The 144,179-nt window shown below is 41.7% G+C and overlaps 2 protein-coding genes and 4 non-coding genes across 10 annotated transcripts; 4 read left to right on the forward strand and 2 right to left on the reverse strand.

Annotated features, from left to right (window-relative positions):
- The first annotated feature begins 17,852 nt into the window (after positions 1 to 17,852).
- Positions 17,853 to 17,973, forward strand: LOC128564160 (small nucleolar RNA SNORA32). The gene has a single exon (XR_008374030.1). It is a non-coding gene; the product is annotated as a small nucleolar RNA SNORA32 (small nucleolar RNA).
- A 2,704-nt stretch (positions 17,974 to 20,677) lies between these two features.
- Positions 20,678 to 97,837, forward strand: TBC1D31 (TBC1 domain family member 31). 5 transcript variants are annotated; one of them, XR_008373951.1, is made up of 23 exons: positions 20,678 to 20,933; positions 23,426 to 23,572; positions 28,559 to 28,674; positions 32,595 to 32,773; positions 39,699 to 39,850; positions 42,956 to 43,115; positions 46,200 to 46,400; positions 46,631 to 46,807; positions 51,593 to 51,672; positions 51,750 to 51,896; positions 58,030 to 58,163; positions 63,210 to 63,343; positions 63,663 to 63,842; positions 65,267 to 65,499; positions 66,056 to 66,208; positions 67,658 to 67,793; positions 72,539 to 72,631; positions 79,502 to 79,642; positions 80,854 to 81,048; positions 83,535 to 83,673; positions 94,081 to 94,173; positions 95,933 to 96,615; positions 96,755 to 97,836. XR_008373951.1 is itself a non-coding variant. In XM_053559649.1 (23 exons), exons 5-23 carry the CDS (start codon positions 32,618 to 32,620, stop codon positions 96,064 to 96,066), a joined length of 2,838 nt encoding a protein of 945 aa, XP_053415624.1. In that variant the 5' UTR covers positions 20,816 to 20,933; positions 21,647 to 21,751; positions 23,426 to 23,572; positions 28,559 to 28,674; positions 32,595 to 32,617; the 3' UTR covers positions 96,067 to 97,836. The 5 variants fall into 5 exon arrangements, 4 of the variants coding, with proteins under 4 accessions (XP_053415622.1, XP_053415624.1, XP_053415623.1 ...); XM_053559649.1 differs by adding an exon at positions 21,647 to 21,751 and having other exon boundaries at positions 20,816 to 20,933; positions 95,933 to 97,836; XM_053559647.1 differs by having other exon boundaries at positions 95,933 to 97,837.
- A 3,331-nt stretch (positions 97,838 to 101,168) lies between these two features.
- On the reverse strand, positions 101,169 to 101,241 carry TRNAM-CAU (transfer RNA methionine (anticodon CAU)). The gene has a single exon. It is a non-coding gene; the product is annotated as a tRNA-Met (tRNA).
- Positions 101,242 to 108,175: 6,934 nt separating this feature from the next.
- On the forward strand, positions 108,176 to 108,280 carry LOC128564103 (U6 spliceosomal RNA). Its single transcript, XR_008373989.1, has one exon. It is a non-coding gene; the product is annotated as a U6 spliceosomal RNA (small nuclear RNA).
- Positions 108,281 to 108,334: 54 nt separating this feature from the next.
- LOC128564099 (U6 spliceosomal RNA) lies at positions 108,335 to 108,438 on the reverse strand. Its single transcript, XR_008373986.1, has one exon. It is a non-coding gene; the product is annotated as a U6 spliceosomal RNA (small nuclear RNA).
- A 13,118-nt stretch (positions 108,439 to 121,556) lies between these two features.
- FAM83A (family with sequence similarity 83 member A) lies at positions 121,557 to 138,904 on the forward strand. The gene is made up of 4 exons (XM_053559045.1): positions 121,557 to 122,126; positions 128,263 to 128,430; positions 130,792 to 130,916; positions 138,108 to 138,904. Exons 1-4 carry the CDS (start codon positions 121,647 to 121,649, stop codon positions 138,634 to 138,636), a joined length of 1,302 nt encoding a protein of 433 aa, XP_053415020.1. The 5' UTR covers positions 121,557 to 121,646; the 3' UTR covers positions 138,637 to 138,904.
- The last annotated feature ends 5,275 nt before the right edge of the window (positions 138,905 to 144,179 follow it).

Raw genomic sequence — 144,179 nt, forward strand, 5'->3', positions numbered from 1 at the left:
GTATAAACTTCAGGCCCAATAAAGCCCGTATCTGCCTACTACTTCATGTTGCTTTTCACCTTAGAAAGTTTACTCTGGCTCCAGTGTCATCTCCCCAGAGCTCTTAAATTGAGGGAAAGCCCAGTCCTTAGCAATTGTTATGATTTGGTGGGACTTGTCGGATCTAGTGTTCTCAGTAATTTTCATACTGTCCTCATACAAAAGCCTGGCTACATAGAGCTCAAAGATGAAAGCACTAGACCCTAATTCAAGTTCAAAGCAATCTGCGTAGAATTGAAGAAGGATCAGGTCCTCGACCTCTCTGGCCCAGCACCCAATCAAGCTCTGATTTCCATCTGGGGACCCCCGCTGGCTCTCAGCCCATCCAGACCAGGCAAGAATTCCTCCTTCTCATCCACTTGCAGATGCAGGAATCCAGCAAAACAGGGGGTCTGTGAACATATCCTGAATTTCCCAATCAGACTTTCTCTCATTTGTGTTTTGAGCTTTAGTGCTGTTTCCAATTTGGAATTACAAATGGAGGTAGGTACCTTCATCTTCTTGGCTTTAGCACAGCCTGCATCCAGCCCTGCCTGCCCTTCCTCTCACTGGAATCGAAGCCCTCCCCTTCCCCTTCCTCTCTCTCTCTCCCAGCCACTGGCATCCCAGAATCCCACGCAGCTTTACCACACCAGCGAGTTATGTCTTACCTATGCTAACAAGTATTGGTTGCTTCCACCAAAAATAGGAAGTCTGGACTGTGACCTCCGGAATGTGAGCTCCTCAAGGATAGGGACTTTGTTTTGTTCACTTTTGCATCCCCAGTGCCTAGAACTGAGTTTGGTACATAGTAAGTGTTCAATAAATATTTGTTCATTGACCAATTATGATTGGTTCTAGAACTTTCTTCTCCCCTGATCCTCATCACCACCACCCAAAGTAAAACACCCACCCCCACTTCCTTCCTATGCCACAAATCACTGTATTTGCACTTTGCACATCATTTTATTACTGTGTGTGGCAGTGTCCCCGATTCTAGCATATACATTCCTAACAGGTAGAGAACCAATTTTATGACTCCTCATACGAAGCTAAATAAATCCCATGAGCAAATCCTGGCCTCTCCACCTCCACAATGTATCCCCAATCCAGCCAATCCCAGACATCTCCCCTAGGCTACCCTTGGCCCAACCTGCTATGATATAGTGCCTGGACCCCAGCGGTCAACTTCTAATTGATCTTCCTGCTTCCACTGCTCTTCTATTATTACAGGGAGCCTAAATAAGACCCTGTCACTGCCTTGCTCAAAGCACCACTGAGTTTTATTCTATCACCACTGAGATCTACTGGGAAGTGTGATGGACAGTCCTTACCACGACCTTCAAGGCCCTGTGTAATGTGAACCCTTCCTACTTCTGAGACTCATTCCTACCACTTTTCCCCTTGTCACTCTGCTCTAGCCTCAGTAACTTGCCTGTACTGGACAAGCCAAGACAACTCAAGCATTGCCATACTCTTAACCTGGCATACACTTTTCTCAGAGGAATGTTGCTCAACCCTATCAGACCAAATGCCCTCTTTTTTTTTTAGAGGTTTTTTTTTTCTCTTTACTTGAGACAGAGTCTCAAGCTGTTGCCCTGGGTAGAGTGCCATGGCATCACAGCTCTCAGCAACCTCAAACTCTTGGGCTTAAGCAATTCTCTTCCCTCAGCCTCTCAAGTAGCTGGGACCACAGGCGCCCACCACAATGCCCAGCTATTTTTTGTTATTGTTGTTGCAGTTGTCATTGTTGTTTTAGCTGGCCCAGGCTGGGTTCGAACCTGCCAGCCTCAGTGTATGTGGCCAGCACCCTACCCACTGAGCTACAGGCACTGCCCCCAAATGCCCTCTTTTTAAAACAAATACTTGCAATCTCAAAATGAAAATCATAAACACAATGTCCTAATTATGTGTTCTATAAATAAGAAATAAAAGGGAATTAATTTATACTATATTTTTTTATTATTTCTTTCTTTTTCTTTTTTTTTTTTTGTAGAGACAGAGTTTTACTTTATCACCCTCAGTAGAGTGCTGTGGCGTTACACAACTCACAGCAACCTCCAACTCCTGGGCTTAGGTGATTCCCTTGCCTCAGCCTCCCAAGTAGCTGGGACCACAGGCACCCGCCACAACACTCGGCTATATTTTTGTTGCAGTTTGGTCAGGGCCAGGTTTGAACTCGCCACCCTCTGTATATGGGGCCAGCGCCCTACTGACTGAGCCAGAGGCGCTGCCCTATGATATGTATTTTAATGTGTTAATGCTCAGGCACAACTATATCAGCAGACATGATATGGTTATAAATAGAGTCACAGTAAGTAGTTATAAATAGAGTCACAGTAAGTAAAGAGCTGTAAATGTAGACAGATATCCATGTATTGTATTCATGACTCCAACATTAGCAGCCTCATAAACTGGCATTGGTTACATGATTATCTAAAATGGCAGACAATTCTTGGGAAAGTTCCAAATATACAGTGCATCAAAATTCTAATGAGGTCAAACACAGATTCAACTATGTAAAAATAAAATGTCTATATGACAAAAAAAAAAAAAGCACATCATCAGAGGTAAATGTCAAAGTGGCAGAAAATATTTTCAAGATATAGCACAGATAAAAGGCTAATATTCCCAAATCTATAAAGGATTTGTCTAAAATAGAGGGGAAAAAACTCCAAACACTCGATAGAAAAATAGACAGAATACACAGATAATTCACAAAAAAATATATTAAATTACTCTAAAACATACTGAGAGATACTTAACTTTTCTCATAACAAGCAAATTAGCCTGCCTTATGGCAGGCACCTACAGTCCCAGCTACTTGGGAGGCTGAGGCAAGAGAATTGCTTGAGCCCAAGAGTTTGAGGTTGTGAAAACTGTGATGCCATATCACTCTACCGAGGGTGACAAAGTGCGACTGTCTTAAAAAAAAAAAAAGAGAGAAAGAAAAAGAGAAATGCAAATTAAAACCATGCAGAAATACTATTTCTCACCAGATTGGCAAAAAATGGTACATTAGGAAATTTATAACAATGGAAATAATATATACATTTATACTTTAACCTGGCCTGACAGTGTCAATTTTAGTAATTTGTCTTTGAAGATAAACTAGCAACAGTATAAAATATTATACAGAAAATAAAAGGTTATTTGATGTTGCAAAATTTGTAATTGCAACATATGGAAAGAATCTAAGTGCTCGCACATAGGACATTGGTTGAATACATTATAATATATTCACACATTAGCATAATATGCAGCTATAAACAAAGAAGAAGAAAGTTTTCTATAAACACAGAAGGAATTATTTCCAGGATTTCAAAAAAAGCAAAGTTCAAAATAACATATAATATGCTACTTTCATGTGAGAAAGAAGAAAAAATAAGGATATACGCGCAACATGAAAAAGAGCAAGAAATTATAATTATTTTTTCAATCAGTGGCTGTTTCAGGAAAATTAAGTGCATGTTAAATCCCAGTAAATATGCTTTATGCTTTATGTAAAATAGAGTTAGTTCTAGGTTCTGGTATTACACACAGGGCTTTCACTTACAGGAATATCTTGGGAACTTGCAGAAAGGGTGTGGGATTATCTTATATGTGGTAGAATGTCGGTGCAGCACCCTCGTCCCTGCCCTAAATGCCATCTCTGTTCCCTAGTCATTGTGATAACCCAAAACAATCCCGTTGTGGGTTGGATTGCATTTCCCAGAAAGATATGTTAAAGCTCTCACATCTGGCACTTGTGGAGGTGACCTCATTTGGAAATAGATGATTTTGAGCTGGTGTGCCACAGCCCACTGTTATGCCATGAGAGGATCTTAGGTGTGCCACGAAAAAGTTTAAAGATCATTAATTAAACTATTTTCGAAAGAAGTTCAAAGCACAGTAAATATATGTTTTTACTCTTTTTTTATCAACATAATTTAAGTGTGCTGCTGAAGTTTAACTATAGGTTCAAGTGTACCATTAGATTAAAAAAGGTTGAAAAACACTGAAATAGAGTCTTTTCGGATGTGATTGGGTTAAGTCATACTGAAGTAGGGTAGGCCCAAATCCAAGGAGTGGTGTCTTTATAAAAAGAGAAAATGAGGGCTGGGTGCAGGGGCTCATGCCTGTAATCCTAGCACTCTGGGAGGCCAAGGCAGGTGGATTGCCTAAGCTCACGGGTTTGAGACCAGCATGAGCAAGACCCCGTCTCTAAAAAATAGCTGGGCATTGTGGGGGGTACCTGTAGTCCCAGCTACTCGGAAGGCTGAGGCAAGAGAATCACTTGAGCCCAAGAGTTTGTGGTTGCTGTGAGCTACGACGTCACAGCACTCTACTAAGGGTGACAAAGTGAGACTCTGTCTCGAAAAAAAAAAGTAAAAAAAAATAAAAATAGAAAATGGAGAGACACACACACACCCCATGGAGAAGGCCATGTAAAGACAGAGGCAGACATTGAAGTAATAATGCTTCTACAAACCAAGAATTGCCAACAACTCCTAGAAACTAGGCGAAAGGCATGGAACAGTACCTCCAGTAGGAACCAACTTTGCCAATAACCTTGATTTCAGACTTCTGGCCTCCAGAAATGGTAAAGAATAAATTGCTGCTATTTTAAATCACTTAGTTTGTGCTACTTTGTTATGATAGCCCTAGAAAACTAATATGAACCCCCACACAGTATAGTACACCACTGAAAACCTATTTGGGGGGTTTCATCTGAACCACTCAGATGACACCCTTCAACAGCACCTTCCCTGCACACTTTAGTCAAAGTACCACCCCACTCCACCATTCTCATCATTTACTCTGTTTACATTTTTCTCACTTTTCATTACTTAACATAATGTCACTTCCTTATGTTCTTGTTTGCTTATTGTCTGTTCCCCAACTAGAAGGCAAGCTCCATGCACATGCATCTTAGTCACGTTCGCTGCTGTAGTCTAGTCCTCAGAATAGGTCTTGCACACCATAGGAGCTCAGTTACAGTTACTGAATTAAGAATGGGGATCCCCTTTGTAAAAAGAGGGCAAACATAACCTTGGTATCATGAGGAATAAAAGAGAACAGTTAATTAAGAGAGGCACCAAGAATACCTGAGAGTCGGAAGAGTTGAAGGAAAAATAATTTCAGATGTTTCAGTGAAAGTTGGATGTACAACCCCTTTTAGTCATGGAATATTATTACTGTTGCTGGGGACATGATATGCAAACATGCATATGCCCGACTGGCAAAGCAATTGGGCCAAAAATGCTACATCTGTCGTGTTTGTTTGAAATTAATCCAAGTAGCTGAACACACATTTAGAGAGCCAAGGGAATTTGATATCTTGTACATGCTGCCAAAAGTAGCAAGGGAAAATGTGTTGGGAAAAGAAAGTGTAGATACTAAGCAGCCAAAATGGTGCCTGTGTTAGGGTATAGGGTTTCTCATCCTGGGCACTGCTGATGCTTTGTTCTTTGCTTGGGAGCTGCTGACCTGTGCATGGTAGGAAAATTAACAGCCTCTGTGGCCCCTGGCGTGACGCTAGCCCTCTCTCCCCAGTGAGGATGATAAAAAATGTCTGCAGACATATTGCTAAATGTCATCTAGGGGGCAAAATCACCCCTGGTTGAGAACTGATGAGTTAAATGCGATGCTTGTTCATTGCCCTCCTTCCTTGTCAAATGCCCATACATCCTAGCGCGCGTGCACACACACACCTCTAGGACATTCCTATCCCCCCAAAGGGTGACTTATTTCTATGTATACTCGCTCCAAATGTGCCTCCATGATTACCTGCCGTCATCTGTGTCAACAATCATAGGAAAGCTCCGTTCTCCCCTCTTGCCCTCCTGCCCTGAAGCCCTTCACTATGTTATGATACAGAAGGAAGGCCCTTATCAGAGGCTGGCACCTTCATCTGGCACCTCCAGAACTATGTGAAACAAGTTTCTTCTTCATCTTTTTTAAATAAATTATCCAGTCTGAGGTATTCAGGAAAAAATAACAATTAAATGAATAGCCTCTAATGAAACATCTCTCTTGGGATTCATGCACCTGCCTTGAGCTGGTATGGTAATATAGCAGAAGCTTAATAAACACATATGCAGCCTGGTCTGACTACAGTGTTCCATTCTTTGAAGCTGTGCCATGTAAGGAAGTTCAGACTAGACTAGATTACTGAATGATGAGAATCTGCACAGGGAGAGGCCTGTTGCATGAGAAGCCATCTTGGATGTTAGATCCCAGCTGAGCTTCAGCTGAAAGCAACTGTGAATGGCCTTGGCTGTACATGTGGAACAGAAGAACTATTTGGCTGAGTACAGTCAACTCACAGAGTTGTGTAAAATAGGAAATCACTGTTGTTTTAAACCCGTAGGTTTTGAGGTGGTTTGTTGCCACAGCAAAAGACAACTAAAACATTACCAGATGTCCAAATTGATGAAATTGCAGGGCAATGCAGTTTCAGAGCCAGTTCATAACAGCTCACAAGAGCCAAAGACCAAGTATTCAGAAAATTTCTTAGTCAATATTAAACACTTAAAAGTATTAAAAATAATAATTTATAATTTTAAAATTATTAAAAATTAAATTATCTAGGCTGAGTGCAATGGCTTACACCTGTAATCAAATAGTTTTGAGAAGCTGAGGCAGGAGGGTGGCTTGAGTCCAGAGGTTTGAGGCCAGCCTGGGCAATATAGCAAGACCCCACCTCTACAGAAATTAAGAAAAATTAGCTAAGTGTGGTGGTGTGTGCCTTTAGTACCAGCTACTCAGGATGTTGAGGTGAAAGGATTGCTGAAGTACAGGAATTCAAGTCTACATTGAGCTGATTGTGCCACCGCATTCCAGCCTGGGAAACAGAGAGAGACCCTGCCTCAACTAGGGTCTAAAAGAAAATGATATGAATTTACATTAAAATAAATAATAATGGCTTCCCATCAGCCTTTGAATGCTACCTTCCATTCTCTCTTCCTTGATGGCCTAAGGAGGTGGCAGCTGTCTCCTATTCAGCATCATTGCTACACTCGGACAGCTCATAAAGCCCAAGATTGTCAAAAACAGGACCGAGAAGTTTATCTGGCACCAGTCAGACTGATTCTGTAAAATTAAGCATACCCGGCGAAACCCAGAGGAATTGACAACAGCGTTCAGATGCTGCCCAGTGGTTTCTGGAAGTTCCTCATCCTCAACATCGAGGAGCCGGCCGTGCTGCTGATGTGCAACAAGTCTTACTGTGCAGAGATCACTCACAATGTTCCCTTCAAGAACCACAAAGCCACTGTGGAAAGAGCCCCCCACCTGGTCATCAGAGTCACAATCCCAATGCCAGGCTGTGCAGCAAAGAAAATAAATTGACAGGGCAGCGCTTCTGGCTCAATGACTAGGGCACCAACTCCATATACCGAGGGTGGTGGGTTCAAACCCAGCCCCAGCCAAATTGTAACAAAAAAATAGCCGGGCATTGTGGCGGGTGCCTGTAGTCCCAGCTACTTAGGAGGCTGAGTCAAGAGAATCGCCTAAGCCCAGGAGTTGGAGGTTGCTTTGTGCTGTGATGCCATGGCACTCTACCAAGGGCGACAAAGTCAGACTCTGTCTCTAAAAAAAAAAAGAAAGAAAGAAAATGAATAGAAAGCTCATGTGCATGTTTTATTTATGTTTAAATAAAACCATAAAAACTGCACAAATAAATAATATTTTGTTTTATTTTAGTTTAGAGTTCTCACTCTGTTGCCTGGGCTAGCGTACAGTCATCATAGCTCACTGCAACCTCAAACTCCTGTGCTCAAGTGATCCTCACACTCAGCCTCCCAAGGTGCTAGGATTCAGACATGAGCCACCATGCCAGGCCAAAGTAAATTATATTTCATAAAGTAATAAATACTGACTTCTTAATTATTGTACTGTAATTTACTGCGTTCTTGAGGTTATTTGTGTCTGTGGTGTCTGTAGAGAGTGCTCCATTGCTCACCTTTTTCCAACTCTGCATTGGGTAGCATCATGTTGACAGCTTGCAACTGGTCTCCATAGGAGCATTTACACCATACGAACTGCCAAATGCTAGGCACAAGGGCACTTTTTTTATGCCAGAGAACCAGTTGTTAAACATTTACAGTATATCACTGGCACCGTCCTTAGAAGAACTTTAATGATAGCTAGTAGCCTCGAGGACTTCTATGGGCCAGATGCTTTCAAACTCTTCATAACTCTATGAGGTCAGGACTACCATGCTCCTGATTTTACAGATGAACAAATCAAGGAATAAGAAGTTAAATAGTTTGCCAAAGGTTGTGGCATTTGGTAAGAGATGGAGGCAAAGAATTCAGTCATTCTGGTCCCATACCTTTAAGTATACCAGCCATATTTTCCCAACCATCCCCGAGATACAAGATCTATTAAATACAAGTGCATTTATGTGGAGAACAGAGTGTAAGACTTGAAATTAGAACTCACTGTTCACAGAACCCATGAGTTAGAGGTTTTAATTTGATGCAAAATTCAAATAAGAGCCTGTATGGAATTTAAAAACGAAAACCAAGCAAGACCAGAGAACAACCTGTAAGAAAATGAAAAGCAGCTAACACATGCCTGGTACAGATGCCCGGTTCCATCACTCTCCGTCCTCCACACGTTCACACCTACCTCCTTACATGGAACAGTCTGCAGGGGTAAGCATATGGCCCCAGCATCTGTGGGTTGACTTCACTAACAAAGGCAAAACTTGTCTAAGGTTCATAGGGTAAATCGACAATCCCATGGTGCATATCCCACCTTATTTTTCTCTTTCTTTGCATGGAAAATTGCCTGCAATATTTTTCAAAGCTGTCAATGTAAGAAAAACTCCAAAAAATACTTGGGAAAGATGATTTTTACTACCAAGACCATATAGAAAATCGGGGAGGCGGTGGTGAAAAGCCAGTTAGGACGTGATAAAGTTTAGCAAGGAGGGGTCTGTTAGGTGCTGATTTCTTGCTGGCTGTCTTTACTGCTGAGAGACGGTGCCACAGGAAGAATGCTACACTGCCCTAGAATACTTTACTGGACAATAAATGCTTAGCTCAATCAGCTTGTCTTCCTCCCTTGTAGCAATTAGAGGCATCTTACTCATGGTTTACCAGCGTCCTCTCATGCTTGATTGATAGTCTATCTTCTGAGCCCACAAATGTTATTAAGAGCCTGTGAATTGAGGCTAATTATTCAGTCCTGTGGGAGATATTCCCAATATTCTCTGACTCCACAGCCTTCTGCCATGGAGGACTTTGGAATAGGCCACTACCTGCAGAGAATAAATTTGAAGGTTTAAATTTAATAGAATCTTCCAGAGCTGGCTTAGACTAGGGTCTGCACAATTAGATATAAATTTATCTAGCACAAAGATTGCAATTTAAAAAAAAAAACCCAACTGCAGCAACTGGGAAATCAAAAAATTATGTCACATCCGTAAGATGAAATTTTATGTAGTTGTCACTAAGCCCCAAGTGGCTGCAGTCTGTCCTGCTTCTTAGGACAGCTTTAGAGGTCATGCAGGCTAACAGCAGCATACCCTCCTCTCGGGGCCATGGGAGGGCTGTAAAGACCAGAAATTGCAGGCATGGCCCATTTTGTCATGGAATAGGAAGCTTCACCCTCTGGTATTCCCCTTCCTTTAGTCTGAGGAGGCCTTTCAGAAAGCCCAGTCTACGACAGCAGTTTTCTCAGTGGGCATGATCTTGCCGCCTGTCAAGATCGACATCACATTTCCCCGTCTCCTCTGACATTCCACTAGTTCAGCTGTAGGTGCCGAATCCTTCTGATTATACATGAAACATTGCCCTGGTTGCTTTCATGTATGTTTTATGAGAACACCTAGGCATTCACCAAAGGCACCAATACTTATTTAAGCAGCTTGGAACACATCCCTTTGATATTTTCTGCTCTGACTCATGGTAAGGGAGAGGAGAAGGTGCATTATGTCATAGTTCACCTGCAGTGGCTTCTGCCTGCTTCCTTCCCAGCACAAGACCAAATAGTTGAGTCATCCTGGAAATGGAAAACATTGCCTGGGTTTGCATCAGTTAGCAGCACGATGCATAGTTCTGTTTTACTGATGAAAAAGAATTCTTTCTTTTTCAGTGTCAGCTTTCCTACACAATCTGTCCATAAACCCTTGTCTTCCGACTGCTGCTGAGTTGGCCAACCTTTCTTCACTTTTGTCACAACCGGAACAACAGCTCTCACGCCCCTGCCACTTCTGCCTGAAGCCTCCCACTCTTTCTTTCGCTCAGAGTGGCAAATTGGGTCTTCTTGCAGTCTGATGTTAGCATATTCTTTGCCCTTATTCTTCTGCCATTCTCTCAGATAGTAATAATCATTTTTATTGTTCAATTAGGGATTTTCTACGTGCTAAGCACGTTATGTGCATTCCTCTAGTTTTTCAAGGGTACCGTGTTGCTTCACAACCTCCTTGCCTTTCTACAGATGCTGTTTCTTCCCCTAACATCTCCTCTGCTGTGTTAACCCCTACTCATCTTCCCGACTGAGCTCAGTATTATCACCTCTAGAAGCCTCCCTCACTCTTTCTTCTTCCAATTACATCTACTTTAGAAATAAAAGGCAGTGTTTTGCCCAAGTCGCCAGAGCATAGGAGAGACAGGAGACCAAATGAGCTTCTCGGACAATTAGAATAAAAGATGTCAATGCTGCCAGGATGCTCTCCTACCATCACATTTTCCTTCTTTTCTCCAAATGGTAGCTAACCTCTCTCAGACTGACCATCACCTCAAAGTTGGAGCTATCATTCTGGCCATCCCTAGTCTCTGCTACCATGGAGCGACTGAGACTTGTTCTCCTTGGTCTCACACCTAAAAATCCCAGGGCAGGGTTCCAATTGGCTCAGCCAAGTTAGGCACTACCGTGGGCCAATCATATGAGCAGTGAGGGGTGGGATAGGTAGACTGTTTCAGAAAGAGTTTGTAAGAAGGCAGTATTTCTGCTGGTGGGGAGGGGATTGATTAGAGTTCTGGGCTGGCAAAACTCTCCATGTTTACAATCCTCCCTCAGCCCCGTTTCCTCTGTGCTTTATTATTTTTTTGAAGGCTCTCAATACTGGACAGCCTCTTTACCCAATTTTCCTTACTCTGTATCAGTAATTATTATTATTTTTTTGAGACAGAGTCTCACTTTATCACCCTTGGTAGAGTGCCGTGGTGTCATAGCTTACAGCAACCTTAAACTCTTGGGCTCAAGTGATTCTCTTGTGTCAGCCTCCTAAGTAGCTGGGACTACAGGTTCCTGCCCCAACTCCTGGCTATTTTTAGAGACGAGGCCTCGCTCTGGCTCAGGCTGGTTTCAAACCTGTGAGCTCAGGCAATCTACCCACCTTGGCCTCTCAGAGTGCTAGGATTACAGACATGAGCCACCGCGCCTGGCCTGTATCAGTAATTATTAACTGCTATTTTACTAGCAATTGCATGGGGGCATCTGTTGCTCTCATGGTGGTATGGTGTGCATTATTCTATGACAGGGATCCTTATCTTAGTTTTGTGGGGGGATCATTCGTGGGGTAGAGGTCAGGTGTCACAGGCCAGCAGTTACATTTTTTGCAGGAACAACACATATTTGATTAGCTAGGTCACATCCACTCAAAATTCCTTGTTTCACTTTAGGGTCCTTTCCAACTTGTCCAGAAGGCCATAATTCTCTCCCACTTCCTTGTAGCCCTTTTAATCTCCTTTCATCCCTAATTAGATGTATTAAGTGCATTTTTTACTTATGATATTTTTAACTTAGGCTGAGTTTATCAGGACATAACCCAATGGTAAGTCAAGGAACATTGGTCTCACCTGTCATAGCACTAATCACATGGTATTATACTAAAATATCCAATTTCCCCTAAAGACTTCCCTCTCCCATTTTACCCTAAGTTGTGGGCTTTCCAAGAACACAAAACTCATCTTTTTTTTTTTTTTTTTTTGTAGAGACAGAGTCTCACTTTATGGCCCTCTGTAGAGTGCCATGGCCTCACACAGCTCACAGCAACCTCCAACTCCTGAGCTTAAGCGATTCTCTTGCCTCAGCCTCCCAAGTAGCTGGGACTACAGGCGCCCACCACAACACCCGGCTATTTTTTGGTTGCAGTTTGGCCAGGGCCGGGTTTGAATCTGCCACCCTCGGTATATGGGGCCGGCGCCTTACCGACTGAGCCACAGGTGCCACCCAAAACTCATCTTATTTCACCTCTACATCCCAGATCCATGTTCATGGCCTGAACTAATCAATGAATGACAAGAGTAAGATGTGATCTACCTGTGGACAGGAGAAGGGCTAATCCAGGCTCCTTTCCAATTTTGATAAAAGAATTTTGCTGGCATATTGCATATGGTAGCTTATAAGCCTTAAGCTTTTCAAGAGTAGCTACTAAGCTAATTTTTGTGAGAATCATTATCTCCAATTTGGGGTAACTGTCCTTGAGGAGCAAACAATAGTAGAGGTGTGGAAAATAGATATCAAAGTTTCTCTGTGACAAAATTCAAAATGAAATGCCATGTCGTATGTATCAGTGAGAAATCCCAGAAGAAACAAGGAAACAAGGAAGGGATCCTATCTCAAACAAAATAGAACTCCCATTCTGAAGTTCCAAACTTGACACCGATAACTTTGAAGAGGACTTTTAATAAAATGCAGCCACATTTTCATGAGTGTCAGGGATAAAGTGTGTGTAAACATGAGCTGTGTCTGGTTGTGGTCCCCTGAATGAATACCTGAAAATGTGAAATGGTGTTTTGCTTGCGATTGCACCTAAGAATCATGTCAGGGCATGTTGAAGGAGCTTCCGTACTATGTCTTATAGCAGTATGAGATGTGGGAAATGAAAGGGGGCTTGGGCAACATTTTTCCATGCGTACTATTTGCAGATGAGCAAAATGGGACTCAGGGAGGCTGTCACTCAAGATCACATAATGATTTAGTGGCAGAGGCAGGATCAGAAACTTAGTCTCCTTGTTTCTTTCTTCTTTCTCACTATAGCTTGCTATTGTTTTAATTGGAAAAACATAGCCTGAAGTACTTTAAGTTTAAATAATAGCTTGATTGTTCAAGAAACATTTTTTTATTAAATCATAGCTGTGTACATTATCAATAAACATGTTCTAAGGGTTTAGTGTGTGTCTGACACTGTGCCAGATGCTAGAAGGTACAAACCAGGTAAATTTCTCTACTCAACAAACATATTGTGTCTATTTTTTACATGCCATGCTCTATGCTAAATTCTGGGGAGCTCTTGCCTTTGCAAAGTTAACAGTCCTGTGGGGAATGTAACATTCATAAAAGAACCACATGATCAGTGAGTATGTGACAGGGGTAGAAGAGAGAGATTGAATTTTTCCAAATTTTAAGGAGGAAAGATTCCAGTTTCAGGGCCAGCTTCTAGGCCTTTTTGTTTGTCTTTTGAGACAGCATCTGCCTCTGTCACCCAGGCTGGAGTGCAGTGACAGGATCACAGCTCCCTGTACCTTTGGACTCCTGAGCTCAAATGATCCTTCTGCTTCAGTTTCCAGAGTAACTAGGACTACAAGTGTGTACAACCATATCTGACTAATTTTTTGATAACATTTTTGTAGAGACGAGGTGCTGCTATGTTACCCAGGCTGGCTTCAGACTTTTGGCCTTAAGCAATCCTTTGGCCTCCACCTCCCAGAGCACCGAAATTAAAGGTGTGAGCCACCATACCCAGCTTCTAAGTTTTTTTAATTATTATTATATAACTTCTGTTAATGGAAAAAAGACCAAAAAATGCAAAAATGCTTTCTGCTTTAAACTAAATAACAAAAAACTTAGAGATAAGAACCTTGGTGCTCAAGAGCATCATGGAAGCTTTTCGAAGGGAAAAGGAAGCCCTGAGGGTTGTGTTATAGTTGGAGATATAGTTCAGATTCTGAGAAAGAAGAGGATAGTATGTGAACTGTCCATGCTGTTCACCAAATATTTTAGGTTCTTCCTCCTTCCAAACATGTGGTAGGTGTTACAGTTTACATAACCACTCTCCATTCTTCTCTTTTCCCTGGATCTATGCCTTCCAGGGAACTTTGCAGTGCTCTCCTGCCACAAGTGGAACATAATATGCAGCCTCTTAGCGTAGTCACGTAGCTTTCCTGATTATTAGGAAGAGGTGAAGGTGACAGTGGATGTGCCAGCTCCAAGCCTAGAGGCCCTGCAGTCTGTTTGCTCACTTGCACCACTGCCATTACCACATTACCTTGGCGAGCTTGTGAGAGGATCACAAACACCTAGAACAGAGTTGAGTTTCCCCAGATGAAGTCAGCCTATAAAGCTGCAAGCCAGCTGACCCTTAGACGCCCAGATTGTCAGAGCTACCTGACTGATCCTAGGGGCATGAGCAATGAATGCTTATTGTTGAATGCCAGAGAGGTTTGGTGGTTGCTTTTTCACAGCATTGTTACAATCATATATAACTGACTCAGCAGAAGTGCACTTCTTACACACTGGTGTTTAGATGGGGCCATGGCTCTGCTAGTGAGTTGGGAGCAAAAGCAATAATGACATTTCTGGACCGGAGCATTTACATGCTGGTGCAAGACCCTTTAAAACAGCGGTTCTCAACCTGTAGGTTGTGACCCCTTTGTAACAATGAAAATACATCCTGCACATCAGATATTTACATTATGATTCACAACAGTGGCAAAATTACAGTTATGAAGTAGCAACGAAAATAATTTTATGGTTGGGGGTCACCACAACAGGAGGAACTGTATTAAAGGGTCATGGCATTAGGAGGCATTAGGAAAGTTGAGAACCACTGCTCTAGAACACTCTTTGTCCACTAACACATCAACCAAAAACTTTTGAAATGGTGGCTACTCTCTCAGCCTGGGTCCCTGAGCGAGTAAGAACACCCAGCCATAAGAAGATTTTATTTTCAGCCACTGAGGTTTTGGAGTTGTTAGTTATTGTGGCATAACTTAGTCTGGATGAGGTGGGAAAGGGTATTTTAAGAAGTTTTCTAAAGAATATTAATTGCTTCTCTTTTATGCTCTTCGAGAGATTGAATTGTATTTTCAACTGTTTTTGTTATTACATCACTTTAATTTGCTTGATAACCTATTGACTGGCCTAAATTTCAGGGGAGTTACAGAGTTGGTTGCCTAGGACTTGGGAAAGTGAATAGCTGTTCTTCACCTTCCAAATATCTTGAGACATTTGGACATTTCCCAAACAGAAAATGTACTCAGATATTGGGCAATCCAAATGTCCACTGATCTCCCTCTAGCATACACATAGGAAGTACTCTTACTCTGTCCAAATTATATATTATCTCAGCAAAAAGGAACAAATCCTCCAATAATGAAAGTATAGTGGATAAGAAGGCAAGGAGAAAGGGCTTTGCAAAGTAAAAACTAAAAAACCCTTAGATGGACAAAATTTTCCATCTCTCTGAAAATGTATCTGAAATTCACACAAAGAAGAAAAAGGAGGAAATCTTTGTGATCTTGGCTTAGATAAAGATTTCTTAGCTATAACACCAAAGCACACCATAAAAGAAAATATTGATAGATAATGATCTTCACCGACATTATTATCTTCTGCTCTTTGACACACACTGTTAAGAGAAAGGAAAACAAAGCCAAAGGCCAGGCTGGGAGACAATAATTGCAAACTACATGTGTGATAAAGGGTTTATATCCAAACATACAAGGAACTCCCAAAATATAACAATAAGAAAAACAAGCAACTGAATTAAAAATTAGGCTAAAGATTTGAACAGATACCTCACCAATGATATATGCATAAGGCAACTAATTAAATGAAAAGATGCCGAACATCTTTTGCTATTGCAGAAACCGAAGTTAAAAATCACCATGAGATATCACTACACTCAAAAAGGCTAAAATTACAAAGACTCATCATGGACCTGGAGGACCCAGAACTCTCCAATGCTACTTGTTAGTGAGTCCAACTACTTTGTAAATGTTTGACAGATTCTTAGAATGTTAATCTACCCTACCGTATCATTTAACTATTCTACTTTTTGTAATTTACTCAAGAGAAATGAAAGTACATGTTTAGGAGACTTGTTTAAGAATGTTCATAGCAGCTTTATTTGGAATAGCCAAAAACTGGAAACAACTCCAATGTTCTGGATAAACAAAATGTGGCATATGGACACCATGGAATACTGCTCAGCAGCAAAACAGAACGAACTACAGATACTCACAACAATGCAACTGACTCTCAAAATAATCTCCAATTGATCTTGAATGAAAGAACCAGACCCTTAGAAAGGGTACCTAGTCTACAAATGCATTTACATAAATTTCTAGAAAATATTATAAAAACTAATCTAAAGGAAGGAATACAAGTTAGTGGTTGCTTGTGGGCAAGGTGAAGTGGAGGTAGAAAAAGTTTACAAAGAGATATAAGGACATTTTATATTCGTAAAAATATGAGATGTGAGGTAATGTATGCATTGGTGATTTTGGTGATGGTTTCATAGGGGTTTACTTAAGCCAAAACTTACAAGATTTTATACTTTGTGTGAAGTTTATTGAATGTCAATTATATCTCAATGAAACTGTTCAATAAATAAATACACATATGAATAGTATGTATTTGTTACTGACTAAGTAATAATTCAGGAGGGAATTAGAGCACAGAGGACTACCAATTGGAGTTTTAAAAATTGGGATATCTAAGGAGTAGAAGGTCAGTGGCTTTAAGGACACACCTCTTCAGCCTGACCTTCAAATCTGGCTCCAAAAGTCAAAAGACAAGCCTGTAATCCAAGCACTCTGGGAGGCCAGGGCAGGTGGGTTGCTTGAGTTCAGGAGTTCAAGACTACCAGCAAGAATGAGACCCTGTCTCTACTAAAAACAGAAAAACTAGCAGGGTGTTATGGCAGGTGCCTGTAGTTACAGCTACTTGGGATGCTGAGACTCTGTCTCAAAAAAAAAAAAAAAAAAAATCAAGGGCGGCACCTGTGGCCCAAGGAGTAGGGCACTGGCCCCATATACCAGGGGTGGCAGGTTCAAGCCCGGTCCCAGCCAAAACTGCAAAAAAAAAAAAAAAAATCAAAAGTTAAGTACACACAGGGGTCCAGAAGATCAGTAACATAAACACCTCTTTATCACACATCTGAGATTGAAATCAGATGGTCATGTAGGGTGTGACAGCCTAAACCAGCTGCACTGCAGGCAGGTTAAAACAGAATCATTTTTTAAAAAATCATTCAGTAGATTTGTCTCTTTTCTTGATAAAAAGGCTGTTTGGTTACCTGTGGGACAGAAATGTGAACAATAATCCTTTTCAGTTTAAATTTAGGCACCTTAAGTTAAGTTCAACACTCAAAGATTCCTGAATAAAAATGCAAACATTCATATACATAGTTTATCACCATGTCAAGTCCAATAAATAAAAGTAAGGGATGCAAGGCCAAGTGTGGTGGCTCACACCTGGAATCCTAGCACTTTGGGAGTCTGAGGCAGAATGATTACTTGAGACCTGTAGTTTGAAACCAGCCTGAGAAACGTAGCAAGATCCCATCTGTACAAAAAAAAAAAAAAATATATATATATAGAAAACTTAGCCAGGCGTGGTGGAACATGCCTGTATTCTCAACTATACATGAAGCTGAAGCAGGGGATCATTTGAGCCCAGGAGTCTTAGGTTGCATTTGTAGTGATGTAATGCAAGGTAGTGATGTAATGATGTAATGTTGTAATGATGCCACAGCACTTTACTCTGGCAATAGGGTGAGACCCTATCTTTAAAAAAAAAAAGAAAAAGGCATATAGTTATCCCCTCTGTAATAAGTCATTAAAAGTTGTCTGACCTTTCAGAGTCACCCCTTGAAATCAATGCAAAGTTACCGGCCCTTACCAAGGGTTTTGGAATGCAGTTTCTCAATTGCCAAAGACATGACCATAAAAAAGCTTCCCACTAGGTTTCCTGTCTGCTACTCTGCTAGCACTCAGCCTATTGGGGACATTTTATTAACCTTTCATTAGACTATTGTTTTACCTCCATTGCCTATGTGTGAGCACTGTCCACGTGGAAATACAAAGCAAGTAACTGTAATTGTCTAATAAATGTTATAGCAGACACTCGGTGCATACCTGTATCTCTTGTACCTTGCAGAAGTGCTTTGTCTAGCTAATTCTCATAGTAACTCTTCTGGATAGCTAATAACTAGGTGATTTGTAGAACTAAGAGAGCCTTGTTATATGATCATCTCTGCAGATGTAAACTTTTATGTTATCGTTATGTAGGGCTGACAGGACAACTATAGATTAAGGATCTGTTTTATTAAAAAGGGCTGTCTTGGGCCAGGCATGGTGGTTCATGCCTGTAATCGTAGCACTCTGGGAGGCCAAGGCAGGTAGAGTGCTTGAGCTCAGAAGTTGGAGACCAGCCAGAGCAAGGGTGAGACCCCATTTCTACTAAAAATAGGAAAACTAACAAGGCATGGTGGTGCACATCTGTAGTTCTAGGTACTCAGGAGGGAGAGGCAAGAGGATCTCTTGAGCCCAGGAGTTGGAGGTTGCTCTGAGCTGTGAGCTATTATGACGCCATAGCATTCTACTGAGGGGAACACAATGAGACCCAGTCTCAAAAAAAAAAAAAAAAAAGAGGGCTGGACTGGGCGCAGTGGCTCATGCGTGTAATCCCAGCACTTTAGGAGGCCGAGGAGGGTGGATCACCTGAGCTGACGCATTCGAGACCACTCTGAGATAGAGCCAGACCTCATTTCTTAAAAATAGCTAGGCATTGTGGCGGATGCCTGTAGTCCCACCTACTTGTGAGACTGAGGTTAAGCCCAAGAGTTAGAGGTTGCTGTGAGCTATGACAACAGGGTACTCCACTGGGAGCAACAAAGTCAGACTCTGTCTCAAAAAAAAATTAAATAAATAAATAAAATTAATATTTTTTTAGAGTTGCTTTTCTGATAGAGAGTTTGAGCTTCTCAAATACCATGGCCTTATTATTTTTTTTAAGTCAATTTTCCATTGTATAAAACCATGGGGACCAGGAATAGAAAAACTAAGGTTCCAATCCCAGCTCTCCTCTTATCTCAATTTCCTTGTCAGCAAAATGGGGATAATAGCAGTACCTATCTGTAGTTGGTTGAATGGTGCCCTTTTCCCCAAACTATATGTCCACATTCTAATCCCTACAATCTATGAACATTTTATTTGGTAAAGGATCATTAAAGATCTAATCAGGTGGAAGATTTTGAGATGAAGCGATCATCCTGAAATTATTTTTGTGGACCTTAAATCCAATAACAAGTGTCCTTATAAGAGAAGAACAGATGGAGCATGTTGGCTCACACCTCTAATCTGTAATCTCAGCAGTTTGAGAGGCTGAAGTGGGAGAATCAATTGAGGCCAGAAATTTGAGCCCAATCTGGGCAAGAGATCTAGTCTTTACAAAACATAATTTTTAAAAAATGAGCCTGGTGTGGTGACATGATCTATAGACCCAGCTACTCTAGAGGCTGAGGCAGAAGGGACATCTCATAGGACTTGGAGGCTACAGTGAGGTATGTTTGTTCCTCCAGTTCCTCCATACTACAGCCTGAACAACAGAGTGAGACCTTCCTGTCTTTTCAAAGAGAGAAGGCTGAGCACAGTGGCTCATGTCTATAATCTTAACAATTTGGGAGGCTGAAGCAGGACGATCATTTGAGCTCGGGAGTTTGAGAGCAGCTTGAGTGAGAGCGAGATCTCATCTCTAAAAATAAGAGAGAGAGAGAGAGACGCGCACACGCACACACATACACACTGAGAGATTTGATACAGATGGAGAAGACATATCCCAAAAAAGGCCATGGGAAGATGGAAGCAGGAAGCAGAGAATGGAGTGATGTGATCACAAGTCAAGAAAGCCAGCAACCAGCAGAAACAGGAATAGACAAGGAAGGGAATCTTGCCAACACCTTGATTTCTGACTTATGGCCCCTGGAACTTCAAGAGAATAAATTTCTGTTGTTTTGTGCCACCAAATTTGAGGTAATTACTAGGGCAGCCTCAAGAAACGAACGCACAACCTCCCAGAGGACTAAAAATGGGCTTAATAGTACTACCTAACTGGTAAATTTGCTACAAGCATTAAATAAGTTAATCCATTCATAAAGCACGTAAAAAAAATGCCAATACTTAATAAGCCCTACAGAAGAGCTAAGTGAATTTCGCAAAAATGAACTCGATGATATTTTTGCTTTCCTGGGCTGTGGTAAGTGAACTGGACACCACAACGCTAGAGCATTTTTTCAGATTACGAAACTTAAAAAAATGAGGGTATTGAAAAGGTCAAGAAGAATGGACTATTCCATCGTTAATGTTCTTTCGTGCCTGAAAGTTCTATAAAAGAAACCCTTCAGTTCTCAATACATTTGACTCCTTGCTTCTCTATTAGTTTTCTCTATACAATCCCTCAATCCCTAAACACAATTTAAAACAGAAAGGAGAGATCACAGAAGAAAATCACCTTGCTTGTCTCTGGTGGGAGCCTAAAACTCCGCGAGCGCCCCAGAGCGCAGAATTCCCAAGCCGATTCTTTCTACACACAAGCCACCGTAGGAAAACTACGATTCCCAGAAGGCTTTGCGTCTGCCGGGGGCGGAGTCTAAGAGGTCTTTTACGGATTCCGCGGTCCCGAGCGGGAGGGGTCGCCTGGGCGAGTTTGAGAGAAATATGCCTTCTAATTGGCTATAAATGTAAAGCGGCTTCCTGCGCGTGGTTCGTACGTTGCGCCTGGAGACCCAGGCAGCCCTGGACGCCGCTCAAATTTCCCGGGCCGGAGCGCGGGGCCTGCTGGGAAGGTGCCGGACGGTTACCCACCAGGCCCGGGGTGGTGCTGCTGGACCTCGACATGCAGAGCACGGACCTGGGCAACAAGGAGAGCGGCAAGATATGGCATCGCAAGCCGTCCCCAACCACTCGGGATGGGTAAAGGCCAGGGCGGGAGGGCGCGGGTGTGGATGGGGATGGAGGCCTGCGAGGGGCGGGGTCCGCGTCGGTGGAGAGGCGTTTGAGGGGCAGTCTCCGGAAGGGATGCAGGGGGTTCTCAGATTTATGCACGAGGATTTGCGCTTCTCGGTGAGTGCCAGGAGGCTTTCTTCTTTAATTAATACTACTGCACCCTTGTAGTATGCTTGGCACATAGTAGATGCTCAGTAAATGTTTAGCACTTGCAGCTGGACTCTTAAGGGGGCTGCGGGGTGAGAGAGAACACATCTACCCCTTCTGAAGGCCGCAGTTTATTCGTCTTTATTCTTGTGTGTAGTCAGACACGCGTGCATTCGCCAACTGTTGGTTGAGCGCCTACGGTTTGCCAAGCATGCTTCTAAGTTCTGGAGACTGCAATAGAACAAAAACTTCCGGTCCCTTAAGTTTACATAATGGCGTGTATGTTAGGAGGAGGGGTTACATTCTGCGTTGTAGGGAGGCCTTCAAATATTCCCAGTTGTCTGACGTATGTGAGCCTCTGCTTCACTTCTGTGACTTCATTGGAAGCCTTTGCTCCAAACTGGTGCCATTTGGGTCCCGATTGCTGCACACAGAGTGATCTTATTGTTTCTAATTCCCTAGAATTTCACGGACTTTGCTGCATCGCTTGAGTTCATGTTTCAGTGTGTTTCTTGTTCTTGTGATTTTTTCAGTTTATCTTTTGATTGCTTCTCCACAAACCAACAGACTTTAATTGGCTACTACGTATGCCCAAAACACGATGTTAGACATTCTGCCAGCAGCTTATTTGGTTTCTGGTTGGTGTCACTCCCCTTTATCAACATACTGTCTCAGAAATTCCATTGAATAAAAAATTGTCTAAATGGGGATTCTTCAAGTTTTTCATTCCAAAATCTGGAGTTTATAAATACCATCACTACATCAGGTATTTTTTTTTAATCAGCAAAATGACAAAGTTTATTTTATTTCAGAATATTATGGTGGTACAAATGTTTTGGTTACATGAATTGCTTTTGTTTCTGGTGTTTTTGAACTCCTGAGCTCAAGAGATGCTCCTACCTTGACCTCTCAAAGAGCTGGAATTATAGGCATGAGCCACCCCACCTGGCTGACATACATTATTTTAAGGAGTTTAAGAAGTTAGTTATTTTATGACACAAATTTTATAAAATATGTTTCTTTCAATGGATATTTGGCATATGATCTTTCTCTCAAAAAATAGTAACTTTAGACAGATATAGCTTTGTATTTTTAATAAAGTTTGTCTTTCGTCTTATTAACATGTACATGATTATTTAAGAATATATATAAAATATAGAAAAGTAGAAAGAAGGGGGAAAGGCGATATTCCTATAACATACAGACAACTGTTATTAATATTTGGCCATCACTCTGGGAGGATGAGACAGGTGGATTGCCTGAGCTCAGGAGTTTGAGATCAATAGGAGCAAGAGTGAGACCCTGTCTCTACTGAAAAATAGAAAAACTAGCTAGGCATTGTGGCAGGCACCTGTAGTCTGAGCTACTTGGGAGGCTGAGGCAAAAGGATCACTTGAGTCCAAGAGTTTGAGGTTGCTGTGAGCTATGATACCATGGCATTGTACCAAAGGTGACAAAGTGAGACTCTGTTTCAAAAATATGTATATATTTGGCCATGTTCATCTTTTTCCCCCTGTGTGTAAGTTTTTCTTTTCCCTTGCCATTTTTTCTTTTTTTAATTATGTGTCTGTATCAGCTATTTAGAACCTAAGGTTAGAATGTTTTCATTTTCATTTAGCTTTTAATCATTACATATATTCTATGGAATAATACTGAAAAATAAGCTTCCTTTCTTAATCTTTTGATAGAAGTATGATTAATGTGGGTTTTAAAGAATGATTTCTTAATGCATTCATTCAGCAGGCATGTTTTGAATGCCTTCTGGGTGTTGTAGGTCAGATGCTGGTCCTGTCCTTACAGAGCTTAGCTGCCAGGGTATTATATTAGAAATGATATATTTACATATATTACAATATATGTAATATATATCATATAGGTACAAACATTAGATATATAATATATAATATAATATAGGTACATATATTAGAAATGAAAGTAAAATTCAAGCACACTTCATATACTTTGGAACATCCTCTACCCACCTCCCCTGGCCTCCACACAGAGTCCCTCTCTATTCCCAGGCTAGAGTGCTGTGGCATCAGCCTTGCTCATAGCAACCTCAAACTTCTGGGTTCAAGTGATCTTCCTGCCTCGGCCTCCTGAGTAGCTGGGACTACAGCTGCTTACTACAATGCCCAGCTAATTTTTCTATTTTTATTAGAGACAGAATCTCATTCTTCTCATCCTGGTCTTGAACTCCTGAGTTCAAGGGATCCTTCTACCTTAGCCTCCCAGAGTCCTAGGGTTATAGGTGTGAGCTACTTTGCCCAGCTTAATGTAGAATTAATGTTTGTTATTTTTTTCTTTGACAGAATTATAGTGAACATTGTTCACAACACATCCGATTACTATCCAAAAGTTTTGCGGTTTTTGAATGTGGCTTTTGATGGCTCAGGTGATTCCTTAATTGCTGGGGACCATCAAGGAAATGTTTATGTTTTTGACTTATATGCAAATAGGTAAGCAGTTACTTTGATATTTACTTTATTTACAAAGTTGTTAATTCACTGAGTATTTTCGTACTTACTATTTATTATTCATTCAGAAAGATTTATTAAGTTCTATATTTTAGATACTCGGTGAACACCATTATAAGTGCTGAAGGAAGGAAGTGGGAAAGGATAGACAACATGGCTTCTTTTTAAAGATTTAAAGCACGGATTTTAAAAGTATCTCTAGTAGATTGTTATTACTAATTTATCACTTCATTTCCATTACTTTATTAGGCAATTTAGAAAGAGAATCGTTTCTTTTGTACATTATTGTTACAGTGTAGTAGATCTAAGAATTTTAAAGAATTTGATTTTCATTCTTCCTCTTTTCCCCCCTTATGGAACAATTTAGTCCAAAAGCAGTTAGGTGGGTTTCATCAAGGTCCAAAAAATGAGGCTAGGTGGGAGGGAGAGCTACAGCGGCCCAGCAAGACAGTCTATATGGGAGATGGGGTGGTGGGAAGTCAGTTTAATATGGGAGGTTTGATCACCAGAATGAACACTGTGATACTGGTTTGGAACTAGATATACCAGTGCGAACTACTGGTTTTGAAGATACAGAAATAAACCAGGGGATATACAAACACATGTACATATATTCCCTAGCTGTGTCTAGTGAAGGCCTGGGAGCAACAACATGCCGATAGCAATGAATATAGCTGGTATCCAGCTTTTTGTTTTCTGCATAGTACCTTCCTACTGAAAGACTTCTGGGATCTAAAATGGCCAGTTTCAGAATGGGGTCAGGGAAAGTACAGGACGAGCCTATAACATTTTGTAGCCAGAAAGAAAGAACTGTTCAAAGAATGATGGGGATATGTCAAAAGAACATAGATGCCAGCTTAAAGGGGTTTCATTCTTCTGGCCATACTGGAGATAATTTGAGCATCGAAACAAGTAATGATTTTTTAAATGGATAAATAATGATGATAGATTGGTCATACTCCATTGAATAAAATTGAAATCCATGAGTTCATGTTTTGATCAAACAGACGAATTGTTTAATGAAGAATGGGATATTGCACAGTTACAAAGTATCTCCCTACAGAGTACTTATTAATTATAAAAGAAAAAAGAGTAGTAATACAGTGAAGAAGCTTGGTAACACTACTGTAATAAAATGACTAAAGTTAATAGAACCAGTAGCAGAATGTATCAAAATTTGGTGCCACGCGATAGGATGAAGTGAAAAGAACACTGTGTCATTTCTGCGTTATTGGTAGAATATATAACTTGAATATAATTGGTAGAATCATCAGACAAAGCTAAATTAAGGGCATTCAATAACAAAACTGTCCTTTGTTCTTCACAAGGGTCAAGGTCATGAAAGTTGGATAAAGACTGAACTTCCAGAATAAGGGAGTTTAAAGAGACAAGACACAGTCATGTACCTGGACTGATTCTTTTGCTATAGAGGGCATTATTGGGATAATTGGCAAAATTTGGGCTTTCAAAATTAAATGGTGGTGATAAATAAATGTAGTTTCTTGATTCTGATAGCCATACTGTGGTTATTATACAGGAAGGTTTTCTTGTTTGTAGGAAACATGGTCTTGGTAATTTATTCTCAAGTAGTTCAAGAAAAGAAGAGATAGGGCGGTGCCTGTGGCTCAGAGGGTAGGGCACCAGCCCCATATGCCGGAGGGAGGTTGAGGGTTCAAACCCAGCCCTGGCCAAAAAAAAAAAAAGAAAAGAAGAGATCATACAGGATTTACTTATCTGTGATTTATTAGGTAGAAATCTGTTAGTCATTGTTTTTTCTCCTTTACCAAAGAAGTAATGGTCCCAATTCTTCTTTGTTCTTGCAGTAGCCTACTTTGCCAATTCCCAGTCTTAAATCTTTACAACTATCTCTTGCTGTACTCCTAAATAATATAAAAAATAATTGTTAAATCGATTCCAATGTCAGTGATTCTTAGCACTTTGTTTTTCCCATTCTCCACCAAGTATTACAAACCTTTACTAATTTTCTTGTCTTCTTGGACTGGACCTCCTCTTATTCCGACTGCCATGCCTCCTAATTTATGAGAAAACAGACACCTTAAACCTTCCCTTCCTCCTCCCCTATCACAGCCTTGTGTATATCTATAAGTTCAACCATCCATACCTCTTTGTTATCTTATTCATAAAAATTGGTGATCTTAATTTCTTCAATGCTGATTTCTATTTTCTATAGCAATTTTGCACCATGAAGTTCCTTTCTATCTTGTCCACTGTCCATTTTCGATATCTACTATAGGGGACAAAAAATAATTTTCCCTCTACTCTTCTCAACTGGGGTCATTGTAACAAAAGTCACATTAATAAGGGGAAAACAAACAAGTTATTAACTTGTATCATTCCATATGAGAGTACTCAGAAATTAGTAACTCAGAGAAGTGGCTTAGACTCCGGTTTATAAGGTATCTTCAACAAGAAGATAACAAGTGACAAGACAAAGGAAAAGGACCTTGAGTCTTTATGGGCAGTATACTGTGGGAAAGCAAATATATGGGAAACTAATAGTAGGTAAAGGCTAATTATGTAGATTTCTCTGGTGCCATCTCCTGGATGATACAAGTCCTCTCCCTTGATCACCTTTTGTCCTTTCTGGTAGAGAGGGGAGGAGGGACTTTATGTGAATTTATGCAAACTTATGTGAACTTTTAGACAAATATGGGGAAGACAGAAAGCTTTTCTTTTTTTTTTTTTGGTAGAGACAGAGTCTCACTTTATGGCCCTCGGTAGAGTGCCGTGGCCTCACACAGCTCACAGCAACCTCCAACTCCTGGGCTTAAGGGAGTCTCTTGCCTCAGCCTCCCAAGTAGCTGGGACTACAGGCACTCGCCACAACGCCCGGCTATTTTTTGGTTGCAGTTTGGCCGGGGCCGGGTTTGAACCTGCCACCCTCAGTATATGGGGCCGGCGCCTCACTGACTGAGCCACAGGCGCCGCCCCCAGAAAGCTTTTCTTATATCTACTTCTTTTCAGTTGATTTCAGCTCAAAATAATCCTTATGCCAAAGTGGCATATTTTGGTTTGGCATGTTCTGCTACCCTTCACTAGAAACATTCATAGCTGAGCAGTAAGTGGCAGAGCTGAGACTTGACTTCAGACTTGATTACCAGGCTCACTCTCTGGTCTCTCTCAAACCGTGCTAACTGCCCACTCCAGAGGTCTCTTTTCAATACTGCTTTTACTAAAGAACTAAATACTCTTGTCTCTTCCCCCTGAAATTCTTTTTGTTTGGCTTCACTCTGCCTTATTTTCTCTCTGATCGTTTTTTGTTTGTTTGTTTGTTTGTTTGTTTTTCTCTTGTTTTGTCAACTCTTCTTTCACTGCCTGCCCCTTTAACCTTGTGCTTCCTGGGCCATCTGACCTTGGCTGGCTTTCTTCCATATTTCAAGTACTCTTCTTTCATAATCGCATCACCATGAAGCCTCAATCTCAGCTGCTGTAAACACTGTTGACTCAGATCTGCTTCTCTTACCTACTAGAAATCTTTTCTAGCCACTAGCTACATGTGGTTCTTGAGTGTTTGAAAGGTGACTAGTCCAAATCAAGATACAGTGCAAGTATAAAATTGAAATACCCACTGAATTTCAGTGTCTGAATATTAAAAATATATAAAATATCTCAATTATTTTGTATCGATTAAACGTTGGACGTTATGAAATGATAATAGTTAATAAAGTATGTTAAGATTAATTTCACCTGTTTTGTTTTTGTTTTCCACCTGTTTTTTTTTGGTTTTTTTAATGTGGTTCCTAGAAAATGTTATACATGTTGCCCACATTACCTTTTGGACATCATGGCTCTAAATATTTTACAAGGACCTTAAACTCAACATGTTTAAAACCAGACTTTTCCTATCTCCAAACTTGTCCTTCTTTTGCTTAAGCTCAAAAGCTTAATTAATTAATTTATTTTTTGAGACCAGGTCTTGCTCTGTTACCCAGGCTAGAGTAAAGTGGCATCATGATAGCTCACTGCAACCTCCAACTCCTGGGGTCAAGGAATCCTCTTGCCTCAGCCTCCTGAGTAGTTGGGACTACAGGTGTGTGCCACCACACCCAGATAACTGTTTTTATTTTTTTTCTAAAGACAGGGTTTCCTTATGTTGTTTAGGTGGGTGTCAAACTCTTGGGCTCAAGTAATCCTTCCACTTCAGTCTTCCAAAGTGCTAGGATTATAGTCACAAGCCACTATGCCTAGCCCCAACTTTTTACAAATTAAACTCTAGCTAGCTATGTGCTGAGTACTTTGTTAAGTGCTTAACTTGTATTATTTTATTTAATCATCATTTATACATGAGCGATTCCTTATTATCTTCTTCACTCTGTGTTTAATGCATACCAAATCTCTTTATCCTTAACTTCTGAAACCCCTATTTGTTATTTTTTTTTTTTTCCTGATTTATACCTGTATTTCTAATTGAGATTCTTTGTTGTAGGTTTTTTTCCCTTTTGAGGCAGAATCTCACTCTGTCTTCCAGGCTAGAGTGCTATAGCATCATCATAGCTCATAGTTCAACTGCAACCTTAAATTCCTGGACTCAAGCCATGATTGCTGGCTGAGTTTTCTATTTTTTGTAGAGATGAGGTTTCACTTTTGTTCAGGCTGGTCTTGAACTCCTGGCCTCCCAAAGTACTAGCATTACAGTCATGAGCCACCATGCCCAGTCTATAGTAGCTTTCTTAATGATCTCCTTTTCTTCCTTATCTCTCCGTCCATTTGCCATTTCTGCCACCATCGTTTTCCTATGTCTTCCTAAAAGACATACCTAATTGTGATTTGCTATCCCAAAAACTTACAATGACTTCCCATAGATCACGCTTTGTGATCTATTTTTTGCTTACTAGATGGTAGCTCATTTTTCTAGGTTTTATGTTTTTCACCTATAAGGACTTTTCCAACATGAAATTTATGATTAGTAGAAGAAATTCTGATACTAATGCAATGATTTCTTAATAGGTTTAATCTTGCTCAGCGAACAGGACAAGCGTGCACGGCTCTGGCCTTTAATCTTCGTAGGAAATCTGAATTCCTAGTGGCATTAGCTGATCATTCTATTAAATGTTTTGATACAGGTAAGAAGTTCTCCTATTTGTCTCTTGAAGCAGAGTAAAATACAGACTGAAAATCTACAACAAGTTCGCCAGGCTATACAGCAGGCATCCTCAAACTGCGGCCTGCGGGCCACATGAAGCGGTGTGAATTGTATTTGTTCCCGTTTTGTTTTTTACTTCAAAATAAGATGTGCAGTGTGCTTAGGAATTTGTTCATAGTTTTTTTTTTTTTTTTTAAACTATAGTCCAGCCCTCCAACGGTCTGAGGGACAGTGAATTGGCCCCCTGTTTAAAAAGTTTGAGGATGCCTGCTATACAGTTTGAGGGTATAGTCCACATGACTACCCTTACTTAAGATACCAGCTGCAGGCAGCGCCTGTGGTTCAGTAAGTACAGCACTGGCCCCATATACCGAGGGTGAAGGGTAGTCATTTTTTGTTTTTTTGCAACAAAAAAATAGCTGGGCGTTGTGGTGGGCACCTGTAGTCCCAGCTTCTTGGGAGGCTAAGGCAAGAGAATCGCCTAAGCCCAAGAGCTGGAGATTGCTGTGAGCTGTGATGTCATCGCACTCTACTGAGAGTGACAAAGTGAGACTCTGTCTCTAAAAAAAAAAAAAAAAAGATACCAGCTGTAAGCTCAAGCATCCAGAACCATCCTTGCTTGAGATCTGGTTATATATTCAGGGTTCCCAACTATCCTCAGATTTGATAATTCACTAGAACAACTCATAGAACTCAGAAAACAACTATACTTATGATTATAGTTTTAATATAGTAAAAGAATACGAATTAGAACTAGCCAAAGGAAGAGACCATAGGGTGGAATCTGGGAGGCTTCCCAAAGGGAAGTGTTACCCTACCAGGTAAACCCCCACCCCCACCTGGCAGCATCAGTGTATGGCAGTCTGCAAAAAGTATGTTGACCCAGGAAGTTCACCCAGCCTTCAGTGTAAAGAGCTTTCATTGAGGCACTGTTACATAGGCATAGTTGCTTGAATTAATGCCCACATGGTTGAACTCAATTTCCAGCCCTTCTCTTTTCCTGAGAAGTTAGGATGATACCGTCTTACCCAGAGCCCCCAACCTTCTAATCTTTCTGGTTTTTCTGATGTAGCTATCTCCCACCCTGAGTCTTCCTAGCAAAATCTATCTGGCATGATGTGAGGGACCCAACAGGAATAGACTCCTATCACTTGGGAAAGTCTGGGGGTTTAGAGGTTACTTCCCAGAAGCCTAGGTAGAGGTCAGACTTTACTTTAAAGGCCAAATTCCTTACTAAACCGGTACAGTGACACTTAAAAAATATATAACCTGTTTATTCTATACCATGTTATTTTTTTTAAATTGAGAATATAGAATTCTATAGATTAAGCCTCTTAAAGAGGTTTCTCAACTATATTTTTTCTTATTAAGTAATCAATGTGTTGTAATATTTAGAAAGATGTATAAATAATTGTAATAATACTGATAGTTAATACTTATACAGTATCTACTCTTTGCTAGGGACTGATGTATGACTTTTTGCATATTGATTAATGTTACTCATCATAATAACCCATGGAGATGGATACTGTTATTATCCCCATTTTGGAAGTGAGGAAACTGAGGCACAAAGGAAACTTGACCCAGGTCCTGCAGTTTATGAGCAGTGGAGGCAGGATTCCAGGCGGGGTGGTCTGGCTGCAGGATCCCTGCTCTTTATCACTGTATTGCACTCTTGTTCTATTTACAAAGAAGAAAAGGTGGCCATCAGTAAAGTCCAGGGACACAGCTGGTGTTTTCATGATGTCTGTGTCCTACATACATACTTTTTAAAAATATTCTAATAATATTCTGTTTATATTGTTTTGTGGAATCATTTTCACCTCATTAAAAATTCATATGGTATATATAAAACCAGTACCTAAATTCTACTGTATAGATGTTTACAATAGCATAATTATTTAACCTGTTCTCTATTGTTGGACTTTTAAAGTGTTTCCAATTTTTGGTATTACAAACAGCGCTATGACAAAATTTCTGAAAAACTAAGTCTTCATATTCACCTGTGATTGCGTTCCTTTGATTCCACCATTCTCTTCTTCCTACTTCCGTATCTCCAGCCTTTTCTGTCTTACTGACCCTCTCCCACTGAAGCCCCTTCCCCAGATGCCATCTCTGCCTCCCTAGCTCCCTCGCCACCTCCCTTACTTTACCTTCTCTGCCAAATCCTGCTTCCTCACAGCATCCATTTCGGAATTCTGACTCTAGCTCCCTGACCCACATTACTGTGACTTCCATCTCCAAGGCCTTTAGTAACCTCAGGTTCTTTAAATCCCCTTCATACCTTTCATCCTACTTACTAGTGCCTTTAATAAAGCCATTAGGTCTCTAAGAATCTTTCTCTCTGTTACTTCTCTCCTTTCTCCTCCTATCTTTGAGCTTCTTCTTAGTAGTCTCTTCTGGATTCTATCACTGGTTGTAAGGATTTTTAACCTGATTTAAAAAGAAGTAGAGGAACCTACATGGTTTGTTAGCTTTTAATTTTGCTAATTGACATTGAAAAAATATATATAATTTCATAAAACAAGGAATTTTTTCCCTAACATAAAGAAACTTGGAGGGATATGATACTAGATTAGAAGATAGTACTTTAAATTTGACTTTATGAAGAACTTACTATAGTATTGTTATTTTTCTCATTTCACTGCAGAGCAATGAAACATAGATCATTAAGTAATGCCGGTTTTAGACTGGTGTTTGGACATCACTACTGTTTCCCTGAGGGATTTGTCTGTTCCCTCCAGCTTCAGTTTTGACCTACTTTGTATCTTAATGTTTTGAAGGCTTATATTTTGCTTTTTGACAATTGTCCTCAATTCAGTCTTTCTGGAGGAAAAGTTCTGATCATAAAAGTAAAATACACCTACCATTGAAAACTTGAAAACATTTAGAAAAGTGTAAAGAGAAAATTAAAATGACCTATAATTTCTCCACCCAATGGTCATTATCATGAATAGTTTCTGGTGTTTTCCCTATTAAACTCTTTTCTCTAGTTACACTCATAAGCATCTCAATCAATTTTAAAAATCAGATTTATTATCTATTCTCCATCCTGCTAACTCTGTTTCTTCTTACGTATTTCTTACACACTTAGTAGTGTCACCCCCACTTATATAACTAAAGCAGAACCTCTACAGTCTTAACTCCTCCTTCATCTCAGCGCACTGACTTGATTACTAAGCTTTTTGTTATTTCTCCTTCATAACTCCTGAATTTTTTCTTGTCTCTATTGCTGCTTTTTTAGTTTAGGCCCTCCTTATCATTTGCTTGGATTATTACAGTGCTCTTTCTAAACACAGACCAGATAGGGTACTTTACTTTTTGGGGTTTTTTGAAACAGGGTCTCACTTTGGTATGCTAGAGCGCAGTGTCATCATTATAGCTCAGAACAACCTCAAACTCCTGGGCTTGAATGATCCTCCTGCCTCAGTCTCTCAAGCAACTATGCCTGACTAATTTTTCTGTTTTTAGGGAGACAAGGTCTCACTCTTGCTCAGGCTAGTCTCAAACTCCTGGCCTCAAGTGATCGTTCCCCCTCGGACTCCCATAGTGCTAGGATTACAGGCTTGAGCCACCATAACCAGCCCAGACATGTTACTTTTCTACATAAAATTATGTCGAGAAAGCTCAAACTCACTAGCATCACATTCAAGCCTATTCTTCACAAGCCATTTGTCACCCTCATGTCCTGATATATCTGTGATATGTACGTTACTAATGTGTCCCACCTTACACTTTGTCAACTAGCTACAGAGTTCTGTTTTTGTAGATATTAATAAAGGTGCCTCAGGTGTCATATTTAGCCATCAATTGAATCAGTTTATGTATACTGTTTCCATGTAATATTTCTTACAGATATATTATGTTTCACCTGAGTAACAATTTTCCTTTTCACCACAGTCACCAAGGAGCTCGTTAGCTGGATGAGAGGACACGAGTCATCCGTGTTTTCCATCTCTGTGCATGCGTCGGGGAAATACGCCATCACTACTTCTTCTGATACAGCACAATTATGGGACTTGGATACCTTTCAGAGAAAAAGAAAGCTGAACATTCGTCAGTCTGTGGGTATACAAAAGGTCAGTGAGGGGGTACATCTCGGCTTGTCGTGCTTCTTGGGTTGGTTTCTTGGTCAGCAGTATTTATGTATGGCTGAGAAAAGAATAATGATTCACTGTGTCCCACACAACTGTGTTCTCGTAACTCGGCAACAAGCATAGCAAAGCGGCCAGCATGATTAATGATGTTACCTTTGGCTACAATTTATGACTTAGTGAGCTTTATTTACTTATCCTTTAATTATAGCTGTTTGATATCAACTCTCATAAGGTGACAGTTGTTTGGTTGATTGGTTTTGTTTTAGTTTTTAACCCCTTAACATTTTACTATGAAAAATCTCAAACATACAGCAGATTTGTAAGAATTTCACAGTGAACAAATATACACTCTCCATCTAGGTTTTACTACCATTAACATGTTACCATACTACACAGTATCCTTTTGGTACTTTACAAGTTATTTTATTATGGATCAGTCCATCTTTCTGTTCTTTTTTCTGTTCTATTTATTAATTCTTTGTGCGTATATGTCTTATTTTAAGCAAACCACAGATGTCACTGTACTTCTCCATGAATATTTAAGCATGCATTTAATTGACCAGTGTCTAATATTTCTTGATACAAAATTTATAATGAAGTACATACATCTTAAGTATTCGTTTAAGTTTGACAAATGCATACAACTGTGTAACCTGTGCAGACCTAACATTACCATTGTCCCAGAAAGTTCCATTGTACCCCTTCCTGGCTAAGCACTATTCTGAAGTTTTCTCACCATGGAACTATTGAGTAATAGTTGATGTCAGGCATTTTTCACACAGCATAATGTTTTTCAGATCTGTCCATGTTCTTACATTTTATATTTATCAGTAGTTCATTCTTACTGCTGATTAGAATTCAATTGTATAAATATACCATCCTTTTTTTAAAAAACACATTTCTCTTGCTTGTAAGATTTAATTATTTTTTTCTATTTGATTAGCTAAATACAGTTTTTAGGAACATCTGAGTCTTCCTTGTGATTATTTTACTTTAGGTTATATTATGCATGCAGTATTGTTTTTAATTTCTTGGTTATTAATGTGTATAGCTAGCAATATATTAACCAAAATTTTATTTCATAATGTTCATGGAATCCCAGAGTTCTTTTATGTGCCTTTAATAATTAAAAATAGATAAAACCCAGCTTATTTATAAGGGATTTAAGCCAAATGTCTTAGTAGGACTTTTCTTCTTTAATTGCTTTGGTACTTACATTTTGAATTTTAAATTCCAAAGAAGAGAGTGTTGGGAGTTGAACCCACAATGGAAACAGAGTTCTGAAACTGACACAAAAACCATCTGTTCTTTGTACTGTGAAATAAAAATAAGTATACACTGGATAGTTGCCAGTGCTAACCTTGCTTCATCATTTAGGCATTTTAGTTTAAAATACAGGATTCCAAATGTTAGTAGTATAGGAATAAAATTAAACATAGAAAATGTATGTATGGTGTGATGTATGCATATAGGTTTATTCTAAAATAATGGAGTACCATAGTCTATAAATTGGCAGTTAATTTTTTTTTGAAAGACCAGATAATAAATATTTTTGACTTTGTAGGCCAAGTGCAAAATTACATAATCATTTAAAATGTAACAATTTAAAACCAGGTGTGGTGGCTCATGCCTATAATCCCAGCTACTCAGGAGGCTGAGATAAGAGGATCCCTTAAGCCCAAGAGTTTAAAACCAACTTGGACAATATAGCAAGATCTCATCTCGAAAACAACAAAAGAAAAAACATTGCATGAATGGGCTGTATACCCAAAACAACCCTCAAAAGCAGAAGAAGCAGAAAAACCAAAGAACAAGGCATACAAATCAGATTTATTGGGAAACTTAGAGGCAGAAGCGTGGTCTTGGGCGACAGCAACACAGATCTCTGCACTGTTACTCCCCAGACCCAGGGCTCTGATCCCATAGGGAAGGGGTGTATGTGAAGTTTGTAGAAGAGTTGAAGGCAGTCTTCCAGAACAGACATGAATGCTACGCACGTCATGCCTGACAAGCAGAGTGACACAGTGGAAAGAGCGGGGCCCATCAGACTCTATAATTCATGTGGTAACATCAAGGTTGCTTTTATCTAGAGCAGAGTTTATGGTGAGTACATGTTCTTATGCTAGGGACAGTAAATAAAGTAGAAATCAGGAGGTATTCCTGGACTGGGGTTAATCAGAAGTCAGCATGGCAGATTAGCATCCAATATGGAGTCACTTTTGTCTCCATGGTAACCAGTTAAAAATGTGAAAACCATTCTTCACTCCTGGGCTGTACAAAAAACGAGAGGTGGCCACTTGATTACCCCTCCTGCCTTATGCTGTTGAAAATGGGAAATAACTATAACATAATCTTAAAAATGTTAATTCTTGGGCCGTGCCTGTGGCTCAGTGAGTAGGGTGCCGGCCCCATATACCAAGGGTGGTGGGTTCAAACCCAGCCCCAGCCAAACTGCAACAACAACAAAAAAAAATAGCCAGGCGCTGTGGCAGGCGCCTGTAGTCCCAGCTACTTGGGAGGCTGAGGCAAGAGAATTGCCTAAACCCAGGATTTGGAAGTTACTGTGAGCTGTGACATTACAGCACTCTACCAAGGGCAACAAAGTGAGACTCTGTCTCTAAAAAAAATAAATAAATAAAAGTTAATTCTTACCAATTTTTACTAAATTTAATTTTTATTCCAAATTCTGATTTATATGTATATATAAAGTTTTATGTATATATACATATGTATGTCTTTTTTGTTTGTTTGTTTTTGGGTTTTTTGAAACAGAGTCTCACTTTTTGACCAGGCTACAGTGCCATGGTGTTGGCCTAGCTAACTGTAGCTTCAAACTCCTGGGCTCAAGTGATCCTCCTGCCTCATCCTCCCAAGTAGCTGGGACTACAGGTGGCTGCCATAATGTCCGGCTTATTTTTTCTATCTTTAGTAGAAATGGGGTCTTGTTCTTACTCAGACTAGTCTTGAACTCCTGAGTGCCAGGGATTCTTCTGCCTCGGCCTCCCAGAGTGCTAGGATTACAGCTGTGAGCCAACATTCCCAGCCTGATTCTGTATTTTACATAGAAATATATTCATTTATTTTGATTATACATGAGATCCTTAAAGTAACATTCTTGGGTCTTTTGGTAGGGAGCTCATTTTATGACAACTTTTAAAATCTAAAACTCTCACTCTTTTTTTTCTGAGTAACATTGGGACCAGACCAATTGTCTTGGCAAAGGCCTCACATTCTGGATTTGTCCTGTTTTTTCATCATTGTTGTTTAACTTGTTTTCCTCTCCCTGCATTTCTTGTAAACTAGAAATTAAGTCTAAAGATTTAATTAGATTCATGTTAAACATTTTAGACGAGCTGTTTACCTTATGTGTAAGATGAAAATAGTATCTTGAATATCCAAAATTCTGGCCTCGAGTGCAGTGGTATGATCATAGCTCACTGTAACCTCAAACTCCTGGGCTCAAGCAATTCTCCTGTCTCAGCCACCTAAGTAATTGGGGCTACAGGTGTACATGACCGCAAGTGGCTTCTTTTTTTTTTTTTTTTTTTAACCTCCTGGCCTCCCACAGTGCTAGGATTGCAGGTTGAACCACAATGCCTGGCCTGAAATTCAAAATTTTTTGAGCACTGGCATGATGCTTAAATATTATCCTCAAAGGAAATGCTCATTGGAGCATTTTGGATTTCATATTTTTGAATTAGAGATGAAGCAAATATTTCAAACTCTGAAATAAACCAAAACACTTTTGGTTCCAACCATTTCAGATAGGGGATACTCAATCTGTAGTACTATTCAGGGTTGGTTTTAGTGTTGACTGTGATAATGCAAAGCACTTGGCACGGTGCTTGTTGTTTCGTAAGGGCGCTTAGTAAAATGGTAGCTGCTGCTATTTCTATTATTTTTGTTTTTATAGAACTCTAATATTATCTCAGTGCAATTAGATATGTTCTTAGGAAGCTATGAGATAACTTTTTCTTTTGAATTACATCATATAGATGCATAGTCTACTATTAACCGTTTTAAAAACCCAAAAGTGTTAACTTACTGGCAAAATGTCATCAATTTATTTGGCAACAAAATCTGAACTAATTGATATGAGGCTGAAATATTTATATATTTGAGTATGAGGTGTTGCCCCAAGTCCCTTAAAGGTTCGTAATGTTACAGAGTATGTGTCATATGACCTTTCTAAAATTGGAAATAATTGTAAACTCTGAAATACATCTGGCCCCAAGAGTTTCAGATAAGGAACCATGGTCTTTGATTTCAAAGTGTTTTTAAGGAATCTGTCACTCTTAACTTCTTTTCACTGATTTTTGTATGTAGTAATAGCAGTAATTAATACTAATAGTAATAGTTACCAGTTGTTGAGTACCTACAGTAAACCTATTTTTAAGCTAAACTAATCCTAAAAGGCAAATATTATTTTCCCATTTTATAAGAGGAGAAACTGAAGTTGGGCGGCACCTGTGGCTCAGTCAGTAGGGCACCAGCCCCATATACCCAGGGTGGTGGGTTCAAACCCGGCCCTGGCCGAACTGCAACAACAACAACAAAAAAAAATAGCCAGGTGTTGTGCCGAGCACCTGTAGTCCCAGCTACTCGGGAGGCTGAGGCAAGAGAATCGCTTAAGCCCAGGAGTTGGAGGTTGCTGTGAGTTGTGTTATGCCAAAGCACTCCACCAAGGGCGATAAAGTGAGACTCTGTCTCTACAAAAAAAAAAAAGAGAAATATGAAGTAACTTGTCCTATGTTAGATAGTTTAGAAAGGAGTTGCAGGGTGAATACAAAACCGTCTTTATCGAAAGCCATTCTGTTACACTGTAACTGCTTCTCAGGTAAACGATACCTCCTCAAATTAGTAAATTTTGACTCTTTTGTTGATGCTTGCAGGTAAGATATTCAGCCCTTTAGTTAGGGATTTTGGAATAAAGTCCTGGGATTTGTGATTACTGTGGTTCAATATGTATCAGAAAAGGCTTTGTGATGGATAGCAGAAAACATTTAATAAATAGTATGTTACTGAACTTCAACAAAGGATACTCACTAAATTTTTACTAAATTGTACATTTGGCCTTAACTTGCTAGTATGAACTCCTTCTTTAAAACATTTTTATTGATGCATTGAAATGGGATCTCTGTGGTCCAGGCTGGAGTTCAGTAGCATAATCATAGCTCACTGCAGCCTTGAACTCCAGATCTCAAGCAACCCTCTTGTCTCAGCCTCTTGAGTAGCTGGGATTATAGAGGTGAACCACTGCATCTGTCTGCCTGAACTCACTAGTCCTTGAAAAGAGCTCATGTGTCTCCTAAAACTGAATTGGAAAGCTTAAGATTTTCATATACTACAAAGAAAAACTGTAGCCCCGTTCTTGAAACTGACCCCCCAGTAAGTACATTTTGTTAGTGTTTTTGAAGATTTTCCTGAGGTTTTTATGTTTCCCAAGAGATGACACTGTCTAAGTAATAATGACATGATTCATTAAGAACAATTTCATAGTCATTAAAATCTGGCAATTAAAATCACCAATCTTGTAATGAATAATCATGCAGGCAATAATCTATCAAAGCTATTCCCCTAAAATAGCAGTTGATGCTCATTAACTTTTAAGCTTTTGCTTCTCCCAGTAGGAATAAACTTTATTACTTTTCCAGAAAAATGACTGCTAATTATAATAAGAATTTTCTTAAGTCACATTTTGACATCAGTTTTGAGACTTTAAAATTTTTAATGTATTCATTATAGATTGAAATGTATTCATTGCCAATTTCTTCTGTAAGGCCTTCATATTATAAATCTCCCTAACACAGTAAATCTCTTAGCAAAAGGTCTGTCAGAAATTTTCTTTGACAAAGTAAGCCAAAGACCAAAGTGAGGAGCTGGATCGGGCCCTTGCCTGATCTATCAGCATCTGATGTATAATGAGTTAGCATTTTTTATCGTGTCTTACTGGCATTAATCCTGAAGAGACTATTTTAACCAATGTGTTACATACATACAAAATTATATTTAAGGCCATTGAAGGTTTTATGAGAAAATACTGGTCAGTTTCAATTAAAATGTTCTATTATCAAATGGAAGCATTGTTTAGTGTGTATATGATAGAAAAATGGAAATTAGGCATTTTCAACTTTGCTATCAATTAATTTCTCACAGTTGTCCATTAAATAAAACTGAATCTCTAGTAAAATGTGATCAATATATGCATTTTCAACTTTTTTACTCTTACAATGAATGCTTGCTATATGATTTATCTTAAAATACTTCGCCAGTTATTCCCAAAGGACTACCTCTTAGACATAAACTGACTAATTTGGGAGAGACGTTTATTTGAAGGCTGTTGAGACATGTACGGTATTTTTAACCAATTTTTACTCCCGGTGGCAATGTACAACAATGCCCTTTCCCTCTGCTTTCACCAACATTTAATATTTTTTAACACTTATCAGTACTGCTTAACATAGTATTGATATCAGTATATAACTTATAAATATATGTTAGTGTGCATATACTTATATGTAATTTGTATATGTGGACATTATTTTTGAAACAAATTTGATACTCAAAATGTTTCCTCATTTTCTTTTTTTTTTTTTTATTATTTCATTTGAATCTTTTATGTAAGGTAAAAAACTTTAAATTATTTGGAATTTTGTGATTTAACCCAGTTGTTGAACTGCCTGGTCATTATTAAAGTGACCTAATTTTTATTCGAAATTTTACTATTTCTTTTTAGTTTATGTTAATTTATCAAATATCAGTATTATCCCTCACATGTACCAAAAATGTATTTTTCTCCAGTTTAAGATAATTTAGATAAATAAAAATTGACCACTTTTGTAATTTTAAATTTACAGAGGGTAATATGAACCTTATGTGAAAACTAACTCTTTCTATCCGTCTTTAGGTTTTCTTTCTACCGTTAAGTAATACCATCCTCAGCTGTTTTAAAGATAATTCCATCTTTGCTTGGGAATGTGATACACTTTTTTGCAAATATCAGTTGCCAGCTCCACCTGAAAGCTCTAGTATATTATACAAAGTTTTTGCTGTAACCAGGTAATGTGCGTTTTAAGACACTGGGAATTTTTAAGTTTAATTTCTGGGGAAAAATTATAAATTTTCATTTAGTTTTCGTTCAGTATCATCTTGTTAGGAGAGAAAAAGTTTTCTTCAGATTTATTGTCTACAGACTTTTTTTACTTTATTATATAAAGAAAACAAATAGAGAAATGAAAATTTCTCTGAGTACTCTCATCAGCTGCAATAATTGCCAATTAATGTTCACTCCTGTTTTGATCTATAACTACCTACGTCTGCACTGCATTGTTTGGAAACAAAGCCTAAGCATGTCATTTCATTCACAGAGATTTCAATGTGTATCTCTGAAAGTAGGGACCCTTACTGAAACAACCATAATGTTATTATCACATTTTTAACAAGTAGGATTTTCATATTGTCCTATATGTAGTCATTCTTCAAATGGCTTTGTCGTTTCTTTGTTAAAGAGCTGGTTATTTCTCCTGTAGCATTTTCCGTATTCCGGCTTTTGCTCTTTGTGTTCATGTGGCAGTGTTGAATATGGTCCTCTGTCATCTGTGCATTGCCGCTCCGCTGATTATACCTGCATACCTGTATTTCCTAAAAACTGGAGGCTGATTCAAGGACAGGAAGCCACAATACGTGGTTTATGTACTTTCATCAGGAGCAATATAGAACACTTATGATTTTTTTGTTTGGGGGTTTTTTTTTTTTTTTTGGCTTTTTTGTTGTTGTTGGATTGTTTTGTTTTGCTTTGCTTTGCTTTGCTTTGTTTTGTTTTGTTTTTTGAGACAGAGTCTAGCTCAGCCTCCCAAATAGCTGGTGCACACCACCATGCCTACCTATTTTTGTAATTTTTATATTTTTTGTAGAGGCAAGATCCTGCTGTTGCTCAGGTTGATCCGAACTCCCCACCTCAAGTGATCCTCCCTCCCATCACAGCCTCCCAGAATGATAGGATGACTGGGCCTCTTGTAGTGTTAATAACCGTTGCTGACCAGTACCTAGAGCTAGTATTGCCTTAGAAGTTAGCAGAATGGTGCTATTCTAACTATCATTCCTTCATTTGTTAACTAGAAACCTACAGAAAGATATTTCCTCTCATCAACCCTTTAGTTACTTTAATGTATGTTTGTAAGGGAAAGGCAAGATAAATGCTTGATTCCCCCCCCTCCCTTTTTTTAACCAATTTTCAAAGTAATGTATTGGTTTATTAGCATTTTTCGAAGGGGGCCAATGAAATTTTTTTAATCTTTGTAGATTCATAGATTTAGCATAGCTAACATGTTTCACTACATTGCACTTTTTATTCTTAGTAATGCTCTAGTTCTCGCATTTTTCACCCGTGGGATCCTCTTCAGCATAGCTTTTGAATCCTCTTTTTTTCTACAATTCCAGTTGTCTGTGATAGTTTTCATGCTTTCTTGTATGACAGGACATCCCACGTTTATCTGGTACATTTCCTGCCCCAAGCCTGGAATCAGCCATTTCTCTAGAGTCTGGGTTCGTTTTAGTGGGAGGTGGTATTTCAAGACCCTAATATGGATGTTAGGGGAACTCATTGTGACTGGGCTTATCGCTGTTTCTAGGCCTTTTCAGAAGAAAGAACTAGGAAATCTCTTCTTTCACCCTCTCCTTGTAAGTCATCAGAAAATCCCGTCAATTCTACTTTACTATTTATTTAATTGGTTAATTTTCCTGTCCATTTCTGAGTATGGCCATAGTCCAGGCTAACCTAATTTCTTTCAGACAATTACGATAGTTTCTTATTTGGTCTCCCTGCTCTCAGGCTCATTTCCTAAAGTCAGTCTCTGCACACAGATAGTTTTTATAAATCATGAAGTTAGATCATGTCACTTTTCTGTTTATCCCTCTTCTGTCATCCCTCTGTGGGACACCCCCAGGCTCCCCTGAGGCCTTCTGTCATCTGGTTTCCTTCTTTTTCTTCATCCTACTTCCTAGCCCCTTACGCTGCTCCAGCCATGCTTGAGGGTGGCTTCTTATTTTTCCTTGTACTAACCTTATTTGCTTTTTTTGTTTGTTTTTTGTGAGACAAAGTCTCACCTTGTTGCCCTCAGTAGACTGCCTTAGTGTCACAGTTCACAGCAACCTCCACCTCCTGGGCTTAGGCGATTCTCTTGCCTCAGCCTCCCGAGTAGCTGGGACTACAGGCGCTCACCAGAACGCCTGGCTATTTTTTTGTTGCAATTTAGCCGGGGTCGGGTTTGAACCCACCACCCTCAGTATATGGGGCCGGCACCCCACTCACTGAGCCACAGGAGCCGCCCAACCTTTTTTGTTTTTGAACACTTCTGTATTGACCAATATGGAATACTGACCAGCATAGAATTCTTCCTCCAAATTATTCCATGACTAGTCTGTTCATGTCATTCAGGTAGCAGATTTTCCTCCTTTCTCCGCCTTCATCATCTCATTTTCTAGTTCTGTACAGAACTTATCACCAGTTGGGATCAAGTTCATTTATTTGTTTATATGCCTTCCTCTGGACTGAAAACCTCATAAGAGCCAGATTACCTGACTTGTGCAGTCTCACCTGACTTGTTCACTACTGTGTCCCTGGCTTCTGCAGTGGTATCTGGCTTATCACAGACACTTTACAAATCCTTGTTGAATAAATGAGCAATAGCCTTACAAGTTAATAGTTTATTCTTTTTGTACCTTATAAACATTGGCTAGCTCTGTTTTTTCACGTCGCAATGCACTACCAATACTGTATAGTTGTATATGAAATGTAGAAAGTTGGATAGGAGTAAGTGACTTTGAGATTATACTTTAAGGTATGAATGTTATGCAGAAAACCTCCAAGTCATCAAGTAAATGTTTGTTAAGCTGGGGCCTTAACACAATAGATAAAAAATAAATAAACCATAAACTTGATCCAACCATGTGCCTATTTAAATTGATAAAAATTTAAAATAGAATTTGAAAGTAATGTCCTCAGTAGCACTACCCACATCTCAAGTGCTCAAAAATCACATGTGGCTAGTGGTAACCATACTGGACAGCATAGACATGGAACATTTCTGTCATCACAGGTTCTGTTGAATAGGGCTGCTGTAAATAATTCAAGTAGTTTTACTTGCTCACCGTATTGTTATGTAGAGATGGCCGAATTCTAGCTGCTGGAGGCAAATCAAATCATCTGCATTTGTGGTGCCTGGAAGCTACACGGCTCTTGAGAATTATCCAGATGCCTACTAAAGTTCGAGCCATTCGCCAACTAGAATTTCTTCCTGACAGTTTTGATGCTGGTTCTAATCAGGTTAGTAACATAAATGTAGGGAGTTGTACTTTTTGAGAAAAATTATATCCATTTATTACTTATTTGACTTAACACCCTGTTAACAAGAATTTGAAATTACTAATATATTATTTTAGTGAAACAGTCTAGAATTGAAAAAAATTTTGAAATTGTACATTCTTTGTAATACTGTCAATTTACCCTTTTAATAAAATTGATAACTTTAAGTTGTGGTTTATGGTTTCAGGGTGCTTTAGCATGTAATTTTTTATTTAATCCTTAATTCTTTGAGCAGGAAAGGCATTCTTTCCATTTTACAGATTATAATACTAACACTTAGAAACACTGAGTAGCTTGTTAATACTCCTTTTAATTGTAAGTTTTGAAAGTAGCAATATAAATAAAATTTTCTCATTTTCTTATACTTTTTATTTACCATAACGGATTGCCTCACTCCTGTGAAACATGTTTTATTTGCAACTTTACTTAGTTTACAAAGTATTTCTTCACGGGCGGCGCCTGTGGCTCAAGGAGTAGGGCGCCGGTCCCATATGCCAGAGGTGGCGGATTCAAACCTAGCCCCCGCCAAAATCCAAAAAAAAAACAAAGTACTTCTTCACCATTTCCTTCCACTTTTTTAAAGAGTTAGTAAGTCAAACCTTAACTTCCTTATTTTTTTATTTTTGTTTTTTAGACTTTTTATTTTTTACAGACTGTATCTCACTGTGTCATCCTGGCTGAAGTACAGTGGTACAAACATAACTCACTGCAGCCTTGAACTCCTAGGCCCAAGTGATCCTCCTGCCTCAGCCTCCTGAGCAGTTAGGGTTATAGGTGTGTGCCACCATACCTGGCTGAATTTTTTTTTTTTTTTTGTAGAGACAGGAGGGTCTTGCTATGTTGCCCAGGTTGGTCTTGAACTTCTAACCCCAAGTAATTCACCTGCCTCAGCCTCCCAAACTGCTGAGATTATAGGCGTGAGCTACCATGGCCTATCCCAACTTTCTTGTTTGTTTGTTTGTGACAGAGTGTCACTTTGTCACCCTTGGTAGAGTGCCGTGGCGTTATAGCTCACAGCAACCCCAAACTCTTGGGCTTCCGCAGTGCTTTTGCCTCAGCCTCCCAAGTAGCTGGGATTATAGGCACCCACCAAAATAGCCTGGCTATTTTTTAGAGACAGGGTCTTGCTCTTCCTCATGCTGGTCTTGAACTCCTGAGCTCAGGCAATCCACCCACCTCGGCCTCCCCGAGTGCTATAGAATTATAGGTGTGAGCCACTGCACCTGGTCTTATTTTAAATTAACTGTCACAAATCTTGCACTTAAACAAACTAGATATATTTTCTGCATATATGCATACATACTTAAAATGTGTGTATCATTATATCGATTTTACTTAAGTTTTTAATAGCTAATACATTCACACGATTGAAAACATATAGAGCATACAATATTCAGTCTTTAACTCCTTTTTCCCGTTTGTCTAGTTATTCATCTCTTCCACCTTAACCAGCGTTGTTATATATAGTATTATGTTTTTCCTACTACTTTATACAGCCATGTGCCTTTTATTTTTCCTTAATTTGGAGATGGTCCTATGTATTAATACAGAATTTCTTCCTTTTTACAGTTACGTAGTGTTTCACAGTTCTTTCCAGCCGATCCTCTATTATGGGGCTCTTAATCTATTTTTAGTCATTTTCTGTTATAAATGTCATGCAGTAACACTGCAAATGTCATTTCACATCCTACTTGTAGATAAAATTCCAGAGTTGAAATAGTGGCATAAAGGTTGCATACATGTGTAATTTAGGTAGATCTCGTCAAACTACCCTCCACAGGGATTGCATCATCTGCAAATGAGGGGGTTTGTATCCTACAAGCCAACCAACAGAGGAACCTGTTTTATTGTTTGTCATCTGCAAACTGCTTTTTGTTGTCTTTTGCATACAAGTGACAGAAGCATTTCAAGTAATCACATGGTGACACCACTTAGCATTTAGTAGCATTTCAAGTAATCACATGGTGACACCATTTAGCACAGTCTTTGGCACTGGGAAGAGAACTGGTGCTTAGGCAAGGCAGCAGAGGGATTTATTTGCTTAACCTTTTTTATTATGTTCTAAATTTCTCAAATTATTTGAGTTTTAACTTTTCTTCCCTTAAAAGATTAGCTTCCCTCCTACCTTTGAACTACTCTTTATCACTAACAAACTCTGTCTACTCCACAAATATTAGTTTAAAAAGCTGAAAGCTGGCAGACAGTGGGGTGCCTCATGGGGTGTCACAGGTTTGTGTGGGGGCAGCAGGGCTGAGGTTAGCTCTGATTAAACTGTAGGCATGGTAAAGGAAGACAATTTGTGTACCCTCCTTACTTCTGCCAGTGTGGAACTGTCTGTCTTAGTCTGTGTTCTGCTACTGTAACAGAATGAATGCCACAGACTGTGTAATCTATAAACAATACAAGTTTATTTCTCACGGTTATGGAGTCTGGGAAGTCCAACATCAGGGAGCTGGCATCTGCTGGGGACCTTCTTGCTGTGTCATAACATGGCAAAAGGCATCATCACATAGGCATGGAGCAGATAGCACGGGTTCAGGTAGGCAAGAGGAGGCTGAACTTGTCTTTTTATATCAAACCTCTTGCAGTAATGGCATTAATCCACTCACCAGGGCAGACCCTTCATGACCTCACCACCTCTCATTAGATCCCACTCACCAACACAGTTGCATTGAGGATTAAGTTTCCAACACATGCTTTGGAGGGCACATATTCAAACCATAGCCTTGTCTAATCTCTGCCCATTGTGTGCATCATTAGTGGATGTGGACTACTTGGGGAAAGAGAAGATTCTTAAGTCATATTTCCATTACTTTTTCATCTAGACCTTAATAGGGAAAATCCACATAGAACTCATAATTCATGATTTAATTCACAAAATATATAATGGCTTACTGAGAATAGAACCTCCAGCTGCCCTCCTCAAAAAAAAAGTATAAAATGTATATGTAAAAATAAATATATGTTAGTATATATGTGTGTATAGTTCAACTTTCAGTCATTTGATTTTCAGATGTTTTTAGGAACTGTTTTTCTCTCTCTTAGGTTCTTGGAGTTTTAAGTCAAGACGGTATTATGAGATTTGTCAATATAGAGACTTATAAAGTTCTCTTTGAAATTGGAAGCCTTGATGAAGGAATTACCTTCTCAGCAATTAGCCCACATGGACGGTACATTGCATCTGTTATGGAAAATGGAAGTCTAAATATATATTCAGTCCAGGCTTTAACACAAGAAATAAATAAGGTATGTGATATGTAATCAACATCCTCACAGGAATTTGGCAGAAATTTGCTTTGATTTATTAGTCAACCAGAAAACATTCTTAGACATCTTATTTACAAGAAGAATATTAAAGAGTAATTATACATATTAAAGCACATTCTTAAACAAATTTTAAAATCATATATTAACAGGTCTTATTCTAAGGATATTTATGAAATATGTATATTTTATTTATCTGTCTGTCCTTATAGCCACCTCCTCCTTTGGTGAAAGTGATTGAAGATCTTCCCAAGAGTAAATTGAAGTCTGTTGATCTTAAAATGAAGGTAACATCAGGAAGAGTACAGCAGCCAGCAAAATCCAGGGAAAGGAAAGTGCAAACTAGAATATTAAAACAAGGCCTGGCCAGGAATTTTGAAAGTAAAGAGGTAAGAATGTATGATAATTAAGCTTTTCTTTGTCAAGATTCTTCTGAGGACATCTTGGTAATTTCTAAGTCATCATTACTCTTCTCTGTCTTGGGAATTAAAGGAATATTATGTGAAGAGAAGAACAATATGCCACTTAAAATGTTTTATGTAATATGTTTATGGTTTTTTTAATAAAGTCAAACAGTATAGAATTACACTGTTTAATATGCGAGCCGCTAGCCACATGTGGTTAGTATTGAGACATGGCTAGTCAGAATTGAGATGTGCTGTAAATGTAAAATACTCACAAAGGAAGTGTGAAAACTTAGTGTGAAGAAAAGAATGTAAAATATCTCATTAATTAACAATTTCTATATTGATTATATGTTGAAATGATATTAATAGTATTTTGGTTATATTGGGTTAAATAAATTATATTACTAAACTTAAGTTTACCTGCTTTTTAAAACTTTTTAAAAGATGGTTTCTAGAAAATTTAAAATTAGATTTGTGGCTTCTGCTATTCTTCTGTTAGACAATGCTAGAATAGAAAGCATACCTTTTCCCTTCCCTGTCCCTTGTCCCACTAGTCATTGAATTCCATGGAGATAACCAAGATACTAATAGTAGAATTACCTTTGAGGGAAGAGATGTCAGTGAGTTTTATTTTCTTCTTTAATTTTTTTATGTTTGCCTAATCTTCTGCAAAGTGCATATATTACTTTGAAATAGAAAACATATATAAATTTATTAGCAGAGAAATTATTAATATTATGTTCAAGAAGTTTTAAAATGTTTTGTTGACAAATAAATGCATAAAGCATGTATACATATGCAACTCAGTGAATTTTCACAAACTGAACACACCTATATTACCTGCACCTAATTTAGAAAGGGGAATCAACAACTGCCTTCCAGACACTATCCTACTTCTCTCAGGGATAACTACATCCTGATACACCATAAATGAGTTTAATAAATACTGTCAGTTTTCCCAAGTTATTGATTGAACCAATGTATGTTCTTAAGAGAAGTATTTGAAAGTCCTAGTTGCTCCATGTTCTCACCAGCACTTGGTATTTTTCTCCTTGATTTTAACACAGTAACCCTTATCTGTGATTTCACTTTCCTATAGTCAACTTCAGTCCAAAAAATATTAAATGGAAAATTCTAGAAATAAATAATTCATAAGTTTTAAACTGGATGCCATTCTAAAACGTGAGATGAAATCTCGTGCTGTTTTGCCCAAGATGTGAATCATCCCTTTGTAGAGCATATCCCATAAGTCCCTTAGTAGCCACATCAGCTGTCATCGTATCACAGTGCTTGTGCTCATTGTGCTCAAGTAACCTCTATTTTATTTAATGATGTCCCAAAGCACAGATGCTGGCATATTGTTAAAATTATGTTATTAATTGTTTTTAATCTCTTACTGGGCCTAATTTATAAATTAAACGTTATCACAGGTATATATGTATAGGAAATACATGGTATGTATAGTCTTAGGTGCCATCTGAAGTCTCCGGTGTCCACGGAAGGTCTTAGAATGTATCCCCGTTAGATAAGTGGGACTACTTTAATGTCTTTTATTCTTTAAGCATTTTTATTTTTTTTATTATTTTTTTTTTTTTTGTAGAGACAGAGTCTCACTCCATGGCCCTCTGTAGAGTGCCGTGGCCTCACACAGCCCACAGCAACCTCCAACTCCTGGGCTTAAGCGATTCTCTCGCCTCAGCCTCCCGAGTAGCTGGGACTACCGGCGCCCGCCACAACGCCCGGCCATTTTTTGGTTGCAGTTTGGCCGGGGCCGGGCTTGAACCCGCCACCGTCGGTACATGGGGCCGGCGCCTCACCGACTGAGCCACAGGCACCGCCCTCTTTAAGCATTTTTTAATTGTGCAACTTACATACACAGAAGAGTGTATAAAACAAATTACACCTTAATGAAAAATTAAAAGATGACAGTGCACTGTGTTGGGTGACCCCGAGACCATCTTCAGGTTTGGCAATTTATTACAACTCAACACATACTCATATTCGTAGCTATGCTGTATTATAGTGAAAGGGTAAAGAGCAAAATCAGCAAAGAGAAAAGTTATGTAGTCCAGGGGAAACCAGGCAAAAGTGTCCAGTAGTTTTTTACCCCTGGAACCATGAGACATACTTGATTCCTCAGCAGTGAACTATGACAATATATGTGAAGTATTAACACATAGGAAATTCATTAGACCCAATGCCCAGGATTTTACTAGAGGCTGGTTATGTAGGCATCCTATTTAACACGTTTCAAATTCCAGGCTCTCAGAAGAAATGCGGGCATTCAGCATAAGCCACATTATATGAACAGTTTAGGTACAGTGAGCCACTCCAGCTGTTTCTGGGGATGGAGGGGACTCTTCCTAAAATCCAACACCTATATCCCAGCCAAGGACCAACCTTCCAAGTAGGTATTTTTTTTTTTTTTTTTTTTTGAGACAGAATGTCACTATGTCGTCCTCAGTAGAGTGCCATTGCGTCACAGCTCACAGCAACCTCCAACTCTTAGGCTTAAGCAATTCTCTTGCTTCAACCCCCCCAAGTAGCTGGGACTACAGGAGCCCACCACGACATCCAGCTATTTTTCTTTGCAGTTGTCATTGTTGCTTAGCTGGTCCAGGCTGGGTTCGAACCTGCCAGCCTCAGTGTATGTGTCTGGTGCTGTAACCATTGTGCTATGGGTGCCGAGCCCCAAGTAGGTCTTCTAAGAATAGCAGGCTCAGACCTGCAGTGTAAACTCTTTTCTGAACATAAGCATTTCTACATTAAGAAGTAGAGGATTACCAGTAGCTTAGAAGTCCTCTGTATACTTACTTGAGCCTTATTTTTTCCTACCCCCTGTGTTAATTATGTCTTTGATTTTTTTTTTTTATAGTTTCATAACCTTTTTTAAAATAATAGGCCATTTACAGGACTTCACGTAACTCTAAACACAATATTGTTTTTAGAAACTGAATAGCAGGCACAAACCTAGCTGCGTAAAGATTGGGTGATATTGCTCTTATCCAATTAATGCTTTAATGAAAAAATCAGCTGAATGATGGTCTCTGAGGCATGATCTGGCTTCAGTGTTCCCGAGAGTTTACAGGAGCCCTTTTTGGGAAAACTGATAGGCATGGTCATGAGTGACTTCTGGGAAGTGAAAGGCTCATCACAGTGAGGGTATCAGGCAGCATTCTCACATAGATCAAGCTAAATATTTTATGGAAATACAGCAAGGAGTGGGGGCTGCTTCTAAGGAACTCATAGGCACTACAAAGTAAGTCAAAGTAGAACACTTCTGTGAGGTGAAGTGCAGGTCCTCAACTAATCTTGGCATCAGCAAAGGAAAGTAGGAACTGCATCAGCTTATGGTCAAGACAAGGACAGATAAAGTTCAGGCCCAAAGCATCAGGGCATTCTATCCTTTGTTTAAAAAGAGGCTTCAGTAGCAGCAGGTATCTCGGTGATGACAGCAATCATTGTCTCTTTCCTAGATCACATTGCTCTAGTCCGGGCTAGTTGCCCTCTGCATCTGATATGTGGCACTCAAATGGGAATCTTCATTCACCATCATCTTGAGTTTTCCTAATCTAATCGCATTGGATTACCTGTTTCCTTTGTAAATAGAGCACTAACCAAAGTCAGAAAATCTGGCTTCAAGTCTTAAGCCAAGATTTACCACATTTGTCACTGTGAACAATTCACTTGGCCACTCTAAGTTTCCCATTTTCTTTCTTATTTTCTTCCTTTTTTTTTTGAGACAGATTTGTCACTCTTTTGCCCTGGCTAGAGTGGAATGTTGTCATCATAACTCACTGCAACCTCAAATTCCTGTGCTGAGGTGATTCTCCTGCCTCAGCCTCCTCACTACCTGGGACTAAAGATGTGAACCACCAGCCCCAGCTAATTTTAGTAATTTTAGTAGGGCACTCTTGCTCAGACTGGTCCCAAACTCCTGGGCTCAAGCAGTCTTCCCTCCTTGGCCTCCCAGAGGGTTTGGATTACAGGTGTGAGCCCCCATGCCTGGCCTAATCTTCCTACTTTCTAAAATAATGGAAGACAACATCGCAACTGTTTCACAAAGTTCTTAGGATCAAATGAGATAATCTATGGAATTACCTATGGATAAGTTCTGTGGATCAAATGAGATAATCTATGTTTTGTAATCTTAAAACCTATAAAATATTTTTCCATTAAGATAAAAATTGACTTAAAAGTTTTAGATATAAGGGGCTATCAGCAGAAGCTGGTGTCTATTATGGTTGTCCAGGATAAAATTAAGTTTTTCTACCAGACTTGTCCTTCATACTTTCTTGCTAGAAGTGCAGAATGTTAAGAAACAGGAACAGGTGGAGGTGCGGGGGAATATCAGAATGCGTTGCCCTTGATGCAAATAGCAGTCCATGGGCTCAATCCAGCTCAATCCAGCTTCAGACTGAAGCTAAGACGGTTTTTATATTTTAAATGGTTACATTTTAAAGCTTGTATGTTTACATAGCATTCTCTGTTTTCCTTTTGTCCCACAAATTCTAAAATACTAATTGGCCCTTTATAGAAAAGGTAAAAGTCTAGGAAAGATAATATGTCATGAACTTTGTTTGCTATGTATATGCACACTCAGGAAAGGGAGAATAAGAGAGAGAGAAGCGAGTTCCATGATATGAAAGTATTTCTTACTGTGTGTTACGTTCTAAAGTTGGAAAGCCACTACGGACTAAATTGCCATTTGTCATCTTTTTAGCTTTATGATTATGTCACTTATTGATACTGTCTTTCTCTCTGTAGAATGAATTATCGGATGGATTGAACAAAAAACGTCTACAAATCTTATTAAAAGGCTATGGTGAATATCCAACAAAATACAGGTAAAATTTAAATTATTTTATGTTAAATCAATTTTAGTTCAAAATTTTTTTTAGTTAAAATAATATTTTAATTTCAGAATGTTCATTTGGCGCTCTCTGCTACAACTGCCTGAAAATCATACTGCGTTCAGTAGCCTCATAGATAAAGGTACTCATGTGGCATTTATCAATCTTCAGAAGAAGTATCCCATCAAAAGCAGGAAACTACTCAGAGTATTACAGAGGTATGTACAGTATATTGCAGCAATGCCTGAAACCTGTAAATAATAATTGGGTGCAATGTTTTAAAATCCTCTGCTTACAAAATATTATTTGGCTGTTTCTAATCATCCTATATGATATAGTGATTTAATTTAAAAATAAAACTTATGTATGTATTACATAAGAATATTAGTTTGTGTTGTGTTGTGGAAAATAGGAATCTTTCAGATTAATCTAGAACAAAGAAGTGTAGTAGAGCTTTGAGTTTGAAGGCAAAAGACCTACTTGTGAATCCTCATTCTTCCACTTAATTATTGTGATGTAAGTCATGCCATTTTACTTCTCTCTTTAATCTTTATCTAAAAGTGTTATTACCCCCTTAATCATAAGATTATTGGGATAATTAGATAAGAATCTCTCTCAGAATGCTCATACATACTAGCGTCCAAGTTATACTAAGCACCCAGTACATGTTAATATTAAGAATAATAACAACAACTAACCCTTCAGAAGTGCTTTTCATATGGCAGGCACTACTAAATGTACATCTAACTTATTTTATGTGTAAAGAAACTGAGGTGTAGAAAAGTTAGCTAATATGTTACTCAGATCACACAAGTGGTAAAGTTGGGATCTAAGCCTGTTTTAAAATAAATTTTTATGATGAAAAATTTCAACCATAAATAAAAATAGAATAATATAATGAATATCCTCAGGTCCATCACTCATCTTCAACAATTGCCAATTCATGGCCAATCTTGTTTCATTGATAGTCACACTCTATACCCTGAATGTCAGCAGGCACACACGCCCCCTGCTAAACATTTACATAAGTGTCTCTAAAGGGTAGGGACTCACTCATTTTCTTTTCTTTAACTTAAGCACACTACCATTATCACACAGAAAAAAAAATTGACAGTAATTCTTAGTATCCTCAGTTATCCAATCAATATTTGCATTTCTCTAATTATCTTAAAAATTTTTTGTTATAGTAAACTTGTTCAAAACAGGGTCTAAACAATGTGCCACATTACATTTAGTTGATATCCCTGTTAGGTCTCTTTGAATCGACAGACTGACTCCCTTCTTTTTTTCCATGTAATATATTTGTTGAAGAAGCCAGGTCATTGAACCTATACAGTCTTTCATATTCTGGTTTGCTAATTGTATTCCCATGGTATTATTTAACATGTTTCTCTTACTCCTAAAATTAGAGCGAGGGGCTTGATTTGATTCAAGGTTTTTATCCCCCCCTTTGATGTTTGTTTCTTTGTTTTATAAGAACATTTTATAGGTGGTTTTATGTACTTTTGCTAGGAGGTTTATAATGCCTGGTTGCCTCTTTTGGTGATATTACTGGTAAGTGGTGATTATTGCCAAGAGTCATTATTTCTCCAGAGATTAGCAAAATGGTGATAATATAATTCTATCATTCCTTTTCTTTTTATGAACTAGAAAATTTCTATAAAGGAAAACTTCTTTTTATCAGCTTTTCGGTTGATAAAAGAGACCCTACGATACAACTTATAGAAAAGGCAAGTTAAATGTTCAGTACCTTTTAAAAAAAAAATTATTTACCAGTTTTCAGAATAGTAAACTGATAACCCTGGAGTCTCCCAAAGTGATCAGTCCATTAATTACAAACTCATGGATTTAAGTATATAGACCTTTTCAGTGGATAGAGCCAGGAGTTCATAGTGATATTTTCGATTCAAATTTAGCACTGCAGAGTTTTCGTGTTGCTTCTTTGATTTTATATTTAAAGGAGATAACAACTAAATTCTATGAATGAGTCTTAGGCCAGGCTTGGTGGCTCATGCCTGTAATCCTAGCACTCTGGGAGGCAGAAGGATTGCTTGAGCTCAGGAATTTAAGACCAGCCTGAGCAAGACAGAGACCCCCATCTCTAAAAAATAGCTGAGAATTTTTTTGTTTATGTTTTTGTTTTTTTGAGACAGAGTCTAAAGCTGTCATCCTGGGTAGAATGCCGTGGCGTCATAGCTCACAGCAACCTCAAAGTCTTGGGCTCAAGGAGGTCTCTTGCCTCAGCCTCCCAATTAGCTGGGACTACAGATGCCCGCCACAATGCCTGTCTATTTGTAGAGACGGGGTCTCGCTCTGGCTCTGGCTCTGGCTCAGGCTAGTCTTGAACCTGTGAGTTTAGGCAATCCACCTGCCTTAGCCTCCCAAGTTCTGGGATTACAGGCATGAGCCACCTCGCCCAAATGAAACAGCTGAGAATTGTGGCAAGCACCTGTAGTCCAGTTACTTTGGAGGCTGAGGCAAGAGGATCCCTTGAGCCCAAGAGTTTAAGGTTGTTGTGAGCTATGATGCCATAGCACTCTACCAAGAGCAGCAAAGTGAAACTCTCTCTAAAAAAACCAAAAAAATTAGTGAGTCTTATTTGAATCCTGATAGACAAATCAACTGCAAAGGACTTTCTTGGACAATCAAGGAAATTTGAATCTTTAAATCATTTTAAATTACAGAAAGAAAATATGTTCTTTGTAAAATAATTTAAATAGTACAGAAGATTATAAATAAAAAAGTCAGCACCTCCTCCATCTACAATATGACTTGTCAGAGATTGGTTCATTTCTTAAGAGTTGAGGTCCAGACTGAAGCTCAGTGGCATGATCCTAGCTCACTGCAGTCTGGAACTCTTGGGCTCAAGTGACCCTCCCGCCTCACCCTCCCAAAGTGCTGGGATTACAGTGTGAGCTACTATGCCAAGCCTACTTTATTTTCATACATACATACATAAACACATACATATATGTATGTATGTATATATACATAGAGACACTCAAAAAAGAGTGCAATGGATGTTTCAAAATTTTTTTTAACTCTTCATCTTGCTAGTGGACATTTAGGTTATTTTATATTTATTTGCTTTTCAAGCAATACTCTAATAAACATCCTGATAGAATATTGTTGTAGAATAAACTTCTAGAACTGAAACTACTAGGTCAAGTTATTCATACACACACTCTCAGAGAATTCTGCCAACTCTGAGAAATGCCAATTTTGACATATTTTCACCAGTACTGGGTTAAGTCTTTATTATTGCCACACTGAGAGCCAGTCAAAAGATGGGAGGTAATTCATTGTTGAATATATAACTTCTGTAAATATAAAAGAAGTACTTTACTTTCTTCCAGTGAGGCTTTACTTAAATTCTCTGGAAGTTCATTTCCTATTCTCAATAATGATACTAATATATCCCTCCTAGGGTTGTTCTGAGTAGTTTATCAAATAATAAAGGATGTCTGAAATAGGCGTAGTAACTTCATAATTGTCAGTTTTCTACTGCTGCTATAACAAATAACCACACAAGTAGTGGCTTAAAATGACACAAATCTATCCTTAGAATCCTGTAGTTAGACATCCAACAGGGGACTCTCTGGGCTAAAATCAGAGGGTCAGCAGGGCTGCATTTTATTCTAGAGGCTTTAGGGAGGGTCCGTGTCCTTCCCTTTTCTATCTTCTGGAGGCTTCTCACATTTCTTGACTCGTAGCCTCCTTCCTCTGTCTTCAAAGCCATCTCTCTGCCTATTCTTCCTTCCTCTCCCTCTGACCACAGCCAGGAAAGGCTCTTCAATTTTAAGGACCTGTGTGATTAGATTGGACTCATCCAGAAAATTCAGGATAATCTCTCCGCAAGGTCCTTAATCGTATCTACAACATGCCACATGCAATAACATATTTACAGGTCTTGGGGATTACGGCATGGGCATCTTTTGGGAGGGGATGTGCGTTATTCTGCTTGATGCATTAACTCTAAAGTATACTAAAGTCCCCATGCGGTGGCTTACGCCTGTAATCCTAGCACTCTGGGAGGCCGAGGCACATGGATTGCCTGAGCTCACTGTTTCAAGACCAGCCTGAGCAAGTGCGAGACCCCGTCTCTACAAATAGCCAGTGTTGTAGCAGGCGCCTGTAATCCCAGCTACTCAGGAGGCTGAGAGAAGACAATTGCTTGAGCCCAAGAGTTTGAGATTGCTGTGAGCTGTGCCACCATTGCACTCTACTGAGGGTGACAAAGTGAAGACTCTGTCTCAAAAAAAAAATAAAATAAAGTAGACATAAAATAGTTTATATTTAGTTATGGGAGGGAATTAGCTTTAACAAATGTTAAAAGCTATTATTAAGGTATAATAATTGAAACTAGTGCTGACATATAAATAGGCAGAGAGTCTAGCAATAGACCCAACTATGTTCAAAAATCATCTTTAAGAAGACCTTTCACAGCAGTGGGGAATAGATGGGTTAGTCAGTCAATGGCATGGAATGACTGGATAGCCATTTTTAAAAAGTTGAAAACATACCACTTACCTTACGCCAAGATAAATTCTCCTTGGATTAAGGACTTAATTATTTAAAAAAAAAAAAACATAAAAGTACTAGAAGTAAATGTTTGGTTAATAAGTCTGAATCTACTTGACTACTTTATGTGTGTATTACGATTAACTAAGTATGTAAACTTAGATGTCAGTCAGATTTCTTATTCTCAAAGAAAAAAATTACAAATAAGCAAAAGGGGAAGGCTGGAATAAATCTTGTGGTTGTAGAGTAGAGCTGATGATGTCAGTGTTTAATATATGATACATGCGGATAAATAGAGATGAAAAGACATAGATAGGTACATATGTACGTTTGTATATTTCCAACCTCTGTCTGCTGAGAGGGCCTGGCAATGACACCCCAATAGCAATAGCAATGAACATACTCAGTACAGGAACCAGGGCTCCTTGGAGATGTGGTTGATTGCAGGATTGGATTGGAGAAAATACAGGATGAGCCTGGAGCATTTTGTAGTGCCATAAAATAATATAACACATGTGAGACTTAACCTAAAACTTAACAGTGGCCTAAGCTGAAACAGTTCGATAAATAACAATAGCCATCAATTATAACACATAGGATAAAATAAATATCATGAGTTCATACTGATATAATAGTTGAATAAATAAAGATATAAATGGAGAAGAGGCAGCTCTAATAAATGTAGAAGGAGCTAGAGAAACAGAAAATCACCATTAGAACACCAATGTAAGAACTGCACTCAAGACCTACCGATTGACACTAAGATTAGTGGGCAAAAGTTTGAGGAATAACAGAAAATTTGCACAGTCTTAAAATATCTCCCCCACGATATTTATCAATTATAAGTGAAAAAATAGTAAGTTTATAGTATAGAAACGTGACAGACACCATTTTATCCAAGTAATCAAACTTAAAATCATCAATAATACATGCCAATTTGATACACGTCACTTTTGTGATACTCTATTTTTCTTTGTTTTTGTGGGGTTTTTTATTTGTTTGTTTTATTTTGTTCTGTTCTGTTTTACTTTGCATCCCTGCATGGGCTTTTGAGATACTCTTGTCAACAATATATAACCTCATTCTAATCCTGAGATAACATCAGATGAACCCAAATCTAGTCCTCAAAAGTGATGATGTCATGAAAGATAAGGAGAGCCTGTGGAACCCTCACATTGGATGAAACTGCAGAGCTATAACAAATCTGTGTTGTGCGAATCTTGGGTTGGCGAAATGAAAAACTGACACAGAAAAATGACATTGCTGCAAAACTGGCAAAATCTAAATCAAGTCCATAATTAGTAGCATGGTACCAACAACATTAATTTCTTAGTAGTGATAATTGTATGATATGCAAAATGTTAACATTAGTGGAATTCAGGTGAAAGGTATATAAGAACTCTACTCTTTTTCAACTTTTTGTAAGTCTAAAATTATTTCGAAACAAAAAAAGAAAAAAAAGATTGGAAAAAAATGCCCAGGAGTAGAGTTGTTAAAGGAATGAAGATGCATCTGTAAAATATCATGGGGAAGCTCTGTGTTCACTGATATAAACTACTTCCCAGATGGCATTAACTGAAAAAAGTAAGGTGCAGAACAATGCTTATTACCACCATTTTTGTGTACATGGGGTTGTTTTTTTTTTTTAAAGATTTATACTTTTAACATGGGTTGCTTCTGAGAAGGTGAACTAGCTGATAGGGGCAGTCAGGAGAATTTTCACCAAATACACTTTTTATATTGAATTTTTATCGTGTAAATGTCTTATTCAAATAAACTTTAATAATAAGTTACTGTTTTCTGGTCTTTATTTCCTTATTTTGTTCACAGAACCCTGTCTGCATTGGCTCACTGGTCTGTCATCTTTAGTGACACACCATATCTTCCACTCTTGGCATTTCCATTTGTAAAATTATTCCAGAACAACCAACTCATCTGTTTTGAAGTTATTGCTACCCTCATAAGTAAGTAAGTAATTATTAATGGATGAAACCAAGAATGGATTGCTGTACGTTTTCCTGATGTCTTTGCACCATTTAACAATTCTAAATATCTGGACAGGCGCAGTGGCTCAATCCTGTAACCCTAGCACATTGGGAGGCCCGGGAGGGAGGATTACTTAAACTCAGTAGCTCCAGACCAACCTGAGCAAGAGTGAGACCTCCGTCTCCTCTAAAAATAGAAACATTAGCTGGGCATTGTGGCAGGTACCTGTAGTTCCAGCTGCTCAGGTGGCTGAGGTAGGAGAATCGCTTGAACCCAGGAGTTTGAGGTTGCTGGGATCTAGGCTGATGCCCCGGCACTGTAGACTAGGCCCCAATTCGCAGCAAAAAAAAAAAAAAATTCTGTTTTTTTTTTTAGAGGTATCTAAAAAAAAGTAGATACCTCTACTTTTAAGTCAAGAAAGTGTGAAAAAAAATCAGGTATAGAGCATAAAATGGACTATTGGAACATTTATGTGTTAAACTGTTTTATTTAGAAGAAATTGGGATAGTTAAATTTTTAGAAGATACCGTTACAGTCTGGATTTTGCTAGTAAGAAGGAAGTTGATCCTTCATTACAAAAAGTCAGTTGTTGCATCTTAGAATGGGTACAGGCGAAACTTACTAAAGGCAGAATACAAATGCCTACATACAATAACTAAGAAAACGCCATGAAGGCTACGTTGAACAGTTTGATGAGAATATTTCAGATTGTATATGAAACCAGCACATTGTACCCCTTGACTGCACTAATGTACACAGCTATGATTTAACAATAAAAAAAGAAAGAAAAATGTCAGTTCTTACAGGATTGTTGCAGTGTGTAACACAGATTACATACATACATACTGTAACAGTCTCTCTTATGTTTATACCCAAGTGCTAGCTGCTCTGCATCCTCATTGTCCATGGCTAATATATATTGAGCACTTTCTGGGTACAAAGTGCCATTCTCAATGTATTACCTTAATTAACTCATTTAATTCTTGCAGCAGTCCTGTGAGGTAGGTGTTATTATAATATGCCCTTTTCACAGATGAGGAGCATAAGGCACGGAGAGTTTAAGTCACACGGTTAGATTAAAGGCAGAGCAAACATCAGAACCCAGACAGACTGCAAAGTCTATACTCCAGCTATTGTGTTTACTCCCCAGCATTGAAAATTGAGTCCTTACCATGTGTTTTAAATCACTTAATGTGTTTTTGTTTTTTCAAAGAGATAGGTACTTAACTATAATTACAATATAAAAAGTAGACATTTTAAAGCTTCAAGCATATGTAAGGTCAGACAATTAAGTTCACAAACTTATCCTAGAAAAATTGCCACATACCATTGCTGAGTATCACTACAGTCACCCGATGCCCATAACCATAATGATATTCAGCAGCGAGGTATGTAGCACTTTTTCGAGGATGAGTTCAAGAACTGAATTATTCAACCTCATATACTGTATTTTATTACAATTAAGAAAGAAAGAAACAGATTATAGCCAACTTAAGGTATGCAAAACTAAATTTTTTATTTCAAGTAAAATCCAGTTACATAACTAAAATATTGTTATTTACTAAGGAAATTGATTTTCTCTTCAAAAACAGACATGCCTAAAATCTAAATATAGGAGATTATCGTTCCTCCATAATGGTCAGCACAAGTAGCTGTGGCTTTTTATCAAGGTCTCAAATGAGTTTTATTCAATAAACATTTATTGGGAGTAATGTTACAGAGCACAGCAAGTAAGGAGGCTGTGCTGGTTCCCCCTCTCATGGCCGTGGCAGTACAGTGAACTCCAGAGAGACAGCACAGTGCAAGTGAGAGCCAGACGGGCTGGGCAGCTCTGCCTTGCTAAAGAAAAATGACCACACATGGACAAAAGGAAACCCTCAGAGGCTGAGAGGCAAAAACAACACCATGTGCATTCTTTGTGTGCACTGCTGAGAGGAGCACCAGATGCTTCTGTCAACTTTCCAGAGTTCTCTTTCTTTTTTCTTTAAGACAAAGAGTCTCACTCTGTTGCCTGGGCTGGAGTGCCATGGCATCAGCCAGGCTCACGGCAACCTCAAACTCCTGGATTCAAGTGATTCTCCTGCCTCAGCTTCCCAAGAGAAGAAGAGAGATTGTAGACACCTGCCACAATGCCTGGCTAAATTTTCCTTTTATTTATTTATTTTTTAGTAGAGAAGAGGTTTTTTAAGACTTGCCTGGGCTAGAGTATAGTGGTGTCGTTATCTCACTGCAACTTCAAACTCCTAAACTCAGGCAATCCTCCCACCTCAACATCCCCAGTAGCTGGGGCTACCTACCGGTGCACACCACCTCGCTCAGTTCTCAGATTCTAATAAACAGAAAGGAAATTTGAAGATGTGGCAAAAGCAGGCAAGGCTTGGTATGAAAGAGAAATAAAAACCTATATCCCTACTTAAAGGGGAAAGAAAGAAGTTCCAGCATCCCAGTGCACCCCCGGAGGCCTCCTTTGGCCCTTTTATTGTTCTGTTCTGAGTATTGCCTCAAAATTAGAGAACATGTGGCCTGTCCACTGGTGATGTTGCAAAGAAACTGGGAGAGATATGGAATGACACTGCTGCAGGGGACAAGCAGCCTTCGGAAAAGAAGGCTGTGAGGCTGAAGGAAAAATGCAGAAAGATACTGCACATACCAAGCTGAAGGAGCGCCTGACGTGGCTACCGAGGGAGTCACCGGGGCTGCAGAACGCAAGGAAAGGAAGAGGAGGAAGATGATGACGGATACGCTGCTTCTAGCAGTTTTTTTTCCCTTGTCTATACAGTTTGTAACAACCCTGTACACAACTGTTAAAGAAAAAAATTGAAATGTAAGATTTGTCTTTAAACTGCATGTTATCTTTTTATATAGTCAACCCATTACCAAATGTGTCTTTAAAATGGCTCTGTCCTGGTGCTATTTCTAATAGCCACTAACCTTAGCTGGTATGGTATGGGGATTATCAATTGGCATGGGAATTTAAAGCAGGTTTTTCTTGGCACATAGCCCGAATTATATATGAAGATGGTAGTTTTTTCATTTTCTGTTGTCGCTGATACAGCTCATGGGAAAGAATTGTTCTGTTAACTGAATACTGCTCTGTAATTGCAACAACAACAAAGTCGCAGCTGTTTTGGTGAATGCTTTTAAGTAAATACAATTTAAAAAAATTAAGGAGCTTCAAGTAAATGTTAGCACTGTTTGGGATGTGCCATTGTTTTGGCTTTAGGTTTTCAGTGTACTTGGGACCTAGAAGGCATAGTAAAGGGAAATAACCACTTCTGGGTATAGTTTGAATATATTTATAAAAGTCATTTTTAAACACTGTTTAGAGTCTCTCTTATTACAAGTAGAAAGTCTTTGGGGTTAGTAAAGGATCTTCACACAACTATCATTTCTCTTCCTTTTGCTATTAGTGTTCTCTAAGTCCTCTGTCCATATTTGGTGGCGCTAAAGCAGAATAAAAATGCTTAAGAGAAGGCAAATGGTTACTGTATACAGCAGGTTTTCCCTCTGGCTAGTGGAAAAGTCTTCTATTAATAAAGATTAAACATAAGGCTCAGGGCTTTGTATATGCATGTGTCATTTTAATATCCCAGAACTAGCAGTGCCTATGATATAATAGGTACTTAGTAAATGTTGCTAAACCAAATTTTCCTTTTAAATTAAGAGCTGCAGTTTAAAGAATTTTAATTTTTTTAAAGCTTACTCTTTGCAAGATTTGTTATAACTTAAAAATTAACTCAAATTTAAATGCTCAATAATAAAAGAAAGAAACAGAATTTCAGAATTGGGAAGTCCTTATAAACCATATGTAATCCAACATTCTGCTGCTTTTTGGGGTGAGGGAGGAGGTTCAGGCCAGGTTTATTGAAAGGGACAGTGACCCACCTCATTCTGCTTCTTTTGCTAATTTGAGATAGGAAATCTTACTATCAAAGAATGAAACCACAACTCAATATTAAAAATGAAAAAAAAACAGCATTTGCTAATTAAGTAAAGGAGAAATTAAACATAGGCTCATTGAGTAGAAAAAACTGATGCTATAAAATGGTGTTTTGAGAAGAATTTGGGGAGGGGCAGGATTATACTGGTTAAATAGTGCAAGTGAGTTGAAAATTGCTTTAGAAGCCTATTCAGTCTAATGGATTCTACCTGGGACTAGCTTACTTTCAAAGAATCTTCCTGTTACTGATTGGTTAGTTTTCAAAGTCAAGTTTACTGAAACAAATTATCATTGATCGATTAGATTTGAAACTAGTTCTGGTAGTTACTTATTATGGTTAAAGAACAATCAGTCTTTTTTATGATTGGAAACTTTGTTTAGTCTCATACCACTTAATGAATAGAGATACAATACATACACATGTGTTTCTATGTATCCTATCAATGTGTATGTAAGAATATAACTTTGAACATTTTTCTTAAGCTTTTCTGATTTTGATTATAAATTTTAGTAGATTTGAGGAGACTGGCATGTTAACATTGATTACATTCACTGAAAACTTAAATAGGGGCTGGGTGCAGTGGAAATAGCTGGGTAGTTTTGGCAGGCACCTATAGTCCCAGCTACTTGGGAGGCTGAGACAAGAAAATCACTTGAGCCTAAGAGTTTGAGGTTGCTGTGAGCTGTGATGCCAGAGCACTCTTACCGAGGGCAACAAACTCTGTCTGGAAAAAAAGAAACTTAAATGGGGACCTTTTTAAAAAAGTTTATTTGGTTAATCAAGACATGAATAGAATAGGAGTTTGTAGGAACCACAATGCCCTACAACTAGGATTAGGAACATTTTGACGCCTTTTCCTTGATTACTCTGAAGGAATTTGTAAAATTTCTATAAACCTAAGATACTATGTTAGCATGATGGGTGTTTAAAATCTACTTTTCTGCCCTTTAAAGAATTATGTTTTCTCTTATTTATTCATGAGCATGTTGAGGACATAAAGAGTGGATATATTTAAGAATTGCAAAATGCTTTGATAAGAGAAGTATTTATAGATAAATTTTCTTTTTTTTTTTCCCTTTATAGTCAATTGGTGTCAACATTGGTTTGAATATTTTCCTAATCCTCCTGTCAATATTCTTAGTATGATAGAAAATGTTTTGGCATTTCATGACAAGGAACTGCTACAACATTTCATAGATCATGATATAACTTCCCAGGTAAGATATAGAAGGCTTTTTAGAATAATATAACTATCTTGGAAGCTAACATTTTTTCCTGTATAAATAAAACAGTATTTTCTTGAAGGAGTGTAATAAAAAGCAGACTACATTTTATATTTTTAACAGTATTCATTCTTTTTCTTCATTTAACTGCCTTCCTGAAAGTCTATAAAGAAGGGTCCAAATTAAGGTAGTTCTTTTCATAATTATGTATTTAATACAATAATTTTTGTGATTTAAATGTAAGAGAATATTATCAATGACTCCATTTTGACTTTTCGTGAGACAACTAACACTCTGTTCCTTATTATTGTAGGTCTATGCATGGCCTCTTCTTGAAACTGTGTTCTCAGAAGTGCTAACAAGAGAAGAGTGGCTAAAACTGTTTGATAATGTCTTTTCCAACCATCCTTCGTTCCTCCTGATGACTGTTGTAGCCTACAACATATGTTCTAGAGCTCCTTTGCTCAACTGTAATCTTAAAGATGATTTTGAGGTAAATATCTTCATTCTTTAGAAGGGATTCTCAATTTTAGTTATTTCCATTGAAAAATTCATGTATTTATTGGGCACTGGTGCTGGGTGGTAGGAAAATGATGGGTATCAAATTAGACCACATCCCAGACCTTATGTAGCTATTAAACAGACACTTATAGAAGCTGTTAGTCTTATAATCATAGATTCAGAAAAGAATCATGATAATATTGGCATTGTACGCTTTTTGCCTTTATAAAGGATGTTTAGAAGTTGCATAGTTGTTTATTCTGTGCATTATCTTATCAATGACCCATCTGGTTTAAAGGTGGAAAATGGTAACAATCAGAGTTGTGAGGGTTGGCCACAAAGTGACTGAAAGAAAGCATTAGAGATCGTTTTAAAAAGGAGAGACTGGGGCAGCACCTGTGGCTCAGTGAGTAGGGCACTGGCCCCATATACCTGAGGTGGCGGGGTCAAACCCGGCCCTGGCCAAAAACTGCAAAAAAAAAAAGGGTGGTGGTGGAGATTTAGGCAGAAATCAGGGAGGGAAGAGGGGCTGTACAAAAACTTACCTAATGGGTACAATGAACACTTACATGGGTGATGGGCACACTTACAGCCCTAACTAAAGCATAAAAAAATGATTAATTTAACTAAAAACATTTGTATTCTGTAATATCTCGAAATTAAAAAAGGACAGTCTTTTTTGGTAAACAGGATGAATCATTTGGGGTTGGGGGGTATATATGACTTATTTTGTGGTTCCTGTCAAATTAAACTTTATTTTTACTTAGTGACCATAGGATACATACATGGGTCATTGCTAAAGTTTCGAGATATACAAAACTCAAGAAATGCAAATCTACACAGACAGAAATAGCTGAAGCCCTCCCAGCAACACCCATGAGCCAAGCAAGTTGAAACTTGCAGCCGTGAATCAGAAGGGACACTGATTTCTTGGAAGTGAAATAATGGACCATAACACAGTGTGTCTCAAAACTTTCCTAGTGACCCACGTACATAACTGCCAGCAGAACAAGATAATGTAGAAACATCTCAGATATTTTTAAAGAATCAAGCAAATTTATTTTTGAAGGCTAAATTTTTTAATTATTTTAGATTTTGAAGGGAAAAAACTTCAAACTGAAAGGGTCTTCCATTGTTGAAACATTTTTTTCCTATTCTCGTGGAGGCCTTCATTTTGAGTTAAAATGTAAATAGTTTTCTTTCAGAATTTCATATGATGGTGAAACTGTATTACATTTTGAAAATGGGAAACCAAGTCTTCATTTTAAAACTTGGGTTAAGAAATGCTTCAGTGAATTTGGAAAAATTGAAATACTTAAGATAAATTCACATTTACATGTTAAACTTTTGTTTTAATTCAACCCCATAATTGCTTTGTTAAGTAAATCTCTATTTAAACACCAAGTTTTCTTACAGTATTTTTTTCACCACCGAAATAACCTGGACATAAGTGTTGTGATTAGAGAAGTTTACTGTCTCATGGAAACCACTCCTGCTGGCATTCATCCAGACAGCATGCTCAACGTTTTTGTTGCACTGACAAAAGGGCAATACCCAGTATTTAATCAATATCCAAAGTTTATTGTGGATTATCAGACACTGGAACGAGAAAGAATTAGGAATGATGAATTGGATTATCTAAGAGAGAGGTAACTATGGAACAGCTATTCTTTGCTGAAATAAAATCTGTTATGAACAAAGTTTTTGATAAAAAATACACTAAAAGTAGCTTAGCGCCTGTGCTTAGTGGTGAGGACGATGGTCACATACACCGAGGTTGGTGGGTTCGAACCCAGCCCAGGCCTGCTAAACAACAGTGACAACTGCAACAAAACAAAAAATAGTCGGGTGTTGTGGTGGGCGCCTGTACTCCCAGCTACTTGGGAGGCTGAGGCAAGAGAATCGCTTAAGCCCAAGAGTTTGAGGTTGCTGTGAGCTGTGATACCACAGCACTCTATCAAGGGCAGCATAGTGAGACTCTGTCTCAAGAAAAAAAGAAAGAAAGAAAAATACACTAAAATTATTAAGTGTTTATATGAAATCAGAGTTTGAAGGCTGGAAATATCGTTAAGCGTATCTTATATATGGAAGTAAAGTTGATTAAAGTTAATCAGGAATGCATTTGGTTTTGGTTATTCTTGGACTTAAATTACTTAGCTTTTTTGTTTGTGTTTTCATAATAATAAATATTACCTACTTATTAAGGCAGAAGGTTGAAGATATGCAAGCTGAAGTAGACCAGCAACAAGCTGAAGATGAAGCTTGGTACCAGAAACAAGAACTGCTTCGTAAAGCTGAAGAAACAAGGAGAGAAATGCTCTTACGAGAGGAGGAAAAGATGGTACAGCAAAGGCAGAGGTATGTTTTATCATTGTAAAAATTCAGACGTATTAGATGAGTTAGGTGAACTTTTATTTTCTTTCAATTTTTCATTTTAGGAACAGCACTCTATATAGGATTACCCAGTTGTGGTATTTAAGTTAATAAAAATAATCTTTATATACTTCTTGTCAAAAAATTGGTAAATAGTAAAATGTAATTCTAAAGCTGTACTGAATATGGTATAACTTTGCACTCATTATTCACAAGTAATACAAAATCTAATGACCTTGAAGGGCATAATTCAGAATCACTGTTCTATAGTGGTCAGAAATGCTCTTTAAGTACTGGGTAAGTCACTTTTAGTGGAATATAATTTTTTAAATTGTGTTTTAAAGATACCTATGTGACCTAATAATTATAACATAAAATGATTATCTCATAATGCATTTAGTATTTTTGAGGATAGGGAAGAAGAGTTAAATGCATATTCAGAAGTATGTTAGCCAGGTACAGTGACATACACCTAATAGTTCCAGCTACTTGGAAGAATCATTTGAGCCCAGAAGTTCAAGGCCAGCCTGGGCAACATAGTGAGATGCCCCCATCTCTTAAAAAAGTGTTTTTAATAAGTAGACAAATGAAAGTATGTTAATAAGGGCGGCGCCTGTGGCTCAGCGGGTAGGGTGCCTGCCCCATATGCCGAGGGTGGCGGGTTCAAGCCCAGCCCCGGCCAAACTGCAACAAAAAAATAGCTGGGCGTTGTGGCGGGCGCCTGTAGTCCCAGCTACTCGGGAGGCTGAGGCGAGAGAATCGCCTAAGCCCAAGGATTTGGAGGTTGCTGTGAGCTGTGTGACGCCACGGCACTCTACCGAGGGCGATAAGGTGAGACTCTGTCTCTACAAAAAAAAAAAAAAGAAAGTATGTTAATAAGATAAAATGTTTAAGGTAAGCAAAGTGACAAGATGATGCTTATCTCAGTGCTTGAGACTAAGCCTAATTATTGGGAAAGTCATTTCCATAGTTATTTATTGATTCTTATTCTAGAGTGGAACTTTATAAAACAGATTTCTAGTCTGGGTTAAAAGGAATTATTGAGCTAAGCCACTTCCCTTCTACTAAACTCTCAAAAGGTAAGCAGACATCATCTTTGATAACACTGAAGCATTTTTTGATATTCTTTCAATGTCAATTTTTTGACATTCTTTCAATGTCAATTTTATTGAAATAAACTGAGTGATAAACCTGTTAGAAGTCTTAAGTGTAAAATGATAGCTAATTGCACGTGGACCATTTGTCTTCATGAATGCAGACTTCTTGTATAATTGGGTGTCTTTCATTAATGCATATTGTAAACATAATCGTATTACAGTGGCATTGGTTAAATTGGGAAAGTGTGTCACAGTAGGTAGTAGGCAGCAATTAAAAAAAATTTAACTGTATTGGGATATGCTTTATATGTTCCACTTATTGTATTTTGTATTTAAGACTAGCTGCCGTGAAAAGAGAGTTGAAAATAAAGGAAATAAACTTACAAGATTCTGCAAGAAAGCGTTTTCTGAAACTTCAGCAAGATCAGCGGGAGATGGAACTAAAAAGACTGGATGATGAAATTGGGAGAAAGGTTAATTATTATTCTTGTTTTTTTTTTTTTTTTTTTTTTTAATTTGTGTTCTTGTGGTTATGAGGGAGCACCTTCTCATACTTAGTGGGCAATTTCTTTTTTTTTTGGCCGGGGCTGGGTTTGAACCTGCCACCTCCGGCATGTGGGACCGGCACCCTACTCCTTGAGCCACAGGCGCCGCCCTAATTATTCTTAATACTCATACGTCATCTACATTTATTCTTATTTAAATGCAATGAACATCTTCAAATTAAATAATATTCCTAAAGTCCACAATGAATACTATGTAGCTCCTTTAATTTTATTTACTACTCCTCTTATTTATTCTTACTTTCCTTTGTATTTCATTAATGGTTAAATATTTAAGAAATACCAGGAAAATTAGTCAAATTAACTAGGGTCCTTGGTTATTATTTCTCTTTTTTTTTTTTTTTTTTTTTGTAGAGACAGAGTCTCACTGTACCACCCTCGGTAGAGTGCCGTGGCCTCACACAGCTCACAGCAACCTCTAACTCTTGGGCTTACGTGATTCTCTTGCCTCAGCCTCCCGAGCAGCTGGGACTACAGGCGCCTGCCACAACGCCCGGCTATTTTTTGGTTGCAGTTTGGCAGGGGCTGGGTTTGAACCCGCCACCCTTGGTATATGGGGCCGGCGCCCTACTCACTGAGCCACAGGCACCGCCCTGGTTATTATTTCTCTACAAATAGAAATACCAGGATGAGTTAACTATTAAGTTAATTTTCAATTAAGGGGCATATTCTTTTTTAATACAAAAATTTATCCAAGGGCAGTATAAAACTAATTGCCAGTAAGAAATATGTAGAGTTAAAAATTGACTTTTTCATTTTTCCTCATTTTCTCCCCAGATAAAAACTGTTAAAAAGGCTAGGCACCCATAGCTCAGTGGTTAGGGCGCCAGCCACATCCTCTGGGGCTGGTGGTTTCCAACCCAGCCTGGGCCTGCTAAATAAAAAAATATAGCTGGGCGTTGTGGTGGGTGCCTGTAGTCCCAACTACTAGGGAGGCTGAGGCTAGACAATCGCTTAAGCCCAAGAATTTGAGGTTGCTGTGAGCTGTAATGCCACAGCACTGTACTGAGGGTGACAGAGACTCCATCTCAAAAAAAAATACGTTAATTACACAGCTTTTCAGGTATGTTTCCATAGATAGGGGAATGATTATATTCATATTTTCCTTTATACAAAATGAGATTATTATTCTCATGTATTCTGTATTTGTGACTGGCTTTTTTTTTTGAGACAGAGTCTCACTGTGTCGCCTTGGTAGAGTGCCATAGCATCACAGCTCACAGCAACCTCAAACTCTTGGACTTAAGCGATTCTCTTGCCTCAACCTCCCAAGTAGCTGGGACTCCAGGCGCCCACCACAGTGCTTGGCTATTTTTTTGTTTTGTTGCAATTGTCATTGTGGTTTAGCAGGCCCAGGCTGGGTTTGAACCCACCCGACCCTGTGTAAGTGGCCAGCGCCCTAACCACTGAGCTACGGGCTCTGAGCTGTGACCGGCTTTCAGAAATCATAAACTGTATATTGAATATCTTTTCATATTGATTTATGTGTATCTCTTTCTCTTTTTTGTGGTTACATAGTATTCTATTATATGAACATACTATACTTAATTTAATCCTTTGCTATTTTGGACTGTTAGGTTAGTTACAGTGGTTTGAAAATAATAAAACCTTGCTACATTGCATAAATCTTAGAGTATTTGCACATATGCTTTTATTGAGTTAATTCCAAGGTATGCCAAATTAATCTGCAAAAATGAAACAGTGGATTTTAAGTGTACGAGTACTCCCCCGGGTCTCGTCAGTTTTGATATGCATCAGTCTTAATGTTTGAGTCGAAGGTTATATTATCACATAAGCAATTTTCTTTCAGTTTTCTTAATCTTTGATGTATCTCAGGGATCGGCAAACTACTGTACTCCTGCCCACCACCTATTTTGTATGGCTTATGAACTAGAATGGTTTTAACATTTTAAATGGTTTTTAAAACTCAGACAGTAATATTTCATGACATGAAAATTATATTACATTTTTAAAAAATATGAAATTCAGACATCAGTGTTTATAAATAACATTTTATTAGAACACAGCCCCACTTATTTGTTCACACATCTTCCTTGGCTGCTTTCTCACCACGGGCAGAGGTGACTAGTTGTGACAGAAACTGTGTGACCCACAAAGCCTAACATATTTACTATCTGACCCTTTACAAAAAATGTTTGCCAACCTCTGATATGTCTGAAAATTGAACGTGAAGAATGAATTAGTGACCAAGCTTACTTCTTTCCAAAGGGCACGTCATGGCTCAAACCTGTAATCCTAGCACTCTGGGAGGCTGAAGCAGGTGGATCACCTGAGCTCAGGAGTTTGACACCAGCCTAAGCAAGAGACCTTATCTCCACTAAAAATAGAAAAACTAGCCCAGCGTTGTAGCGGCACCTGTAGTCCCAGCTACCAGGGAGGCTGAGCCAAGAGAATCGCTTTGAGCCCTAGAGTTTGAGGTTCTGTGAGCTATGATGCCACAGCCCAGGAACAAAGTGAGACTCTGTCTCAAAAAAAAGGCAAGTCAGTTGTCCCAGCACCATTTGTTGAGTATCAACAAAGTCATTTGCCAAGTGTGTAGATTCCTTTACGTACTTGATCTCCTCCCTTGCTCTTTCTATTCCTAGGGCAGTACCATACGTTTTGAATGATAGTAGCTTTGTGGTGTTTGACCAAGTGGCCTAATTCCTCTCATCGGTCTTCCTTTTCAGAATCTTCTTCAGTGTTCTCAAATGTTTATCATTCCAAATAGACTATCTCTTTTGTGTGTGTGTGTTTGTTTGGGACAGAGTCTCACTTGTCACCCTCAGTAGAGTGCTGTGGTGTCATAGTTCACAGCAACCTCAAACTTCTAGGGCTTAAGCGACTCTTTTGCCTCAGCCTCATAAGCAACTGGGATTACAGGCACCCGCCGCCACAACACCTGGCTATTTTGTTGTTGTTGTTGTTGTCATCATTGTTTGGCAGGCCTGGGCCGGGTTCCAACCCGCCAGCCCAGTGTACGTGGCCGGTGCCCTAACCACTAAGCTACAGTCGCAGAGCCAGAAATCTTATCTCTTTTTACAGCATGTTTTATTTAAAGCTAATTAATTTTAAATTGGTTTTCAAAATATGATATTCCTTTTAATTATCTCATCTGGTGAATGAGATTTGAGATTTCATTATTCTATAAAAGTGTATGCTCTTCACCAAAAGTAATATAGGCTCAGAACTCCTATGTCTATTTCCCACCCCTTTGAGATAGGAGAAGGCATTTTTTGGTCCAAGAATCCTGTAAAGTCCTTTCAGCAGCATGACCTGGCCTCTACCTACTCTTCCAGCCGCCTGTCTTTTCAGCTGCCTGTTCTGCCTTTGTGCTCTGCCCCTGCCAAACTGCAAACGTTTCTCTCACAATTCAGGCTCCAGCAAAAAAAGACTGTTTTGAGTTCAAAGTAACATGTACGTGTGACTGCCGACATCTGTTAGCAGCAAGCAAGGCTGATCTGTTTTTCACTCTGGCATGTTTGTAGTTGTTTGCATCTCTGAAAATTCATAAGCAAAGGAGCTTCTGTAACTGAAATTTCTAAAAATCATTATTTGCTATGCCAAATAATGATTTTTCTATGCTCTAGAATAAAGAATATTAGAAATCATTAGATCCTAAAAATTTGGGGAGCTTTAAGTGGCCAAATAATTAAGATGATTTCTAATATTCTTTATTCTAGAGCAGCAGTTCTCAACCTGTGGGTCACGACCCACAGAAACTGTATTAAAGGCTTGCAGCATTAGGAAAGTTGAGAACCACTGCTCTAGAGAATGCCTTATTCAAACCCTCTAGTATATAGAAATAAAAAACTTATAAATAACCAAAGTTTGGAAATACTGAACTCTAACTAATTCAACTAAGTTGAAACAACACATATAAATTGAACAATCCACAATAAATTTAAACGTGGAGTTATTAGTTGTCAAACCAAATTTATAAAAACAGACATTTAATCAAAAAGAACATTAAATAAAAATTATATTTAATAAAATTAAATATTCTATATTTTTATTTACCCCAAATGTAAATTCCCCAAATTAAAATTGCTTAAATTTTCTGCATTATAATACTGGTTGCCATAATACCATAAGAACTGCCATCTCTTCTCCCAGTCTGCATAGATGGGCATGTGGTAATTTTCCTTTCTTTTTTAAAAACTTAAGCTTAACTTTAACTGAGAGGTTATTCTTAGATTCTGCAGTGAATGTTAATATATTGTCAGTCAATCTGGTTGCAAAAACCCAGGCCCTTTTTTGTTGTTGTTGTTGTTGTTGTTGTTTTTAAGACACAAGATCTCACTGTTTCCCAGACTGGATAGCTGACTGTGTCCTCAGACTTCTGGGTTTAGGATCCTCTTGTCTTAGTCTCCCAAGTAGCTAGCACTACAGATACCACCATGCCCAACTATGTTTCTATTTTTGTAGAGATGGGGGTCTCACCATGTTGCTCAGTCTTGTCTCCAACTCCTGGCCTTAAGTGATCCTCCTGCCTCAGCCTCCCCAAATGCTAGGACTACAGGCTTGAGCCACCACACCTGGCCCAATTCCTATTATTTTAAATGCTGTTAGTGATTGCTTGGATTACAAAATTAGTAAATCTTTATTATTCTGTAAATTCATTTTGGTACTCAAAGTTTGTTTTTCGGCCATAGATATATATGAGAGATCAAGAAATTGCTACCACAGCCAAAGACCTGGAAATGAGACATCTGGAGCTTGAATCACAAAAAAGACTTTATGAAAAGGTACAAATCAGTTATTTCCATTGTAAGAAAAGCAGTGTTTGTATAAACCATTTTAGACTGTATTTATTCACGGATTTTTAATGTTTGTTTTGTTCCCTTCTTAAACAGAGTATAATGTCATCCAGGATTATAAGATAACCAAAATGTCTGAATGTACAGTTTGTTGCAATTTTTTAATTCATGTTTCTGTTAGCAGCTTAGTCTAATTGATATAAGCCCCAGATTTTGTGTGGGCATCTTTTTAACTTATGAAATCCAGAACTTTATCTGATCAGTTAGATATAATGTGCTGCTACTACCTTTTTTAAATTAACTTTTCAGCGTCTTTTACCAGCTTACTAAGTTATTCCATATTTGTGTAACAGTTACTGCAGAACTATCCCAATACCTCACAGGGACCTCGAAATGTAAATGATGTGAAAGCTGTAAAGTACTTTAAACTTGAATCTTCTGGAGTCAAATCAGCAAATATCTGCTTAGTACGTGGAGTTCAGTTTTTAAGACAATAGAAAAGGGAGTTTCTTTTTATTAATTTTTATTATTTGGGGAAGATATTTTGTTACTCATTTAGTTAGTGTTGAAACCATAGGTTTTCATTCACTTCCTTCAGCTCTCTTGAGTTTGACATTGGTGATAAGGGCAAATTCATAACAGGTAACATATGATTGCTTATTATCCACATTAAATAGGACAAAATACATAGCATCCTCTCATATCTGTAACACTTTAAGCTAAAGTTTGCATTTTACTCTCTTTTCTTTGGGAGTGGGGAGAAGTAACAATCAGACATCAAAATTTCAGAATTAACAGAAAATTTGCAAGAAAAATAATAAGAATTTACAGATATTTTTCTCTAATTTTGCTTATCTTTATCTGTACACATATGTACCCACACTTTTTTTCTTGAACTATTAAATAGTAAGTTGCTGACATGATGCTCCTTTACCTCTAAATCGTTGAGTGTATATTTCCTAAAACCAATTAATCTTACATAACCACAGTACAAGTATCACAACCGAAAATTTACGTATTATCTGATAATGTTTCAGATTTGATATATTGCCCTAAAAATGTCCTTTAAAGCAAAAGAAAATCTAAGATTGTCCATTTTTTGTTGTCATGTCTCTTTCGTTCCTTTAAATTAAAACCATTCCTTAGTCTGTCTTTGTATCTTATGACATTGACGTATTTGGAAGCATATAGATGAGATAGATATCTTGAATGTCCCATAATTAGCAATATATGTTGTTTCTTCATGGTAAGATTTAAGTTACATATTTTTGGCAGGAGTACCACAGGAGCTGTGCTGAGTTTCTTTCCATGTTTTAGATCAGAAGACAAATTAAAATGTTTTATTAGTCCCTTCTTGCTATCCCTTGAAGGAAGTGTTTATTTAAGCAAACCAACAGGGTTAAAGAAGAATTAAAACTACTCAACAAATTAACTTATGAAATCTAGAACTTTATCTGATCAGTTAGATATAATGGCTACTACTACCTTCTTTAAATTAGCTTTAGCGATTAACACTTTACCTGCCCAACTTTCTCTTACATTAAGTTGATTAAATGTGTGTATTTCTGAAGACATTATGTCCTAGAAAATAGGACATATGAACTCAATATTTCATATCTAATTTGAATAAAATTAGTTTCTTAACAAAAGAATAAAGCTAAGCACAAACCAAAGAAACAAATAAGTAAATAGAAAAAGGAGTTTTGTTGTTATAAATTTTTATTATTGGGGGAAAATATTTTGTTACTCATTTAGTGTTGAAACCATAAGTTTGCATTCACTTCCTTTAGCCCTCTTTTTTTTTTTTAAATGTATTTTTTTCTTTCTTTTTTTTTAATTATTTATTTATTTTTTGCAGTTTTTGGCCGGGGCTGGGTTTGAACCTGCCACCTCTGGCATATGGGGCCAGCGCCCTACCCCCTTGAGCCACAGGTGATGCCCTCCTTTAGCCCTCTTAAAGTCAGACTTTGAATTTAAAATTGGTGATAACTGCACAAATTGTAACAGGTAAACATATGATTGCTTATTATCCACATTAAATAAGACAAAGCATATAGCATCCAAATCCCTTCTCTTCATCATCTTCTAGGACCTTATTTTACTGGGTCTGTTTTCTGTCTGTCTCTTTCACATGAATACACCTTCTCCTTGGCATAATACTAACCTCACAAAGATTTGTGGTGAGGATTAATTGAACAAGCATGTATATGTCTGTGTCAGTGGTCCTCAAGACCACCCTTGGGTTCATGGATTCTCTAGGATTACCAAAATTCAAGAAAAACTCTTAAATTCATGATTAAATTTTATTGCCCTGCTAAAAGTATACAGATTAAAATCAGTGATGGCTGGCCAAGTGTGGTGGCTCAGGCCTTTAATCCTAGCACTCTGGAAGACTGAGGTGTGAGGATTCCTTGAGCTCAGGAGTTCGAAACCAGCCTGAGCAAGATTGAAACCCTGTCTCTACTAAAAATAGAAAAAATAGCTGGGTATTGTGGTACACACCTGTATTTCCAACTACTCAGGAAGCTGAGGCAGGAGGATCACTTGAACCCAGGAGTTTGTAGTTGCTGTGAGCTAGGCTGATACCAGGGCACTCTAGCCTGGACAAACAGAGTGAGACTCAGCTAAGGTAAAGGGCACATAACATAGTTTCCAGGAGAGACCAAGCAGAAACTTCCAGTTATCCTCACCCAGTGGAGTTATACGGAGAATACTTAATTTTCCCTGCAAAGATCTTTGACAATATGTACAAATATTGCCTACCAGGCAGACACACTCAAGCCTTGGTGTCCAGGAATTTCCTACCAAGTCACATTGTTAGTATAAACTTCCTGGCATGGCCAAAGTCCCTGGGTATACAAAGACACTCTTACTAGACAGGGTATTCCAAGAGCTCAGAGATTATCCCCTGGGACAGCAGTTTTCAACCTGTGGGTCGCGACCCACAGGAACTGTATTAAAGGGTCATGGCATTAGGAAGATTGAGAACCACTGCCCTAGGAGCTGGCCTGGAGCCAGTCTTTCTTTGGTATGTGCATGGTTTGAATAACTCAGGCTTACTGAGTTAACCCTTCATTGTACAATGTCTGATTTCTGGTACACACTATATAGATTTCAGTTTCCCTTTTTCTCCCTTGACCTGAAAAGCTCCATCATTTTTTAAAAGTAATTGACAACTTCCTTCGCCCAGTGTGCTTCTTCACACCTACACCTTAATCTTCAAGCCTTTTCACTGGTTTTAGAGTTAGTTCCATTGTTTCCTCCTGGTCCATATATCCGTGTGTGTGTGTACATACATATATATTTTTTTGTTTGTTTTTGAAACAATCTCACTCTCACCCTCAGGAGAGTGCTGTGGCATCATACATAGCTCATAGCAACCTCAAACTCTTGGGCTCAAGCAATTCTCAGCCTCCTGAGTAACTGGGACTACAGGAGCCTGCTACAGCGCCAGGCTATTTTTAGAGATGGGGTCTCACTCTTGCTCAGGTTGGTCTCAAAGCTGTGAGCTCAGGCAGTCTATCTGCCTCAACCTCCTAGAATACTAGGATTACAGGTGTTAGCACCATGCCTGGCCCCTATGGTTTATAATTTTTTAACAATGGACATCGCCACATACATTATCTTTTCTGCATATGATTGAAAAATATTTTTATTTTTAGCCAATTATAAAGCTAATTATGCTATCTTTAGATAATCAGAACAGTAGAAAACTCCCTCAATTAAGAAATAACTGCTAATATCATTAATGGTGATAAGTGAGAGTACTTGGTACTTGGAGTCTACATTTTCCTTTTTTAACTGACGTCTTCATGAAGGCTCTTCTCCCAGCTAACATATCCATCAACATTGGCCCATTCCCCACCCTGCTGACCACTACTGTGTTTCTGCCTCTATGGATTTGCCTATTCTGGACATCTCATATAAATGGAATCATACAATGTGTGTTCTTTTGAGGTTGGCTTCTTTCATTTAGCATTTGTTTTCAAGGTTCATCCGTGTTGTATTCATTCCTTAGAATAGTCCATTGTATGAATAGACCACATTTTATTTATCCATTCCTCACTTGGAGGCTATTTGGATTATCTCTACTTTTTACTGTGATAAACAATTCTGTTAAGAACATTCATGTACAACTTTTTGGGAGGACATATTTTCAAGTCTCTTGGATATATACCTACAACAAGTGAGTTACAATTTCTCTGCATTCTCATGAACACTTGTTATTATCTGTTCTTCTGGTTATAGCCATAGTAGTGGGTGTGAAATGATATCTAATTATGGTTTTGATTTGCATTTCCCTAATGACTAGTGTTTTGTAAGCATCTTTTCATATGTTTATTGTCCATTTTAATATTTTCTTTGGTGTTAGTGCGGTTAATGTTTATTCATAGTATGTATGGGTCATACTTTCCTGTTTTATTAAAAATAGTCATGTTAGGGTGGCGTCTATGGCTCAGTGGGTAGGGCACTGGCCCCATATACAAAGGATGGCAGATTCGAACCCAGCCCCAGCCAGCTAAAACAGCAATGACAACTGCAACAAAAAAAAGCCGGGCATTGTGGTGGGCGCCTGTGGGCCCAGCTACTTGGGAGGCTGAGGCAAGAGAATCACTTAAGCCCAAGAGTTGGATGGTGCTGTGAGCTATGATGCCACTGCACTCTACCAAGGGCAACAAAGTGAGACTCTGTCTCAAAAAATAAAAAAATAAAAATAGTCACATGATTTTTTTGTTGTTGAGAACCAGACATTTTAAATACAGTTGCTTCTTGACTTATGATGTCCCTATAAACCCATCATAAATTAAAATACCTTGATAAACTCATCATTAAGCCATCATAAATTAGGGACCACCTGTAATAACATGTGGCAATTCTGGAAATCAGACTCCCTCCTTCCCAGGGTTTCTCCTTGTTGTTTGTTTGTTTATGCCTTTTCTGAATTAATTCCATAAAGTTTCTATTCTTTGTTGTGTATAGCCACAGAAGTCTCTACTCAGTTAGCTTAGGGGTCAGCTAACTATTAGACGGAGATTTTCTTATTAGATACTTTGAACTATTAAGCTGTTTGTCTGCTGAGCACCTCTGTGTGCATGTTGGGGCATGCCTTTAACCCTTAGCTAGCAGTTTGCAATTCGTCTTAGATTTCACTTTACGCTTGTGCAAAACCTCAGCGTTAACCAGAGGTCTGAGGAGATTCTTCTCTTCTCTGAGCACAGAGCCCTTGGCATGTGCACAGCCTTACACATGTACATGGCCTTCTAGAATCCCAGAAATCTGTCAGAGTTTTTTAAAGCCTCTTGTAGACATCAAATTCTCCAGCTTTTTCATTTAAGCTTTTTGCTTAGCCTGTTTGTTGTGGGGTTTTTTTTTTTTTTTCCTAAGACTGAGTCTTACTTTTTTTGCCCCCATGTAGAGTACTCTGGCATCACAGCTCACAGCAACCTCCAACACTTAGGTTCAAGCAATTCTCTTGCCTTAGCCTCCCAAGTATCTGGGATTACCACAATAATCTGGGTGCCCACCCAATATCTGGGTGCCTACCACAATATCCGCCTATTTTTAGAGACTGGGTCTCCCTCTGGCTCAGGCTGGTCTTGAACTTGTGAGCTCAGCCAATCTACCCACCTCGGCCTCCCAGAGTGCTGGGATTACAGGCGTGAGCCACCATGCCTGGCTAGCCTGTTTATTGTTTGCTGCAATGGAGATTCACTGCATAAGGCAGCCAAGATATTCAACAATTTCCTGTAATTATTTTCTTTTTGTAATTAATTAATTTTTTTTGAGCCAGGTCTACTGAGCTAATTTTTTTAATTTTTATTTTTTTAAAGATAAGGTCTTGCTATGTTGCTCAAGCTGGTCTCAAACTCCTAGCCTCAAGCGATCCTCCCACCTAAGCCTCCTAAAGTGCTGGGATTACAGAGTGAGCCACTGCCTAGCACCTCTAATTGTTTACAGCAGTGGTTCTCAACCTGTGGGTCACGACCCCTTTGTAACAATGAAAATACATCCCGCATATCGGATATTTACATTATGATTCATAACAGTTGCAAAATTACAGTTATGAAGTAGCAAGAAAAATAATTTTATGGTTGGGGGTCACCACAACATGAGGAACTGTGTTAAAGGGTTGAGGCATTAGGAAGGTTAAGAACCACTGGTTTACAACAATATCACCAGAGGAAAAGATATTACTACTAAGTGAATTCTGCATGAGGTTAAATAAGATAGCCTTGGGAATGGGGTCTTCAAGGGAACCATCAGATAGATCAAATAATGACAGTCCTCTGGGAATGGTGGTTTGAAAGAACTTGGTCCAACCTTATTTTGCCCCCTCCATTGGCCGCCAGGCTGCTGGCTTTCAAGGCTAATGCAGTTTGGGAGTGGGGTGAAAATAGGAATAATGCAGATAATGTTACAGAGCTTGTTCTTACCAAGATTAAGCCATTTTTATGAATAAATGCTCCCCAGATTGCTACAAACCTTCAGCTAATTTCCAGAATTCTGAAAACGTTGATTTTAACAATTTTTTTTTTTGCAGTTTTTGGCCAGGGCCGGGTTTGAGCCTGCCACCTCTGGTATATGGGGCCGGGGCCCTACTCCTTTGAGCCACAGGTGCCACCCGATTTTAACAATTTTTGTCAGTGTTTTCAGTGCTTTTATGGAGGAAAGAATTTTCAGAAGTCCTTACTTTGTCATTTTCACTGATGTCAACACTCTTGCTTTTTACTTTAAAAATTAGATGATTGCAGTTTTTGTGTGCATATGACTATTCTGAAAAGAGAAAAGTCATTTTTGCCTTCCAGCCTTATTATAGACAACAGTAATTTTCTTTTTTACAAATTATTTTTTTAACAGAATCTTACCAGAAATCAAGAAGCTGTTGCAAAACAGATACGAGAAGAGGCAGATGTCTATAGACAGAAAGTGGATCTTGAACAACACATGTTTCATAAGCTGATAGAAGCAGATCAGAGTCAGAGCCAAGAAACTCAGAAGGTAAAAATATGGTAGATTTAGTGTATACGTACAAGGGGAGTGGCTGTTACCCTTTTGAAGAGATCAAAATTGAAATTAAACTGTGAGGTTGAGTTAATGCCTTTGCTTCAGTTGTCACAGTTCCTACAGTCTCACATTATTTTCTTTTATTTACAGTGTGCTTACTCCGTTGACAGTCATATACATGTATTTTTCCTACCCTTTGATAATTTTAAGACTTACAAGAAAATACAAAAGAATAATAACTTTAATGATTATATTATCCTACTGTGTTCTGCCTCCGAAATAGTCCCTAAGTGGGTTAGATTGCAAAACCTCAGGTCCCTTTTTTGTATGTAAGCCAGACTTCAAAGGATATTCTTTCTGTGGACTATAATAACTATTATTCAGTAAAATAGGGGGGGCTCAAGTAAGTGTTGGAAATGCTATCTTAAAGTTAGATATTTTTCATGTTAAATTTGAGGATGTTATACATCGTGAATCTTTAAGAAAATTTCCCAGACTTATTTTAGAGAGTTTCTTACAGCGTACCCTAGAGCAATGCTTTAAGTATATTGAAGTAAAAATTGAGACTTGCAAAAAAAATATCTCTTAATAAAACGTTAAATGGGTATGTGTCTCAGTCTGGACCTATTTCAAAAACCAGGAATAGTGTCAGGTAGAAACCTTCTTCAGTTCCACAGCAATATCTTAGCTAATTCTCCCAAAATATTCCACCTTTTTTTTTTCTGATAGGCTTTTGTCCAGTCTGTTAAAATGGGCTCTTCTGCTTCCTTCTCAAAGTATTGAAAACATGGAAATTGTTCAGTCCTGCCAATCCCCTAACCTGGAAGTTCTCATCCTTGGTTATACATTAGAAGCACCTGGAGAGTTTTTATTTATTTTTTTTTTTGTAGAGACAGAGTTTCACTTTATTGCCCTCAGTAGAGTGCCGTGGCATCACACAGCTCACAGCAACCTCCAACTCCTGGGCTTAGACGATTCCACCTGGAGAGTTTTTAAAACATACTGGTACCCAGCTGCCCCAGAGATAGATTTAATATTAATTTGTGATGGGGCCTACACTATGCTTTACTTTAAATCATTGACAGGTGATTCTAATATGCAGCCGGGGTTCTAAACAGTTACCTTAGGCACTTGGACACCCTGAATGGATGTACTATCATTTTATATGCCTGACCTTGTTTCTGATGTTTACAACTTTTTCTTAGGTAATTGAAGAAAATTTGGCAAAAGCTGAACAAGCCTGCCTAAATACTGACTGGAAAATTCAAGCTTTACATAAACAAAAATGTGATGATCTGCAACGAGACAAATGTTACAAGGAAGTAGCTGGACTCCTTCGGGAGAAAAGAAGGAAGGAAATAGGAGTATTAAATGCAATGATGGAAGAGGAAGCCAAGAAGGTAAGAATAGCGTTAGGAGCTTTTTATTATTGTATTAAGCATTGAAATTTTGAGATTGTGTAGACAACAAAAGCATCATCAAATAATTTTTATTGGAGAAGATAATGTAATTTTGATAGGTGTTTTTCAGAGAAGTCATCTAGTAGTTTGGATAGTTGATGCTATCCAAAATGATTAAGCATGCTTCTCATTACATTAGTATGCCTCAGCTTCTCAGCTTCCTAGACTTGTTCTGGCTGACTGAGTAATATTAATACTTGATCTAATTCTTTACACTTACAGTGTAGGTTTTGAATAGGTAGAAATTGTGTGTGGCTGCCAGTAACAAAACTCAAATAACAGGGTCTATAAATAGGATAAACATACAGTCTGAGGGTAAGCAGTCCAGGGGTAGTATTGTGGCTCCAAGGCTAGCAGGGAAGCAGCTTCTTCAGCCTTTCTGCACTACTTCTTGGTTTCTGGCGTTCATTCTCAAGGACACCTTACCATCCAAGATGACTGCTGGAGTTCCAGCCATCACATACATCCAGGCAGTAGGAAGAAGCTGGGGCACAAGTACAAAGTGTCCTACCTCCCGCCTGAGTCAACTACTTTTAACTCCTTTCCAAGAGTCCCGTATGTATTTCTAGCTGCATTTGGCTACAAAGGATGCTGGGAAAAATCATATTTTTAGCTAGGAGCATTATCATCCCAAATAAAAGTAAGATTCTATTCTTTAGGAAGAATCAAGAGAATGGATTTTGAGAAGTTAACTAAGAGTATGGCACACTTGTGTATTTTTTGGTTGATCCAAAAACTCTGGGACCTAATATGCTGTGGTTATTACTGCAGACACCATTGACTTTCCTAAGGAGGATCAAGATCTTGATATGTGGCTTTAGTTCATTCTTTCTGATGCTGCATCATGGTGTCTATTCTGAAAGACAACTTCTTACAATATATTTCCTTCAAGTCACTATTCCAGATTCACTTTCCTCCTACCCTCTCCCAGTGGCCTAGGTCCATGTCTGGTAACTTTTCCATTTAAGGACAAGAAAGACCAGCTTAGGGAGGGTCAGGGTGATTCCCAGAACAGCAAGGCTGTTCTCAGGAAAATTGTGGTGGAAGCCCACCTTTTCAAGAAAAGGACTGCTGACAGTAAGGCTAGACCCTCTAAAATTAGGTGCTACTGTACTTTGGGTAAAATGGTACTTTTCAGAGTAGACAATGATTGTAAGGGCTTTCGCTGTTATGCATTAATCCTTTGTGTCTGATGTGCTGGGTTCTACAAATAACGTACAAGAGGGATGGATCTCTGTAGTCCTTCCTGGCCTTCCTATTTTGTGATTCTTTAAAGTTTTTGTTACTTAATTCATTAGTATTTCAATAACATAAAAATTCCTGTTATCCTAGCACTCTGAGAGGCCGAGGCAGGTGGATTGCTTGAGCTCAAAAGTTCAGGATCAGCCTGAGTAAGAGTGAGACTTTGTCTCTAAAAACACTTGGTGGGCATTGTAGCAGGCGCCTATAGTCCCAGCTACTTGGAAGGCTGACACAAGAGAATCGCTTGAGCCCAAGAGTTTGTTGCTATGAGCTATGACACCACAGCACTCTACCCAGGGCAACAAAGTGAAACTCTGTCTCAAAAAATAATAATAATTATTATAATACATGTGTTTTCATCTAAAAACTGTAGCATTTCTAGAACATTGGCAAACTTTAGGAGTTGGATAGTTTTTTGTTGGTTTGTTTTGTTTTGTTTGAGACAGAGCCTCAATCTGTCGCCCTGGGTAGAGTACTGTGGCATCACCACTCACAGCATCCTCCAACTCCTGGGCTCAAGCGATTCTCTTGCCTCTGCCTCCCAAGCAGCTGGGACTATAGGCACCTGCCACAACGCCCGGCTATTTTTTTTTTTTGATTGCAGCCGTCGTCCTTCGGCAGCCCGGGCTGGATTCGAATCCGCCAGCTCAGGTGTATGTGGCTGGCGCCTTAGTCGCTTGAGCCACGGGTGCTGAGCCAGGAGTTGTATGGTATTTTTAATATATCATTTTTGTTACCCTTAGAGCTAATTTTAAGATTGTTATTTTTTTTTATATAAAGAAGAAAATGAGGGCTAATACTTCCTGGTGGTCATCATGTGGACCAGAGCTGGACAAAGAATTCATTCCCTGAATTTTGTAGACTTCATTATTAAATTGTAGCATTCGCATTAAATATGTATTGCCAGTAAGACAAAACTAGCTGACTCTAGATTTGAAACTTATTGAAGTGAATTATTATTTCTGATGGCATTCGGAGGCACTGAGCAATATGTGCCTCTGCTTCAGGGTTCTTCAAGAACGGTGGGCCCGCACAGGCCCCCCAGTTACCATAATCTCAAATTGATCCTGTGTGCCATGGGAGTACAAGGAAAGGGGAATAGAGAAAACAGAAGAGGCTCATTCCACTGTAAGAATGTGCATTACCACAATTTTTATGTGATTTTTTTTCTACTTTGTATTTAGTGGAAGGAAGCTGAAGAGAAAAAGTTATATTTGAGATCAGCAAAGAAAACTTCTGCTCTTTCAGATGCATCTAGAAAGTGGTTTTTAAATCAGGAGATAAATGCTGCTGTGGAACATGCCGACAGTCTGTGCAGTAAAGGTGAGTGTCCCCGGGCATCTTTCACTTCCTGCTACTGCAGAATTCGTTCTTTTAATGTGCTCTATTATGAATAAATCCTTGAGGTATAGTTCAGCACTTTTATTCACATTATTGCTCAGCTAAAAAGTTATCATTTTTTTGTTGGGAAAGGGTAAGCCGAAGATGGGGGGACTGTTATAAAAACACAGAGCTCCAGCTGGGCATGGTGGCCCAAATCTGTATTCCCAGGTACTCAGGAGGCTAAGCCCAGGAGTTCGAGGTGGGGGGCGGGGGAAACAGCGGAGTTCCATTCAAGAAAAAGGCCTGGACCATCCTATAGAGCTCTGCATCGCCTTACTTTTCTAGAATGTGATTTATTCCCAAAGTGTGAGTTTTGGCTTATTTTAGTAAAAATTCATGCTTTGCTGATAGATGGTGTTCGAAACAACATAGTATATTAAAGTACCAACTGGGAACTTCTTATAGGATCCGATTGAACACAAGTTTTAGTACAAAGTTTACAATGGCATCAACAGAAAAGAAGAAATAATAATTTAAAATTCTCAATCAGAGTACAGACCCAGGAAGCTTTTTAGTCTTGATTTTTTTGTTTGTTTGTTTGTTTTGAGGCAGAGTTTCACTTTGTTACCCTCGGTATAGTGCCGCGGTGTCATAGCTCACAGCAACCTCAAACTCTTGGGCTCAAGCGATTCTCTTGCCTCAGCCTCTTAAGTAGCTGGGAGTATAGGCGCCGGCCACAATGCCCAGCTATTTTTAGAGACCGGGTCTCACTCCACCTCAGACTGGCCTTGGAACTCGTGAGCTCAGGCAGTTCACCCACCTTGGCCTCTGAGATTGCAGGCGTGAGCCACTGCACCTGGCCTATTTTAGTCTTTTAGAATATATATGCATTACTTTTAAAATAATAGCTTTATTAATGTGTAATTCTCATGCCATCTAATTCACTTATTAAAAGTGTACAATCAATGTATTGTGTTACCATATATTGAAAAGTTTATTCACAGTGTTGTGCAACCATCACCACAAGCAATTTTAGAACATTTTTGGCACCTTAAGAAAAAAACATACCCATTAGCTACCACCCCCTCTTTCCCCTTACTCCTCTGCCTAATCCCTGGAAACCACTAATCTAATCTACCTCCTGTCTATAGATTTGCCTGTTCAGGAAATTTCATGTAAATGTAATCATATAGTCTTTTTTTTTTTTTTTTTCTTGTTTCATTCACTTGGCATAATATTTTGAGGTTTGACCATGTAGTATATATAAGTACTTCGTTCTTTTTTATTACTGAATAGTATTTTAAGTAGTATTCCACTACGTGGATAGTCTGTATTTTTTTATTCATTCGTCAATTGATGGACATTTGGATTGTTTCTAATTTTTGGCTTTTATGAATGATGCAGCTATGTACATTATTTTACAAGTTTGAAAAGTAAAAATTTAGATCAAATCATTTAAGCCTACTTTTGATTTTTTTTATTTTATTTATTTATTTTTATTATTAAATCATAGCTGTGTACATTAATGCGACCATGGGGCACCATATGCTGGTTTTATAGACCATTTGACAGATTTTCTTTTTTTTTTAATTAATATTAAATCATAGCTGTGTACATTAATGTGATCATGGGGCACCATACACTGGTTTTATAAACAGCTTGACACATTTTCATCACACTGGTTAGTATGGCCTTCTTGGCATTTTTCTTAATTATTGTGTTAAGACATTTATATTCTACATTTACTAAGTTTCACATGTACTCTTGTAAGATGCACTGCAGGTGTAATCCCACCAATCACCCTCCCTCTGCCCATCCTCCCCCCTCCCTCCTCTTCCGATCCCCCTTCCCCATATTATTAGGTTATAACTGGGTTATAGCTTTCATGTGAAAGCCATAAATTAGTTTCATAGTAGGGCTGAGTACATTGGATACTTTTCCTTCCATTCTTGAGATATTTTACTAAGAAGAATATGTTCCAGCTCCATTCATGTAAACATGAAAGAGGTAAAGTCTCCATCTTTCTTTAAGGCTGCATAATATTCCATGGTGTACATATACCACGATTTATTAATCCATTCATGGATCGATGGGCACTTGGGCTTTTTCCATGACTTAGCAATTATGAATTGGGCTGCAATAAACATTCTGGTACAAATATCTTTGTTATAATGTGATTTTTGGTCTTCTAGGTATATACCTAGTAGAGGAATTATAGGATGGAATGGCAGATCTATTTTTAGATCTCTAAGTGTTCTCCAAACATCTTTGCAAAAGAAATGCATTAATTTGCATTCCCACCAGCAGTGTAAAAGTCTTCCCTTTTCTCCACATCCATGCCAACATCTCTGGTCTTGGGATTTTGTGATATGGGCTAATCTTACTGGAGTTAGATGATATCTCAAAGTAGTTTTGATTTGCATTTCTCTAATGAATAAAGATGATGAGCATTTTTTCATATGTCTGTAGGCCGTGCGCCTGTCTTCTTCAGGGAAGTTTCTCTTAAAGTCCCTTGCCCAGCCTGCGATGGGATCACTTGTTCTTTTCTTGCTTATACGTTTGAGTTCTCTGTGGATTCTGGTTATTAAACCTTTGTCGGAGACATAACCTGCAAATATCTTCTCCCATTCTGACGGCTGTCTGCCTGCTTTACTTACTGTGTTCTTGACTGTGCAGAAGCTTTTAGTTTGATCAAGTCCCAGTAGTGTATTTTTGAAGCTGCTTCAATTGCCGGGGTGGGGAGGTGGAGGGGGGGGTCCTCCTCATAAAATACTCTCCCAGACCAATTTCTTCAAGGGTTTTCCCTGCACTCTGTTTTAGTATTTTTATAGTTTCATGTCTTAAGTTTAGATCATTAATCCAGTGAGAGTCTATCTTAGTTAATGGTGAAAGGTGTGGGTCCAGTTTCAGTCTTCTACAGGTTGCCAGCCAGTTCACCCAGCACCATTTGTTAAATAGGGAATCTTTTCCCCACTGAATGTTTTTAATTGGCTTGTCAAAGATTAAATAACGGTAAGTAGCTGGATTCATCTCTTGGTTCTCTATTCTGTTCCAGACATCTACTTCTCTGTTTTTGTGCCAGTACCATGCTGTTTTGATCACTATCGATTTATAGTATAATCTAAGGTCTGGTATCATGATTCCTCCTGCTTTGTTTTTATTTCTGAGTAATGTCTTGGTTATTCGAGGTTTTTTTCTGATTCCATATAAAATGAAGTATTATTTTTTCAAGATCTTTAAAGTATGACAGTGGAGCTTTAATAGGGATTGCATTAGAATTGTATATTGCTTTGGGTAGTATGGACATTTTAACAAGGTTGATTCTTCCCAGCCATGAGCATGGTATGTTTTTCCATTTGTTAACATTTTCAGCTATTTCTTTTCTTAGAGTTTCATAGTTCTCTTTATGGAGATCTTTCACGTCCATTGTTAGATAAACTCCCAAATATTTTATCTTCTTTGGCACTACTGTGAATGGAATAGAGTCCTTAACTGTTTTTTCAGCTTGACTATTGTTGGTATATGTAAAGGCTACCGAATTATGAATGTTGATTTTGTAACCTGAGACGCTGTTGTATTCCTTAATCACTTCTAAGAGTTTTGTAGTAGAATCCCTGTTTTTTTCCAGATATACAATCATATCATCTGCGAAGAGCAAAAGTTTGATCTCTTCCGACCCTATATGAATACCCTTCATCGCCTTTTCTTCCCTAATTGTGGTGGCTAAAACTTCCATTACAATGTTAAAGAGCAGTAGAGACAATGGGCAGCCTTGTCTGGTTCCTGATCTGAGTGGAAATGATTTCAGTTTAACTCCATTCAATACGATATTGGCTGTGGGTTTACTGTAGATGGCCTCTATCAGTTTAAGAAATGTCCCTTCTATACCAATTTTCTTAAGTATTCTGATCATGAAGTATGCTGGATATTATCAAAAGCTTTTTCTGCATCAATTGAGAGAATCAGTGGTCTTTGTTTTTTAATTTGTTTATGTGCTGAATTATACTTAAAGATTTACGTATATTGAACCAGCCTTGAGACCCTGGGATAAAACCGACTTGGTCATGATGTATAATTTGTTTGATGTGTTGCTAGATTCTGTTTGTTAGGATCTTGTTGAATATCTTTGCATCTATATTCATTAGTGATATTGGTCTATAATTTTCTTTTCTTGTTGGGTCTTTTCCTGGTTTGGGGATCAGGGTGATGTTTGCTTCATAGAACGTGTTGGGTAGTCTTCCTTCTTTTTCTACATTTTGGAACAGGTTGAGTAATATAGGTACTAATTCTTCTTTAAAGGTTTGGTAGAATTCTGACGTGAAGCCATCTGGTCCCGGGCTTTTCTTTTTAGGGAGATTTTGTATGGTTGATGCTATGTCAGAACTTGATATTGGCCTGTTCAACATTTCCACCTGATTCTGGCTAAGTCTTGGAAGGTGACGTGCTTCCAAGTATTGGTCAATTTCCTTCAGATTTTCATATTTCTGAAAATAAAGTTTCTTGTAATATTCATTAAGGATTTTTTGAATTTCTGAGGAGTCTGTTGTTATTTCGTCTTTGTCGTTTCTGATTGATGAGATTAGAGATTTTACTCTTTTTTTTCCTGGTTAGGTTAGCCAAAGTTTTATCTATTTTATTGACCTTTTCAAAAAACCAACTTTCTGATTTATTGATCTGTTGTATAATTCTTTTGTTTTCAATTTCATTTAATTCTGCTCTAATTTGATTATTCCTTTTCTTCTATGGGTTTGGGGTTGGAATGTTCTTCCTTTTCCAGTTGCTTGAGATGTCCCATTAAGTTGTTAACTTCCTCTCTTTCCGTTCTCTTGAGGAAGGCTTGCAGTGCTATAAATTTCCCTCTTAGGGCTGCCTTTGCGGTATCCCAGAGGTTCTGATAATTGGTGTCTTCATTGTCGTTTTGTTCCAAAAATTTGGCAATTTCCTTCTTAATCTCATCTCTGACCCAGCTATCATTCAGCATAAGGTTATTTAATGTCCATGTTTTTGTATGAGTATTAAGCCTACTTTTGAAATCCCTCATTATTTCTCATGCTTGAGATTTAGCAGTCTCAGATAGCATCAAGAGTCTTGGGGGAAACGGAGTGGAATGTGACTCTTAGCACAAATTAAATACTTAAAAACAGCTAACAAAAGATGCTAGCCATCACTTCTCCCTAACCCTCCATACTTAACCTCAGTTTTAGAAAAGGAAAAAAAAAAATCTTTAGCAAACCTATTTAGAAATAGAAAAAGGTAAGAAACAGCAAAAATCTTACCTCATCAGTAATCTTCCTACATGCTGGCCCCTCTGCCTCTATGACAGCTTCCCTCCAGCTAACTTTTTTAAAGCCCTCCTGAATTTCACCATTAAGAGATATTTGGGTGAGCATGGTGGCTCATGCCTATAATCTCAGCATTTGGAGGGGGTGGGCTGAGGCAAGAAGATAGCAGGAGGATCTCTTTTTTTCTTTCTTTCTTTCTTTTTTTTTGAGATAGAGTCTTACTATGTCGCCGTTGGTTGAGTGCTGTGGCATCACAGCTCTCAGCAACCTCAAACTTCCAGGCTTAAACGATTCTCTTGCCTCAACTTCCCAAGTAGCTGGGACTACAGGCACCTGCCACAACACCCGGCTATTTTTTGTTGCAGTCGTCATTGTTATTTTAGCTGGCCTGGGCCAGGTTCAAACCCGCCAGCCTTTGTGTATGTGGCTGGTGCTATAACCCCTGTGCTACGAGCGCCAAGCCGGCAAGAGGATTTCTTGAAGGCAGGAGTTTGAGACCAGCTTAGGTAACATAGTGAGACCTCATCTCCACATAAAATAATTAGCCGGGCATGATGGTGCACACCTGCAGTCCCAACTACTTGGGAAACTGAGGCAAGAGGATTGCTTGAAGCCCAGAAGTTCAGGGCTACAGTAACTATGCACTACTACTGCACTTCAGCCTGGGTAACAGAGTGAGACCCTGTCTCTTTAAAAAAAATAAGAGAGAGAGACAGTTAATTTGGTTAATAAACTTCTATTTTCAAAAGGCAAACATCTAGTCTATGGCTGAATGAACTGTCACTCATTTCCTTAATTAGTGTATATAAATTTAATCACATTTATGTAATCCTAAAACTAGGAGATAATCAGGTACAATTATGAAAATGCATTTTGGTTGGAAGTTCTCAGCTTTGGTTTGTCACTCGGGCGAGAAGGGAGGCACTGGGAAATGGGAAACAAGTGCAAATATGCCAGGGACAGATAATTTATTTAAAATTTTTGACTAGTATCAAATCTTTTCAACCCATGGAAGCCCCAAAATCCCAGGTCTAGAAACTTAAATTGTAGCTAAGAGGACATAAAACAGTATTAATCTAAGTTGTAAAGTGGACAAAGGATTTGAATAGACATTTCTCTAGAGGAGATATGTAAGTGGCCAGACACACAGGAAGCGGAACACAGTGTCCAGCTTCATTAGTCATTAGGGAAACGCAAATCTAAACTACCATGAGAAAATAATTTAAACTCAATGAGATACCACTTCACACCAACTAAGACAGCTGTAATCAAAGAGTCAACAAACCATAACAAATACTGATGAGGATCACAGAGCTCAGAACGGTGCTGGTGGGAATGTAAAATGGTACAGCCACTATAGAAAATGGTTGCCAGTTCTTTATAGAGTGACATAAGACCCAGCAATCCCACTCCTAGGTGTTTACCCAAGAGAATCGAAAACATATATTCATACAAAAACATGAATATTTGTGGTATCATTATCCATAGTAGCCAAAAAGTCAGAACAACCCAAATATCTATCAAATGAGGAATAAACGAAAAGTGATATATCCATACAATGAAATCTTACTCAGCTATAAAAAGGAATGAAGTATTGATTCATGCTACAAAACAGATGAACCTTGGAAACCTTATGAATTGGAAGCCAGACATAAAAGGCCACATGTTATATGATTCTGCTCATATGAAATGTCCAGAACTGGCAGATCTATAGGGCGAGAAAGTAGACTAGTGATTGCCTGGAAGGGGAGAGAGGTGACTTCTAACAGATACAGGCTTCTTTTTTGAGAGTGATGAAAATGCTTTAAAATCAGTGATGAAAATCTGCACAACTCTGTGGATATACTAAAAACATTGAATTGGACACTTTAAAAGGATGAATTTTGTGGTATGTGAATGGAATTATATCTCAATGAAACTTACTTTTAAAAAGACATTAGTAAATGCTGTTGCTAAGTAGGGGCATTGGACTGGGTTTCAAAATGACTGGGCCTTGAAAAGGGGGAAGGGCTTAGAGAAATGGGGACATTTCAGACAGGGAGAATTCAGTGGTGTGGTACAAAAGCACCAAACCAGGTGGCAAGAACACTGAGTCCTAACCCAGCTTTATGGGAAATAAGCACAGAGTTAGAATAATCTTGGCCAAATCACTAAACTGTGTACCTCTGGTTAGCTTATTTAACCAATTGCATCCATTCATGTGCATTTATTCAGAAACGGTTACTGGTCTTCAGTTTCCTTGTTTGTAAAATAAGAAGATTATAGACTAGGTGATCTTCAGTTGTGTTGTAGTTCTAACATTATATCATTTTCTAACCATTTATATTTTATGAGCCTCTTTGAGAGTCTGTCCCAGAAACAAACACAAAACAGACTTCTAATATTAAACATTGAAATAATTGTGAGCTATAGTTAGGTTAAAGAAAGATTAATAAAAACAGGTGAGATAATTATTTACCTGCCTATTCCTCTTCAGGGTCATGGGTAGCCTGAGTCTCTCCCAGCAGCTGAGGGCACAAGGCTGGACCCAGCCCTGGGCAGAACACCGTCCCTTTGCAGGTGTGCTCATACTGGGACCATGGAGACACCAGTGCACGTCACATGTCCATCTTGGGGATGTGGGAGGAAATCTGAGCACCCCGAGAAAACCCACGCACCACGTGCAGAGAACTGTGCACAGGCAGCAGCCCTGACTGGAAATCGATTTTTTTTCTCATCGATGTTATAATGAAATGATGTTGAACAAAACAATGTTCTTTGAGGACCTACTGTAAAAAAAGGAAGTTGCAGTACAGAAATTATAGGAGCTTTCACTTTTTGCTTTACTCTTAGTATGTTAAATTTGTTACAATTAGCATTTATTGTATTTTGTAAATTACAGATTGTTTTTTAAAATACCTATGTATTCTAAAGGCATATTGGTTAAAAAAAAAAATTTTTTTTTTTTGTTTGTTTAAATACACATATTTAGGAACTCCCTAATGGTAATTTCACTCTGTAGATCTAAAAATAGTAACAGTTTAACATCTAGAGCAGTGTTTTTCAACCTTTTTTATCTCACGGCACACTTGAGACTATAGTTAAACTTCCATGACACACAAATTATGTTAATCAAAAGAAAGCATAAAGGTGGAGCGTGGTGGCTTACGCCTATAATCCTAGCACTCTGGGAGGAGAGCTGGTGAATTGCCAGAGTTTAGGAGTTGGAGATTAGCCTGAGCAAAAGCTAGACTTCTCTCTACTAAAAATAGAAAAAGTAGCCAGGGGGCGGTGCCTGTGGCTCAGTGAGTAGGGCGCCGGCCCCATGTGCCGAGGGTGGTGGGTTCAAACCCAGCCCCGGCCAAACTGCAACAAAAAAATAGCCGGGCGTTGTGGCGGGCGCCTGTAGTCCCAGCTGCTCGGGAGGCTGAGGCAAGAGAATCGCGTAAGCCCAAGAGTTAGAGGTTGCTGTGAGCCGTGTGAGGCCACGGCACTCTACCCGAGGGCGGTACAGTGAGACTCTGTCTCTACAAAAAAAAAAAAAAAGAAAAAGTAGCCAGGTGTTATGACCAGCGCCTATAGTCCCAGCTACTCAGGAATCAGAGGCAGGAGGACAGCTTAAGCCCAAGAGTTTGGGGTTTCTGTGTGTGTGCTTCAGGGTGACATAGTGAAACTGTCTCAAAAAAAGAAAAAAAGGGCTCGGCGCCTGTAGCTCAGTGAGTAGGGCACCAGCCACATACACCTCAGCTGACAGGTTCGAGCCCGGCTAGGGCCTGCTAAACAACAATGACAGCTGCAACCAAAAAATAGCCAGGCATTGTGGCAGGCGCCTGTGGTCCCAGCTACTTGGGAGGCTGAGGCAAGAGAATTGTTTAAGCCCAAGATTTTGAGGTTGCTGTGAGCTGGGACGTCACAGTACTCTACCAAGGGCAATATGGTAAGACTCTGTCTAAAAAAAATAAAATAAAAAGTATACTTACTGTGCTTTGAACTTTTTCAAAAATAATTAAATTAATGATCTTTAAAAATTTTCGCAGCACACCAAGATCCTCCCTCTCACGGCACACCACTGATTTCTACAGTAAAGGCTAGGAAGCTAGATTTTTGTTTTGAAGTTTCACAGCCAATGTTTGAAACTTTGCTGGATCCAAGAGGGAATCATTAGTTGTTTGAACAGGGAGAATTTTATAACACAGCCATTTGGGAAGTTGACTTAAACAGAGTAGGCAGGATGGATTTTTATTTAAAAGTTTTCCTGCCTTATGTAAAGTGGTTGAATCTGCCTTTTCTTTCTCTGGTAATTTCTGGCAGATTCTCTTTACTACCTTTGCCACTTGATGGCCCATCAGTTACTTAAAAATGACTCTTATATTCCATTCCTCCACACCAATTCAAATTAGTCATTTGGTAATTAGTCAAATTGCCCTAATGACTGAGCTAAAACTTTGAATAATAGTATTAGCCTGATGCTCTTGAGACCAGGTAAAAGGGAGGTACCTTAATCAGTGAGACTTAGTCTAGGCATGATGCACAGTGAGAAACGATATCAGGTTGAAAAATTTACAGAAAGATCTGGTGTCATAATGTGCATGAAGCTATAGGAGTTGGGGAACAGTAAAAATACAGCTGAGGGTGAGTATAAGTTATAAGATGATGAGACATAAGAGGTAGGGGTGGCACCACTAGGTGCTACAACATGCTCTGCTTATTATTCTAAGAAGGTTTCGGGTAAAACTTGCCCATGGCTGGTCCTGATTTGCTATACATGTTGTGAGTAGGTGTTGCCTGTCTAAAGCCAGGAGTGATCAGCTCACAGGAGTTCTCAGTAAAGGCTTCTAATTCCATTTCGTAATCTCTCTTCTAATAAATGTTTGGGATCTCTATTCTAACACCTATATTTTTTATTTTTGTGTTGGCTTTTTGTTTTAGCTAAAGATGTTTATAGAGTACATTACTAAAAGTTCAGCTTAGCTCTTAATTCTCACTAACCGCACTTCCCTTGCCTCTTGAATGATTACAGCAGTCTCAGAATAGAAGAGGTTTTTAGCCATCTGTGACAATTAAATTTACTAGGGACCATTTGGAATTAATAAAGGCTCTCTACTCACTCCCAAACATCCTCTGTATCTCCTTGCTTTTATAACAGAAATGCCATGGTTCCAAAGTGAAGTGGCCTCAAGGTGTTTTCCTAGACCCTCACAATTAAATGACATTCCAGAAATGGATTCCTCAACACAGAGTAAGTTGACAAAGATTTCTTCTGTCCTTTTATCTTATTTATTGTCTAATGTCCCTGAGTTGAGGGTGCTTCTGTCTTTTTAAATTTAGCAGTTGTTAAGCAAAATTGAGATTTAAATTATATTTATAGCACGTGGATGTCATTTTCCCAGGACATTGATAGTGGAAATCCCAAAACCAGAGACTCAGGATGCTCTCATATTTCCAGCTGGGGGAAAAACTGGATATAGACCAAATTCCAAGTAAAAGAAATTTGCTGAGTATTGTTAATGCTTCTCCATTTCTTTAGCACCAGTACTGCTGCCCCAAAACAACTAACTAAATTGATAATGTGAGGTTCATAACTATTTTGACATCCTTGTGAAAAGAAAATTACAATGTTATTTTTCCAAGCTATTACATAATTGAATTTTCTTGACTGTCTGGACTGGGCTCCCTCCTACAACCATTGAAAACATGTGTCTGCTCTGGCCACTGATGGAGTGCGGGGCCAGCCCACCCAGAACTGCCAAAGTCAATGACTTCCCACTGATGAGTTGACTTTGGATCCCCGAACTTGATTCCCGGGGAGTTTTGTTTATTTTTGTAAGGGTCAGGGTGGAAACATCTTACAGAAATGTAATCTCAGCATTAGGCTAGAAAGGAGCCGATAGTTTTCCCAGTAAAGTATATTATTTATTTTAAAAAGGGAGGATGGGAACTCTCTTAGACTTTCTTTCAACCAACTTTTTAAATAAAACTGCCACATAGATGAAGCAGAATTTAATGAGGTCTTTTGAGTTCTTTTAGAAGAACAAACTTCTGTACAAGGTCCCAAAAAGGTGTGCTTTATAAAAAATATAGCTAATAACAGGTCATGAGATTCTAACGTAGTACAAAATATTTTACTAATTCATACTTTTTATGCATCTGTAAATTCTGGGCTAGAACATGAATTAAATCAGAAAGCGTTTATGAATGAAATGAGGTACGAAGGAGTCTTAACTATTCTCCATTCTGACACATCAGAACTTAAATTTTTCACTAGATAATTCTAAACTTCAAAATGGAGTAGAAGACATTTATTAAGTTTAAATTATTTGTCAGCCTAGCAAAAAGCATAAAAGTTTTATTACTTTAGGGAAAAAGTAGTTTTTAACAACTGAGGCTGTACCTATATTTCAGAGAAATGTATTTTTAAGGTGGTTTTGTTTCTTTTTTTCAAGTTCTAGGCTTTACTAGCCCCTCTAAATCAGTATGAAATGGCTGTTAACTCTTGGACGCATTGTAGTATTTTAATCTTGATTCCAGACTCTCTCAGTATTACCTACTAAAAGCATTTGATTGATTTATTTCTACTTAATTATTAGAAAAGTAGTCATGGTATACATTTCACAGTTTTATGACTTGGAACACCTTTCCTCATTACCTTTAAGGATTATAGAAAGGAAAGAAGCTTACTGTTGCAAAGAACTCAGATTCTCCCTTAGACAAACTTTGTTCCTAATTTAAGATTCTTCGTATCCTAAATTTTTTAAATGCTAAATAACCAAAAACAGGTAAGTTTTCTGATAGCATTCATTCTATTCAACTAATAAACATTTGGCTTGGAAAAGGAACCATGTAGGACCAGGTAATGTTTGGCTTTTTTTCAAGAAAGTTGGTTTTTAGTATATTCAGTTCGTTACTGATTTTTATAACACATTTTATCTTTAAAGTAAATGTTATATTATTAACATCAGAAAATTTAACTTTTGTTCATTTTAAATTTTGTTTTTAAGTTTCTTTAAATGAAAGAAAAACAGAATGGGACACTATTGGACAGAATCTCATCAAGAAAGTGAGAAATCTTCGCCAGAAACTCACCACCCAGGCTCGTAACAGATGTCAGACCCCTAGTGTTTTGGCTACGTAGAAGACGTGTTGCCTTGAAATCGTCACAGAGATACATATTTTTCAATCAATGACACTGATTTTTAGATTATTTATTTAAAATTCCTATAAAGATCAGCTTTTTGTACAGAAAAGTATATCTATAATTATGTGTTTTATTTAATTCTAATACTTTCTATATATGGCTTCTTAAACTTTTCACAATAAAAATGTTTTGGAAACTTCAAGTTACCTTAGGCTTTCAGGTTGCAAAGACCAATGTAAACTTCAGTAACTTAGTTGATGAAGGTTTACTTTATTTATTTTTTAATATTTTTTTTCTTTTCTTTCTTTTTTTTCAAGACACAGACTTACTTTGTCACTCTTGGTAGAGTTTTATGGCATCACAGCTCACAGCAACTTCAAACTCTTGGGCTCAAGCAATCTTCTTGCCTCAGCCTCCCGAGTAGCTGAGACTACAGGCACCCACCACAACACCCAGCTATTTTTAGAGACAGGGTCTTGCTCTTGAGCAGGCTGGTCTCCGGACTCTTGAGGTCAAGAGATCCTCCCATCTTGGCCTCCCAGAATGGTAAGATTACAGGTGTGAATCACTGTGCCCAGCTTATTTATTTTTTGATGAAGGTTTATTTTAAAGATAAATGGAGAAATAGAAAACAGGAGATGAAAACAGTTATATTTATACAAACTAAACTGAGTGATGTCGACAGCACCTGCAGAGCACTGACAGTATGGATTGGCCTCAATTCCAGTCTTCCTGGCCTCCTCACAGCAGGACCTCCTCATTGCCAGTGACCCCACTGTACTCTAACATCCTATCTCTGAGCCTGCCTCTCCGCTTCTCCTGCCTTCCGCCTATTCTCCTTGCAGCACCAACAGCCTTCCCCTCTCTCAGCTCCACAGCACAGCTGTCCATGACTTCACAAACCTTCCTCTCTCCATTTCTAAAAGAAGGGTAGAGATAGCTTGTGAACTTTAAGATATGAAGATTAAAATAAGATCTTGTCTATAAAGTCCCTGGTCTAGTGCTTGATATATAATAAGTGTATAATACGTACTCTAGTGATTCAAATTTTTATTGGGGTCATAAGGCATAATTTTGTGGTGAACCAGATTTTTTCAGTAAGCAGAGTACTTTCTTCTATACAATAGGCAGAGTCCTAAAATGATATCCTGACACTATGCAAGGCATTGCTTCCCAAGAGTAGTTTTCTCTGCCTAATTTTCTGTTTTCAGATGGTTACAAACATGTCTTCATGGGTCAAAACGGTGTGTGTTTGGCAACAGGAGACAAAGGATTTATAATATACAGGGTGTGATGAGAACATTAGTGAATTAGCAATTACTTGCTTACCTAAAAGCATTCAAATTTTAAAATACAGTGATTCTGCCAGCCAGAATCAGCTGTCTATTGCCAGGGTTTTTTTAACCTCTATTTCAGATCCTCTTTTACTAGAATTCACATCTAATCAGATTGGTTTTGCAACTATACATAAAAACACACACACATACCCTGTTTTACATATATGTTAGTTCATTTTTTAAAACTTTCTGTTCATTAAGTAAAAGTGAGGTATGAGTTTCGGCACCTGTAGCACAGTGGTTCAGCCTCCACCACTTGCACCGGGGCTGCTAAACAACAATGACAACAACAATAACAAAAAATAGCCAGGCATTGTAGTGGGTGCCTGTAGTCCCAGCTACTTGGGAGGCTGAGGCAAGAGAATCACATGAGCCCAAGAGTTTGAGGTTGCCACGAGCTGTGATGCCACAGCACTCTACCGAGGGTGACGTAGTAAGACTCTGTCTCCAAAAAAAAAAAAAACTGATTTATGAACACTCTCAGCCAAATGAGTTGTCACGTCCTCCAATTTCTTGAGCCTACCTTCCTGCCAGTGATAATCAGGAAGAAGTCACTGCCTTTGCAGATTTCAGATACATGGCTCAATCTCTTTGGTCATGCATGCTTGGCTGGCATTTCAAAGGTTATCCCATTTAATGCAATACATAAAATACATTTCTGATTATCTCTTTCTGCTTATTGATATTATATCCTCAATCTTACTTCAAGTTGATTATAATGTGAATTCTCTCGAATAACGGTTGAGCTTGGCTGAAATTCTTCACACACTGGCTACATTCAAAAAGTTTCTCCCCAGAATCTCCTTAACTTTATTAAAGAGCGGTCTCTAAAGGTCTTTTCATATTTATTACATTCATAAGGTTTCTCTCTGGTACAAATTGTACAATGTTGGCTAAATATTGGGTTCAGCTAAATCCTCCTCCACATTTGACTAAAAGAGTTTCTTTCCAATGTGAATTCCATTATGTTGAAAAAGTTATTAACTTGGGTTAGGGGTCTTTTCACATTTATTTACATTCATGGGTTTTTCTCTAGTATGAATTCTGATACTGAGCAAGATTTGAGCATTTACTGAAGGCCTTCCTACAGTGATTACAAGTTGACCTTCATAGCAGTTGATAACTACAAAGACTGCCTAAGGTTTAATTTATTAATAAATTAATTATGACTTAGATGCTTAATAAGGATTATGGATATTTAGCAGAGAGTCTGGATTTAATTTTTAATCTCATTGCATCAGTCCTAGGTCCAGTCAGGAGACAACACAATAATTTGAATGAGGAAAGGTTAACATAAAGATACATTCAACTGTGACAGGGAGCAACTAACGGAGCTTTAAAGGGTATCTAGAATTCAGGGACAGAATTCAAAGAAGGAGGAACTTGGAAGGGAGGCCCCTTGCTCCTCAACACTCAGGTTGAGAGAAGGTGGTTCCAGACTACTGGATATTGGAGTCTCAGACTTGTCCATGTCAGAGCTAGTCTCTGCCCCCAGGCAGCAGGAAGCAATTCCCCTGGGCACAGGCAGTCTGAGGCTGGTGGGTAACAGTGCACAGGGAGCCAGGGCATGAGTCCCCCCACTAGTCAGGATGTTACGCAGCCCATTGTGCACACCATCTGTGTTCGGAGAGCCACCCTTGGTCACAGGCAAACCAAGGCTGGCAGGCAGGTGCTTGAAACACATCAGGGTGGTGTTGCTGACATGAGACCTGGAAGATACCAGCGTCCCTGTTGGGAGGACTCCAGTGAAGTGCTTATTGGGTGGGGACCTTGAAGGCATGAAGGGAGTGTGCATCTGGGTACGTGGCTGGGACAGAGCACTGCAAGATGTCCCCTGTGCACACACTCCACTGGTGGACCCTGAAGCAGGACGAGAGTAAGCAAAACAGTGCTTTGGAACTAGGAAGAGACACCCATTCCTCTGACTGCTCCATCCCCCTCTACTGACAGCTCAATATGCAAACCGCAAAGAGAAATGTCTGATGAGTCCAGTCTGGTCACACTCATGCACCTGGAAGTGACTCTGTAGGGTAGTTGACAGAAATGGAGACTGCGTTGTCCTCTATTTAATGAGATTGAGATGCCAGAATTTCCCCAACATGATGTAGATGAAGATATCCAAAGGCTTAGGGATCAAGGCATGTGGGAGTGGGTTTATCACATGCGGCCTTCTCACCCTCTGATGACATGCTGTACCCAAATGACACTTCATGAAGCTACCGGGTAAGGGAGCATCTGCAATGAGCCATGTGTGATGGTGAGAGACACCATCACTGATGGGCTCTCTGGTTTCAGTGAGGTCAATGCAACTTCATGGTAGCAGAGGCCCAGTGACAGCATTTAACTACCAGACAACAGCCATGCACAGTCAAGGGTAGCAGGAAAGTAGTAGTAAGGGATTTTTTGGCTGTTGATAAATGACTACCCTGTCCCTAAGAATGAAATAGGCAGCCTAACAAACTGTTGCTTGATATCTGTAACAGGAAAAACACCAGACTTAGTGGCCAAAAACCTGATTTGAGTCACCACAATTGAGAGTTATGCCCATCACCTAAAGTCACAGATCCAAACCCTGTTGATTGAAGGGGAGGCCAGGTCACTTTGAGGAAGGACCCTGCAGCAGGGCCACATATACATGCTATAAGCTTCTTTAAACCTTCAAAGGGCCCTTTGCCATTTACTTGAATGATTGTGCACAGCTGTAAAGAAAACACCCAGACCTGACAGAGATGTCTAGATATGGGCTCTGAATTGACACTAATTACTGAGGCCCACCACTGAAGATCAGGGCTGATAATGGTAGTCAGGTAATCAAAGGAGTCTTGGGAAAGTTTGAATGACAATGGGTGAAATGGGCCATGAAAACACCCGTGATTATTTGCCAAGTACCTGAGTATATAATTGGAATAAACACGTGACAAATGGCAGTACTGCCCTGTTGGCACTATGACCTAGAAAAAGCCAAGTGAAAATCCCTGTAACTCCTCCCTACCGGGATAGTAAGATTAAAAATATTGCAATTATTCCTGAGGGAATTGCAGAAATTAGTACCACTATCAAACACCTGAAACATGAAGGGCTGGTTGTAGCTAACTCATTTCAATTTAATTTGCTATTTGACCTGGCCAGGAAGGAAGTGCATCTTTGAGAATGACTGGCTATCAGGAGGAGGACGCAGCTGCAGCCCGTGTTAGAGGCGCAGCCTCCACACAGGCCCTGGCGTGTAGTATGCCCCCTGCCTGACTCCCTGGGACCTCTCTCCCCTAGACACCGTCATGACCCGCCCCTTCCCAGTGCCACAGCCCGAACTCCACGATGGCCTCTCGTGCATCCTGCTTACCTCTCCGCAGCCCCTCGCCGCCCCCACCGGGCTCCCAAGTCACTCCTCTGCTGCCTTCGCAAGAGGGCCTGGAACCTGGCGGCGCTCGTAGTGCCCCTCTCCCCCGACTGGGCACCCGGCCTAACTACGCTGTGCCGGTCCCCCTGGAGGGCCAGTGCTCAACAGCAAGGGCGGTAGGAACGATGTTCGATCGGTGAAGGGCCGCTCCCGACCCTCAAGCGCTCCCTGCTGGGCACCTGCGGCCGCAGGGTGAGGGCGGTAGTGGTGGGGTTCTTTGGGGATCCCCCTTCCCGGCCGAGGCTCACTGGGCGAAGGAAAGCCTTTCGCCAGCATTTACCTTTTGTGTCAGTCTCCGACTTTGACAAGCAAACAAAACGCGTATTTCCCTCGCGGGTAAAGACCAAGAGCGAGCAAAAGTATTGTGCCCCGTGTGAGGATCGAACTCACGACCTTCAGATTATGAGACTGACGCGCTACCTACTGCGCTAACGGGGCACCTAACGAGAGGATCCGGTCAGAAAGTAATGAAGCTATGCCGATAGCCTAGTGCGCATGCTCAGTCTTATTTCCTTTATTGCCGTCTTCCTGGTCCTGGACAGCCAGAATTCTGAGTCTCTGGCGCCGCTTTGGACCAGTCCAGCAGTGCTCCGATCTCCCTCCCCCTTATCTGTTTATCATTTAACAAGCACCGCGCTAGGCCTGCCGACGCCACTCGGAGAAGGAGGATTTTTCCTGCCAATGTTGTAAGTTCTTATGAATAGTGCCTACAAAGCGGTTCCACACGCGGGAGCTCATGAGACACTTGTTGGGTATCCTGTGCTAGTGCTGCGTTCACGAGGCCACTGCCTGCATCAAGGAGTTAGGTAGGGGCGCAGATACATGATGGTACAGAAGCACGCTGTTCTAGCTCCCACCGCAGACCTAGCCTCCTTCCGGCGGCCCAGGCACTCCTCGGCGGGGGCCACTCTTCTCAGAGGCGTCCGGGTTGGGGACAGGGCACCTCAGGCCGCAGCCTCTGCACCTGGGAAGTCCCCTCTCTCCTTCCCTTTGTCTACCCTCTCCGTCCCCCAGCCGTTTATATGAGCTCACTTAAATACATGCGTTGTTAAAGGAAAATTCTTGTCATTATTTTCAATGGAAATGAGCAAGGGGGTTTTCCCCCTAATACATGTTAAATACAAATGTCACTAGGAAAGTTTGGAGACTGTTAATGGTCCGTTATTTCACTTCCAAGAAACAGTCCACAGATTCACCGTGCAAGTTTCAACATGCTGGGCTTATGGAGACAGGCTATGTTATGGTCCATTATTTCACTTCCAAGAAACACAGTCCACAGCGTCCTTTCTGATTCACCGTGCAAGTTTCAACTTGCTGAGCTTATCGGTGCTGCCGGGAGAGCCTCATTGTTTCCATCCGGCCGCCAGGCACTCGGTCGCAGTCAGCTATGGAGCTGGGAAGGGAGCACTTCCGAGCAATGATTTTCTATGATTTTAAAAGTGGGTTAAAGGAGTCTCAAAGCCTGGAGCGTTTACAATGGGCTTTCGGAGACCTTAGTCCTTCCCGCGCCACAATTTTTCGGTGGTTTCAAGAATTTAGAAGAGGCCGTACTTCACTGAAAGACGAAGAGAGGAGTGGGCGACCGGCCACCGCAGTAACTGAGGAAAACATCGCCACTGTAGAAAATATGGTTCTTGAAAACAATCGAGTGACATTTAAGGACATTGAAGCAGCCCTACAGATTGGATCTCCTGCAGTGTCCAAAATCCTGGATTATCTTCAAGTCAGGAAAGTGTCGTCCCGGTGGGTGCCTCACACTTTGACAGATGAGCAGAAGCGCATCCGTGTGGCCTGGTGTGAAGAAATGCTGGTCAGATTTGAGGGAGGCAGGTCTACACGCGTGTCTGACATCATTACTAGCGACGAAACCTGGATTTACCAGTTGGATCCAGAGAATAAGCGTCAGTCCACAGTGTGGATTTTTTTTCCGGACGAAAATCCACCAACAAAAGGGAAGCGACCCCGAAGCCTGGGGAAAAAAATGGTGGTAACTTTCTTCTCCAAAAGCGGTCACGTTGCAACTGTTCCTCTGGAGGAACAAAGAACTGTTACTGCTCAGTGGTACACAGCCGTGTGCCTACCCAAAGTTTTCGGGAAGCTTCAAGAACAGCGGCCAAAGAAAGGACTGCGGGGGACCATCCTGCACCATGACGATGCCGCTGCCCATACAGCCAACATCACCATTCAGTTCCTGGAGTCCACAGAGGTTAAATTTATGACTCACCCACCCTACAGTCCTGACCTGGCCCCCTGTGATTATTTCCTGTTCCCTTTAGTGAAGAGTCGCATGCGCGGAAGAAGGTTCTCCAGCCTCGAAGAAGCTGTTGGCGCCTATGAAAGTGAGCTTACGGCACTTGAAGAAAGTGAATGGAAAGAGTGTTTTCAAAAATGGTTTACAAGAATGCAAAAGTGCATAGATTGTGGTGGCGATTATTTTGAGAAAATATAATGACTTTACCTTTACCTTTTTAATTTTACCTTTTTAATTTTTGTGTATCTCAAAACTTTACCTTTTTAATTTTTGTGTATCTCAAAACTTTCTTACTGTCCCTTGTACATATCAAGATTTTTAAAATTACTCTTAACTAAAATCAGTCAGACTGTGGCACATTGAAGATTTGTGTATTTCGCAGCAGGTAAATTTCATCTTTGAAAAAGTAAATTAAGACCGAACTTGGACAGGCCCTGGACAGGCCTGCAGAAACTCCTCAGGAAGTGCACGGAAGGCTGCGGGGCTGAAGTGTGTCCAGAGGTGAGAAGGTCGGAAGGACAGACCGATGTGAGGACAGGGTGGGGGCAGGTGGAGAGATTCTGGCGACCGTGAGCGTGGGAAGACGTCAGGACAGACCCAGCTGGAGGTGTTTGGCTATTCATTGCACAAGTCGGTCAACTTCTCTGTCCGAAGTTTTTCCCTGGAAACGGTTGAGGGGAATTTCTTAAATCACCCAGAATTTGGGAAGTAAGGTAAGTTGTTAAGGGGGCAGATAGCAGTATAAGCAGGCGGAGACAATAGTATCTGAACAGAAACGCCAGAATTCCTGGGGTGGAGGAAGGAATTGCTTTTGGGGGGAGGGAAATCTTGCAGTATTCGCGCGAGCCTCCGGGAGTGATCGCGGGGAGGCGGGGCCTGGTCGACCTTCCAGAATGGGAAGGACTGGGGGGTTTCGGGACAGGTGCAGCCAAACCGCAAGGAGAAAGGGGCTCAGTCCGGAAGCGGTAGAGCGAGGGGGTAGGAAGGAGTAGGGAGGTAGGGCAGGTTGTCCTGGCCCCGCACCCACCCTGGGGAGGCTCCCCGCTCCCCGGGTCAGGAGCTGTAACCCCGCGACCTCCTCCAGCCTGTGGAACGCTCCCGCCCACACTCCCCCGCGGGAATCTAGGGTCAAGTTGCTGGGGCGGCCCCTGCGGACTGCAGACTTGGAGTGTTACCAGATCTCCAAGTCCCATCTACCAGTCACATATAGGCCACTGGCGTTGGATCTAACAGTCCTACGATTGGCCACGTGCTTGGTCACTCGCTAAAGTCATGTTTGAATGGAAAAAAAAAAAAAATTGGAAAGAATCCAAGCGTCCATCCACACAGAACTAGCCACAGGAATGGCTGTCTGTCCAGGCTGTAAACAAAACCAAGAACCCTCTGTGTTGATATGTGAGTGAAGCACGCAATTGCAGAACTGAGTAGGGGCTGTGCTGCTATTTCCGTAAAAAGGGGGCGTGTTTACTTTTGGTAATATTTGCACACGATTTATCTAAAAGGATACACAAAATAACTAAGATCAATGAATAGTAAGTTAAGGGATGGAAACTGCATGGTTGGGGGAAGGGGCGAGATAAACAGTTGAAAAAAATAAACTTTATTCTTTGAACAGTTTTAGATTCTCAAAGAAATAGCAAAGATAAGTGCTTCCATAAAGCCTGCACCCAGTTTCTTATATATTATGTGATAACAAGATCTTTTTTTATTAAGTCATTTGTACGTAGATCATAAATACATTTATGCCTTTATGGGGTTCAATGTGTTGATTATTTGTACAAATTGGAGGGCTTACATCCTACTAATCAACATAGCCTTCACCTCAGTGATAATAAGATCGTACATCGGCCTGGGTCATTTGTTACAATTAATGAACAGTGTAGATACGTTATTAACTTAAGCCCTTCCTTAGTTGTCACCAGACGTCCTTTTTTCTGTGCTAGGATCCCACGTGAGACACCACATTACACTTCACGCTCAACTCTCCTTAGACTGCTCTTGGCTGTGACCATTTCTCAGACTTTCCTTGGTTTTGGTGACCTTGACAGTTTTGAGGAGTACAGGTCAGGTATTTTGTAGAATGTCCTTCAATTTGAGAATCTGGCTGAAAATCTTTTCTGAGGTGAAGACTTATGACTGTTTACCTTTGGTTCTTTTTTACATACCAGAACAATGTTGATCTATAACCTATTTAAATGTTTGAATAGAGTAATTCAAAAAACAAACTGCAGGAACTAGGAAAGAGGAAAAGGAGGAGGAGAGGGAGGAAGAAAAGGAAAAGGAAAAAGGGAAGGGTAGGTGAAGAGTAGGGGAGGAGTCCGAGGGGGCAGCGCAGATCGCGCCCGGGGTCCCGCTCAGCACTGGCGTTTCCCAGTGCCCCTGAGCCCCGCGGCAGCCAGGGGGCGCTGTGCCGAGAGGTAGCGCCGCCGCCCCGCGGGTTTCAGCGGTTGACTCGGCTGCTCAAATGAGACTCGGGACACACTGCGCCACCCACAAGCAGGGTGCCAGGCTGGCCCCACGCCGAAGTGATCACCGTCACGCACACCTGTTTATGGAAGATGGACAGAACATGACTTGGGGACTGTAGGGGGACAGGCAAATATTTCGCTCCATAAAGTGCTTACATTTTTTAAATACGTGTGCCACCAATCTTCAAAGACTCTTCTGAGCCTTCCAGGACATCGACACACGCGCACAACACCCTGGCTTCCTTAACAGCCTGAATGAGGCTTGTGTTCCTGCAAAATCCGGGTAGGCGCCGAGTCCCCATGTGACACCTCACGGATGCTCTGGGGAAACCGAAGGCTGGGTACGACCCGGTAAGAGTCCAGAATGAAGGGTGGCCGGTGTCACAGTCCACCAAGGTCGCAGGCGAGGGAGTGAGGCTGCACACAGACGAGTCCGCGGGCAGTGACTCTCAGGCCCGGAGTTAGTGACCGAGGCAGGGGACACGCGGGTTTCAGGCCGCGCCTGCGCAGAAGCCGCCACAAGCAAGCCCTTCCCACCTCCGGGCCTTTGCACCTGGTCCCCGCGCCCCTACCCCCGCCAGGCGTGTCCTTTGCACCCTCAGGCCCCTTTATTGTGACGGGAATCTCTTCTGTGGGCTTCATCAGCCAGGTCAGAGTTCAATTTCTCTGAGAAAACCTGATCCCCATTTCCTTCCTCCTTTCCCCATCCTCTGGCTCCGCGCTCGCCCATTTAGTCCCCCTCCCGGGACCCCCTGAAGGAGTCAGTACTGCCATCGCCCAAATTCAAAGAGAAGAGAAGACGCAACTCGCCCAAGTTCCAACCATCACCCTCCCTCTCTCTCAGCAGTTTCCAAATGTTTTTCCCCACACGCATCCCTAAAATAATTTTGAAAAACATCCGTGCACCTCCTCTCATAACGTTAAACTGACATGCAGACTTTCTCATTATAAGTTCAAACAGTTGCAAAGGATGTTATTTCCAATGTATTGTAAATTCTGACTAAAAAAAAAGAGTAGATGACATTTTAAAATGTACCCAATGAAATCTAAATATCCTATGGATTCTATAGAAACCATAATCTATTTTGAATATGTATGAATGAAACCTCTTTAACATTTGGAAAGTTTACACTTAATTTCCCCCTTTGACCTATTTCCATTCTGCTCCCCCTACAAAATGTTATCCTCATATAATACATATTTTATATTCGAATGCTTTTGTTGATCACTTAACATGTCTTTCAGCAACAAAATTACATGCGCAAATTGAATTTTTTTGTTTGTTTTCTGTTACCCTAAGGTTCTAAGTGTCAAAATTTCTTCTAGATTGTCATATCATTACTTTTATTAGTATAAAATCAAGTCATAAATATATTTATACGATTGAAGAATGATTAGTAAGTGGAAAATTTTATCAAAAATGAATATCCATGAGATGCCTGTGACTTTTTTATCCCTCTTAGCTCATATCTGGGTGGCCAACTTACTTTTTGCTAGAATGCAATGGGGTTCAGCATTAATTCTATTCCTATTTTTCATATTTACAGATGTTAATGCTGAGAAACCTTGTTCACATGAAGTAAAAAAGGAGAAGAATTTTGTTATGTTATTAAAATTCAATCCCTTAGATGCATTTCAAATTCTATACTGAGAATTACTTATCGAAAATTAATACTTTCACCAATCTATTAGCATGGTTAGATCCTCTTTTCATTTTGAATTAGAAGTCACAATAATTAGTAAGTCATTAGAGTCTTTCATTTTCTCACTCTAAATCAATGTTTTGAATTGAATATCCCTTCAGTTTAGTGCTGGAGGCTTTCACAGCTAAGTAGCAAGATCCTTCCGGTGGAAGACAAGGGGTGGGTAGCTGTGGCCTGACCCCCACAGTGGCTCTCTCTAGCTAATCCATTTGGGGAAAGTTCTTCTTGGGATGTCTTCATGTACCCCTGGGGTACATGTCCAGGTGACATTTGATGGGAGTTAGATGTGATCTGACACATAGTAGAAGCTGTTGCAATCCCATTTTACAGAATGAAAGAGAGAGAGAGAAAGAGTGTGTGTGTGTGTGTGTGTGTGTGTGTGTGTGTTGGGGCGTTCCTCAGGGCTGGCTGAGGGTAATTTAATGGAAATCTGATGAGAGTGATTCTTCTTTCCTGGTGCTAGATGGACCCAGGCAAGAGATCACCTGTAGGCAAAAATCAAAGCCCAAGGGGATGAGGGCACATCCTGCAAGGTGTCTGCCAGGAAAAGTCAAGTACAGACACATTCCAGAGTTAGCCAGGACTCAGGTCTGGTCGACTGACAAGAGAAGCCAAGAGTGACTCCAGACTGGGATGAGCAATGTCCAGAAATGTCCAGGCGCCACTGCCAGGAAGGAAAACAGAAAAGAAGGGCCTGTTGGGGGACCCAGTAATTCTAGGGTTTGCATATATTCTATTACACAAATAACATTTACTTGTTATAAAATATACACATACACGCATCCTGTATGAGTCAGCTATCTGTGCGCTAGTGCCGAGATGACACAGCAGCCAAAACATAATGGCTTACACACCCAGCATGTGGTTTTTTTCCTTCATTTTTTAAAAAACAGCTTTACTGAAATATAATCCCCACGCCATGCAACTCACCTATTTAAAGTGTACAATTAGTGACACTTCGGGGCACAAATACTAAAATTGGAACAATACAGATGAGATTGGCATGGTCCCTGCCCAAGAATGCCACACGAGTTCATGAAGCACTTCATATTTTTAAAATTTAAAAAGTGTGTCATTAAACGAGTTTGGGTATATGATGTTATTTTTTTTTTAATATGGAACGCTTCACGAATTTGCGTGTCATCCTTGCGCGGGGGCCATGCTAATCTCTGTATCGTTCCAGTTTTAGTATATGTGCTGCCGAAGTGAGCACTATGTTATTTTTTAATTTGTGCTAAATATGTGTTACATAAAATTGACCATTTTAACCACTTATGAGTGTAAAATTCAGTGGCTGTAAGTACATTGTCAGGGTTGTGAAACCATCATTATCTATTTCCAAAACTTTTCGTCTTCCCAAACAAAAACTCTGTACCCTTTAAGTAGTAACTCCACATTGCCCCAACCCAGCCCCTAGTAACCTCCAATCTACTTTCTATCTCTATGAATTCTAGATGTTTCATGTAAGTGGAATCATGTAATATGTGTCCTTTTGTGTCACTTAGCATTGGTAAGCATGTCTTTTTCTTGCTGTCGGGCCTGTGGATCAGCTGGGCTCGGCTCCAGGCTGAGGCTGAGTTCAGCTGCTCTCCAGTCTTCATGTTCTTCAGACCAGCTGCTCACTGATTCTCAAGAGAGTCACAGCAGCCTGAGGGACCAAGCCATGCCAAGCCAGCATATGTAAGCCCTCTGTTCTGGGCATGTCCACCAAAATTCCCTTGGCCCAAGCAAGTCACATGGCCAAGTTCAACATCCATGGGGCAGTGGGAGGGGTGTTGAGTCCTAGGACAAAGGGAAAAGGAAAGAATTGAGAACAAAAATCCAACAGGCTGCACATACAGACATACCCAAGTAACATCTCCACAACCCACCCTCATCCCAGTCCCCATGAGTAGCCTTCCTAAGCACACACATGAAAATAAACGCTGGGGTTTTAAGTATACAAATGAGATCCCCCTGTGCTTATGGTTCTGCGGCTTACTTTTTCCATTTAACAAGAAACTGGCACTCTCTCCCCACCACTACATACAGCCTTCCCAGTTCTCAGTAGCCACAGCAGTGTCTGTGAGATACACAGAGGGGAGACACGCCAGACACAGGAGGACCCAGGGGAGGGGCCTCAGAAGAAACCAAACCTGATGACGCCCTGATCTTAGACTTCAGCCTCCAGAATCTTGAGAGAATAAATGTCTGTTGTTGAAGCCACTCGGTCTGCAGCACTTTGTTATGGCACCTGTAGCTACCCTGGCTCTTCTAATTCTTGAACATCTAATTCTTCTCAACCAGTGACACATACTGCAGTGAACATTCTTGACCGCAGAATCTGAGGAATTTGTGAGCAGTCAAAAATTATATCCTGTTCTGGATTCTGGTAGGTTTGCTATATCACCCTGGGAGCACATGAAGAATTCTCCACTTAGCTAAAGGTGAAGAACAGAAGCCCCAGGATGGCCCAGTCTGAGGCAGGGGGTCCACAGCTGTTACAAGTGGGGACTTTTATTTATTTTTACCCCAGACTCTCCCTGAGCTTCTCTCCCACCCACAGGCTACCTTGGCAGGGATCACAACCAAACTGTGGGCTGGATCTGGCCTGGCCACGCCACAGCCTGTCTTTACTCAGACAGTTTTCTTCAGTGACCACTCCAGCTAGAGGGACATCTGGGGAGAAAGGACCTACTGGGGGCTTCACTTCTCCTGGGGAACTTTGGTCAGTAGCAAAAGTTCAAGCTGAGTCTTGGTAAGGGGTAGGACTCAGCTGTGGCCCAGGTGTCTCATCTCAGCTAAGTGAGTCAGGGAGGCTCAGAGATCCCAGATGTGGGGAGTAAGGAAGAGGATCTCCTTACTCCCCACAGAGTAAGCCCAAACAGAGAAGGAAGAAGGCCTGGCCTCCGCAGGCACAGATGTTCCCTGAGGGGCTCCACTGTCACCAGACCATGGCTGGACACCCACTGTTACAAATGCTGATCTGACCCAGTCTGTGTCCTGCTTAATGGCCTCAGCAGCTGCCACAGTCCGTGAAATAAAGGTCACGGTCCTCATGGGTCCCCATCAGCTGACTTCTTAGCTCGTCTCCTGCCCCTGCTCCCACCCTGTCCAGCACCTCATTCCCTTGGCCTCACCAGCTAATAATTACCACTGCTCTGCTGCTCTCCACCAGACCACAGACAGGCTTCCCTGCTCTGCACCTGCACGGCCTTGCACTCCCCTGACCTCAGCACTCACCACAGATCAGTGTCGTGATTTCTTAATTGCCACTTTCCCCAGCAGACCACAGACACCACTACAGCAGGAAACACACTGCCTCCCCTGTGGGACACTCTGCCACCCCACCGTGGGCCCTTGAGCATCCGAGCATGCAAGGACAGCAAGAAACATTCCTCACGCTACACAGTAATGGTGTGTCTTTTCTCCCTTTTTAAAAAAATTGTTTCATCTTTGATAACCTGGCAATAATCTAAACTGTGAAAAGAGTCACACTTGGTCCCTTTCTGGGGGATGTTACCAGGACTGCCTCACACAAGCATGGTCAAAGGCCACGATGAGGCTGATTCCCAAGAGCATGGCTGGTAAAAGGGCTTCCTGGCTCACAGACTGAAAAGTTTGGCTAAGAATCCAGGAGGGGTAGCAAGTGGCAGAGGATTATGAAATGTAAGAGCCATTCAGAAGACAGGATACAGTTGCTGGGTCATAAGCACCCGGAAGAGTTTCCTGATGGTGATTTGGTGTTACAACTGTTTGTCATCTGAGAAGAACTGAGCCGGAAGGGCTGAGCAGGTCTGTTGTCCCATAGAGTCAGATTTCTTCAGCACGTAGACCTGCTCTCCCTGCTCACTGAGGTACTATTGAAGAAACATGACCACACTTAAGCCAGGAGGTCAATCCATCTGCGGCTCTGTCTACTCAACTGCCAGGCTTATCTTTTCTCGAAGGCAGACACTGTAGTTGGTTTATTTTTGTATCCCCAGGTTTTAATCTGATCAAAGATTTATTTTCTAGTTTCTTTTCTGTGGTTGTTGTTGTTGTTGTTGTTTGAGACCGAGTCTCACTTTGTCACCCTCAGTAGAGTGCTGTGGTGTCACAGCTCACAGCAACCTCCAACTCTCGGGCTCAAGTGATTCTCTTGCCTCAGCCTCCCAAGTAGCTGAGACTACAGGCACCAGCCACAATGCCTGGCTATTTTTTAGAGATGGGGTCTCCCTCTTGCTCAGGCTGGTCTCAAACTCATGAGCTCAGGGCAATCCACCGCCTCGGCTTCCCAGAGTGCTAGGATAGCAGGTGTGAACCTCCGCACCGGGCTATTTTCTAGTTTCCAACGTGTGCAGACTATTATTTCTGTAAGTGGGCCTTTCCATGAACTGTCCGGAAATGGGCTCTAAAAAATTGCCCACTCCCCATATACTGGTGGGAAGGATGGCAGGTCTCCTAGAAGAGGAGAAGAAAGGGTTACAGCACCCTTCCCCTAGAGCCTCCCTCTCCCTCCTACTTCCAGGTGAGACAGGTAGTGGTGGGTGCGGTCCCAGCAGCCCTGAGGCCCCATGGAGCTGGGCCTGCTCCTTCCAAGTTCAGACTTGGCACAGGACAGTGGTTTTGCCTTCATTTTCAAAAGATGTAACAGTAATATCAGGGGTCCTGTCACTGTAGGCTATGTTGGGACATAGAGCCATGGGACCCCCTCCTTCCTAGAGCTAGTGGGTGTCATGGTTCTCACCTTCAGTCACCTGGTTATAAGTACCAGTCCTTTCAAACCATATCACAAACATCTCCTTCTGCACCTATATCTCAAGCATAGTGTTTGCACCTGAAATTGCACAATTGTGTTGTGACAGTTGCATCATCTGGCTCATAGTTGAAGGCCTAGCAGCTTCACTAATTTAGATGACAGTCTGATGGCCAATCTGATTACAAAGTAGCATTTACTGGAAGGTAGGGGCCCCGAAAGGAGATTGATCTGGGGCCCCAGAACCAAGACACTCCAGTATTCCGTGCATACATACTTAGTAGGCGCTCACTGAGTGTTTGTTCAATGAAGGCATGAAACGATGTTTGATATCCTCCGTTCATCTACCTATTTATATTTAATCTGATCAAAGATTTCATCAGAAATCTGTCCCCATTTAATACACACACATATACCCCACAAAGCAGGTCTTTGCTCATTGAAGAGAAGAGGGAATTGGTCACAGGGAGCTGATTCACCTTACAATCTTTAAATCACTAGAGCCATAGAAGCGTGCATGCCAGAATCTTCTAGAACATTGCTTTTCTCTGCAAAAAGAAGCAGGCAACAAGACTTAGGGGGTGAGTATACAGTACACATAAAAGAAATACAATCCATCTTGTTCCACAGAAGAGGCTAAAGATGGTATTCTGCTCTATCAAGAGATAGGGGCTGCTGGAACATGACACCATGGCACTCTACCCTGGGTGACTGAGTCAGACTCTGTCTCAAAAAAATAAAAATTTAAAAATTAAAGAAAAAAAAAAGGACAACAAGGAAGACAAGGGAAAGAAAGAAAAGGCTCCCCACAGTTCCTCTGCTTTCCTTCCTACTCATCCGTAAGCCGAATGTAGAGCGTGTTGGTGGAGTGTGTGCACATCAAGAAGTGAAATAAAAACAGTCAAGTTAATTTTGCGCAGCATTTCCACTTTCTGCTAAGAATGAAACGCAGATGCGTGTACAAACAAAACGTGCATTGTGTAATTTCAGTGATCCTACCTGCAAGTTAAATCCTCTCCTATTTGCATTTAACTGGCATTGCACAACGTAAAGATGAATGGTAAAATTCATGCTAAGAATTTTAATTGTTAATGTTTTTTTACTCAACACATTAAAAAGCAAATTAAAAACACAACGAGAGGGCGGCGCCTGTGGCTCAGTGAGTAAGGCGCCGGCCCCATATGCCGAAGGTGGTGGGTTCAGACCCAGCCCCGGCCAAACTGCAACAGAAAAATAGCCGGGCGTTGTGGCGGGCGCCTGTAGTCCCAGCTGCTCGGGAGGCTGAGGCAAGAGAATCGCGTAAGCCCAAGAGTTAGAGGTTGCTGTGAGCCGTGTGATGCCACAGCACTCTACCCGAGGGTGGTACAGTGAGACTCTGTCTCTACAAAAAAAAAAAAAAAAAACACAACGAGAAGCCAAGAGGAAGATTGCAGAAGAAAAGAAAAGCGTTATTCCTTTTGTTTTGAGCAAGGTGTCCCCTACTTGTATTTTGCGTCGGCCTCAGAAATTATGTAAGCAGCCCTGCTATCACCACCAAGGCACATTATCATTTCTTAAAAGTTGTGGAGCAACTGGAAGTCTCCTGTACTCCTGATGGGGATACAAAATGGCACAGATGATTTAGAAAACTGTTTGGCAGTTTCTTACAAAGTTATACCTACCCGGAGGCCAGCAATCTCACTTCTAGGCATTTACCTAAGTGAAATGAAAACTTCTGTTCATACAAAAACCTGCAGATGTATATTTACAGTGGCTTTATTCACAAACACTCCAAATTACAAAAAAAACAATGTCCTTCAACTGGAAAGTGGATAAACAAACTGTGGTACACCCAGGCAATGAATGGTGATAAAAAAAAATAGCCAGCCACACGGGATGAATCCCAAGTGCATTATGCTAAGAGGAAGAAGCCAGTCTCAAAGGTTTATACTGCATGGCTCCATTCATAGGATGTTCCAGGATGGGCAGAATTTTAGAGACAGATAACTGATCAGTGGTTGCTGGGGGCTGAGTGTAGGAGAACTAGTGACTACAAAAGACAGAGGGCATTTATTTTATTTTATTTATTTATTTATTTATTTTGAGACAGAGTCTCACTTTATCATCCTCGGTAGACTGCTGTGGTGTCACAGCTCACAGCAACCTCCAACTCTCGGGCTTAAGCGATTCTCTTGCCTCAGCCTCCCAAGTAGCTGGGACTGTAGGCGCCCCTCACAACACCTGGCTATTTTTGTTGCAGTTATCACTGCTGTTTTTTTAGCTGGCCGGGGCCAGGTTCGAACCTGCCACCCTCCCTACCCACTGAGCCATAGGTGCCGCCTAGCAGAGGGGATTTTTTTGCAGTGATGAAAATGTTCTATGCCTTCTTTGTAGTGATGTAGTGATGTTTTCTCAAAACTTAGAGACATGTACACTAGCATGCGTACATTTTATTGCGTATTAAGCTGGACTTTAACTTTTTTAAGTTTCTGCAAAAATACTAGCCAAAAAAATGGGAGTAATTTTTATACATGTCAGAAATCCTGAGCAATGGACTGGGGACTCTCAGGTAGGAAACTTGAGAGAGCAAAGGACTTTGCAGCTGTAGATCCCTGGGCATCAAGCTGTGGTCTTGCCGGGTGCTGAAAATGGAATCTCTGTGGAGAAGCTGGTCCTGAGCAAAGCGGAAGGACTTCTGTGTGGCCAGGGTTTAGGGTGCCTGGCTAGACACCCGGACCTATTCCGGCTGCCACCCTATGCCTTCACCTGCCAACAGAAGCAAAGTCTACAAGGGGTAGGAACCCTCCCTTTGCCAAGCTGATTTTATGCAGAATGATTGGTGTTGACAGGGAGCTATTTACCCGTCTAATTAATTATGCCTACTAATTTTCAACTTAATTGCACTTCTCGGGTCACTGGGTGATGAGACTGTACAATTTTCATGTTGCTGCAGGCCTTGATGGGAAAGTGGCAGGAAGAGGGTGGCAGCTGCTCCCAGAGGTCAAAGAGGCATCTCGTTCCTCCAGGCTCCCAGGCGCGCGGCCCTGGCTCCCTGCCCCTGGCTGCCCCATGGACCAGCTCTGGAGCCCCATTCTGTGTACATTCTACCTATGTGAGCTGGCCTCTGACTCAGAGGCCCACAGCCATTTATTCCTTTAACACGCATCGATCTGGTACCTACAACGTGCCCGCCCCTAACTGGGAGTGCCAAGAAGTTAAGCCTCACCTGGCCCCACACCCACCCAAACTACTCTCCGGCTCAAGGAGGAGGTTCCCATCTAAACCAGCAATTACAGGAGGTGGTTGTGGGCAGGACCAAAGGCTCTGGGGACAAACCCAATCCAAGCTCTGCCACTGGGCCCTTGAGGAATTTACTTAACCTCCCCGTGCCTCAGTTTCCCCATCTACAAAAGCATTCCCACTTGGGAGGTGGAGTGTACAGCAGGACCCCCACTCCCTCTGCATCCCTGCTGTTTTCCTCTCTCCCAAAATCATCCCTGTTGTCTCGTAGATTGTCCTTATTCTGGATTTCTCTGTTTCCTCCTCACGGCATCACCTCAAAAATCAACAGCTTATTGAAACAATGCAAACCCAATACAAAGCATTTCCTGTCTTCAGAACCATTTGGAGTAAGCTGCCAACAGAATGAGCCATCACTCCTAATATTTTTCTGGTGTTTCCTACAAGCTAGGATTCTCTCCTACAACTGCAATGCAGCCATCACGATCAGGAAATCAACAGTGATAAATGGCTACCATTTAATCCTCAGATCCTGGGCAAGGTCACCAATTGTCCCAAGATGTCTTTCACAGCAAAAGAATCCAGTCCAGAATCACACATTGCATTTAGTTATCAGAACTCCTTAGTTTCCCAGACTTCCCTCCACATTCATTCAGAACTTTGATACTTTTGAGATGAGAGGGGGGTTACTTCATAGAATGCTCTTCCCTTTGGCTTTGTCTGATGTTTCCTCGTAATTAGATTCAGGTCATTCATCTTTCCAAGAGTATCATGCAGGTGATTTTGTGATCTCACTGCATTTTGTCAGGTGACTCGGGATTTCAATCTGCCCCATTATTGATGACCACTTGAATAGGGTGGTGTCTGGTAAGTTTTGGGGTTGTGAAGTTTCTTGTTCCCCTTTTGTAATTACCGAATATTTTATGGGTAGTTTATTTGAAACTATTTAAATCTCCCATTCCTCCTCCAACTTTCAAGAGCTTTATTCACTTGGGTCAGCATGGACTCATGCTTTCCTGCTTTGTTTAATGCATCACCATCCTTTATCACCATTATTTTGACACTCAGATTATCCCAGAGTCAGCCAGTGGGAGCTTCTGTGTGGAGCATCAAGTCGGCTTCTGTGTCCTTGTGACATGTCCTCATCACTTTTTGAGTTCTTCCTGTGTCTGGCACGAGATGTTCTGAGATCAGTGTATACTTTCTCTGCCCCGGAGGTGAATGCAGCTGCTTCCCCAAGAAGCGCTGAGCTCTAGATGCGCACATTGCCACTGGAGTGTTGCTGTCACAGGACAGAATATATGTTTTTATATTTGTATGTTCATATTTTCATTTAATTCATTTTATATATTTATAAATATATTATCTATGGTTTTATATTAGAATTTATATGTTTTTAATTTCTAAATTTATCTCTATTGAAACTCAGTACAAATCAGTACTTCCTGTTCATTTTCAACACTAATGAGTCTGCTTGGTTCCCCTCCTTCTGTATTTGTCATTCCCTCCTCTGACAGTTAGAAAGCTGCCTTCCATTATCCTTAGTATGTTTATTTGTTTGATCATTGCCCCTGTATAGACTCAGTCTCCCATGTCTTCTTGACCTCTTCTAGCTCAAGCTCTGACATCCATTACAGGCTATCCCCACCTCCCACAGCCACTTGTCTCCTGTCTTTCCAAGGACATCCTCCTGGTCCTGTTTGGGTTCTGACTCCCCCCTAGGAGGATGCCCCTCACCCGACCGCCCCTCCTCATCCCACTCTGGCTCTGACACTTGCTCTGAGCCACCAAGCCCCTTCCCTACCACTGGTGCCCACCTTGCTCTGATCACCCAATGGCTTTAAGACTAAATTGTTCAGAAAGAAAAGGAATGGAAGGTGTGGAGGGAGAACATGCACATTTTTAATCCCATGAAAAATGCACTTCTGAGTAAGCAAAAAAGAAGTCAAGTTATAAAATTGCTGGACAGTATAACATCAACTATGAAAACAGCTTAGCAGAAACATTGGCATTCTTAGGCTGAAAAGCTGAGTGGAAACTGGGTAGTGCTTACTTGCTGATCACCCAATCCAGTTCCCTTAGCTCTCATGCCCTTTGAGGTCACTTCTGTGCCTTGATTTCCTTCATCCATGAAACAGATACGGTGCTAGCATGTACTCATAGGGCTGTCAGGAGGACTGAATGAGTCAGCACATGGAAGGCACGTAGACAGCACCCAGCACACAGGACATGCCCCATAAATGTCAGCTGTTATTATATGGCTGGGAAAGGGAAGTTCAGAGAGGTCCTCTAAGTTACCTACCCAAGGTCACATGTTACCACAATCTGGGCCTGGTTGTGCTCATCACCAAAGCCCAGGTGAGCCTTTTACCATTGTACCACTGAAGGAAACAGTGGCAGTTGAGGATGAGACAGTCACACCTGTGACTGGGGACCAGACTGCCTGAGACACGTTCTGCAAGCACCTTGCACCCTCAGAGGACAATTAGAGTCAGCACATATAGGATGGGAGACAGACCTCAGATGCTAAGAAAGATTTGAGTTAGCTGTAACAGTGGAAGAAAGGACTTCCCACTGGAGAGAATAGACTGAACAAATGCAGGACATTAGGTGAGTGTCACCCATCCACAAGAACTGGCCCTAGTCCAGTGCTCCTTAGCCTCAGCACTGCTGATGTTCTGGGCTGGGTGGCTCTGTGTTGGAGGCCTGCCCTACGCATCGTAGAATTTGGCAGCATCCCTGGCTTACCCCACCAATGCCAGTTAGCAATACCAACCCCGCTCCAGTGACAACCAAAAATGTCTACATACATCGCCGATGTCCCCTGGGAGGGGGGCCAAAATTGTCTCCAGTTGAGAACCATCGTGCTGGATAAACAGGATTCTTAGGACGCCCCAGTACCACTCACTTGCTGATAGGAGCCCGGCCCCTCATTCTGTCCCTCCTGGTTGGATTACCTCATGCGCAGAGACAACCACCAGCAGCCAGGAGGCAAGCAAAGTGCTCCATAGTCCAGTGACGGCCCAGAATGTGCACCCCAGGTTAGAGGTGCAATCCCAGGAAGGGAAGTTTGTCATCACAGCAAGCAGACCCAGCAAGATGATGCCATCTCCCAGGGCTGGGCTGCAGAGGAGAGATGAGGACCTAGCTGACAACAATCATCAACCAGCTGGGTGACTTGGAGAATAGTCACTTCCCCTTTCTGAGCTACAGTTTTCTCATCAGAAATTCAGTAAACTGAAACCTTGCTGTACCTTTAAGATTCCTTCCAGGTATTCTCTTCAATCTGAAACCTTGCTGTACCATTAAGATTCCCTCCAGGTAATCTCCTTCCAGGTACCCTTCCAAGATTCCTTCCTTCCCTTTGGTCCCGCTCTGATCTGAATGTGTCCCCCAAAGTTCATGTGTTGGAAACTTAATCCCCAAGACTACAGTGTTGGGAGGTGGGCCCTACTTGGGATGATTAGTTACAAGTATTCTGCTCAGATTAATAGTTTCATGTCATCATTGCGGGGGCACATTTGTTGCAGAAGCAAGTTTGGCCCCTTCTTGCTTTCTGCCTTTTGCCTTCTGCCACGGGATGGTACAGTGTGAAAGCCCTCCCTAGATGCCGGCACCCTGCTCTTATATTTCTCAGCCTCTGCACCATGAGCCAAATAGATTTTTGTTAATTATAAATTACCCATTCTGTGGTATCCTGTGATAGCAGCATAAATGGACTAAGACAATCCCCAAAAAGACAGGTGAGGAGATAATCCCTGGCCACTGGGAAAGAGTGCTGTGATCAACTAAAAATGGGGGCTTAGTGGTACCAATGCACACGGGGTGTTTGCTAGTGGGGTTTGTGTGAGGGCCAAGAGCTGGAAACAGGAGAAACAGGGGTCTAGAGAAGAAGTTTCCTCTCTCTCGGGGGGTACTCAATCACTTATTCAACCAAGAAGGAGAATTAGATCCAGGTGTGAGGAGAACCCCAGAGTCCTCACCCACTTTTTAAATTCTCCCTATACACATTCTGTAACCAATAAGAGGATTTGTCATGCTCTGAGAGTAGAAAGGGAAGGGGAATTCGGGGGGAAAGAGCCTGGCACAGTGGAAGTCACTGGGCTCTGCAGTTCCAGTGTCCAGGGTCTGCCACTTATGGGCTATATGATCTTGGGCAGTTACTCAACCTCTCTGAACCTTATTCTGGGAAGTGAACCCTAATAATCCAGTTCTCCCTTAGCACGGGGATTTATCATGCAATGGTGGCTAAGGGCTGAGTACAGGAGAAGCCAGGCTGGGATGTTCACTAGGGAGCAAGGAAAATCCTGTCTCACTAGGCTGGGGCCTGGACTTGTGTGGTGCAGAATCAGAAAAAAGACTGAGAGGGACACAGACTAGGCCAGAGAGGAGGAAGTGGGAGAAGAGCTTATGTTAACCTCCAGAAACAAGCTGGCAGAAGAGAGGGAGAGGGCGTGGTGCCAAGGAGGTGATGGCAGAGGACGGTTTACGGGTTTGTCTTCTTAGAGGCTCCGGGGATTGTAAGGAGGAGATAAAATAGAATAAAGGAGTGTTGCCCAAGATTGTGAATCAGATTCCTTCAACATCCCTCAAAAGAGAAAACAAATTCCTTTTAAATTACTTTCCTCCTCTTTGCACTGTGCTTTAGAAAACACTGCTGTGCTACTGGGCCTGGCCACCTGGGTGCAGCTTCAGGGGGGCTTATGCCTGGTATCCTCCAAAGAGTCCATGTGCCCCTGAGACATCCACCCCTACTGCATCCCAGGTCTTTCTTTTCTTTTCTTTTCTTTTCTTTTCTTTTTTTTTTGAGACAGAGTCTCACTTTGTTGCCCTCAGTAGAATGCTGTGGCATCATAGCTCACATCAACCTCAAACACTTGGGCTCAAGTGATTCTCTTGCCTCAGCCTCCTTAGTAGCTGGGACTACAAGGGCCCACCACAATGCCTGGCTATTTTTAGAGGGGTCTCGCTCTGGCTAAGGCTGGTCTAGAACCTGTGAGCTCAGATAACCCACCCACCTCGGCCTCCCAGAATGCTGGGATTACACGCGTGAGCCACTGCGCCTGGCCACACATGCCAGGTCTTTGAAGACCATGCAGTCCTGGCTTCCTGGTGTCTTTTGCTGCCAGACCCTTCCTGTGTCCCTCTGCTGCTCATCACTCCCATCACAGTCTCTGCCTGTGAGCACCTGAGACTCTCGGCCTCCAGGCCTTCTCTGGCTTCACGGCTGTGCTTGGTGAACCTACAACCCCCAGGAGAAGCCCTTTCCAGTGATAAATGGGGCTTTACAGGTAAGTGCTCCAGCTTCCTCACTGTCTGGGGAGGCAAAGTCTGAAACATTCTATGCTGTCACCCAGAAGGTCCTATGGGACTGAATCCCAGACATCTATGACCCCCGGGTGTCCCCAGTAGTAACCTGCTCATCATCTTACCCGGGCCTGGCGTCATTCCTTCCTGTTCACCTCCCCGTTCCCTTCCCTGTGCTTCTCAGAATCGCCTTCCAGTGAACTACCGGCACCCAAACCCTAGTCTCAGTCTGTTTCCAGCAGAACCCAGTCAAAAACTATCAGGATTCTGGGTTTTCCATCCCACTGTCAGGCCATGATCTGGTCTGGAAAGAAAATGTGGACACTCCCTCAGAGCATGTGTTCAGAGACTCCAAACCCACATGACATCCTCCCCCTCCAGTGCCACAGCCGACCAGTCCTGTGGTCATATGGGCCTAGACACAGCCTTGGATTTTCCCCAGGTGGTGTCCCAAGCTACCACTTCCAACAGATCAGCTCTGGTCCTAGAACTGGAACATCTTTGTGGACTCTGTGCAAACATGACAATGACAAGCGCATGACAGGAGCTGGGTGACAGGTGCCCTTCTCAGGTCAGGGAGGTGGGCCCTTGGTTGTGACCAAGGACAGAAGGGGCCTGGTGAGCTGCTCTCCCTGGCCCGCACCATCTCCCTGCTCACATGGTGCCTCTCAGGACAGCACCTTCTCCCCACCAGGAAACTCTGGTCTTTGAACTAGCCAGCGTTGCGCGAAGGACCCCAAGGGGACAGTGGCAGCCCTCCTCTGGACCCCTCTCTGGCTGAGCTGAGATGCAGGGGAGGTTCCCTGCTTGGTAACAAAGGCCTGAGGGCTCTGGGCTCCTAGATTGTGAAACCCAGTGGGAAAGCTGGCTCACCCCCTGCTGCACTGGGAGGGGAGGAAATATTCCAGGGCTGACTGTGCCAAGGCGGTGACTGAGCCAGCCCTCCTGGCCCGGGGGCAGGGCAGGTGTCCCTGTGAGATAAGCCAATCCCTCTCTACAGATGATCATCCCTGAGCATTGTTCAGGACAGAGGCAAATCACTTCTCCTGGTGGCAGGGAGGGGTGGCCAGTGCCCTGCCTGCCAGTACTGGGAGCCCTGCTCCTCCGTGGTATGGCCTACTGGCTCCCCAATTCTTATAGAGCACAAGTGCCCCACCACAACCCAGGGACAGAACAGCATGAGCCGGCCCAGGCACGTGGGCAAGATCCGGAAACGCCTAGAAGATGTCAAGAGCCAGTGGGTCCGGCCAGCCCGGGCTGATTTCAGTGACAACGAGAGTGCCCGGCTAGCCACTGATGCCCTCTTGGACGGGGGTCCTGAGGCCTACTGGCAGGCGCTTAGCCAGGAGGGTGAGGTGGACTTCTTGTCCTCAGTGGAGGCCCAGTACATCCAGGCCCAGGCCAAGGAGCCCCCCTGTGCCCCGGACCCCCCCGGAGGGGCTGAGGCGAGTCCTAAGGGGCTCGACTCCAGCTCCCTGCAGTCAGGTACCTACTTCCCCGTGGCCTCGGAGGGCAGCGAGCCGGCCTTGCTTCACACCTGGACTTTGGCTGAGAAGCCCTACCTGAGGGAGAAGTCGAGCGCCACTGTGTACTTCCAGACGGACAAGCACAACAACATCCGGGATCTCATCCGCCGCTGCATCGCCCGGGCCAGCCAGGTAGCCACTGGAGCCGCATCTGCTTGGCAGTGGGCAGGGGGATGGGGGCAGGGAGGAGGGTGCTCTGGCTATCAAGGACAGAGTCTGGATGACTGGAGCCTGGGATGGATCAAGGCATGACTCTGTCCTGCTCTGGACTGCTCACCTTCTATTCCTGCATGTGACCACCCAGGTCTAGGCAGCACCGTCCCTCACCAGAATCCCTGCACCTGCTTCCTGCTTGGCCCTCCTCTTCCATCTCCATCCCTGATCACCCAGGCTCCTTTTCCTGTGTGACAACTCTTAATGACTCCCCTTCCTTACAAAGAGCCTTCATGGCTCCCAAGTGCTCATGGTGAGAAGAGTAGACTCCTAAGCTTGGCTCCCATCCTCCCGGGCGTGGCTCCCACCTCCACCCACCCCATCCTGAGCTCTCTCAGGTCCTGTCTACAGGCCTTTGCAGGGGCTGGGCCCTCTGCCTGGCCAGCCTGGACTCCCCTGCTTTCCATCTGACTAAGCTGCCCACTGACTTTTGCCTCAGGACCCCACATGAAGGCCTCTTCCTGGGAAGCCTTTCTGGAACTCCCAGGCCAGCTTAGCAGCCACCTCTGTGCTTCCAAATGAGGAGGGCCCTACTGCAGCACACCCTTACCCACAACATCCTGTCCTCTCAGACTCTGCTCAGACCTATCTGCCCATAAATAACCCTGTGGCACCTGAGTCCAGCCAGTGGCCAGGCAGCAGATGAGGGTAGACAGCAGGTAGGGGTTCTCCCTCCCAGAATATTTACATTTTAACAAGTTTCTTTAGAAGAGGGAAACGTCCCTCCCTCCCCGCCAACCAGCACTTGGCTGATAGAATCTCAGGCACCATGACAAACTGGGTCACTTCCCCCGGTGTCCCAGAATCTCCAGCCTTAAGGGGCTGCCTGCTGCTGTCTGTCAGTGTCCGTCCCTCCCTCCTGAGGCTGCAGACTCCAAAGAAAGGAATTGATCATCTGTAAAGTTACTCTCTGCTACTCAATTTATTTATTTTGTTACATTTTTTAAAACTCACATGAAAGAACACACTCATACTTAAGCTTATTTTTTGCTAGTATTCTAGGCTGGTGACTGAATTCCCTCCCAAGTTCAGTACTGTGTGAAATTGGAAGGTTACAAAGAAAGCCTCCAAGGGTGTAGAGGTTGTGTGTGAAGAGGGAGGGAGTTCTGAAAAACTGAGTGGAAGGTAACTGGATGGAGCATGGCTCTTAGTGTGGCGGGGCTGCTTAAGGGCGGTATGCCGTGTCTCTGTGACAGGGAGGCAATAGCAACCAGCAGATGGGCCCAGGCAGGCCACCAGGAGTGCCCACGCTGCCCCGAGGCCAGGGCTGACTGCACCACCTCCAGCAAGTCCCACCACCTCCACAGGTCTGAGCTCGGGGGCCAACACCCCTCCAGGCTTCAGAGGCCCCCTGGTGAGGGCACCAGCTCTGGTCTTGCTGGTGAAGTTCAGTGTTCTCTTGAGGGTGGGGGGGGGGGCCGATGGTGTTCAGGAAATTCTCTACCACACCTGCTTGCAGGGGGAGTGACACTTCTAGGGAGGAGGCCAGGTAAGGGTTTGAGAGACAGGGTCCCCTGGCTGAGTGCCTCTCCTCCCACCCCCACCCAGCAAGGTGGCCAGGGCCTAGGCCAGCAGACAGCCTTTGACCCTCTTGGCATCTTAGGAATTTAGGGCAACACTTATAAAATCTGAAGATTTCACCTAAAAGTAAAAATTCCCTGCTCCTCTTAGCAGGTAGGCTCTCCCAGAGCGGAGTTGTGGCCACTTCTTTGGGTGAGTACCCTTCACCAAGACCCCCAATACTCCCCGTTGCCTTGGGCCCTGGGGCTTCCCCTGTCCTATTGCCCATCAGGCTCCTGCGGGCAGAGTTTGTGATATCTCCCAACACACAGGCACACACACACATGCACATGCGCGCGCACACATTCTCACATGCACATGCACACACATGCAGGCGCATCACACACTCCCCCCGAGAGGAGGCTAGACGGGAACAAAGGGCAGGAGCAGCCTGCTAGGTGTTGTCTGGAGCAGGTCCCACGGCCCAAGAAGCAGGAATTCTCCTTCCTTCCTTCCTTCTTTCCTTCCTTCCTTCTAGGATCAAATGCCTTTATTGCACAAAGCCTGATTTGCAAGCTGGGTCCTACTGCCAGGGTGGCAGAGTGAAACAAGAGGCCTGTTAGGGTGGAAAGCCCAGCAGGTGCTCAGGGGACAAGTGACCAAGAGGCCTGTCTACCTCTGAGGAGCTCCCTGTCAACTGCCTGAGCCTTCGGGAGAGAAGAGAGGTCAGTGGGTGCCAGCTTCAGGCTTGGGCAACCTCCCGTGCCTGAGAGTGGAGGGAGGTGGCTAGGGCAAGCTTCAAGGAGTTGAGTCTCAAAGGAAGTGTAGGCTGGGCAGAGAGAAGGAAGGGAAAGAAATTCAGGCCTAGGAAGGGTTAAATGCAAAGGTCAGGAGGTGTGAGAGGGCCACCCCTCCAGGGAGGGGTCTCACCAGAGAGGCTCAGAGAGTGGTGAGGGGTAGGGATAGGGATAGGGCTGGCAGCCGGCAGAGAAGCTGTGCTGTGCCTTAGAAACAGGGTGGCTGAGAGCCACATTTCCCAGCATGGTGGAGAATCCCTTTGGGGCCTGGGGCCTCTTCTACCCTCTTCTTAGTCTCCAAGTGAGACGGGACTATCTATAAATACCTCACCCAGACAGACCATCCCAGCAGACAGATGCAGAAGCAGCTGGGAGAAGGCGGGCTGTTTTCAGTGAAGGCAGATACCCCAGAAATTTCCAATCCCGAGTCACTGGGACTATGGCTGTGGTAGGCACCTTAACTAAAAGATGTCAAGATGATGCTGGGGTTCTGTAGCTCCACGGTTAGGGCACCAGCCACATGCTCTGGGGCGGATGGGTTCCAACCCAGCCCAGGGCTGCTAAACAAGGGGAAAAAATAGCCGGGCATTGTGGCGGGCGTCTGTAGTCTCAGCTACTTGGGAGGGTGAGGCAAGAGAATCAGTTAAGCCCAAGAGTTTGAGGTTGTGAGCTATGACAACAGAGCACTCTACTGAGGGTGACATCTTTTAGTTAATTACATCTGCAACATAATGTCCCACTGTCAAGGCCACAGGTGCTGATTGTTAGCTGTGGCCATCTGTTTTGGGGGGGTAGCATTCAACCTGCTACACCCTCTAAAACAGCTGAAGGGGACTGAAGGAGCATGATACAATTTCCTGGGCTCCAGTTAACCCAGCTGGAGACAGTCTCAAGAGGAAGCAAAGTAGATAAGCCTAGACATTGTGGGCCTGTATTTCTGAACATCCATTAAATCAGGGTGCTGGGCGGGTACAGTGGCTCATGCCTGTAATCCTAGCACTTGGGAGGCCGAGGTGGGTAGATTTTACTGAGCTCACAAGTTCGAGACCAGCCTGAACAAGAGCCAGACCCAGTCTCTAAAAAACAACCGGGTGTTGTCACGGGCGACTGTAGTCCCAGCTACTTGGGAGACTGAGGCAAGAGAATCACTTAAGCCTAAGAGTTTGAGGTTGCTGTGAACTGTGATACCACAGCATTCTACCAAGGGTGAGAAAATGAGACCCTGTCTCAATACAGTAAAAAAATAAAAATAAATCAGGGTGCTGGGTTATCAGGATTTCCCTTTCTGTTCAATCAATTTTCTGCTCACCAGCCCCATCTCAGGGAAACAATAAGTCTCTGGCACAGAGATGAAAGTATTTAATGAACTACTGGGAGAGAGGGAATTGTCTCTTTTTGTCAATACTTTGGAAAAAGAAGTATTTCTCTTTCAGCAAAGAGAGACAGCCTTGGCTGTTCAGGTGCCGTAAGACTAAATGTGTGCAGACACTTAATTGTGTGATATCAGGGCCAGGGTTCTAATGCATCACTGCCTCATTATCGGAACATCCTTCCAACTTCCTGCTCAGGGTAAGCAATTTCTCCGCAGTTCCCTCCCCTGTCCAGCCACCCACGTCATCTTAGTAGAAAGTCAGTTCCAAGTAGGCACCTGTCATCTCCTTGACTTGCCAGCGAGTCACTCTTCTTTCTCTGGTTACTTCCCAGATGGTGGTGGTTTAAAAAGTATATTTGTATGCAATCAGTGTAACCTGGTTCTCTATACCCTCAATGAATCCTAAACATTAAAAAAATTAAGTTTAATTTTAAAAAAAGTATATTGTAGGCTTGACGCCTGTAGCTCAAGCAGCTAAGGCACCAGACACATACACCAGAGCTGATGGGTTCAAATCCAGCCCGGGCCTGCCAAACAATGACAACTACAACCAAAAAATAGCCGGGCATTGTGGTGGGCGCCTGTAGTCCCAGCTACTTGGCAAGCTGAGGCAAGAGAATCGCTTAAGCCTGAGAGTTAGAGGTCGCTGTGAGTTGTGATGCCATGGTACTCTACCCAGGGCAACAGCTTAAGGGTCTGTCTCAAAAAAAAAAAAAAGTATATTGTAATTATTATAAAGATGGTGGTATATTATTACAGGTAATGTTAAAGAAAGAAGACGGCCATATTCCCCCATCCTAACATGCCTGCTAGCTTTTGCTTTGGGTTTATCTACTACATTACAATATTTTGATTGACGATGGACTTTCTGTATGATGGTGGTCCATCCATAATATCATATGTTTATTGTATCTTTTCTATGCGCTGATGTGCTTAGATATACAAATCTTACTACTGTGTTGCAATTGCCTGCAGTGTTCATTCAGTACAGTAGCATGCTGTAGAGGTGTGTAGCCCAGTAGCAATAGCCTAGGCGTGCAGTAGGCTGTGCCATCTGGGTTTGTATCAGTACACTCTACGATGGTTGCACAATGACAACGTCACCTAAGAGATGCATTTCTCAGAATGGATCCCCATTGTTTGGTGGCACATGACTGTGTCTACAATCATAGATTCACTCATGGGCAATCATAGTGGACACACTATCATTTTGTGCTGCTTTTTTCCCACTTGATTTATTGTTAACACACATTTTTTGAGCACTTATCAGAAATGTTATCAAGCCATAAACATTTCACTATCTTATAGTTTCTACATAACCATTATACTTAGCATTTTTAATGGCTGCCTGATTATCTGTTTGTCAATATATCATAATTTGGATGTTAGAAAAGACTCTTGGCTGTGGAACAGCTTTAGAAGAGCAACATTCATTGACATCCACAGTGAAGGGTGGAACCAGCTTCAGACATGACTGGACCCAGGTGTCCAAACGATGGTACCGGCTTCATTTTCAGGCAGGCTCTCCCCAAGAGGCAGCAAGATGCAGCTACAGCTTATAAACTGCCAGGTGAGCAACCTGGTAGAAAGCAAGCCTCCTTCTCCCAAGAGTCTCTGCAGAAGTCCTGGGTTGATGCTCATTAAAATAACTTGGATCATGTGACTATCCTTGGACCAATCTATGGCCATGGGGAGTAATGCATGCTCTCATTGATCTGGCTTTGGCCATGTGCTCTCCCCATGTCCAATCAGGGGACAGCAGTACACCTGTCCAAACCACATTGCTGTGAAGGAGAGGGGATTCCTTAAAGTCAGACTGCGATGTTGTTGGCCAAGGGGAAGGGGCAGATGCTTGGCAGGCAGGGACAGAGAAGCTTCTCCCTTTTGACAAATGTCTAGGACTCCCCAACCCAATTTCTGCTCTGGCAGACCGTTCACATGTGGCACCTCCACAGGGCACTCTGTTTAAGGCAAGGAGTCCATTGCTTCAAAACAGTTGAAAACCAGTGGCCATAGTGTGTCTTCTGGCTCCAAGTGGCTGAGAACACATGACCTTGAATTCATTCCTCTCCTCGGAATCTGCGCAGACACCTGTGCTTGTTTTCCTCTCCTATTTCTAGGTTTTCTCCCTTCCTTTGCATTCCTCACCCAACCATGGGTGTAGAAGCCAAAGGATGTGAGGTGGCTGCAGTGGTGGGGTTGGGTCAGGGACAGTGGCCTCCCTTCCCTCCCCTGAACCCTCCCCAGTCAGAACCTCCCCACCCCTCTGGCCTGGCATCAACCAGAACAGTTTTCCCAGGCTCACTGGAACTTAGGAAGTTTGGCTGAAACTGGTTAGCACTTGGCCCTGACTTTTCCAGTAATGGAGCCCTCTGCCCTGGTCCAGGTCCTGGTCATCCTGATGGATTTGTTCACCGATGTGGAGATCTTCTGTGACATTCTAGAGGCAGCCAACAAGCGCGGGGTGTTTGTCTGTGTGCTCCTGGACCAGGGAGGTGTAAAGCTCTTCCAGGAGATGTGTGATAAAGTCCAGATCTCTGACAGTCATCTCAAGGTAGGGTCCCCACCGAGAGTCCTAAGGGTACTTGTGTTGGTCCAGATAGGATAGACCATGCTGTGGTGACAAAACTCAGTGGCTTAACACAATTTCTTGCTCAAAGTCCTATGTAAGTCAGATGACCCTCCTCCATCCTGTAGCTATATCATAAGGAATATGTGGCCTCCAAGACAGCCACGTACAGAGAGATAGGGTTCAAAGATGCTGCAGGGGGTTCTAGGATCAGATTTGGAAGAGATTCCCATTCCTTCTGCTCATCAAATACATTATGCAGGGAGGTTGGAATGTGTAAAGGGGTCATGGCTGTCACATACTTCTCATCTCAGCTGGGGAAACCCAGTGGACACACCGCACAAGGCAGGACCCACTGGACACTTGTTTAGAACTCCTGGACCCAAGAGTTTGATTATCTTGATTATCTTGAACTTAACGGAACTCACCTCTTTTCTCTCCCTGCCAGAGAGATAAGGGTTTGGCTGATTGCACAAATTTGAGGGCAGCTAATTGAAGGTAATTCAAATGTAAAACCACCCATATCCTTCATGGAGAGGCCAAGCTGAACAGCTGATATGTGGCCCTCTGGGTTGCTTCGAGGGGTCCCCTCAAGCTTAGGCAGACTGGTCCCTGGGAGAACCTCCTCCATCCTGCTCTTGCCCTTTGCACCGACCAAGGCAGCTGCCCACAGGGCTCCCTTTGGTGCCGCAGGCCTCAGGACCTCTGACTACTGGGACTTCTTGACATTACCCAGATCACACCTCCTTGGCACAAGGCCATTAAAACAGGTCAAGAGAATCAAAGAGGGCCTTGCTTTCATGGCTCATGAAGTCACATCTGACAGTGGTCTGTTCACCACAGACAAGGGGTTGTGTCCCTTCCTGTGATCTCACAGAGCTATGGCGAGGCCTAAAGATGCTGCGGGAGGCAGCACTGGGTGTGCCCCACCCAGAGTGTGCTGGTGTTCCACCTCCCTCAGCCTTAACCCTGAGAGAGACTCTTACACTTCACCTGCCCTCTACAGGGTACAACTTGAGGGTGCAGGTGCTGCATGGGAGACAAGGGACAAATGGAGCCATGATTTGGGTTGTGGACGTGCCTTTCCACAGCACAATCTAGGGTCTATTAAGATTCAACAAAGCCAACCCCCATGGCTGCATTGGACCTTCCTTCTGACCATGTTGGGGTCGGGGACTCATGTCACTGAAGCCACTTACAAAGCAGATCTGGACTTGCCTCTGAGTAAATGACAGACCTCTGTGGTCCATGGAAGCCTAGACTGGGGCTCCATGGTCATCTGGCCCCTACCTTTCTTATATTTGCTGCCTTGTTTGAATTCTATGCCTTTCCTTTTTTTATTCCCAGCTGATGCCAGGGTAATTAAGAAAATTTAGACCAATTCAGCTAAGGAAAAAATTTAAAATGAGAGCCAAACGCAGTGGCATATGCCTATAGTCCCAGCTATCTGGGAGGTGGAGGCAGGAGGATCACTTAAAACCTAGGAGTTCAAGGTTGCAGTGAGCTATGATAGCACTGCTGCACCCCAGCCTGGACAACAGAACAAAACCCTGTCTCTAAAAATAAAAGATTTTTAAATGGCTCATAATCCCACTAACCAGACCTAACACATATGTCTATCATGGTGAATATTCGTCCAGACTTTTTCCTATGCAATTGCCATAGTCCGTTTGAGCTGCTATAACAGAATATCACAGTCTAAGTGTTTTTTAAAGTATAGAAATTTATTCCTCACAGTTCTGAAGGATGAGAAGTTCAAGATCCAAGGTACTAGCAGGTTCAGTGCCTGGTGAGGGCCCAATTCCTAGTCTATAAATGGCCATCTTAGCCCTGTGTCCTCACATGGAGAAGAAATGAGACAGCTCTCTTGGGCCTCCTTTATAGGGCACTAATCCCATTTGTGAAGGCACCACCCTCATGCCCTGGTCACCTCCTTATGCCATCACGTTGGAGATCAGGTTTCACCATAGAATTGGGAGGCACAAACATTTAGTCTGTAAGCCAGGCATGGTGGCTCATGCCTATAATCCTAGCACTCTGGGAGGCCAAGGCGGGTGGATTGCTTGAGCTCAGGAGTTTGAGACAAGCCTGAGCCAGAGTGAGACCCCATCTCTAAAAATAGTCAGGCATTGTAGCAGACACCTGTAGTCCTAGCTACTCCTGAGGCTAAGGCAAGAGGATCTCTAGAACCCAAGAGAATTTGAGGTTGTTATGAGTTATGATACCACAGCACACTACCACAGGTGACAGAGCGAGGCACTGTCTAAAAAAAATTCAGTCTATAGTCCAAATGTGTATTATAATCATGTTAATTAGTAAGTGACACTTTTACTTTCCTTCTGACAGAACATTTCCATCCGGAGTGTGGAAGGAGAGGTGTACTGTGCCAAATCAGGCAGGAAATTTGCAGGACAAATTCAGGAGAAGTTTATCATCTCAGACTGGAGGTTCGTTCTGTCTGGATCATACAGGTGAGCGCTGGATTCATGTCCTGTCAAAGCTTCATGGAGACCAAGGGCTGAGCCAGGTTAGACCAGCCCCTGCAGCTAAGCCCCAAATCCCACCAGCAGCTCCCGGGAAGCTCCCATTCCACACGGAACTGGAACCTGTGTAGATGGGATGGGAAGCAAGAAATCTGGACCCTTCTTGGGAGAAAGAGGAGTTATTTCCAAGTGCTTCAGTTTCCCTTGTTATGTCCATAGGACATAGAATCCTCTTTTTCCCTCCTCTGGTATCTAAGATGTGGTTATAAAATGACGCAATTTGTTTAGCTGTGTAGGTGTGTGCCCCGTTTCTTTTTTCTTTATTACGTTAATATACATTTATTGACATTTGTTAACTCACATACCATACAATTAATCAATTTGTAGTGTGCAATTCAAAGGTTTTTAGTATAATTCACAGAGTTGCACAACCAGCGCCACAGTCAATTTTAGAACATTGTCACCATCCCCTAAAGCAGTGGTTCTCAACCTGTGGGTCGCAACCCCTTTGGGGGTCAGACGACCCTTTCACAGGAGTCACCTAAGACCATTCTGCATAAAGGATATTTACATTACCATTCGTAACAGTAGCAAAATTACAGTTATGAAGTAGCAATGAAAATAATCTTATGGTTGGGGGTCACCACAACATGAGGAACTGTATTAAAGGGTCGCGGCATGAGGAAGGTTGAGAACCACTGCCCTAAAGAAACCTTACAGCCACTAGTAGTCACTCCTTAGTTCCCCCCAGCACTCCCCAGCCCTAGGCAAACACTGACCTACTTTCAGTCTCTGTAGCTTCGCCTTCTCTGGATGTTTCAGATGAATTGAATCCTGTAACATGTGTCTTCTGTGGCTGGATTCTTTCACTTAGCAGAATGTTTTCAAGGTTCACACCATTGTATAGACATACCACATTTTATTTATCCATTTGTCAGTTGGTGGACATTTGGGTTCTTTCCACATTGGGGCTTTTATAAATAATTCTGCTATGAACACTCACGTATAACTTTTTGTGTGAACACAGGTTTCCAGTCCTTTCGTGTGTATGCCTAGGAGTAGAATTGGCAGATGAGCTGATAATTCTACGTTCAGTCTTCTGAGGAATAGATTTTTTATTTCAAAGTGGCTGTACCGTTTGACATTCCTTCCAACAATGTATAAAGGCTCTAATTTGTTTGATGCTAGCATAGGGGTGAGGGGAAACTTGCTCTTTCCCCTGATAATTCATTGAAAGATCAACTCACAATTAAGGCAATTAATAAGAGAAAGATTTCACACACATGGGGAGAATCACCATTGAGTGAGTACTGGATATCCCATAAAATATTTAAATTAAACATAAACATATTTAAATATTTTATAGCTATTTTTTTTTTGGAGAGGAAAGGAAATGAGAAAAGACCATTCTATTTAGGGGCAACACATGGTGCTAGGGAGGACAAATGGATGGGGGAAACAGATCGACTTTTAAGTGATTCTTTTTGCAAATTAAATTCACCTGTGAAGCATAATATCTTAATGATTTTGGCCAGGTCTGGTGGAAGTGTTGTTTGGCTTTCCTGTAATAATAACAGGGAAAGGAAGGGAAGTCCTTTGCCGTTTGATCTTTTGATTGAGTCAGTCTGGTTTTTGCAGATAGAGGAAAAAGCTTTCTGATCCAAGGCTTTCTGATCTTAAAGGGCCTATACTTCAAAATACTTTTTATACCAACGAATCATATTTGGAGGTGAAATTTCCTGAGCTCCTTCTCTTGTTAAGAAGCAAGTGTCAAGGCAACACTTGTTATTGTTCATCTTTTTAGGATTAGAGCCATGGAGGGGGTGAAGAGGTATCTCACTGTGGTTTTGATTTGCATTTCACTGATGGCCAAGGATGTCGAGGTTCTGGTTGCTGGTCCTTCATCCTTTGGAGAAATGCTATACAGATTCAGTTCATTTTTAGGCAGTCACACAAAGGCTCCTACGTCCAAATGACAGACTATCCATTTTTCTAACAATGCTGCCTTACTTGAGTCTTTGAGATTTGATTTCGGAGTTTAAAGGAGATTCTTGAAATGTTCTTAGTGGCAACACTAGGGAAGCAGATTTGCTAGTGGATTTTAGGAAGGGATAAAATGAGATTGCAATCAAGGCAGGGCGGAACAGCCTAAGGTCATCTGGGGACATTTTATGGAGGAAGGCAATGAGTGTGACAAGAGAGCAGAGGTGACAGCTGATTGCATCTCATCTCACTCCCTCCACTACAAATACTAGCAGTGACCATGGACATATGAGCACAGAGACAACACTGGGATAAACTGGGAGTGAGAGGTGGCTCCCAGTGAGTGAGCAGGGGACCGGTGTGCACCTGAAACACGCCGTCTTTCCCTGGGGACCAGGAGCCTGAGATGCAGTTATAAACTAGGTGGGGCAACTGCAAAATCTCTAGCCGGGGACAGATGAGCGCAAAGGGAAAGAGAGAGAGGAAAAGAACTCGTGCATTTAAAAGACGCCATCTTTCTGTAGTGCCTTTTAGCTTAAATCCTACTTTTTATGGTATTAAAACTGTTACCTTCTAAAAGGCATAAACCGTGGTGCCCAGAGACGAGGCCGCAGAGATGTTCAACCCAGGTTTATTGAAAGGGGAGGGTGCCCTACCTGGGCGGTGCAAAGAAGGCATCTGTGCCCTGGGGCATTTGGAAAACCCCTCTTTTTCTTTTTCTTTTTTTTTTTTTTGAGACAGAGTCTCATTCTGTCACCCTCGGTAGAGTGCCGTGCTGACAGAGCTCATAGCAACCTCAAACTCCTGGGCTTACGTGATTCTCTTGCCTCAGCCTTCTGAGTAGCTGGGACTACAGGCGCCCGCCACAACACCCAGCTATTTTTAGAGATGAAGTCTAGCTCTGGCTCAGGCTGGTCTTGAATTTGTGAGCTCAGGCAATCTACTAGCCTGGGCCTCCCAGAGTGCTAGGATTATAGGCATGAGCCCAGCCTAGAGACCCCTTTTGATTGGGGCTGTAGGGGGGTGTGCAAATTCCACAGCTCGCCTGGAAGGTTCGGGTCCTTTGGTGGTAATCTTCTGGGGGTGTGGCTAGCCAGACCTTTGCATCTTTGCCTTAGTAGGAGAGAAGGAGGAGGCGGGGGAAATGTGTGGCCGCATTAGGCCAACACCTCCAGGTTCCTTTCAGCTTATTTATTATATTTGCACAGTGTCTCAGTCCATTTGGGCCACTGAGCAGCTCCTCCTGGTATGGAATTGGTCTCAAGTGCTGGGCAGGTTAAGCTGAAACCCATGCCCCAAATAAATTTCCTTTTAACCCCTTAAGGAAAACAGTTCTATGTTTATCCTCAGTTTCTACCCTCTAATCCCCAAATTAGTACACTTTCACCTTTGAACAAATATAGTTTATGTATTATGCTTTCCCTCAGAAAAAATAAGAATTTGAAAAAAAAAAAAAAGAATTTGAACTTGTCAGTTCATATCCCACTCTTTTTTTCTTTCTCCTTTTTTTTTTAAGACAGTCACTATGTCGCCCACAATACAGTGCCATGGCATCACAGCTCACAGAATCCTCAGACTCTTGAGGTTAAGCAATTCTCTTGCCTCAGCCTCCCAAGTAGCTGGGACTACAGGCGCCTCTTGTTTTTGTTTTTTTGAGACAGAGTCTCACTCTGTTGCCCAGGCTAGAGTGTCCTAGTGTCACCTCGTTCAGAGCAACCTCAAACTCCTGGATTCAAGTAACTCTCTGGCCTCCGCCTCCTGAGTAGCTGGGACTACAGGTGCCCACCACAAAGCTCAGTTAAGTTTTGTATTTTTAGTAGAGACGAGGTCTCACCCTTGCTTAGGATGGTCTCAAGCTCCTGAGCTCAAGTGATCCTCCTGCCTCGGGTTCCCAGAGCTCTAGGATTACAGATATGAACTATTGCACCCGGCCCATACCCCACTTTTAATAGTTGTGTACCTGTCATCTGTCTGGGCCTGTCTCCTCATCAGAACAACATGGAAATAGTAATACCCAGGAGAATTAAGTAAGACAGCAGGGGTAAATACTTAGCTGCCTGACATATAGGATGCACTCAAAGATGTTACTTAAGAGTTTATTGTTGTTTAAGACATTGGTATTGCTTATACTTTCACTTCTATCCTGATCATTATAACTCTAAGCTCTAGTGACTTTTACTTAGGCGGGCTGGTGACTATTCCATTACTAGCACACTTACATGTAACAAACATTGATCTGTTAGTATCATGCGATTTAAATCATCTTCCACTGGGTTCCTATGAATTATTATCATTATAATTATGCTACGTTTATGATCTGTGAAGCATAATTACAGGAGGTAAGGGCCCTTCATGGGTTTCCTCCCTCCTGTATGGTTTGTTAGAAGGAAAATGCTAGAGAAACACACCCTTCCCCAGCCTCTCCCCCTGCTCACGATGAAGAAGCCAGCAGAGAATTCTGCACTGAGGAGGCAGATGGGTTTGTATTTAAACATTTTTTCTGTTCCTGGGGGAAAAAGCCCGTGGGTGGCAGTGGAGTCCAGTCAGGAAGGCCTCAGTCAGCATCACATCAGTATCATGAAACACAAACCAGATCACATCACTTCCATCTTTAAAACTCTTCAATGCTTAGCTGGGCGTTGTGGCGGGCACCTGTAGTCCCAGCTGCTCGGGAGGCTGAGGCAAGAGAATCGCGTAAGCCCAAGAGTTAGAGGTTGCTGTGAGCCGTGTGACACCACGGCACTCTACCCGAGGGCCGTACAGTGAGATTCTGTCTCTACAAAAAACAAAACAAACAAACAAACAAAAAAAACTCTTCAATGCTTGCCACTGCTCCTAGGAAAAAAGATCTACATCCTTCCCCGGGCCTCTGTCTCAGCAGGGTCCTCTCGCTCCTCCACTGTGCTGCAGCCAGACTGGCCTCTTCCTAGGCTTCCAGGCTCCCTCCTGCCTTGGCCAGTGCCCTCCCTGTGGATCCCCATCCTGGAGGGCTCTTTCCTGCTGTCTTTATCCTGCTCACGCCTCATTATGCAGGTGGCAGCTTCCAGATCATTGCCGCAGAGGCCTTCTCTGAGCTCCCCATCCAGAGCTGCCTTGTCCTCTGTGGCTTCACCCTCTGTGATTTGTAGTTATTTATTTGTGAACCTGTTTAGATGAGACTATAAACAACAGGAGGTCAGGGACTGGACTGGGCATGCTTTCTTCTCTATTGCATTCCTGGCATGAAGTACAGTAAGTCAGTCTTGATACATTATACATGGCCATAAATGTTTGTTGAATGAATGAATGAAAGCACATGTTAGGGTCCAGCCATCCAGCCATATTTTTTTGAACTGTGTATCACCATCCATTAGTAAGTAGGGTGTGAAATCAGTTTAGTGGAGGATGTCCAGAAGTTTTTGAAAATGATATAGAGTAGAATAAAAATAATCACAGCACCCTGAAGTAAGGAATGTTCTGGAAATTGTTGTGTGGTGATGTGTGTATTTGAAGGTCAGAATGTGAAACACATTTCTTCAAGATTAGCCAAGATGGGCAGTGCCCGTAGCTCAGTGGGTAGGGGGCCACATACCCGAGGCTGGCAGGTTCGAACCCAGCCTGGGCCTGCCAAACAACAATGACAACTGCAATAAAAAAATAACCAGGCGTTGTGGCGGGTGCTTGTAGTTCCAGCTACTTGGGAGGCTGAGGCAAGAGAATCACTTAAGCCCAAGAGTTTGAGGTTGCTGTGAGCTATGATGCCACAGCACTCTACCCAGGGAGACAGCTTGAGACTCTGTCTCAAAAAAAAAAAAAAATTGCCAAGATGAATCTGAAGAAGAAAAACAAGCAGAGAGGACTTGGCCCACCAGAGGTCAGGACTTGCCAGGAAGCTGCAAGAATCCAGAGAAGGTGGCACTGGCAGGGTGGAAGGGGGGGGGGACAGAAAAAATGACAAATGGAATAGAAGAGAAAGCTGGAAACATACCACACAGGACAGAGCATGCCAAACCAGCAGGGAAAGGAGGAGCTGGAAAAATAATTCCCTCTGTGAAAAATTGGATTCCTACCTCACACATATTTTTTAAAAATCAACTCCCAATAGATTAAAAAAAAAAAAGCTTAAATGTCAAAAACCAACATTAAAATTTTTAGTAGAAAATATAGATGAGTATCTTCTACACCATAAGGTAAGCAAAGATTTTTTTTAAACAAAACAAAAAAAATGGACACAAAAGGTTGGTAAATCTGACCATATTACAATGAAGAACTTTGGGTCGCTGAAAGACATCTTAAAGAAAGAGCAAAGTTTGCCTAAGTAAGAGCAAGACCTCATCTCTCCAAAAAATAGAAAAATTTAGCTGGATGTGGTGGCCAGCACCTATAGTCCCAGCTTCCCGGAGGCTGAGGGGAGAGAGTGAGTCTGAGAGGTGACACCATGGCTCTAACCCAGGCAACAGAGAGCAACCCTATCTCAACAAAAAGAAAAAGAAAGGAAATACGTAAGAAGTAATAAATGCCTTAAGTATTTTGTTTTCATTTAAAACCCTTAAATCGGGGGGCCAAGGCCTCTCCTTGAGGGTGTCCTCTTGTGGGTGTTTGGGTGACTTTCTTGCATAAACCACACCTACCAGGGATCCCGTGGTTCCTGTGGGCTCTCCCTGTGTCCCCTCCTCTGTGCCCCAAAGAGCACATCATGCTCCCTCTCCCGATCATCCCTTCTGGGTCCATGTGCCTGAAAATGGGGCTCAATCCTCTCTCATAAACATGTTAGATTTTCATGAAAATACAGCCTGTGCTTCCAGGGAGCAGCCATTTTTTGCAGGTGTTTTCTCTAGACCCTTGTGCCATTAAAGGAGGTGGTGTCCCCACACCCACACTCACCTGAGCACAGCCAGGGCAGCTGGGACTCAGCCCCTTCCTGCTTCCTCAATCTGAGCACCTGGGTGCCTCCCCCTGGCATTGTAACATTCATTTGCAAACATGTTCTGGTTTCTGGGCCTCAGTTTTTGTCATCTATAAGATGGGGATAACAACCTCTCCCCCTGGGGTTTCTGCGGGACGAAACGTACCTGCACAGGGGGGCAGAGCATGTGGGTGAGTCCCCTCTATCCCCACCCTGAGGGGTCCCCACAACTCCCAGACTAGTACCCCAGGAGGGTTGTGGCCAGGCGTGACCCCCTCTTTCTCTTCCTCCTCTCTTCTCTTCCCCCGCAGCTTCACCTGGCTCTGCGGTCACGTCCACCGGAACATCCTCTCCAAATTCACAGGTCAAGCAGTGGAGCCATTTGACGAGGAGTTCCGCCACCTCTATGCCTCCTCCAAGCCTGTGATGGGCCTGAAGTCACCCAGGCTGGCTGCCCACCTCCTGCCTAGAGCCAGCCATAACCTCCCCAGTGGCCTCAGCAGCAGCCACTCAGCCAGTGACCACACGTCCTCTGACCCCTTCAGCAGCCCATCGACAGGCAGCCACCCTCACAACCAGAGTCTGTCCACATCCTCCGGGCCTGGCAGTCCTGGGACCCCAAACCCACCTCCACCACCCCGCATTCAGCCCTACCACAGCCCATGGGGAGCGCTAAGTCCCCAGGCCCACTTCTGCCCGCGACCCCACGACCGCCCGCCTGCCCTCTACAGCAACCTCAATGCCTACAGGCCTACGCGGCTACAGCTGGAGCAGCTCGGCCTGGTGCCAAGGCTGGCTCACACCTGGAGACCCTTTCTGCAGGCCTCACCTCATTTCTGAAGGGTTTCTGTCCCCAGCCACCCTCCCTAGGGCCAGGGCTGGACATGCGTGGATTTTCTGGCCAAAAGACCCCACCTCAATGACTAGCAGTTTTGAATTACTTATCTTTGAAGAGGAACTCGGATGAAATTGTTGCCTTTGTTAGAATGATCCCGGGCCTGAGACCATCTACTTGCCCACTCCTGCCCGTCCCTGGGTTCTCCTCTCTAGTTTGGCCTGTGCAACACATTCCAGAAGGTTCCAGAGACATAAGGGAAGCTGGAGGACAAAATCGTGACAACTGTTCAGGTGCAGAGGCTCATACCTGTAATCCAAGAGCTGTGGGAGGTCAGGGCAGGCCGATCCCTTGAGTCCAGGCTGAGCAACATAGCAAGAACCTGTCACTGAAAAAAATAGAGAAATTAGCCAGATGTGGTGGCAGGTGCCTGTAGTCCCAGCTACTCAGGAGGCTGAGGCAGGTGGATCACTTGAGCCCAGTAGTTTGAGGTTGCTGTGAGCTGTGATCGTACCGCTGGGGGACAAAACAAGACCCCGCCCACAAAAATAACAAAAAATCATGAAAAGAGATTCCCTGTCTTCCAAAAGTCATTCAATGTTTTAATATTAATGGTCCCCAAATTTCTGTAATATAAGAAAGGGCAAATGCAGCCCAAGTTTTACAAATGGGTACACTAAGGCACTAAAAATCAGATAATGGGTTGAGAACTTCTGTTTTCTAGTGCACAGGAATGGTCTCCTCCCCAGAGATGCGGGAAAGATTCAGGAGGAAATGTGGGAACATTCTGGATGTTTCTGAAAGAGTTGGAGAAATTCCTCCTCCCCGGAAAGACTAATCCTGGGGCATCCTTGCCTGATGAGTCAGGGATGAGGCCCCAGAACTTGTAAGTTGTGTGGGGCTGTTTGGCTCTGTAACTACCAGAGACAGGGCAAGCGGGAGGGGGGGGGGCAAGAGGTGTACCAGGCAGTGTAGCAGATGAGAGTTCTTGTTTCCCAGAGCCTGGAGCTGGCCCAGAGGTCCCTAGAGACTGGGCTGGACCCAGGGGCTTGAGTTGTCAGGGTCTGAGAATGGCACTGTGGCAGTGCCTGGGGCAGCCTTGAGTGACCCAGGTACAGTCAGCCTCTCCACATCCAGGTGCCTCTGTTTGGCCTGCTCACCTCCTGTGCAGCAAATGCTGAGCCCTGCCCAGCCCATCATTGCACAGTACCTGCTGTTCCTGGGGTGCTAGTCCCTGACAGCACAGCCTCGCCGAGGGTAAAGAAGGCAGGATGCTCAGAGGGAACTAGGGCACAGCCGGCCCAGCTTGGGAGGCCAGGGGATGCTTCCTAGAGAAATTGACACTTAACCCTACGCCTTGGTTGGGTGTCACAGCTGGGGCAGCAAGGTGTGCTGCAGGCTGGGCCAGCTGGAGGGAAGCTGATGCCAGGGCCCCAGGCCTCCTCCCCATTCCCACACGCTCTCCTGCCACCCCCAACTCATCTCAGCAAATGTCTTCTCTCTTGCGTGTTTTTTTGCCTGGAAGCTCGGTCTTCGCTGTGGGGGCCTGAGAGCACAGGGGGCTCTTCTTCCTGGCAGACTGATTCCCAACAGCGTGTGGCATCCTGTCCAGTCCCGCTCCACCATCCACCCTCCGTTCTGATTTATCTGCTGTTTCCGGCAAAGGCAGGGCCATCTTGGCTTCTGTTTTATTTTTATTTGTATTCCTGTCCGTACTTCATTTTTTTTCCTTCTTAGTTCCTGAAAATAAAACACAAACCCAAAACACAGACAACACTTTGGTTCCTGATGGTTTTTTCAACCCCAACCTGACACTGCTATTTCCCAGCTGCCTGGTGAGAGGTTAGAATTCCAGGGCTCTGCTGCACATTCTAAATTGGATTTCACAGTCTGCTGAGAAAGTGTAAGGAAAGTAAAGCTTGCTGGAATGACATAAGCTCCCAAATCAGCATTCCTAAGGCCTCCTCAGCCTGTGCCTGCACTGGGCTCAGTCCTGGGGGACAGGGGCAACCTCACAGCTGGGGACAAGCCCCCCACTCCCGACCACTCACCACCAGCGCTTCTCTTCTGGGCACCTGCAACATGGTGACCCTGCCTGCTGGGAGGTGGTCTGCTCTGGCTAGTGCAATGTAACAGAGGGTTGCTTCCGTGGCAGCTCCAAGGGCCTAGGAACACGTCATCACATAGGGTAGCCCTCAAGTTGAAGCCCTCCTCTGCCAGCCAAGTTCTAAGCCTGAGCAGGATTCTGCTCACCACTCCCACCCCACCCACCTGCAATGGATATGTAGTATGAGCAAGAAATAAACCTGAGTTGAGTCCAGAGAGTTGGGGGCTGTCTCTCCCTGTACCACAACCCAGCCCTGCCTCACTGATACAACCTCTGAGACCCACTGACTCAGGCTGAGCCAATCCTCTGTGAAACTGACTCCCTGGGACCCGAGCCTGGGGCTCTCTTCCCCAGACACCATGTTCACCAGACGACCAGGAGTGGTTTTACGTGCCTGGCAATAGGGTGGCCAAAAGCCAGAATGAGTCCTAATCCAACTTTCAACTCCTACCAAACCTGGTCTCGCTCCACCTGTAATTCTGCTCTGGTTTATAATCACACCTGTTCCTCCCTTGCCAGGGCCTGCTTGCTGGAGGCTGTCCCTAAACACAGAGTCCCTAGTACAGCACGGTGTTCAATGGCAACCAAGCATCTCCCACGTGCCAGGCACTGAGGCAGCACCCAGCCATGCGTGTCTCTGCCCCAGAGAGCTGGCTGGGACGGACCTGTGTGCAAACCACCGCCATAGCGAACATAAGAAGATGAAAGAAAGCGTGAGAGTCATTTTCAGGTGGGCACAGTGGAAGGGGTGCTTCACCTATAGACAAGTGCATCCCCCAGCCGGAGATTTGGGCTCACAGTACCCACCTGCAGGATTACAGTTGCTAGTGATCAGCCCTCCACACAACCTCTGTCCTAGAAATCTTCTGTTGCATTCACTTGGTCCTTGGGAGATATTGATCTTGTATTTCTCCGGAGGCCTCTGTAGACACTGCAATGACAGTGCCAAGTGCACAGTCAATGCTCCTGGTCCCTCACTGCTGAGCTCTGCTCCCTCTGGGGACCCGACCGCTCAGATACCCGAGGATCTCCTTCACTCTCCTCTCTCCAGACACAGGGAAAGAAGGTGCCCGGTGCCCCCAACTTCACTTGGTCGCCCTACTTCCACCTGTTATAAAAGTGCCAGAGCAGTTTTTTCAAGTGCTTCATTTTCTGAACTTGATCCAAGAAGCTGTTGGACACAAAGAAACTGTCACTCACTTTCTCAGCTTCCTCCTGAAGAGCGTCTGCTGTCAGAAAAACCGTTACCAGCGAATGTAAATATCACAGGCACGTAAGGCATACATTAACACGGCCTCCTCTCTGTTGTGGCTCACCGTGTTTTGTTGGAGGCTGACATATCGCTTCTCAGGGTGTGCCATTCTTCTGTCCCTTGTAGGGTGTGGTGACAGGATGTGCAGACTGGGGAGTGGACGGAGAGGCCCAGAAGGAAGGCCATAGCGTGGTGGTGCAGTGCGTGCACAGGGACCCGGCAAGTCCAGCTGTAGCTGTGTGTTCTGAGGCTGTCCACCCCCGGGTCAGGCAAGGGTGCCTTCTGCAGAGTCACACAAGGACACCTCTAGGCTGGTGGCCCTACTGATTTCTGGACCCTCCCACTGAAAGTCCACTGAAGAATCCCCAAGCTCTCTGAGCCCATCTTTCCTGTCTCCCCTGAAAAGCACAAGCAGGCTGCTCCCTTGGCCTCAGGAATGTAGAGGGATAAGAAAGGCAAACCATGGAGGCGAGGAAGGTGCTGCGGACTGAGGACAGGGGCAGCCAAGAGAGGAGGGAGCTCCCTGTTTGGAAGGGTGGTGTGCTGCTAGGACTTCCATAACATAAACGCCAGACTGGGAAGCTTAAACAGCAGAAATTTATTTTCTCACAGTTGTGGAGGCGGGAAGTCCGAGATCCAGGGCCAGGAGGGGTCCCACGTGCCAGTTCTTCTGGGCCTCTCTCTCTGGCTTGCAGACGGCTGCCCCCTTGCTGCCTCCGCATGTTTGCCCTCTGTGCGTCCCTGAGACTCCAGTCTCTTCTTCTTCTTCTTTTTCTTTTTATTTATTTATTTTGAGATGGGGTCCCACTATACTTATATAGCTCAAGCTATTCTCAAATGCCTGGCCTCAAGTGATCCTCTCACCTTAGCCTCCCAAGTAACTGGGACCACCAGTGTGAGCCACCACGCCCAGCTCCATTTCCTTTTATTAGATTAGGAGGGTTTTTTTGTTTTTTTTTTTCTGGCCAAGGCTGGGTTTGAACCCACCACCTCCAGAATATGGGGCTGGCGCCCTACTTGAGCCACAGGTGCTGCCCTAGATTAGGAGTTTAAGGAGCTGTGTGCAGATGCCAAGTTGACAGGGGGTGGACTTAAGATGGCTAATTTTTGTGTCAACTTGCCTGGGCCATGGAATGCCTGGATATTTGGATAAACATTATTCTAAACATTTCCATGACGATATTTCTAGGTATCAACACCTGACTTCGCAGACTGGGTAAAGCAGATTGCCCTCCCCACTGGGGGCAGGCCTCATCCAGGTGGCTGAAGGCCTGAAAGAACAAAAAGATCAACTTTCCCCCAAGTAAGAGAATTCCTCCTGCCTGATGGCCTTCAAATTGGGACACTGTTTTTTTTTTTCTTACCTTTGAACTTGAACTTACCTTTCAGTTCAAGTGATCCTCCCACCTTTTTCTTTTTTTTTGTAGAGACAGAGTCTCACTGTACTGCCCTCGGGTAGAGTGCTGTGGCATCACACAGCTCACAGCAACCTCTAACTCTTGGGCTTACGCGATTCTCTTGTCTCAGCCTCCCGAGCAGCTGGGACTACAGGTGCCCGCCACAACTCCCGGCTATTTTTTTTTTTGTTGCAGTTTGGCCGGGGCTGGGTTTGAACCTGTCACCCTTGGCATATGGGGCCGGCGCCCTACTGACTGAGCCACAGGCGCCGCCCCCTCCCACCTTTTTCAAGCCTGCTAGGCTTCATCCTGGACCTACACCATCAGCTCTCCTGGGTCTCCAGTTTGCTGACTTACTCTGCAGATCTTGGGACTTGTTAGCCTCTGTTATCACATGAGTCAATTCCTCCCAATAAATTTCTTTCTTGCATATATTGGGTGGCTATAAATTCTATATGGACTTTATGGCCACCCTGTATATACATACGTACACACATACAGTAGAACTTCCACAGGTGACCACCTCCTTAAGTTGACCTAATTTTCATAGACATGTGCAACACATATATGTATCAGAATAATAGGCCTAGTTCCTTATGTTGACCACCTCCACATGTTGACCAGTTTGTTACAGTCTCTTGGGTGGTCAACTTCCAGAGGTCCTATGAATGTACATTTAATACATACACACACATACTGGTGCACACACACATACATATACATATATAGGTTCTGTTTCTATTGCTCAGGAAGCTCCCCTTCCTGGAACCAGTTAGGGTTGCTGAGTACAAA

This window comes from Nycticebus coucang, chromosome 13, assembly GCF_027406575.1.
Source record: "Nycticebus coucang isolate mNycCou1 chromosome 13, mNycCou1.pri, whole genome shotgun sequence".
Classification (NCBI taxonomy): domain Eukaryota; kingdom Metazoa; phylum Chordata; class Mammalia; order Primates; family Lorisidae; genus Nycticebus; species Nycticebus coucang.

What these genes read in the sequence shown, in the direction of transcription:
- TBC1D31 (XM_053559647.1), top strand. Translation starts at nt 20,857, where the DNA reads ATGCAGAGCACGGACCTGGGCAACAAGGAGAGCGGCAAGATATGGCAT. An exon ending in AGTCTGTGGGTATACAAAAG is followed by an intron (nt 32,774 to 39,698) that starts GTCAGTGAGGGG and finishes ATCCGTCTTTAG; the next exon opens with GTTTTCTTTCTACCGTTAAG. An exon ending in ATCATGATATAACTTCCCAG is followed by an intron (nt 63,344 to 63,662) that starts GTAAGATATAGA and finishes TTATTATTGTAG; the next exon opens with GTCTATGCATGGCCTCTTCT.
- FAM83A (XM_053559045.1), top strand. Translation starts at nt 121,647, where the DNA reads ATGAGCCGGCCCAGGCACGTGGGCAAGATCCGGAAACGCCTAGAAGAT. An exon ending in GCATCGCCCGGGCCAGCCAG is followed by an intron (nt 122,127 to 128,262) that starts GTAGCCACTGGA and finishes GCCCTGGTCCAG; the next exon opens with GTCCTGGTCATCCTGATGGA. An exon ending in TCTCTGACAGTCATCTCAAG is followed by an intron (nt 128,431 to 130,791) that starts GTAGGGTCCCCA and finishes TCCTTCTGACAG; the next exon opens with AACATTTCCATCCGGAGTGT.